At 32.8% G+C, this 110,091-nt stretch overlaps 2 protein-coding genes across 2 annotated transcripts in view; both read right to left on the reverse strand.

The window, feature by feature from the left end:
- Positions 1-1,866: 1,866 nt before the first annotated feature.
- On the reverse strand, positions 1,867-44,751 carry LOC129225498 (DNA replication licensing factor mcm4-A-like). The gene is made up of 19 exons (XM_054859926.1): positions 44,652-44,751; positions 42,937-43,035; positions 39,948-40,073; positions 34,940-35,015; positions 34,382-34,460; positions 32,238-32,450; positions 30,679-30,913; positions 27,675-27,917; positions 25,966-26,050; positions 24,554-24,700; positions 23,621-23,712; positions 19,587-19,689; positions 19,313-19,489; positions 19,131-19,224; positions 17,102-17,256; positions 14,677-14,794; positions 7,352-7,593; positions 4,984-5,197; positions 1,867-2,046 (listed from the first exon to the last, which is right to left on the reverse strand). Exons 2-19 carry the CDS (start codon positions 43,028-43,030, stop codon positions 1,948-1,950), a joined length of 2,592 nt encoding a protein of 863 aa, XP_054715901.1. The 5' UTR covers positions 43,031-43,035; positions 44,652-44,751; the 3' UTR covers positions 1,867-1,947.
- Positions 44,752-91,334: 46,583 nt separating this feature from the next.
- The window catches only part of LOC129226650 (26S proteasome non-ATPase regulatory subunit 14-like), a 36,627-nt gene continuing 17,870 nt past the window's right edge, over positions 91,335-110,091 (reverse strand). The window contains exon 6 of the mRNA XM_054861281.1: positions 91,335-91,407. Within this exon, the coding sequence (XP_054717256.1) occupies positions 91,335-91,407 (73 nt within the window). The remainder of the gene's footprint in view (positions 91,408-110,091) is intronic.

The raw sequence follows: 110,091 nt of genomic DNA on the forward strand, positions 1-110,091 counted from the left end.
GTAACCATTACTTTTCATGCAGCGATTTTCCTATAATTCGTTCAGAAATATACTCGATTATTGTAATATTTTCAGAGATATTTAAATATTTTTTTTTTAAAAGGAGGAAAAAATTAAAAGAAAAGAAAAATCATTTCTTTTTTTTGTACTGTTCAATGAAAAGATTCAATGCGGCCCACCGGGCTGAGGCTTTCTTGTGTATATTATTCTTTGTGTATTGGCTTAAGCGTTCAGGTCAGTGGAACCCCATTCAGGGTATCTTTTCTAGAAGAACTTTAATGGGGAAGTACCCAGAGATCTGCCGATTTTTTTTAAAACAATGGTATATTAATATTTGGTTGAAGTTAGTTCACAAATAATTTCCATACTTTCATCTCCAATATTTTTTTTTCTATTGGCAAGACTTTAAGACAACTACAGATACAAAATAACTGGATTAAGGATATAAACAAGTAGACAAAGATGCAAAAATATAATAAAAAGCAACGACCAAAAGTCTATGAATCTAAAAGGCCTCTGGCCTCCCAGTATGGGCTCGCAAGAGAGCGTTTGGAAAGAGAAGGGAAAATGACGAGATGGTCAGTATCCATGATCCATCCCCAGGGCCCAATTTCCCAATAGGCAGAGTAGGCAGTTGGCTACGGCAACAAAATTTTCAAGGGCGGCAAATTTAGCTTTTACCACATTTCTTTTATATATATATATATATTTCTCTTGAAATGAACTACTAACTAGCATTTATTTCTTTTAAATAGAGACATCCTTTTCTTGTAATTTAATAATGTTTACTTTCACTCATCTTATAAAAATGAAATATTTTTCAAGCATGTGGTAATAGATGTGTGTAAAACAGTAAGTGTGAAGAATCTCCAACAAGATTGGAGTTTTCCTTACTCAAAAGAAAAAAGCAGGTCTTGGGGAAGGGGGGTCAAAGAAGTTATATTTAACTAAGAAAAAGCAAATAATGTTGGGAAAAATCTCAATTCTTTTTAGAAAATTTTCAGTTAAAAATTAATTTGGTTGAAAGTTTGATTAGGAATCTCTAGAAAATTAAAATTCTGTTCCAAATATTCACAAGTCATAATTTTTAATAGCATAATTTTAAAATAAGAATAGCTTCAATTTAAACTTTAAATATTTAAGTGACAATGACTAACTTTTAACAGTATGCAAAAAAAAAAAAAAAAAGCCATTAAAGTTCTGTATTTTTTTTAGGAAGGAGGGAAGGCTTAATTTGTCGCTCAAGGCAATTTCCCTGCTATGAAAATTACTTCTTTGATGTAATTGAGAAAATAGTCCCAGATAAATGAAGATAAAATGTATTTCTATGAAAAATAAAAATTCGAGTTAGGAAAAAAATTGGAGAAAGAGAATTAATTAAAATACTCTACCTAGGGAGCATATTTGCCCCTCCCTGTCCCCCTCAGGTGCCCATGTACCTGGACACTCTGGCATCAAAGATAATGAAATAGCTGATGACCTTGCTATCCGAAAGGTTCTGATACACCTTTTATTGGTCCTGAACCAGCAATTGGAATTTCAAAGAATCTTACTGACTACAGCTATTGTTTTTTCTATCTTATTGCCAAAAAAAAAAAAAAACAGTTTCGGGACTGCCGTAACTTGGATGGGCAACGTCCGACTATGGAACCTAATAGGGGCTATCCTAACCCCAGGGTCGAACCCTGGCTTACAATGGGGAATTAAGAAAGCAAAGGTCTGCACATGAGATGATTTAATGATAATAATACATTTAAAAGTAACAAGGAAGTGCAAAAATGTTTCAAAAACTTACATAATTTAAACTTTTCTGAAAATTTTATTTAAAACTGTTAAGTCAAATTGAACAATTAATTTGAAAGCAGGTTTAAAAATATGTACAAAGTTCTATTATAAAATCAATTATTTGCATTTGATGCCATTACAAACAGTTCTAAACGTTTCACTTTAAGTGCACAGACGGATACTTGATCTTCCAGTTACAACAATAAATTCATCATCTTGCAAATCTTTCAGCACTTCTTCAAACATATCTCTGGTGATCATCTATGCAAAGAAATAAGTACTTTACATCATTTTGTCCAACTTTTACATTTATACTTCATACAATTCAAGACAAAGTACATAGTTAAATGCATGCTAAAACTATCTCTTATTTTAATTTCCATAAAATAATTAAAATAGTTCGAATTTTGTTTCATTGCACAACGTCTGCATATTTTACAGTCTTGAGATGCATTAGGTAAACAAGAAAGATGTCAATCTACATTGGTTATATATACACAGGGTTCGCCAATATATATCACAATACATATTTGATATTTATTCTGAAATTATCATGATATTTTGATATTTTTTTTCCAACTATGGTATTTTCAACATAAAAATTACATTAATCATAGTAATATTGCTTATTTATTATTAAAAATAACCAAAAAGTTATGTACTATATTTTTATGATGCATTAATACATCATTAATATAACAAAATAATATAATATTCTTTTTTTTATTTTATATTCATAAAATTATTAGTAATGTTACAATTTTAATTCATATTAAAAGCACCTAATTAAATATTAAACATAGGTTGGAAAAAAAGAAAATGTCTTATGACTGCTCCTGACTATTGCATATTGTTTATTTCTGAATCATATAATTGTGTAAATCTAGCTAACAGAAGACAAATGAGTAAAACAGCTAATGCTAAATTAACTACTAAAATTGACATAAATGTAAAATGAAATATTAGATATGAATAATGAGAGAAACCTTAATTTTAAGTCTACATATTATAGTAATAATTAAAGAGTGATTTGAGGATGCATTTACTACTTTAAAGACATTAGTTTGTGTTGATTTAAAATATCGGATACATGTCAAAAGATCCAATATCTATCAAAATATCTGATATTTTTGATATTTTCGAAAACATCATGATATTTTCGAACCCTGGTTATACAGTACAACCTTGATATCTCAAATCTCTGGGGACAAGAAAAAGAATAGAGTTATCAAGGTTTTGAAAAAAAAAACACAAACTCACATAATTACACACACATACGCTATATACATTCATATATGTACTATGGGAACACTGAATTGCGATTGACAAGTTATTCATTATTTGAAAGCTTCCATCTCTGTTTTGATGTAACAATATCTAGTATTCAATTTTTCACTGGCTCCTAGATGTTGTTTAGCTGGATTGTTAGATGCTTCTGAATAAACAGACATTCTAATTTTAATTTTTCAACAGCTTCTTAAATCAGTTTTTCTCACTAGCCTAATAATTTTTTATAATTATGGAAAAAGTGCAGGAATGAAGTTTGAAATGAATAACAATTTTAATTTTGTTTTCTTCTCTAGAAACTTTAAAATTCAAATTTTATCTTCAACCAATAGCCGCCCACAATCAAAAACTTTTTCACAGCCATTTTGTAGGGGTTAAAAAAGCTGAACCATGAGTAAAGTAATTTCTGTTTTCGCTAGAAAACAAACAAAAAAATCGACCTCCTATCTTCAAAATGGGCAACAGATTCCAAAGAATCTTAACTCTGGGAAAACACTGAGATAAAAAGGACTACAGCAACTCCCTCAACTTTCGTACCCTAACTCCCTTATTATCTTGCATCAATCTTCTAGTCTCAAAATTTCTAAGAAAAGGAATGAAAAACTTCTGGCAAGTGTCTCTGGAACTGGTTTTGTTACAAAATTTGTCAAGGAAAAATGACAATTGAAAGCTTCTGTGCAAAAATTTTGACATATCAAGGGTTTTGAAAAATAAGTTTTGAGATAACTATGGATAAAACATAAGAGTTTTTATGGAAAATGCAGGGTGTCATTTCCCCCCCCCCCCCCGAAAAATCAAGGGTTTTGAGATAAGGAGGTTTGAGATATCAAGGTTAGACTGTATTTTAAATTATGAACATAAAACTTTGATAAGGTAGATTATTCTTCGAAATTAAATGCATTCTAACCTTTAAACCAGAAAGGAATATTTTCATAAAAAGACCGTTTCATTTTTTTTCAAGTTTAAGCTATGTTTTCATCATGAAGAATTACTAAAATCAGCCTATTTTCTTCTGTTCTAATAGCATTCATAACTATCTACAACAGGGGAAAAAATCGTCCCAACTATAAGTCTCTTATCGACTGTTTGAGACTCGAAATGAGGAAAACAAGACTTTTGTAACCATGATTTGACAACTGAAAATTTCTAATTAGGCTTAACTTAAATCATTTATTTCTGTACACAAATAAAAGTCCATTCTTTCAGTTTTACAATAAGCTTTGTTTGATCTTATTATTTTTAACAAATTAATTATGGCTTTTAGAAAAAAGATCAAAAATGCCAAATTTTACTCATCCAGGGGGCAAAAAAATTATATCTCAGAAACGAAAAATTTCCAAGAAAAAATAATACAGCTTGAGATTACAGAATATTGATATATATTACCCACCAAATTTCATCAAAATCAAAAATTGTGCGGCATGGTCCACTTGTTGATTTAATATGGCTCATATGCATTAGGGCTGATGCGTAACAGATAAAATACATAAATTTTGTGCGCAATTTTATTTCTATGTAATATTTTAGGAAATAATTCAATTAATTTTTAAAAACTGTTTAAAATATGATGCTTTACTAGAAGTTAACTTTACTGCCATGCTGAGTGGCAGCTGCCTCACGGGAATATACAGTGGCAACAAATCCTTAAAATTTGTATACATGTAATTCAAAATACCACTTTCAAACTACTAAGTGTATTTTATTTCATACTAAACATTTGATTGATTTTTGCAATAAAAAAATATGACAATTTCAAAATAACTTAACAGTAAAAAGATTAAATTATGAGATGACTGGTCATTTATGGCAATTCAGTGCATATTTTCATTTTAAACATATGTTAAAATAAATATATGCAAGCATAAATATGCAAATTCTGATGAATCTCACACTTGAGAAAGGTATACTTACAATATCTGAGTTGGTCTTCAAATCTTCGAAAACTTTCTGATAGACAAAAGTCTTTGTAGTTTTTCCCTTTGCTTGAAGCATTTTTCTTAAGTTCTGACCGATTTCTGTTCTTCGGCGTCGAGCTGTGTTACTCATTCCAGTAGTAAGAATTGAAATATCAATCTTTCCTGAGGACGGATCTGTGGCTGATTGTTTCAAAGCTTCTCTATGAAGTCTGAAAAAAAAACATTATTTAATCACATTAATTTTGTAAATACCTTAGCACAAACACTTAAGAAAATAAACCGTTCCAGGAAAGAAAAATAAACAAGCAACAGTAAAATTAAAAATTTTAAAACCCCCCGACTGAGTCGCAACTGCAGTATCAAGAGGGAAAATTGAAAATCCTTTTAAAATCCTTAGATAATTAAAAATAAATGTCGAGTATTTTATTTGCTATTAAATAGAAACTGGCAACAGATAAAAATTTTAAATCTTTGAGTTTGATTTCCTTGTCAGCCAACAATGAATTCGCTTATCAATCACATGAATAAAGGCTTAGCTGTTATTAAAATCAGCATTTAAAAAAACGTTATAATTCAAATTCTATGAAACATGGAAGTTTCAAACACATTCTATCAGAAGCAGATTTTTTTTTAAATTTTGGCATTAAATTTTAAAATTTTTAACTATGTTTTCACTGCAAAAATTGCAAAAAACCTTTTAGAGGTTTTTAATAAATATCTTCGTTAATGTCATCCAAAGATGCAACCTAGCTAAAAACACTCTCAATCATTCTCCTTTCGAACATTTTTCTTTTTTTTCGTTCGAAATCGGGGCATCCGTTTAGGCGTTAGAGTGCCACAGAAAGACACACTGATACACAGACACGTCAAACTTATAACCCCGTCCTTTTTGTATCGGCTGTTAAAAAGACTTATGATAACATATTACAAACAAAAACTGTTGCCACTGATGAATGTAACCAGAACTAGCTCCATATCAGTAATTATACTCCATGTGGCCTAGTTTTAGCAATGGGATCTAACCAACTTGCTTAATTAAGTGGTCTCAAATTTGATAATTTTAAGATAAAAGGTAAAGTTTTAATACTGAATACGTTGCAAACCACGAGTCAAAGACACAGCTGTAATTAAGCTTCAAGTGATGTAGTTTTAAATCAAAGTTGCAATCTCATGGGACATAATGAATTTGTTTAATTGTAGCCTGTTTTATATCACCAATATATACCTAACTGTATTCTACATTTTAGAGCCATGGAAAACTTGGGTACAGTAAAAATACTTTCATTTATTAAATAGATTTTTACTTGTGTAAAAGCTTCATATCTTATAGCATAGAATGCAGAACATTATTTTTCAAGTCAAAATATGCTGTATCAGATGCTGTGTATAGAACACATATCGATAGGATACAGAGGAATGAAACAGACTGAATAAATAAATTGAACAAATCTCTCGGGAGGAGAAAAAGGATCAAGACTTAAATCTTTTCTTTTTATGCACAAATAAAAGTTCATCCTTTCACTTTTACAATAAGACTTGTTTGCTCTTCCTACTAATTAAAAAAAAAAAAAAAAGCTAGAGCTTTTTTTTTAGAGAGAACAAAAAATATCTCAGTTTTAATCTCAGAAATAAAATTTTTCCAAGAAAAATATATAACAGTTTGGCGGTACAGAATATTGGTAAGTATTACCTACCAAATTTCATCGAAATCAAAAAAGGTATGGCACGAAAATTTCTGAAAATTTGTTGATTTTATATGGAATGACCCAGTTATGTTTCAAACTTTTTCACTATTGTCATTAAGAAGATATATTTTTCAAACTGTTGTGTGCTTTTAAATTTCGGTAAAAGCATCTTAAATGCAACACCATATCAAAGTTTAAATACTAAATTGAAGTAATTACTTAAAATCAAAACATTTTGCAAAATTTATGAGAAATAAATAGCATGTAAGTAAAAATTCTTTCCAGCTTATGTAGAAACATATTTTATGATAAAACTCACTGGACCAGTCATATTCTTCTAGATTATTAGTTTTTTTTTAACAAGTAACTATTCTTTCAGAATTTCTAATGCTAATCTTTATATAGATTGATAATTAAGTTTTAATTTTACCTATGTTAATTGCACTAATTTGCTTAAATATTTAATTTTTGGCTTAAAATATTTAAGGGGTTTTAAATTTTCAAACTGAATTTCATTTTAAAAAAAATGATGACAAGCTCAAGACAAATGGTTCTTTTTTTGGAGAACTGGTACTTTTAATAGCCTAAGTGCTTCTCGGGAGGACACTAATTATGGCTTTTTTTTGGGGGAAAGGGGCGAGAGTTGTAGTTATTAAGTTAAAAATAATATTAACTAACCTTTTTGCTTCTTCAACATCCATCAAATCAACAACAGTAGAGAAACGAACTTTGGCATGAGCTTCTGATAATCTTATTAAAGATTCTAACTGCCGAGGATAAGCTGAAACTTGACCTCTTCCAGCTCCAACTTTTCTCATCTCTACATAAGCATGAATTAATGCTTGTGAAGCTTCTTCACTTAACTTAGGATGAATATAAGTGCGAGCATATGCAATGTAGTCTTTTAACAAGCTCATATCCTAAAATAAAATATAAAATCCCACTATGAAATAATGAATAATAATAATACAAAAAAAAAAAAAAAAAAAAGGGGGAAAAAACAACTTTAAAAAGGTGTCTACTCAAAAAAAAAAAAATCAACTTCCCTGATTTTTTTATACCACAAACAAAATTTTTCCAGGTGCTTTTTTAAAGGTTAGTTTAGCTACTTTCGCTATTTTTGTAATGGTTGGCTGGGCTTATGTGACATTTTATTACACGTTACGTTTATATTTCGAACTATTACATCCATCCATCCCTAAAACAGGCTTTGTTTTTTGTGTTTTTTGGGAAACTTTGAGAACTTTTAAAAAATTACTTCATTAAATTGTTAAACATCAAATACATCTCCTCATACAGGCAAGGGGCCAGCCTGGAATCTTATTTAAAAAAACTTGCAATTCTGATACCAGAGAAATAAAGAAATCCAACTTTGCTTCCAAAATTTCACTGCACTTCAACATTGATTTTACTGTGTCATAGGCATTTGTATTCGGTTCAACATTTGCAACCTCTGCCTTTTGAACAAAGATCTTTAGGTGTGGCGAAAAGTCTAAAGCCCTTAGTGCAACAGCTGAGCTCTCTACCCCCCAAATGGAACACAATTTTAGAGGAAAAACTTTTTTCTTTTGTTGATATTTTTAGTTTGTTTGGCTCTGATTCAAGAGGAATTGTTTCAAAGCATTTAAACATGCGTAAATTAACAAACACATCTCTATCGAGATAAAGAACGACACAGACACCTAAGTAATACTGAAATTAAAAAATAATCTATAAACGAATCTATAAATTAGTTTACCTCCCTATCTTAGTTACTATGAATAGCTTATTTACGAGGTTGTTTTGAAAAATAGAGATACAATGGCTCGCATTCCTTAAAAAAAATTTTAATTTATAAAATGTCAGTTACTTTTTATTAACTGGATTATTTATTATTTTTTGTAATAATTACCCCAGTTATCCAAACATTTGTTAAGTCAGGGTACAATCTTTTGTACCACAGTCATAGAAGTTTGCCGTCTGTGTTTGGAACCACATTTCAACTTAATCTTTAATCTCATCATTGTTGTGGAATGATTTTTCACCAAGATGTGACTTCAGGTAAAGGAATAAAAGGAATTCGCTGGGGTCAAGGTTCGAGCATCAAAGATCACAGACGGCAGACCTGTTTTTTGTTCGTCATGAATATTGGTCCTACCTTCAGAGAAATGGCGACACCATTTTGTAACATTTTGTCGATTGATAATGTCCCCATAAACAAACAATTTCTATGAGAATATCTGCTGGTTGATGACCTTTTGCATAAAGAAAACATATGAAGGAGCGTCCTTTTCATTTGGCGGAATTCTGAATCGGCGCAGCAATTTTAAACAAGACCTACTCCAACCAGAATCAACATTGCAATGCCGAACGAACGCGAGGAGAAAGCTAAAGGTTCAAGGTTAACACTTGTGTTGCCAACTTGCTCGCCAAAAGTTTTCTTTTCCTCTGGCATACGGTGTATCTTTACTTTTCGAAATGCCCTCGTATAACTGGTAGGGGAAAACTAAACAGTTTTTCACAGGTAGTTGCAAAAGCAACCTAACTACCATTGTTAGGGGATATAAACTTTTCAACCTCAAAGGGAAACTAGAATGTGCAAAACCAAAGAACAAAAGGTGGGGTTGAAGAACTGACTTAAGGAGAGAAATATTTCCTTTTAGTAATTTCAAGTGGCATGCATTTCTGACCAAATTTATTTTACTAAACTGAAAAAAAAAAAAAAATCCTTTGAAACTGGTTATAATTTTAAAATGTTTCCAAATTTTCTGCACACAAAAGTACACTTCACTGACATTTCCAGTACAAAAAATGTCCCTAACATTTCCAGGCTTTCCATGTGGGTAGACACCCTGTTTGAATAAGCGAAAACGTCAAGATAAAGAAAAATTTACTGTTGTGGCACTTGCACTTAAAATAGAGTTAATTACTTTTTAGAAAGCAGTTTTAAACTTTTTCTTTTTCCTTTTCTTTCTTGGGGGGGGGGGGGGTTCATAACTGACAAAGGGCCTTGGTTCTTGGCAGTTCTGCAAGACACTCCACAAAAATTTCGATTTTTCAGATAAATGTTTCATTATATGAACTTTATGAAGAACTAGCTGTACCGACACGGCTGTGCTCTTGCAATAGTGTTAAAAAAAAGTACTTTTAGGATATATGAATTTCCCTTTTCACTCATATAAAAAAGATTTTGTTTGGCTAGGTAAAATGTATGTACAAAATTTTATTTAAGCTTCCATAAAGTAGTAAAAAATACTGCTATGATGATGTCAACTTCTTGTCAAAACTCCCGCTTCCAAAGAAAATCACATCTAATTTAAGTACCCTTTACAATAATTCAAAGCCACTGTAGCTAAGTATTTTAAGTAAAATAATAAGAGTATAAGTTGCAAATATCCAATTTGAAAGAAATTGTCAACAGAAAAAGCAAATAAATAAAAAAATATTACTAAGTTTAGATTTATTGCCAAAAATTTTTATAAAAAGAAAAAAAAAATCAATAAAAAGAAAAACTATACTTATACATGCAAAATAAGCAGACAATAATATTTAATTCCAGTGAACGAATTTCATTGGTCACGCAGCAAAGGACTGAATCAAGTGTAAATCTTCCTTCCTACCTTAAGAACCAAGAATGTAATTGCAATACTTTGTACATATAAAACAAAATGAAAAACTGTGATTCCCTTGTAGGAAAGAGAGTTTAATTTAAATATTTGATATATTTACATTAAATGGCAGACAAATTTTGAACTATTTTTGCCCTATGCCAAACAAATTCCCATGGCTTCACTACTGTTTTGGTGAAACATCCAAGCTATTCAGACAATAAGTCTTGAAATTAGAGGGTTTTGAAATCGTGACCCTAATTATAACCACTTTGCATATGCATGCCAACTTTAGTAATTTGTGCCATAACAATAGCTTCCTCAAGATTTTGTGAATTTGATTTTAACAGCAATATTACAATGAACAATTAAATCCAATTCAATTTTAGAAAGCAACTGACTTTATGAATGGAAAACATTTATATGTATCGTGCGAACTATAAAAGGTCATTATATTTTGCCACGCATTTTTAAAACAAAATCTAAGTTCATTAACGAAGAGCTTTTTGTAAACATATACAAGATTAAGTGAATGCTGATATGTGTCTTAGGAATCATTAAGATTTGCTAAATCGTACCCAAGGAAAATGCTAAAATTCAAAGGCAAAAAATTATGACAAAATACGAAAGGAGTATTTGGTCAATAATACACCAGTGTTGCCACTCAACTTTGGAAAAAAATTCCCTGTATGCAACATTACAAACAAGCATACACCATACCTGCCAACATTCAAAGAAAAAAATCCAGTAGATTTTTTCAATGTAGCGCAATATCGCTTTTTCCCATGTTATTGAGGGGAAAATAGGGATTTTTTATTATCTCTTAAAGTAAGTACAATCATATGCAAGTTCCTTGAGTCATATACAGAGTTTAATTGATGAAAATATTAAATGGAAGAATAAAAGTTAAAGTAATACTTTTTCAATGAAAAGTTATTTAGGGAAAAAAAGAATTTCAATCACGAAAGAGATCGCAAACGTAAACAAGAACTGATGTTGCCAGATTCCAATGTGCTAAAGTTTGAAATTGAGTAGGAAACTTTCAAACAATGGAGTAAAAGCGCTAAAACGATGTAAAAATTTATTTTAAAGGGGTTTATTTTTTTCATCTTCAAGAAAATCCCTAGATGGAAGGATTTTTTTTAGAGATTAATAAAAACCGGGAGATTTTCAATAAAAATCGGGAGACCGGGAGAAATGTCAAAAATCCGGGAGTCTCCCGGAAAATCCAGTAGAGTTGGCAGGTATGATACACTGATAGTTAAAAAATAACATTAATATCCTGATAGTTTCATCACAGGGGAAAAATACCAAATAAAAATATAAAAAAAGGGGAAATAAAGAAGAATTTCTTAACTGAAATAATATGCAGATTGATTATATACAACTTTTTATACAAGAAAAAATAAGCCTTCTCGTAACCAATGGCGTAGTTACAGTTTCTGCCGCCCGGGGCGGTACCTCTCTTTGCCACCATTTCATTAAGACATATCTCTTAAATTAACCATCGAAAACTATTGAACTTGAAATTGAGAACTTTATTTAAGGATGAAAGGAGACTAATTTAATCCTTATTTTTCCTACAAAAACAGTGAGAGGGAGTGTCAGGCGCCTATCCCGGAGAAATATTCTACATTTACATCAAAAATCGTAGTTAAAAGTAATGTTTAGAGGACGTTAAGTTAATGAGGAAGGTTCAGGAGCTCATGACGGAAATATTTAAACTTTGAGCACTGAGAAACACAAATGTAGTCATACCAAAACCTTACATAACGAAGGGATTTTTGTTTCCTTTGCCTCCAGTAATAGATTTAAAGTATGATTCACTTAGTTAGATTTTATTCTCAATAATGGCGCTGAATTGCCACAGCCAAAAGTATGCCGCTTGGGGCAGACCGCACCCCTCCCCACTCTAGCTATGCCACTGCTCGTAACCATTCATTAATTGGATCTAAAAAGTGCAAAAGTTAAGCAGAACAATGAATATTGACTAATTTAATGGTCTTTAAATTAAATTTGCAAAAAATTTAAGATGCAGGTCAAATAAAACAATAAATAATTTTTGTTTTTATGATACACATTTTAATATTTACTAAAATAAAAACAAGAAAAAAAGATTTAAGTAAAACTACCATTTTTTATTTTATTGATAAACTTAATTTTATTAATATTAATAATATTATTTATTTTGGTAGTTTATGTATTTAAGCATTGATTTTGCAAGTTCAACTTCAAAATTCCTTGCATTTTCCAGGTTTTTGAGGGAATTTTCAAAATTCCCTGGATTTTCCCTGTTTTTTTTTTTTTTTTTTGGTTTTTGAATTTTCAGTTTCTTTAGGTTTCCCTGTTGCGTGGCAACTCTATACACACTTTTATTTTGACGACATTTTAACCAAAAAACAGAAAAATTTTCTGCAAAAAATAGTATTTCTCACGGTTCATCTTATTAGAGTAGATTTTAGATACAGTAGACTCCCGCTACAACACGATTCAACTTACGCGAAATGGCTATAACGCAAATTTTAGAGCTAACGCGAATTTCTCGTCCACAACAAATTTTTTTGGAAGGAAGTATTGACTTCGTAATTGACAACTAAATATCGATTTTGTGAATGTTATTACATCCCTTTAGCATCACTGACAGCGAAAGTTCCCACATCAAATTAATCTACGCATCACGTTGTTAGTGCATCAAATAACCGCTCAGCAGCTTTCATTTATTGATTTTTTTCCCCTTGATTTCTAAACATGAAAGTTGATGAAATATAATGGCACTTTAATGCGCTGTTTCATTTAACGTTAGTGAAGATGAAGGGGGAAAAAAGTTTCTGGTAAAAAAAAAGTTTAAAGAGTGTGGATGTGCTTGAACAACTACAAAACGTCGACAGTAGCAACACAATGAGTATGAGTAAATCTTCCATACCCGTAAAAGTTCAGAAATTAGTTTCAATATCAAAGCTTGCAGAGTCTAAACAAATTATAGACTATAAAAATGGAAGCTGCTCTTGTATTAATGGATTAAAGAGATCAGGAAAAGGAGCTGTTTCCGTAAATGGAAACATTAAAAAAAAAGCCGAAGCAACGGTATTTTAAAATATATTTAAAATATATTATTTAAAATATATTATGAGTAACGATCTGATCATGGAATATAAATTATCATTTTTTTTTACTCCTAAATATTATAACTGTATCTGCTGTACAGTACTATTATAGTGCATCATTTCATTATTACTACATACTATGTGTACCGTGTTGTTTTATTTTATGTCTTTCCCTCCAACCCATCGATCATTCATTTTGTGCATCTCAAAGTATTTTATGTTGAATAAAACAGCTTTTTTATTTTAAATACTATAACAGTTAAAATTTTTATGTAAGAAACTCTAATGTATAGTTGAGGAATGATTTAAAGCAGTTTGAGCGGTGTTTACAAATGTCTAAAAGAATTTGATATGTTTCTAAAAAATATTGTGTACATACATTATTCCACAATGCGAAATTTCGACTTACGGGAGGAGTCTTAGGATGCATCCCTCATGTAAGTCGGGACTTGACTGTACTTTTAACCCTAAACCCATCAAAACACAAATAGTCTGATATTCAGAAGAAAGTACTAGTATATATTGGCCATCATGAAATTTTCTTCAATAACTTAAGAATTATTAGATCTAATGTATAACTGCTCATGTGATCATGTGCTACAAAATTATGATATTGGCAAAAACAGGAAGATTGGCAAAAACAGATAATTGGGAAATTGGAGATCTTAATGTATTAGTGTTAAATTTTTGGCACCAATGCCTGTTCAAGACATGTCTTTCTTTTGCATGCGTAAACAAAGAGTAGGGAAATATCTATTTTTGTAGGGTTATCATAAAATAACAGGGTTACCAAAATAAAATTATGCATGCAAAATTTGACTGCTGCTCTAATTTCTCAACTATTGAAATATCCCCCCTTAAAAACAGAATCAAAGAGCGAAAATTGAAAGTCATTTTAAAAGCCTTGCTTATTTTAATTACTGACATTTTATTTGTTAACAAATATAAGGTGGCAACAGACAAAAGTTTTAAATCATTGAGATTTTTTAGATCATTTGCCAAAAATTGTCAATGAAAAGCTTTCTCGAGAAGACGACATTTTAATATGAATTATCTTTCACATTGTTGTTTTAACTAAGCAAATTTACAAAAGGTTATTCAAAGTTTACAAACAATCATAAAAAGTACTTAAAAAAATGTTTATGTTTCTCTCAGAGGAATTAACACATACTTTTGATCTAAAGAAAGGGGGTTTAAACTCGTCTGAGGTATGAGAAAAATTTCACATCATGTAGACAAGGGACAATATTAATACTTTGAAATATTGGTTGTAATTAGAGGTGGTCTCTCGCTTCACAAAAATTTTACTTACTAATAGTTCTTCTTGTTCTTCATCAGGGCTTCTGTAGTATAAAGAAACCAAATGTCGCGCCAATCTTCGATCAAATACCTCATCTTGAGGATCCAAAATGAGGAAAATTAGATCAAACCTGTAAGAAGTTTTTTTTTATTGCAGATGATATTTATTCATGTCGATGTTTTATGAAATCAATTTAAAAAAATATCTTCACTTTTTAAAAAATATATCAGAACATCACAAATGTATTTACTAAGTAAATAATTCAAGGATTTAGGCTCCTAGCATTTTTGCCAAGATCTCTCTTTTCCTCTTTTTTTGCAAAGATGGAAGGAATTGTAAAATTTATGAACTTTGCTATATAAAAAAAAGAGCCATTGACTAAATTATCATAAAACTAAAAGAAATAAATTGGCATTGAAAAAGTTATTTTTAAGGATTTAGCAATCTACTTTTAAAACAGCAATAAAAATAATTTTTCCTTTCTGTTCATAATAATAATGTACTTCATTCCAATATTTTAGTACTTCATTCCAAAATTTTAAGACAACTTGGCACACTAGGTAATACCATATGCACTACATAAAAGGTGAAAAACAGTCCTGTGTAGCAATAAAGAATACTATTAGACACATTAGTGATGCAAATGCATTATTACTTACCTAAGAAAATTCTCACACCATTCACCAATGTCTATATTTAAAATACATTTAATAAATTAGGGAACTACGCTCCTTGCTCACTGTCAGCCACCAACCAAAGATTGCCTCCCCCCCCCCACAGACAAAAGGAAGTTGATGGGAAAATGATAACCAAGCTATACTGTCTGATATTTTAATGCGAAACCTTATTCCAATTTGCGCATGCGTCAGGTCTCTTCTGATTTTATTAAAACAAGGGTGATAGCAAGAAGAAAGTAACGAGCAAACAAAAACTGAATGCATCGGGAAGTGCGTTTCCTTAAACCATCACCCCTTTTTCAGTTGGAACCGTTCGCAGCTGCTAGTTGCTGAGTTTGAGAACAGACAGCAGATGTGGAGTTTCTGAGCACCTAGCAAAATCAGAGTTTTGTACGTTAGAAAATTAGTTTTCAAATTTACGGTCGCTATAAGATTTTGTGCTTTAGTTCCATGCTTGAATTAAGTGTAATCCAGGTCCATTATTTAGGAGGGAGTGTGGGGGGGGGGGAGGGGGTCTAGAGAAAGCAATTGACCCCCCATGGCTTTGAGAAAACAATGTATTTCCTTTCCACATATGGTTTCCATGTAGTTCCTTTCCATATATGGCATTGTTTTGGGGTTTTTCAACATAATATGCATTGAGTATATGCCCTTGAACCTCCTCCCTTCCACCTCTGGAATTTTTTTAAATGACTGGCCTGGTTTAGCCTGGTACTTTTGTTAAACTAGAAACCCCTATATCTGCTGTACTCATTGAGAAAATTGGAACAAGCTTAATCTGATGCAGAAAAAAAAAGCGCTTTTTAGTGACATAGAACATTCAAGGCTGTGGGAAATCTTTTATGACAGCATGCAATTAGTACATTAAATTAGTACAAATCAAAATTGTACTTGCGAGCATATTAAGTTTGGGTTTTACCTTATAACTTATTTTAATATCATGTGAGGAAAACTCCAAAAATATGTAAATTGGAATAAGATATGAAATTTATGGGATAAATGCAACATGTGCTTTAAAAAGGACTTCATTTGAGCCGAAACTATTTCAGCAAGATACCTTTTTCGTAAGTCTGATTGTCAGACTTAAAATGTTTCAGGATATTTTATTTTAAAAATTGCAGTGCTCTTTCAATATTTTTTTAAGCAGCTTTCATCAAAGTTTTACTTCAAATAAAACCTTTTACTGTAACTCCAATTAATTTACAACACACCACCACAAATAATAACAATATCATTAACATGTACTATTTGTAGAAAGTTACACGTAATAGTGCACTAAGTCATAACATAAAACCAAGAAGTTAATACCAGATTATCATATGATTATTAGCAGATATAAGAGGTTGAAATCTTATTAGACAAAATCCAGAAGTACTAAATGAAAAAAAAAAAAGCTTTAAAAAAATTACAAGATGTAAAACAAGAAAAATAAAGTACCATTGGGGAATATTATCCAAATGTTTGATTATATGCTCATAATGCCTTTTAAAGACTTAAAAATTACATCTTTGCAAGTTTGAATGTAGTAACTTTACAATCTTACATAAAATTTTAATCAGCTTGGAAGAATGGGGGGGGGGGGGCAATGTATCAGAAATAATAGGCCATTCTATTCAGCCTAAAACCTACCAATATCAAGAGACTGAAAACAAGAGATGGAATATCAATCTAGTTCCCAAACTTAAAAATGCAGTTTTCTTAGATTACATTCATTTGATAAAATTTGGCCAGTTAAATTAAACTAATGGAAGAAAACGTACCTGGACAACAAAGTATGAGGTAACTGGATATTTTCAATAATTGTTTTGTTTTTATTCCACTGTGATTCCACAGGATTAGCAGCAGCCAAAATAGAGGTACGAGCATTCAGCTGACAAATGATTCCAGCTTTTGCAATAGACAAAGTTTGTTGTTCCTATGGAAGAAGAAAAAAATAAGTTAAAATATGAGTACATTTAAATACATTACAAACAGAAACAGGTATGTGATTGCCAATGAGTGAAAAAAAAAATGAAAAATTGAAAACTGGAATTTTTTTTTTGGTGCATTGTGGTATACATTTTCTAATTTGGAATACAATTTTTCAATCCACTAAAACTATACAAATGTTCCTCCATTTCAATTAATATTTAGATTACCAAAATTTTTTATTTTTACTTAAAAAAGAAATAAAGTTTAGTATTACATGAAAAATTTAAAAATTAAGATGACAGCAAAATAATATTAAAAATTTTTCAGTTACAACTTTAAAGATGATTCATGAAAGCTTTGTAGGCAAAATTTTTAATCCTGTTAAGGATGCAAAAAGGTTACGTATTCTTACACATAGCTGCTGTAAATAGAACAAAAAGAGGGGGGGGGGGGATGAAGACTGAAAAGAATGATGAGAAATGAGATGCAATAAGGAAATTGAAACTGAAGTACATAAACATGGAAAAAAAAAAAGGGATTAACTATGAGATGGATGTTACATGCCATTTTTTCATGGTTCTATCTTAAATTTATTTGCTGGAAACTCACTTTCAAAACACCAAACCAAAACATAAGAAAAACAAAAATAATAATACAGCGAATTCCAGATTATCTGCCGAATAGGGTGGCATGGTAACTGTAGATAAGCAAATTCGTGAATAATCCGCAAAATAGATAAAAAGTGTATGGCAACAGCTTTACAAGATCAATAACACCCACATACATTTAATCTTTAATGAAGTTGATAACAGCTGTAGTAAAAAATGTATGTAAAAACTAAAAAAGGATCACCTATATTGCAAACGGATCACACACATAAGAGTGAAAATGCTGCAAACACATTGGCGAGGGGAATTTTTTTTTCCGAAAAAGACTAGTTTGGTCACTTGTTTATGACCGTAAATAGTTCAGATCTAAAAATAACTGCAGTAATTAATGTAGATGTAAAGCAGTAAATAGTGCAGATTTTAAAATCAGGATTTTACTACTTCAATTTCGGTGACCATGGAAGTTTTGGTGTCATTGAAAGTAAGGGGGAAGAAAGTAACAGTAATGTTTAAAAAAAGATTTTGCACTTGTTTAGTTAATGGGTTCATTTATCTACATTTAGTTAATCATCGCTGAAAAAAAAAATTGTGAAAGTCCGCAGATAATTGGGAGTTACTTTGCATTACTATGGAAAATTTTCTCCACATCATAGTTGCCATCATTGAAAGATTAAAATTAGTCATCAGAGTTGATTGTTAACAATTAATTTGATTTTTTTTTTGCAAGAAGGCAATGAAATTTTACAAAAACAAACTTCAGCTTACCATATGAAAATTAATTTTAGTTATATATATATATATATATAATTTGAATGTTGAATATTCAAAATTTTTTTTTCTTGATTCTCATACAAAAACAATTTTTCCAATTCAGTAATGTTAAGAACATAAATAAGAAATTTACAAATAATTTATGCTACTAAAAATACGTAGCAAAGGTACACAACATGCATTTGTAAACTTGTTTATTGTTTTTACAATATGCATTTTTTTAGTAAACAAACTTAGAAACTGATACAATGGAATTTTTGATTACAGTAATTGAGTTTTACATTTTCCTCGCCAAGTATGTACTAAGTATAAATTCACTATTGAACAGAGACTACACTTTAAGCCAGATATTTAAGTCCCAAAAGGTTTGAAGTACACCCTCCATACTAGCACTGTAACTTAATGTATAAATTGAGCCAGTATAATGACTTAATTACAATAGTAAAAATTAAAAAGTGTTTACACAAGAAAGAAAGAAATCCATTAGCACTCTACTTACCATTACTTCATGTAATATTGAACGAGTGCTGTCACTCATTTTATCAAATTCATCAATGCAACAAATGCCATTATCACTTAATACCAAAGCTCCACTGTAAAATAAATAAATAAATAAATAAACATTATTCAAGCTGAAAATATTGTGTTAAATTGAAACACAGCAAAGTTTTGTTTTCTTACGTTTGCAAAACCATTTGTCTTGTTTCAGGATCTCGAGTGACATAAGCAGTTAAACCAACAGCACTTGACCCTTTACCAGATGTATACTGCCCTCGAGGAACAAGGTTATATACATATTGTAACAACTGAGATTTACTTGTACCAGGGTCTCCGCACAACAATATATTTATTTCAGCCCTAAAAAAAGCAATTTTGTAAATAATTTATGCATTAATTTTTATCAAACTGCAATTGAACTGCACGATCGGCATAAAAATTTTCATTTTTTACAAACCTAAATTTTCCTTTTCCTTTGTTGGCAAAATCTTTTTTGGTTCCACCAAAAAGTTGCAAAAGGATTCCTTTCTTAATATCTTCATTTTCATAAATACTTGGAGCTAAAGAGATTTTTTTATATATTACACAAGGATAAAAGTTTTGGTATGAGAAAACTTAAAAAAAAAAAAAAAATAAAGTAGCTGTGTGCTACAAAGTGATACAGTTAACTCTATAGCTTGTAAAAACTTCTGACTTATTGGAAGTTTGAATTATCTCACAAGTTAATCTCCTCCTAGCCTCTTCAAGAATGTATTTTCCTTTCCAGAAACAGTGCACGATAAAAACTGGCAGATTTGTGGCAATTACGAGTGGTCCAGAAGGAAATGTTTAAACCTGTTCCTCACACTCTTATATTAGAAGTGAGGCTCCCATAAAAGCAAAGCGACAGGCTCCCAAACCTATAAATCTGTTACTGATGATAGATTTATTAAGACACCCCCATTTAGAAAATTTGATTACTTACATTTCTTTTGTTCATCATAAAAAGTCATTACTTTTGTTAACAGAATTGAGTCATTCCACGTCATCTGACCTAATTTTTCAAATCGTCCCCACTGGACCATCTCCAATTTGGATATAATTTTATAGAGGCGTAGAGATGCTTTGAAACTAACCTATGCAAATTGTCAGCTTCCTAGATCCAAATCCTGAAGATCTAGGATCTTCGAAAAAAGTGATCCAAGATGGCGGATTAGCTTTTTGTGCCAAATTGTCATGTTTACACCAAGTTTACAGGAAATTTTATTACCCTGGAAGCCTGAAATTTTAGGCGATTAAAGTATGTTTGATCGTTAGTACAGGGTGTTTCAAAATGAATAGCGGGATTTTAACATGCTATAATATTTATTACACCAAACTTACAGCCACAAGTGATATATCAAATGAAAGAGAAACTCAAACAGTTTTGTTTGTTGGCATCAGTGAGCATGCGGGTGGAATGTTTCTGCTGCAATCCGCTAGAAAGTGCTTGTAGAAAAGAGGGCGACTAAAGAACAGAAAGCGTTTTGTGTTTTACAGAAAACTTCATCTTTCAGCAAGATGGTGCGCCGCCTTACTAGCATAAGGAGGTACGCGATTAGCTTAACCTAACTGTATCCGACCGCTGGATTGGTCGTAAAGGGCCTAATGACAGGGAATTTTCCCCATGGCCTCCACGGTCACCCGACCTAACGCCGTGTGATTTCTATCTTTGGGGGTTTATTAAGGACCTTGTGTATGTGCCTCCAATGCCAGCCGACCTTCCCGAATTAAAGAACAGGATTGAAACAGCTATTGCAGCAATTACTAATGAGACACTCATCAAAGTTTGGGAAGAACTTGCATATGGTCTTGACATGTGCCGAGTGACGAATGGTGCTCACATTGAACACTTGTAGGCTATTATGTAAAGCTGTTTGAGTTTCTCTTTCATTTGATATATCACTTGTGGCTGTAAGTTTGGTGTAATAAATATTATAACATGTTAAAACCCTGCTATTCATTTTGAAACACCCTGTATATTTAAGTATATTTGTGAATTTGAGCTCGTTAGATTTTGTGTAGCATGAGCGTGAACTTGTGAAAAAGTTCGATGGGAAATTTTTTTCCTGGATTTTAGGTTGTCATAAAATCTGAATAAAAAAAAATCAAAAGCTTGTACTGCGTGATTCCATTGTAAAAATGCTTGAATTTAATAGGTTACAGTTACAGAGCTTAAATATCTATTTTCTAAAAGATATTGTGATTCAAAGACAAGCGGGAAAAATGAGCCTGAAGTACTATTTGTCCTTAGCGAGAAAATCTCGTTCTACAATAAATCAAGAATGGTGAATGCCGTGACAACCGACTTATAGGGATTTTGCAACTGTTATTAGTCAGAAATAGTTTTTTATTAATCATTTAAAAAGTTCTTTTGCAGACTGAATATGTTAGAATCAGAAAAGTATTTTGATCAGGAAGCAGACTGATACACTAGACAGAACAAGATAATTTCCTTTTTTTTATCATATTTCATTTGCAAAGTATCTTTTTAAATGATTAATAAAAAACTATTCCTGACTTATAACAGTTGCATAATACCTATAAGCCGGTTGTCACGGCATTCACAGTTCTTTATTTATTGTAGAACGGGATTTTCTCGCTAACGACAAATAGTATTTCAGGCCCATTTTTTCCCGCTTGTCTGAAAGAACACCATCAGAAAGAAAAATTGTTTTTATAGGAAACAATATGTTCTTTCTCATGGTACCAATGAAAAGAAGATGCAAGGTGACAAACTTGAGCTACAAGGCATTAAAAACAGGCTATTCTTCATGTGAACTATTTTGATAGCCACTTTGGATGCCAATATCTTTTAAAAAATCAATATTTACGCTCTGCAAGTATAACCCATTAAAAACATGCATATCGACAATAGAATTACAAAGTTCAAGCATTTGAATTATTTTTGTTCAGAATTTATGACATTCTAAAATCCAGAAAAAAAAGTTTCTCTGCTGCGTTTTGTCAAGACTTTGCACAGTTGCTACACAAAAGTTAATTAACTCAAATTCACAAAAATACTAGAATGCATTGACAACCAAAAGTACTTTAAGCTCATAAAATTTCAGGCTTCCAGTATTATAAAATGTCCCGTAATCTGAGATTGAACATGGCAATTCATTACAACAGATATAATTTTAAGCTTGTTTTTTATCCTTATTCGAAAGAACACCATCGAAGAAAAAACTTATTTTGAAAGGAAAAAATTTATTTCTTTCTAATGGTATAAACGAAAAGAAGATGCGAGATGACAAACTTGAGCTATAGCGCTTTGAAAATAGGCTATTTTTCACTTGAATGGTTTTGATAGCCACTTTGGATCACAATATCTTTTTGAAAATAGATATTTAAGCTCTGTAACTGTAATCCATTAAAAACAAACATTTTTACAATAGAATCACGCAGTACGAGCTTTTGAATTATTTTTGTTCAGATTTTATGACAACCTAAAATCCAGGAAATTTTTTTCCCGTCACGCTTTTTCACAAGTTCACGCACATGCTACACAAAATCTACAGAGCTCAAATTCACAAAAATACTTGAATATACTAACGGTCAAACATACTCTAAGCGCCTAAAAATTCAGGCTTCCAATGTAATAAAATTTCCTGTAAACTTGGTGTAAACTTCGTAATTTGGCACAAAAAGTTAATCCGCCACCTTGGATCACATTTTTCGGAGATCCTAGATCCTCAGGATTTGGATCTAGGAGGCTGTAAATTTGTATAGATTAGTTTCAAAGGCATCTCTACGCCTCTATAAAATTTCATCCAAATCGGAGATGGTCGAGTGGGGACGCCTAGGTCACTTGATATGGAATGACTCAATTAAGCAGCAACTTCCCCACATTTTCAGAATTTTCCAGCAAAATGTTAGGGGCATCTGAAGTTTGCTAATTGGCAGTGAGGTACCTATTCATCATCATCAGAATCTGCACAAGCAAACTTTACATGAACAGCTTGTACAGTTGCTTCATTGAGCCTAGACTTTGACGTAGTTAATTTTTCATCAATGCTCATGAAAAGTTAACAGTGGCCTTAAGCCAATTCAAATCATTTTAAGTTGCCAAATGGGTCTCATTTGTCCTTTTTATGTCTGGAAGGATGATTGGAATATGAAATACCAAAAAAGAGCACTGTTGTAAAAAAAAAAAAAATTGCAATTTTGAAAATTGTTTATACAATTTCAAGCCATTGGGATTATATGATTTTTTATCCAGAGAAAAATTGCAGAAATTACATTAAATCAGACTACTTTCCTTAGTTATAGAAAAGCAAATTTTGACTCTAACATTTCATTAAATCATTAACACTCTGAATTTCTCACCTCACTTTTTAAACATTTTTACATATACAAAAAATATAGCCAATGAACCTTTATAACAGTTCTCAATTGATGCAATAAATTACTCTTATAACAAATAAAACTTTACGATTTTTATTTTAATTAATATAAGTAATATCAACAAACCTAAAGCTCTAGCAAGACGCTCATATATGTCTGGCAGCCTTGATAATTCTTTCAACTTTTCAATACGCTCTGGAGAAAATCGGCAATCAACCCTAAAAAGGAACCAAGATTTTAATTTTGAAAGAAAGAATATACAATAAAACCCTCCTAAAGGATACCCCTCTTATGCGGACAATTTTTTATTTCCCAGTTCCAATGCAAATAACATTATTAAACCCCTGTCCTGCGGACACCTCTCTATTGAGGGGGGAAAAAAAAACTGCCCCGTTAGTGTCTGCATTAGAGGGATTTTACTGCATTTAACTTTCATTTTTGAAAGTCAACCCGATAAGCTGTTTAGCAAAACAAGTAGATGGAGAAGATTGAACTGGTTCAGAAAAACCAGAAATCAGTTTAACGAAGAAAATCCAAGCGCAAAATTCGTCAAAACAATTATTGATTACAAAAGTCAGATTTTTAGTAGTAATATCACAGATTTTTAATAGTATTTATTGGACTTGCGAAAATAAGTACTTTACCAGTATTTTGGGTTTTATGTGAAATTTACATGTAGTTTGATTTCAAATCCTAAATGTATCTACCTTAAAAGTATAGTTATTACTTTAAAATAAATAAAAATGAAATTAATCAGTCCAAAAGCAAATTCATACAGTAAATGACTAATTTGGTTTATCAGAAATAATTTGCATAAATTTAAAATTAGTTTCTTTCCTGTATATGATTTCATAAGTGATAAGCATGATAAAACTTGTTATGAAAAAAAAAATGAATTAGATATTCAGAAACAAACTATAATATAAAAAAATTAACAAGATACCATGAGTAACATATACAATACAAAACTTCACAGAATAGCAGTACAGTTTTAAGCAGCATAATACTACTTTTTTCTCGGACCTTAATGCCAAATTAATTTATAAAAGAAAATCATACCCTTCATCCACATCTTCATGAAGTCGCTTGGTGTCGACTTTACGAAAGTGAATAACATCAATATGAGTGCGATAAACAGCTTTCACATTTCGTTGTTTTGGATTTATTCGTGCAGAGATTGCTCGATAAATACCAGTTACAGTGATTCTAGAAGAAAAAAAAAAGACTTTGTTAAAACAAAAAACTCAGCTCTGTTTGTTGACATAATAAATCCTGATTAACGTAAGAGAAAGTAATAATAATAAGAATCTTAAAATTAACCAATGAGCCTCTCATGTTTTCAACTGTGCAGGACTTAGAGATCTTTGTTAAAACTGATTTCTTAATCTCTGATAAAACTGACCTTTAAAGAAATCTAGTTTTAGCAGAAAGCTTAAAAATCTTGACAGTTCAAAACATGTGAAGTTCTTTGGCTAATTTTAAGATTTTTTTAACATTAGCAATTAGCATTAGAACTAACTTCAGCATGAATCCTAGTCAATGTAAAAATCCGTTTACACATAAAAACTTTGGAGAGCATAACAGAAATCAATAACTGGTATTGCCTTTTGTACTTTTACTGAAAAAGATTAATAGAATTGACTATCTTGTTCACCTAATATTATTCTTGTTAGGAAATATATGTAAGAGCATACTGGATTCAGATCAAAAAGAATTCATATCTTGGATAGTATGGATTATATACCACCAGAAGGCATCAGAATAGTAGATGAGAGGCAGGGTCAAAATTAGGTTGAGTAACACTGTAGGACTATCCTATTTTAATAAACACATCAATTTTTGAATAAAATCCCTTACAGAGGCTACAAATATTATTCTGTCACATGAACTTCATTAAGTACACAAACTGTACGTCTAAAAATGCAGTTACATTTTGAAGATTTCCAGAAAAAAGATTTACAAGATGCTTTTTTTGAACAGTAACAGACATATCTCATAAGATATGTGTGCTAACGAGCAAAAGATATAACTAAAGTAATGCTCCTAGAAATTTTCAAAAAGTAGAGTCCATGTTTTTCATGAAGTTCACATAATAAGTTACCATACATGTAGCCTTTGTAAGGTGTTTTAGGCAGCAATTATGTGTTACTATGGAATTACCCTAGAGTAGGACCAAAATTAAATTTTAACAACTATTTTTCTTCACAAAGTTAGAAAAAAGGAATTTTTAGGGAAAAAATTACATAGATCTTTATCTGGTGCAATAATAATTTTAACTTTAAAAATAGTACAGAAAGGTAACAAAATTGTAATAATGCAAATGAGGACCATTATGCAAGTTAAAATAATTCTTAAATGAAAAAAAAATGTATCAAATGATAGAAGAATGACTAAATAAAACCAGCAACTGTTATTGAACTTGCAATTGATAGAGTAAAAACAAACAGGTAAATTGGAACTTAAATGATTACCTATCACCTGGTTGGACAGAATCAACCAAATCATCAAGTGCATAAAGTATAACAGTGTGGGGAGTCTGACCTGGAGGCATGTCATCTAAAATAATATTTTTATAATTAGCTTTGAGCATCCCCAATAAAAAATAATCATTAGATTAATTCCGAAGTGAATGATTTATTCAATCAAATGCTATAAAAAATCAAACAAAATGAGAAAGAGAAATTTACACACCTTATGAATTAAATGGAAATAATTTTTATAATACAGCACAAGATTTAATGTACTTTAACTTTTTATAAATGCTAAATTTATAGCTTTTCAAAAAAATTCTTAAATTAAGAACCCAGAAGAAACCACCAAATCATTCAAGCTGAAAATATGTAGGCTCATTTATAAACAGAAATACAAACTGAGAAAATCTTTTGTTCTTTTACAGTACCATGTTTTAAATCGCTTATCTAATAAGCAGTTATAGGCAATATTCATAAGTTTACAGAGAGCAGGAAAGATAAGAAGCTAACAGTTGATTATCCTATTTTCAACAAATTCATTGTAAATAAAGCTGACCCAACTCTTTAGAATATTTTACTAATTTCACTCATTTATAAAATTTATTACCAGATGTTGCATACACAGTGGGTGCCACTTAATGAGATCATGGGCAATGTTATCAGAATCAAAGTCCAGGAACACTTGTATACTAACACACATTAAAATAGTCTGATATTGTAATCAGTGTCTTTGTTTATTGGTATCACTTTTCATAAACTTACAAAACTTTTTTGTTCCTCTGATGACAGAGATACACCCTGACAAACCCCGAAAAGACAAACTTTCTGTGTGGCATTTTGTGGTTTTCAATAGCAATGCAAACGCTTTCTAGAAAAAACAAAAAGTTTGTTCTCAGTGACCTAACTCCTTTTAAGATGCCTTTCATTTGCAGATAGAAAAAATTCAGTGGCTGGACATGTTGCAGGCATGGATGTAGGACCTCCATGGCTGCAGGTGGTGAGTTCCTCCCACTTTGAGAGAGATAATGAAGCTTCCGGAAAAACAAACCCCCTTCTTTTAGTAAAGCAGAAGACTTTTTCTACCTGTTTTTTACCTTACTTACCTTAAAAACTTCACACTAAATTGTAAAACATTTTATCCATGGAGGAAGAGCACCATGATATAACTGTCAGGGAGAAAATTGACACTTCAAAAAACTTAGACAATTTACCAATGCTGAATCAAAGAAATGCTGCAGCAATGCTAAAATTTTCTCTGCCATTACTTTGTAAGTTCCTAAAGAATCGAGACGAGATTGAAAACAAAGCAAAGCTAAATGGAAATTTAAACAAGAAGCGAAACTATGCTGGTGTATGAATCTGCATTAAAACTGTAGTTTACAAATGTCAGGGAAAGTATGCATAAGTAAAAGGTCATATTTTATTTCACTTATTACTATGTGCTTCAAAATTACATATTTTAGTTTTCCCTTTGATTTAGATTATTCCATTCTACTAATTTAGTAATTTAAAAATTTAAAACTGCCTTTAGTTGAATCATTGTAATTTCAATTTGCAAAAATAAATACTTCCCTAATTGAAAACAAATCATCATTTTGTGTGTCCTGGATTCTTTTTGGTTATTGTTATCAAATTGTATTTATCTTAAAGTGATCATATTAAGCGGCGCCTACTGTACATAATTTTGAATTAAAAAAACACCAACATACCTGGTGATTCTTGCATTTTTATCATCTGTTTATCAGTAAACTGTGAACGATTATGGCTAAGACCAAAGGAATATTTAGTATTACAACTTGTACAGACTGTTGGCTCTGCAATGCGTCCACGATCTAATTCAACAGCATTAGTTTCATTGCAAATTGTGCAAGTGAAAAAAGCTTCTCGCATTTCTGGAATCAAGTTTGATGTCCTGATAACCATTCCACTCACTGTAATCAACTGGTCAATATCTAAAACGAGAAGAATTAGTAAGTACTGTTAAAATGCAAAGCTATTAACAGAATAGCACACATAATACATCAATTTAAGTTCAAACAATTCAAATTTCTAACATTTACACAATAGCAGCAAATTTTGCAAATTTGATTTGAAAATCCAAATTTTCAGTTATGGTATATATTTCTGCATTAATCATTTTGTGCAAAAAATGAGGTAAACGTTGGGGGGGGGGGGGGGGGGGGGGTCAACTCATACATGGGGCAGAATTTGAAATTTTCTATGAACAATTTTTGGGAAGAAACCCTTGAAAATGTGAATATTTCCCCGATTTTTGTCAAACTCCTTTAAAAAAATTAAAAAACGAAATATTTATACATTCTGCTATAATTCTACAAAGTCCGACTGTAAAATAATGAGTAAATAATTACAGTAAAAGAACTATTATGTGAAAAGTGTGGCAAATTCCTTATTCATGAGTTTTTCGGATAGTTGATCCAGCAGAAATTAAAGCTCATTTAAAAAAAATGAATGTAATATCTCTGCAGTGTAAAACTGTATTGACTTCAATTCAAAATGAAAGGAACAATTTGAAATACCCTAATAGAGAAAATAAACTCTATTTAAAAATTGTAATCAAAGAAATGAAACCTTTTAGTAATCAAGTATAAAATTGGGCACTTTTGATCGTAAGAATGTTCATTACATTTCCTCTCTTTTTTTTCAAAAACTGAGGCAAAAAATTCCTGATATTTTTCAAAAAGATGGGACTCCGCTTATAAGCAGGTTTTCGATTTTCCTTCTAAATGAAGGGTGGTCGACTTACAAGTGAGTACAATCAGCAGTAGCTAGGGAACTCTTAGTTTATTTACCACTTTTCCGAAACTTACTGAGTCATATATCGTCACCTCAGGGCAACAGTAGGATATCTTAGTGTTATTCCTAGGATTAGATGTCTAACTGTTGCTCTGAGGCGACGATATATAATGAAAAATGTTAATAGCAAATAAATGATGATGGTCAAAAAATAAAAATAATTCAAGCTACAAATTAAACTCAAGTCCCAGATACACACTATACAGAACAGTTTGTACTATTATTCATTTGCTATTTAATATTTTTCACTATGTAATTGGCTTATTAGTTTAGCTGCTTACACACATCTATGGGCTTTTGGCTTGGTTATTTTTTTTACCCACTTTCTTGATTGGTTCAACAGATATACAGTCGACTCTTGCTAACTCGAAATTGAAAGGAAGACATAAAAAATTCGAGTTACCGAAAATTCGAGTTATCAAAAATCTTACAAAAAATCATTCTATTTAAGGTATAGGTATTCTTATATGCCTCATTAACAAAAGCGAACACAAAATGAGAACATACCTTACTTTATTTAAAATATCAAGAAGAGTTTGACGGGTACTCTTTTTTTCTCTCCACGTCAATTATATTTTCCAAATGGGAAACAGCATTGAATGTCTTTAAGTCCATATCAGGTCTCGATTCAATAAACAACTGCATCACATGCATGGCACTTTTTGATTCATTAAAGGTTATCTTTTTTGGATGGATAAGTTCTTCACTCTCATCATCTTCCTCTTCCGAGAGTGGTCGAAATTCGTTAATTATGTCTTTGTCCGATAAATTTCCACACACTTGAACATTATCATCTATGTTGACAAAGCCTCGAAATGTTGTTACAGGATCTAGCTGCAGAGCTTTTGACACTAAACTCCATTCCTCATCAACTACTTCCTCGATTTTCTTTTCTTTTTCTTCCTCTTCTAGGTGGATTTCTTCAGCAGATGCTTTATGGAAACCTGCCTTTCTAAAGCAGTTTGCTATCGTCTTTTGTTCAACACAATTCCAGGCTTTATCAACCATTCTCATTGATTGCAACACATTTACAGAAGGGTTGCTTCCTTCATCAATTTCAGCAATGCATTTTTTTACGACTTGATGACGATATTTTGGTTTGAAATTTTGGATGATTTCCTGATCTAACGGCTGTAGTTTTGATGTGATGCCGAATTCCTTCGCAATATCTATCTTTTTCTTTCCCCCTTTTTCAACCGCATCAATCACCTTTTTTTTCTCTGCAATAGAAAGTGTAGTGCATTTTCGTTTTGTAGCCATATTTCGATGACAAATAAACCTGAGCTCTTACACAGCACTAATAAGTAAAGTAAGAAGACGATGGATGACTAGAACGAGAAAGGGTTTGTGTTTAAGGAACTGGTCATTCAAGTTCAGAGAACGCTTATTCTAGAAACTCGACCATTGTCCACAGAAAACAGCAGCAGAAACATGTCTCCCCTCCCACACACAACTGTGAAAATCACTAACAAAAGAGCCCGAGGACACGTTTTTCTTCTCTAGAGCGCGTAAATGGGGGAGAAAGGGGATAGCTGTTTGAAAATTTGAGTTTTAAGGGATTGAAAATTTTTTAAGTGAATGGGAAAAAAATTCGAGTTACCGAAAAGAAGGTGAATTTAATTCGAGTTAAAGAGATAAAATTTCATTAAAAACGCAATAAAGGTGCAGGGAAATACTTTTTTTTTTGAGATATTGAAAATTTCGAGTTATCGAAGTTTGAGTTATTGCGAGACGACTGTAATTAGATTGATATACAATGATACTGATATTTATTTCTTAAATTTGACTGAGCAGCTGGCAAGTGCAGCATTCTTGGAACGAAACGGAGAAATATTTAGTAGTGTTGGTGGTTAGTCACTAATTCAATACTAAAGAAACAAAAAGAAAAGTGAAAGTTACCTTCTGGACTTAAAAGTCTCAAATTTTTCGTTTTTTCTGCATTAAAAGGACGGACTTGTATCTGATGTGGCAACTGACTATCTGGATAACGTTCAAAGTAAAGTTCATTTACTGCCATGTCTAATATAGGTATTACTTCTTGAGGGTATAAAACTAACTGACGGTACAAATCAGCATCAAAGCCATTAAGATGAGCACAGTTTACATTCAAGAACGGCTCTTCTATTGTAAAAATCTGCAAGGAAAACACATATACTAAATAAAATGCAAAGTTAAAGAAATCTAGAAAATAAATAATTATATAATGATGCTACTAATAGCTTTGGAATGTCTTAGTTTTTGGGTTAGATAAATTTTCACTGTGGAACAGCTCAGCGCTTATCTTGATAAATATGTAAAACAATTTTGACAACAATTAAGTTTATAAGTAATATAAATACTTTTAATGTTGTTCTGTAAAGTAAAATTTCAGAAAGTTCTAAATATACTTATTTACAGTGTGGAACTTCATCTATATAAACCTGTTAATCATAATTTTTTTTCCTTAACAAACTGCCAAATCTCAATATTAAAAGGTTCAAGTTATCAGTGAATTTTTAACTTTGCAAAATTTTTTTTAACTAATTATTTTATTGTAAAATGAAAACAATAATGCATTTTTTGGCCTTGAGCATATAACCTGAATCATGATTTGTTGCCCCCCAACACAACAAAAATAGTTTAAAATAAATAATATGACCTATTTATATATTAGTAGTATCTAGTAAGTTGCAGCAATCTTGAAACTTGATCTTATACAGTTGATATAAATGCTCTGTGCTAAAAAAAAGTGCCTAGTTTTTCAAACAATTTGGATTAAAAACCAATTTGAGGAGTTCCAATCGCCGATCTGCAATTTATTCGTATGCTAATTAAATTGTTTAATAAGAACTATTTACAAGATAAACAAATCTTAAGGAGGAATTTAGAATAATGGAATAGTTAAGCAAGTAATAGACAGAGTTTGGTTTATCCATGGCCGGATTTAAGAGAGGGCAGGCGGGGCTACTGTCCCGGGGCCTCTACAACAAAGGGGCCCTCCACAATAAAATTTTGCAAAATATCCTAACTTTCACAGGTCAGCAATTTTACGTTTTCTCCCCCATAAATTATAATAATAATATAAAAAAATAATTAGCAATAATAAGTGCTGATCTAAAATATCGGATATATACACATATATCAAAATATTTGGATATATATCAAAGTATCTGATATTTTCGAAAATATGATGATCTTTTCGAACCCTGATTAGGGGCCTCTACTCCTTTGTTACGCCGGGGCCTCCACATTTTCAAATCCGGCCCTGGGTTTATCATTAGAAATGGTAGTAGCTCTGCTATATGCAATTTCATACATCAATTTCTTTTATCGAATAGTTTTGAAAAAGAACATTTAACACGATGATTAAAGATTAATTAAATTAATAATACAAAATGACTAATTATTGATGTGAAAACTTCTTCAGACTCTTAAACAATAATCAAAATCCAATCAAATGGTACAACATTTTCACTTACTTCTTCCAATTTCTGTAAATAAAATGGACGATCAAAATCTACATTTTCCATTCTTTCATCACTTTCATAGTTGATATCAACATATTCATTGATGAATCGCTTGAACTTCTCTTTGCATTGGTTAAGAACTACGTCTGTTCCCCAAATATAAAGTTGAGGACCAGAGTGTGATTCACTAGTTGGTGCAGCAGGTTCGGTCATCTCAGTTTCAGGCTACAAAATAAAATATCATCGCTCTTAAAATACTATATAATAAAAACTGGCTAAGGACACTAAAAATATACAACACAGAAAAGCTTAGAAGTAGAAAATTGAGGGGCAACATCCACTTAAGTATTCATTCTAATAAGACACGAGCAGTGTTTGTGAGAGTTTTAACTGAATTAGGATGATTAAAATTCAAACAGAAAAAGAGAAGATTGATAGGCAAACTGATGGCTTTATTCAGGAAAAGGTAAAAAAATTGGAACCCAGAACTTTTGTTTTGAGCATATAATTATAAGAACACATGAAATTCAAAAAGCAAAATAAAGATTATTTCGAGGTAATCTAGGATCAGGTTGAGGTTCGCATTTGGTACCCATCACTTTCATAATATCAAAGGGAAGGCTGCCACTGTTGGTCTTTGAGAAGTTTTGAAGATTGTTTAAGTTGGAAGTGACAAAGTGCCCCTTACCAATGCAATTCTTGATACTTTGACTTCTTATGCCTTGTTTTACCATTTTGCTTTATTATTTTTTTAACATTTACACATTCCTTGAAACTATTCTACATCTTTCTTGAGGGACAATACCACTCAGGTTGAGCACCTCTGGTCTAGGCGATAAAACTCAAGAGATCAGAAGTGTGGTGCCCCTCGCCAAAAATAGAAGCGTAACCCAACAGCAGCTTGCGACCCATTATTCAGGAAACAATGCATTACGCTATTCAGTAAGAATTAATAAGAATATTTACAAGTAAACTCTTATGTAAAGGTATTTTCTTTCACAGATTCAGAAATACATAAATAAATAAATAAAACTATTTATTAAATTTTTATCAGGTATGATACAGCTTTTAAATTTTAAAGTAAGTTTTGAGCTTTACACAATGTCTAGAGTAATATCTATGAATACTAATGTTAATAACTTGGACATTTCTACATGTTTGAGATAATGAAGAATAATAAATACTTTTGTGCAGAGAAGTAAAAGGAAATACCCAACAATTTGTAGCACAAAATTACGACAATTGCAGACACATGGTTTGGGATTTCAAGAACTCTGATTTTTCCCATGCAAAATACTATTTTGCATTGAAAAAGAGGTTCCTTGAAATCCCAAAATACATTTTACGGTCAAAAGGATGCTAGAGGAGAATTAAATTGATTGCTTGAAGTAAAGGACTACTGCTTCAGTGATAAAAGGCTATGAAATTTTTAATACTTTATGACTGTTGTGCAAATCCCTACACAAATGTAGGAATCAAATTTTCTATTTTAAGCACAAGGCCATAATCTTTACTAATAATAAAGCTGAAAGCCTGTCTGGATATCTGGATCTCTGTATGTATGGATCTCTGTGAGGCGCATTGCATCCAGACCTTTCGGCCGATTTTCATGAAATTTGGCAAAGTTAGTTCGTAGCATGGAAGTGTGCACCTTGAAGCAATTTTTCGAAAATTCGATTTTGTTCTTTTTCTATTCCAATTTTAAGAACATTTTACCAAGCAAATTATTACAACGTGGAAGAGTAAATTATGAAATTATCATAACGTGGAACCGTAACATTGGAGAGCAAACAAACATAGCAAATTGGCGAGAAATTCGTCATCTATTATTTGTAAATATACAGGCAAACCAAATGACCTTTTAATTTTCAACTAGGGGCAAAGCCATGCAGGTACCACTAGTAAGAATTAAAAAAAAAACAAAAGACGTTACTTGCAAGAAACAAAACAAAAATCACTTATTTAATGCAAGATTTCACAAAAAAAAAAAAAAAAAAAAAAATCAGCAAATATTTATAACTATAAATAAAATTTCAATGCACTCACAAAATTTAAAAACATGTTTGGCATGACAAAAGAATAGTTGTAAACATCAAGTTTTTTCACAAGAAGAAAAATTTACATAATTAAAAATTAAATATCTAGAGAATACATACATTTTCATTTCTCATCTCAACTTGTCTCATATGCCTTTCACTTCTAATATCATGACGCTGATGTATTGGTGTTCCTCTTCTGCAATTAATCGGAAATATACGTAACAAAAATTATAGTTCATAAGCAGTGTCAGAAACAAGCGTTAATTAGTCGCATTTTATTAGCAAAAATGATAATGCAAACCCTAGATTTAGAAACCAAGGCACCAAATTTGATATTAGAGGTATCAAGTTTTGGATCACATTTAAACTTTTCTTTCATGACTCATCATGACCGAGACCCAAGACTGAGGAAAAACAAATTAAGATTGTTTTTGTGTTCAGATATGTAAAAATCCACTGAAAATGGCATATTGTTTACTTTGAAGCAAAGAAATTTATCCTTAGCATTAGCTGGATGCTTCTTTCTAGCAGTTTCATAGCACTTAAAACTCAACATCAATGAATAGAATAATTTCTTTTCAGTCATTTGTTCCCACCATTAAAGCAAGAAATTATAAATAATGGTTTGCACTCAAGAATCAATTTTATGATTATAATTAGTCAAACGCTACTCACCCAATGGAACGAGCAGTGCCATGAGAACTTGGAGTGCCATAATTCAATGGAGAACTAAGATCCACTTCACTAAACACTAAATAATATAATTCGTACGATTAAGGGCTTGTAATACACACAGCTAATCAGTTAATATTTCACATGATTAAAAAAAAAAAAAAAAAAAAGCTATTTCAAATTAATTCATATTATTTTTCTAAAAAGACAGTAATAAACTTCCAGGGTTGGCAAAGGGAACCCAGCCCAGAAAAACCATCTGGGCTTTTCTGTGCGGGTCCACCAACAAAAACCCACCTGGGTTTTTGCGAAAAGTGGGTTCTTGTTAAAGATCATTTCTGAGTTACCTCATATCTTTCATCAAAATTACAAATAAAAAATAAGCAAATAAAAATAGGAAATCAGGTGTATTTCAAGTAGTTCATCTCAGAATATTTATTTTTTTTAATAATTTTTAATTAATTTAAATTTTTGGAACTTCTTGTCAATATAACTAATGCTTTTTTGCCAAAGGCAGAGTCTTGATCTTTCTCAAAAACTAAGCTTTTTTTCCACTTTGAAGGAATCAAAAACTTTATCAATTGATTTTAATTACTTGTAAAATTAATGATTCTTTGAACATAGAAATTTACATTTATGTATAATTAATATTTTTGCACTGAGAAATTTAGGGGAAAAAATTCTAAAATTTCCATTTTTGAAATCATCATTCTTAAAATTTTTCTAGGTATGCTACTACTTTATATTACTAACACTTATCATTAATGTGCTCTTTAGTACTTTGGTCCAATAATCTGTTTGTACCGTTTTTTTTTGTATGACTTCTTTGTGCTGATTTAATTATTCTGACTCCATCAAACTTTTCTATATTTCCACGGAACACAGCAGAGTAGCTGAGTCTTTTTGCAGTTCATCAAGAGCTGAAGAAATGATTGTGAACTGCTTTGTAAACTGAAACATTATCCAATATTTTTGTCATTTGTTTCTCAAATTCATTTTGGTGCTCAGATGCAATTGTTACATATTTATGATAGTTTTTCAAAAAGCTTGAAATGCACTCTTAGTTTGAATTCTAATGACTATTGTTAGGCATTTGAGGCATCAAACAATCATAATCTTTGAGCAATTCATGAGGTTAATGATGGTTATGGAAATATTTTTGAATCTCGATACCTTGGTTCAAAATATGAGGATTGTCCGTAAAGTAAGAATTCCTATTTGCCACGAGCACGCGAATCGCTGCTAAGCGCAATATGCAGAGGTCGAAATTAGCATCAGCTACTTAGGTGCCATTGGCAACCAATATTTTTTTTCTTAGGTGCCGTTATGCTTTACTTGGTTGCAATTTGCAAATGCGTTCAGTAACATGCTGAAATTTATACTAAACTATAATATGCATGAAAACAAGCTGATATATATGTTCAATGCATTAAAATAATGCATTTTGGAATCACCTGCTAAGTTTATACAAGTACCATAATTACTATTAACTTAATTTAGTGACATAAAACCAAAAAACAAAACAAAAACAAATTCTAGATTTTAAAAGTATTAAAAATATTGACAAGATCCAAAAGGATTGCAATCTCGAAAACGATATGCAATTTTCCACAAAGTACAAGTTTAGTGTTGGAATGATTTCGAAAATAAATTTATTCATTAAAAAGAAAAACAAACGCAGAAAATAAGTTAATCTGAAGTGGCATGCGACTAATTGTCAAAAAATATTAATATATTTACAAGATGCAAAAGGATTGAAAGGTCAAAAGCGAGAATACACTTCCCGCAAAGCACGTGCTCATTGTCCGCATCTTTTGAAAAAAATAATATATTATGAATTAAAATAAAAAAGAAAATAAGCTAACCTAAAGGTAGCATATGTAAAAACAAATTTTAGATTTTAAAAGTATTAAAACATTGACAAGATGCAAAAGGATTGCAATCTCGAACACGATACGCAATTTTCCACTAAGTAAAAACAATTTAGTGTTGGAATGGTTTTGAAAATTTTTTATTCATTTAAAAGAAAATCAAACGCAGAAAATAAGTTAATCTGAGTGTCATGCGACTAATTGTCGAAATATTAATATATTTACTTACAAGATGCAAAAGGATTGAAAGGTCCAAAACGAGAATAAATTTATCACAAAGCACGTGCTCATTGTCCGCATGTTTTGAAAAAAATAATATATTATAAATTAAAATAAAAAAGAAAATAAGCTAACCTAAAGGTAGCATATGTAAAAATAACTTCTAGATTTTAAAAGTATTAAAACATTGACAAGATGCAAAAGGATTGCAATCTCGAACACGATACGCAATTTTCCTCAAAGTAAAAGTTTAGTGTTGGAATGATTTCGAAAATAAATTTATTCATCAAAAAGAAAAACAAACGCAGAAAACAAGTTAATCTGAAGTGGCATGTGTCCAATTGCCAAATAATATTAATATATTTACAAGATTCAAAAGGATTGAAAGGTCAAAAGCGAAAATAAACTTCCGGCAAAGCACGTGTTCATTGTCCGCATGTATTGAAAAAATAATATGTTATAAATTAAAATAAAAAAGAAAAAAAGCTAACCTAATCGTAGCATATGTAAAAATAACTTCTATATTTTAAAAGTATTATAATATCGGCAAGATGCAAAAGGATTGCAATATCAAATACCGGAACTATTATTCCGAGAAGAACGTGTTCAGTATTGAAAATTGCATTAATGATGTGTTTTGAAAAACAATTAAGCGCAATTTAATAAATATCTTTAAAAATAATAATAAAAATAATAAAAACGAATGAACCGCCTGCACTAATCAACAAGAAAACTACTTATTTTTTCGAATCTTGCAGTAGGACAACCATCGATGAATCCAGTATCTTCTTTTTTTCCAAAATCTTTACAGACTTTACATACCATCAGGTCTTCACCCTTTCTTTCCAACCACGGAAACTGCTTTTGCCACTTGATGAAAGTTGCAGCGTTGACACTTTTCCGTGTACATTTATAAGTCGTATCTACTTCGTCATTATTTTTTTCTATTTCGACTTCATCGGCAATCCTTGGCCGTTTATTTCCGCTAGTATTTAGTGGCGTAAAATATGACTTAAAGTTACGTTTACTCATATTTTCAACAAATAAAAAATGATGGTAGCGATGATTAAAAAAAAAGAAAGAAAAAAAGATGAGCGAAATCCTGTGGGAAAAAAAGGAATCCTCGTGCTCGCCGTACGTTCGTGTTACGATGAGGGGTCGAACTTGAAACATGAAAAAGATCAGACTATCTGCTCAAACAACCGTGAGATGAGTCCGGTTTTGGAGGGGTGGGGCGATCGGGGGTAAACAACACTAAGGGAACAAAGGGGAGAAAAGATTACTCCAGAAAGAGGAGGAATGGAGGGGTGTGCTTGCAATGACACTGGCTTCTACAGTTCGCGGGCGAAGGTGGGGGGGGGGGGGGGGGGGGGGGGGGGGTGGATTGTTCAAGTTTTTCCGACTGAAAGCGATACTTCCAGGAAATTTTCCGCGATCGCAACGCACGCAGATGTTTTTGGAGACAAATCTTCCAAAAGTGAAAGCTTAGTAGGGGGGAAAGCTAGGCGTCACAGTGACGACTACGTTTCAAATCGCGGTCGTCAAAATGAAATTTACAGTTGCAAAATACGACTAACGACCGCTAATTTCGAGCACTGGCAATATGGCAACCCTAGCGTGTAGTTTAGTCTCCCCACTCTGTTGAACTTGCTGAGATCTTTAGTGTGGTATTGGCAGCTATTAAGAATAAAGCTTCCGATATCTTCTCCTGCCAAATGTGAAGTGCAATCAGTGATACGATTTTTGACCAAAAGAAGAGGAGGGAAATGCTGACGTAAGGAGTCCGTTTTCATCAGGACAATGCTCATCTGCACACAGCCCGCGTAACCATCTCTATCATTATGGATTTCGGATGGGAGAAAGTCCTACACCCACCCTACAGCCCAGACCTGGCCCCAAGCAATTATCATCTCTTCCCTGGTTTGAAAAAACACATCTCAGCGGTACGAATTTCGAAACCGGAGAAGAGCTTAAAGAAGAGGTTCTGAGTTACCATCGAAGCGCGGCAGGAAACTTCTACGATGAAGGCATAAAAAAGATGGTTACCCGCATGAAAAAGTGCATTGAAGTCAATGGGGAGTACGTTGAAAAATAGTTTAAAGTCCAAGCTTTCCATTGATGCATTACTCGATGTAAGTAAAAAAAGTTTTCATTGTGAAAAAAAAAATAGGGAAACTTATTTTACGACAACCCTCATACTTGTAGGTGAAATTTCTTTTGCCAAGTTCTGTCTGAACTTAAGTCTAATTGGATTTGGATCTAAGTTATTTTGCATTACTACTTTAAAAATGGGTTTATTTATTATTCTAACAACAAAAATAAAAATTATTTATTTATTATAGCAACAAAAATATATTCTAGGTATTCAAAAGTGCTAAAGAAATCTATTTAAGTTAAAAAAAACATCTAATACTAATAACAGGAAAATTTTAATAATTGATATTATTAATATTATTGTAAATAATGTGTTATTATTTATGAATTATATTATTAATAATATTAATTAGTAACTTTGATATTGATCAAATGCAATTCAGAAATTTAACTTAATCTAGTTTCACATTAATGAATAAATATATAATATAACAATATCTGCATACAGAAATAACACTTAAACCCACAAAAACCCATAAAAGCCCGCAATAACCCAGAAAAATCTGGGTGGGTTGGGTTTCTGCCAACCCTGGAAACTTCTCTGCTCAAGTTCTATCAAGCAAATGAAGAGCAATAAAATGGGGGAGAACTTCAGTCAAAAGGGCTAAATTTCCCCTTTCAAAACTAGAATCAGTTTTTTCACTTTGATTGATTTACTTAAAATTTTAATACTTTGTTAACTGAACAAATTGATTTTTTTTTTCAAATACAAAACTTAAATTTAAAGATATATAAGTCTCGAGAAAAGCAATCTGATATACACTTACTAGAACGGTTTGGTCTTTCAGGAGTCCTTGGAGAAGAATCGATGTGACCAACTGGATCTGGTGGAGATGAAGGTAAAGGCATCAGTTCAGAGCTGTCATGGTCACCTGGACTTCCTGGTGCTGCAGCTAAAATAGTATCCCAGAAATAAATTTTAAAATATTGCAACAGTAAATTTTTGAATAAACTATTTTTTAAGTTTCTTCCCACTGAAAAATAGATTTTTCTTTCCAGTTAACTTAGAATGAAAACCCAAAGATGATTAAAAAGTTTTCTTCTTTCTTTTAACAAGTAATGTATAATAAGCGAATCTCGGAAAAAAATGTGCCTAACATTGCACAACAAAATAATTTAAGCTATTTTTGAGTCTGACTCTAAAATCCTGAAACTTCTGCATCCCGGAAATGTTGCAATCCCGAGTGTCCCAGATTTAGGGCTCCATACTGTGTAGGTATATCTGCCACAGTTTTTTTACCTGCAAAACAATCTCTGTACAAGGTCCTGACTTAATTTTAGAAATTAACTTCCAGGATTCACATCATACAAGGGGGAAATCAAAGGCAGGATTTTCCTGCGAGAGCAAAGTTCTAAATTACGTTTAAGGGGAATGCTAACAAATGAATTTTTGTGCAGTGGGATTTTGGGAAACATTTCTGGAATCACATTCCGACACCTTAGTATGAACCCAGAACTTCTTTGACCTTTTCTATTTCAGTTTAGACTCAATTTTTGAATTTCAAAGCAGTTTTTTTTTTAAATTAAATTTCAAAGATATTCCTTATAGCTAGTGTGAGTTACCATGCATACAATGATAAAAGTGGTCAAAGGGCAAAAAAGAGAAAATCCAAAAAAATTTGAAAAATCATGCAAAAAAGGGATGATGTTCAAAGCTGCACCAAAATGGCCACTTGATGTCATGATAGTCAAAAATTCAACAAAAAATAACTAATTTAACACTTTCAAAGCTAACACGGATATTTTTCCAGATTAATTATGGTTGAAATAATTGGACAATAATTAATACATGGCACATATTGTTCAAAAGCAAAGTATTGATTTTAAAGGATTAAAAAAAAAAAAAAAACAACAACTTGCAGTTGCCTCATGAAATTCCAAAAAACTTAACAGTTTAGTTTATAAAGCCTAAACTATTTGAGATTCTTGAAAATATTTCGCACGCTTTCCTAGACAAGGAAAATAAATTCATTAAAATCCAAGATCGTGAGAGTCAGACCACATGTTTTTGATCGAATTTTTCATTTTTTCTAAAATAAATTTAAGAAATAAAAATATTATTGAAATAATGTATAAAATACGTAGATATAAGATAGTATATGGTAAAAAACCTCCACACATTAAAAATGATTGAAATATAGACAGGATGCAAAAAGATTGAAATCTCAAACAAGACACGCAATTTTCGGCAAAGCCAGAAGCACGTGTTTAACGTCGTTGGCATGTTTTCCAAACATATGTCTTTGGCAGATAGCGTAGAAGATGAAGATTCAAGAATCTTTTCAGATTTTAGAGAAAAATAGGATCAATATGAGGCCTGAAAGAGGCAACAAACGGTTTTAAACGCCAACTGAAAAAAAAAAAAAAAAACGGAATTCCAGCAAGACCCGGAAAAATCTCATCCCAGTGCATAAGTTACATGTACTTTTATATCAATTAGATATTCATGTCTTATTATTAAAAATAACATTCATTTAAAACAACTATGAAAAATTAGAGCATAAATTATGAAAATACAATGTTACATATATATATATATATACCAAAAAAAAAAAAACCCCGCCAAGAAATAAGCTATTTAATCAGACTTTCAAAACCCAAATGTCACAATTTTTTTAAATTATGATTCTGCAAATTTTATTGTATTACGGCAGAGGTCTGGCCAGAGGAAATTTCAGGAGGAGTTTCAGTTAAAAGACCTTCACAAAAATCTGAGAAACCAAAATGGACCTTTCACAAAATCCCAATCAACCAAAACGGACTCTCCACAAAATTCTGATAAACAAAAACGGATCTTTCACAAATTATTTATTGGAAGAGTAAATCTCAAATCAAAATAACTTATATTTCTGTGCATAAAAACGATCATTTTTGGAACCTTTTTTAAAGTTAAATTAGAGGTAGTATTAGCTTATACAAAAATCTGCTAATTTTGCAAAAAAAATCGGCACTCTTGTAATCGATAAATATCTACAACCTCCAAATAAATATAATGCTTGTTGTTTGTTTCTTTGAAAGAAATTGACAGCTGAAAGTCGGTTTGGTTTATAATTTTGCATGTTTGTTTTATGCAGCGGTGTTGTTACAAACTTCTCTGAAAAAGCGTCAACTGTCTCTGAAAAGAGTCAACTGTCTCTGAAAAGCATCGTAAGCAATTTTCCCTTTAAAGTAAAAGATAAAAAATGTATCCTATCCAAAAACACACCTCAACTAAACTCAATGGAAGCACTCATCTTTCAAAGTAGAGAGAGAGAGAAAAATTATTGGCAATCTGCCAGTGTCAGAAACAGGGAGAAAACAGGCTCCAGAATCGGTGTTTATATAAATACCTGCACAATTAAAGTTTCACAACTACTCAACCTGGCCAAACGTGATGCCTGCAAAATTACGAATATATCAATACCAGCATCGATTGTCGGATCTCTGGCATTCTTGAGCAGTTAGGAAGATAAATATACAAAGATAGACATGGTCGGATTTTTATATAAGTGAAAAACAAGGCATAAATTCAAAAAAAAAAAAAAAAAAAAATATTAACAAGAAATTTTCAATTAAAATGATTCGGCAAATAAATAAAACAATTGCATTTTTCGTGACAATGAGAGCTATTACTAGATTACTGAAGTTCATTTTGTAAGACTACTTTCAAAAAGAAAAGGCAACAGCAAATTCGCGCAATGAATTCATTTAACTTTCTGTTGTTCCAGATAAGAGCGCCTGCATAATAGTTTGAGGAAAATAACATGAACAAAATACCTGGTGAGCCTTGAGCAGTTGAACGAGAACTTCTTGAACTCCTAGGGCTTCTAGCACTTCTGGGACTTCTTCGTGGCGTACGTGGCCCTTTCATTTTACCTAAAATCCAAGAAAGAAGAAAGTAAAACGTGTGTATGGCACCATTTTTTTCCAAAACCTAAAACTTATTTTTCATAAAAAGAGTTTTGGACCACATCACTTGCGCTTAATAAACCAGCACTAGACCAGTGCAACCCAACCTACAGCCTGTGGGCGACACTCGACCAGCAAAGTTGATCTATGTGGCCCATTGTTTTGTTTAATATCGCAAATTGAAAAGCATGATCAGTGGCAACATCACAAATTCGGGGTCACATATTCAGGGGTGTTCACAGGAGGGGGGGGGGGAAGGGACATCTGTTGGCTCGGGCCTGAAGGGGGCTCAATATTTTTAAACCAGGGGGTGAAATACAGGGGTAAACGATATGGAAGGAGCCCGAAAAGTCATTTGTGATGGGTCCCAAAACTTTTGGCCATGCCCAGAAATTTGTTTCTGAAAAACAATACTTTAAAAAATAATAAGCGTCAAGTAATGATCAACAATGTGTTGCTTTGTAAATAATTTTAAGAAATAAAATCAGCAAACATGATGATTTTAATGGGATATTAAGGAAAGTTTGTGAATCAATGAAGTTGAAGAAAATCAATGAAGTTTTAAAAGTTAACGTTGTACTTTTCAGGGCTGCGGATTCAGGCTGATTTTGGAGTTATGGAGTCAGAGTCTGGGGTTTAAAATTCTACAAGTTAATAGTCTGAGTCTGTTACTTTAAATCCACATTAACAACTCTCCCACTGTTTGAGTGGTTGGACTGATTTTGGGGCAAAGGAGTTGGAGTCAGAGTCTAAGGCTCTAAAATTCCTGGAGTAAATGTGGAAAGCGAAGTTCAAATTGTCTTGGACAGTGATTTTGGAAGGATAACAAAGATAAACAAGAATCCTATTCTAAAAACATCTTAAGAATATTTCGTATTTGAAAATTTTCATATTATATTGAAATGATAAGAAAACAAATGTCCCTTATATGACTTTTCAAGAGCATATGGATGAAACAAAATGATTGTACAGGACGAGAAATCGTTTATATTAAAAAAACTTTTAACAAAGTAGGTGTTGCTATTATACAGGTGCTCCACTTTTAGGTTTTGAGAAATTAATGTAATTTTGAGGCCCGATTCTTGATTTTTGTTTTGTTTCTGCCATACCCTTTGCCCCCCCCCCCCATACCCCGAATGAATTGAAATGAGGGGCCAGGTTTTATACATCTGAAACATATAAGCTCAATGAATGCTACAAATCATCAATGACAATTGAAACCTACACGCTAATTTGAGACATCAAAATGCTCAGTAAAAGGTGGTTGCAGGAAAACGCGTTTGAAAGTTTTTCCAAAAAGGGCAAAGAGTCAGATTGGTATCATTCTTTTACAAAGTTCAGACAAAGTTTAGACAAAGAGCAAAGTCCAAAAAAGATTCTCAGAAAGGTTTAGATTCAGACATAAAAAGAAAAAAAAACAGTATTGTGTTCCTCCTTTGTCATTTGTTCTTTTGTCATTAGTTCCTCCTTAACATCGCCTTAGTTGGAAAGCGTAATTCAATTTCTAACAACAAAAACATTCAAAATCTCAATATATGACATTTAGATTAATTAATATTTTACTAGATATACAATAGACTTACTTTATAATACTTCTTGAACAAATAAAACAGATCAGAAAGTTATAAAATGAATATAATTCCAAGCGAGACTAAAAATACCCCAACAAGCAAAATTAAAGAGCTGTCTCTGTCACGTTTGGTTAGGGACCGAAAGATTCTGAAAGCGTCAGGGTGAAATAGTGCAATATCTTCGCTTTTCTACTTGATTTTCTTATCGTTCATGCTGCCATCTAGTGAACAAATGTATGAATATCAATCAATATTAATTATAAAATAAGCTTGCAAAGCCATTAAAGTTGTCTTCTTTTTTGCTCCGTATTCATTTATTCTTTATAATTAGTCAAAATATAAATATTTGAAGAATTAAAAAGGTTACATTTAGCGTTTATGATTTAAAAAAAATGAAAAATAGACTTTTTCATTTACATACATAATTATTTACTTTAGTGCAATCTTATAAAGAAAAGAGAAGAAGAATGTATTATTTTTGGTTACATTTGGTGTAAATGGGTGAATAAATAAATTTTCAAATTTATTAATATATAAACATTATAAAAGTCAAATTGCCTATAATTGTTAGTAATAATAAAATTATTCAAACGGACAGGAATAAAGTAGTATTATTAAACGTTTTTTCATTTGGGTTATTCGGAATAAATACATTGTGCATTTGCATGAAATAGACTTAAGATATGTAAGAGCTACGATTCATAAAAAGAGTAATTTAAAATTGGACGACAAACATTGGACGTTCTTGGGAATTGGTAATTTTTTACATTCGGATGAGGATGTAAAATTAATCCTCTGAACAAAAAAATTCATGTAACCTCAACTGATGAAAGTACTCAATAAACTTCGGTAAAAAATATTTTAGAAATGAATGAAAAAAGTATTGATGGAATTATTTTCTTCCTATTCATTTAATTTTTACACTTAGTATTCATTAATAATTAATGTCAGTTGAAAAATAGCTATGTACAATAGAATAAAAGTTATTAAACTAGTTTGTTGTTAATCATATCTTTAAAAAGTGAAAAGGGTGCTGAAGAAATTTCAGTTAATTAAAAGTGAGCAACAAAAATTTTTAATTGAAAAAAAAATTCAAATTCGTTTACAACAAGTTTAACGATGAACATATCAGTTTAAATTATGAATTTCAGTCTAACATCAAATACAAAAAAAAAAAAAAAGCGTTCAAACATTTTAGACGGCAAGACGCTCACATGTGAAACATTTTCTATGTTGAAATTCTGTATGAAAATAGTTTTATTGTAATAATGATATAGGGTATTAGAAATGATCAGGGTTTGTGATTTTTTAATTTTCTTTTTTAATCAAAAAACTCGGACTTTTTCATTCAGATTTTTTTAAATCTTGAAACATTGGTAGATTAGGGTTGGTTCGGGGACGTGGGTCACTGCGGTAAGTGGGTCACCCCCCTAAAACTGAAATAGGGATAAACAACCCTTAAAACTCTCTTCAACTCTTTCAAACTCTTTTGCACAGATCATGTTAAATTTCATCACAGTAATTGGTTTAGCACATATTTGGGATTCGTGAAAATTTTCTAAGTCATAGCACTTAGTCAAAAAAAAAAAAAAAAGAAAAATTAATTTGAATTTTGACATCTTGAATTCAAATTATGTTTTTCGCAATCACGAGTGTGTGTATGTAGGCATGTGTGTTTGTGTGTGGGGGTATGTGTGTTTGTGTGTGGAGGGTATGTGTGTTTGTGTGTGGGGGGTATGTGTGTTTGTGTGTAGGGGTATGTGTATGTGTGTAGGCATGTGTGTTTGTGTCTGTGTGCTGGCATAAGTGTGTGGGTAGTTGTGTGTATGAATGTGTGTATGTTTTTTAGTGTGTATGTGTAGGTGTTTGTATGTGCATGAGTTTGTGTGTGTATGTGTGTGCAGGTGTATGTGTGTAGGTTTTTATGTGTATGTGTGCGTGTGTGTGTGTAGTTGTGTATGTATGCGCGTGTGTGTAGGATATGGCTGCAACCTGGAGACGGCTTTCGCTATAGGAGCAGGAGCCGGTCGACGGTGATGGTGCGGATTGTGGCGGTGGGAAAATAAAATGATAGGACGCCAAAAGCAGTCAAATAAAAGCAATAAGCAATCGTGATTGCTTAAAAAAATCTGAAGAAATTCTTTTTGAGAGTTCAAGCAACATTTTTCAAAGAAGTGTTTCCAGGTTAGTTTTTATTATTTTTATGATAATTGATTTTTCACCCTTAAAGTTCATACAGCAACAAGAATTTTTGAATAAAATATTATTAATAAGTGTTTAAGAGGAGGGGTCCCACTTACCCCGTACACTTTTGATATACGTGGTAAGTGGGTATTATACACATCTACTAAATAAGTGTGTATTATACCTAACCTCCTCACTATCGGGTAGGGTCCCCCTATAATAATGGGAATTTCAAAATAAAGAGCAACTCTGATTAAGTATTTGTATTGGCGAAATACGAGACAACTATGACGACTTAGTATAGGAATTGATGGAAATGGAATTGGAATTTCAAAATAAAGAGCAACTCTGATTAAGTATTTGTATTGGCGAAATACAAGACAACTATGACGACTTAGTATAGGAATTGATGGTTGAGCTATAAAGCTGGTGATTATGTATTTGTGAGACGTTTGATTTAAGTAGGTCTAATGTTGGAAGTTGATGTTACAAATTAAAAATAGTGTTGAATTTTCAAGAACGAATAGAAATAGTGACACTTTTTATTGGCATTGTGCAGAAGATATTGGGAAAATTACTGAGGATGAAACGATAATGGTTCTTTTTTACAAAGACGCAGTCATTTAGTGTTTCCAATTATTTTTTTTAACTTATAATTTTGGCAAATTTACTCAAATTTATCTTAATCAACTGTATTACGTTCATTAAACACACCTTTATACGTAAAAGTAAAATATATGTCCCTATAGACTTTCAATAAATTTCACAAATAAAATTGCTTTGTTTTTCGTTTTAATATTTTTCGTGATACAGATTTAAAAGACAGTAAATATCTTATATAAATGTCAAAAAAAAAAAAAATAAATAAATAAATAAACACTAAAAATATACCGCACCGCATTTTTAGATATACTTTATTTAAATTTAAAATAAAGGGGGTAACCCACTTACCCCTTACTCACGCCCGGCTCCTGGGGTAGGCGGCCACCTAGGGTGGCAGATTTTAGGGGCGGCAAATTTCGAAGTATGAAACTCTGTTCCAGCGCCATAAGATTCACGTCTTCAAGGGTAAAAGTACAAATAATTTAGAGTTTGTATCAGTGCTTGGACATGCAAAGCATAGTTCGGAATATAACTAAAAATTCAATTTAGTTTTAGAGGCTGCAAATTGCGTGGTTTAAAAGTCTTTTGAAAATATTGACATCCGTATCAGTGATATAAGATGCACTATTTTATTAATGAAAAAGACAACTTAAAGTGTGTGCCACAGCTTGGATATGCAAAACCCATATTATTATTTTATATTATGATTATTATTATTCGATGGGGGTGATTGGGGTGCGGCAATAGTCAATGTCGCCTAGGGCGACAGAACTACTAGAGCCGGCCCTGCCTTACTATGGGGTAAGTGGAAGGCCCATCCGATTGTTTTAAAAATATAATCGTTAAGAATATTTAAAGCATTATTTTAGAAAATAATGAAGAACTTTTGTTTATTAATAATATATAAGATAAAATAAGACAATAAGGTTAAAAGTTTTTGCTTCAGAACTTATGCATAAGGTTTCAAAAACGAACTATTCTCAAAAGGGGTCCCACTTACCCCATCCAACCCTACTTTACATTTAAAAACGTAATATATTTCCCACACAATAGATGAAATAGCAACTTTTTAGCTATTTTCATTTCATGGCAGTAGCTATGTTTGAATAATAGGTATATAAGTAGACCAGTTTTACCACAAATAATGTATGATTCAAAATAAATTTAGCGTTTAAAATTTAAAAAAGGTTCATAGAATTTTTATTTTGATCTTTTAGTGCAAGTCTATAGGCATAGTCCATAGTAAATTTTTATCATAAAATGTCTGTGCATGTACATTGTGAAAAGTAACCTGCAATTTTTCCCCCAGTCTCTTCTTCCCCTTTTTTCAAGCAGTTTTCAAGTATGATTTTCTCTTTTTTTAAACTGAAAATTGTCATACATGATGATAGAAGTTTTACAATGACAATTAGAAATCCTTCAGAACAAATTTTGACTATCAACCACTAGTTTTCAAATCTAGCTGCTCTGCTCCCCCCCCCCCTTCCCCCAGCTACTACCACCAATCCTTCAACTATATACTTCTAGGAAACAGTGGTACCCCTATTTCTATTATTATATGTTTCACATTTTATAGAAGAAAAAATCTTAAAATTTGGCAGTTTTCTATGTTTATCAGCTTAGAGTCGACAAAAGTTCTGAAATAGATTTAATTGGGGTGAATAAGGCAATTGTTAAAACTTGATTATAAACCAGTCTGAACTGATGAACCTTTTAGCTTACTCTTAAAATTAGCATTAGTTCTTAGAATATTCAATAAATTCTTAAGATTCATAAATAAATTATAACGTACAGATAAGATGCAATTTTGTTTAACACTTTGCTTAATCAGGGGTGCCCCTCTTCCTAAGGGGAAAGAGCACCCCCCCCTAAATGTCACGAAGTCCCCCCCCTATCAAGAGCTTCCCAAAATTGAGAAAAATACTCCTAAAAGCAACCCCTATAAAAATTTCAATGGATCAATCTGCGGCATGACCCTCCCCCCCCCCCCCCTTGGTGGACACCCCTCTCTTAATGATAAGGGTTCCATCATCAGGTACATTTTTAGTGTAAAATAATGTGTTAAACAATTACTTTACTTAATAAGTTTAAAGTCATGGTGTATAAGAAAAAATGCGATTTTTTTATATATACCTTTTTCCGAACTGTAATTTTGGAATAAAAGCAATATTGCAAGAATAATCTATGTTAGCCAGTTGAAGTTAAGATTGTATCATTCAGTGCAGTTAAATTTAGAGCAATACATTCTAAAAATTCAAATTTAATTAATAAAAATAAAATCAACTGATTTTAATCAATGATTTTGTTAAAACAATTTCTTGATTCAAATCAACGGGTTTTTTTTTTGAGCAATCACGATTGCTTATTGTTTTCATTTGACCGTTTTTGGTGTCCGTGCCTTTTTCAGCTTGGACCAGGTAGCCTCTGCAGCACCACCGCTCACCGTCCTCTGCAGGCGCGGCTCCGAGCACTGCCTCCTGGTCGATGGCGTCCATTTCCTACACACACGCTCATACACACGCACACACACGCTCATACACAAGCCTTTACACACCAACACACGCGCCTACATGCATACACACACGCCTACTTGCATACACACACGCCTACATGCATACACACACGCCTACATGCATACACACACATGCCTGCGTGCATACACACAGTTCTACGCACACGCAAGCCTCATATTTTAATATTTGGTTGTCAGTCAAGAATTTTTTTTGAGCAATCACGATTGCTTATTGCTTTCATTTTGACTGTTTTTGGCGTGCTATCATTTTATTTTCCCACCGCCACCCTCCGCACCATCAACGTCGACCGGCTCCTCACGATGCTGCTCCTCTAGCGAAAGCCGTCTCCAGGTTGCATCCATGTCCTACACACACGCGCATACATACAAAACTACACACACATACACACGCATACACCTACACACACATACACACGCATACATACAGACACCTACACATACATACACACACATACACCTACATACACACTCACACACAAAAACATACATACACACATACACACCACTATTCACACATTCATGCCTGCACACAGACACAAACACGTATGCCTACACACACATGCACATACCCCCTACACACAAACACACATACCCCGCACGCACAAACACACGCCTACATACACACACTCGTGATTGCGAAAAACATAATTTGAATTTAAGATGTCAAAATTCAAATTAATTTTTTTCTCTTTTTTTTTAACGTTTTCTTAAATTAGTCAAGTGCATGCTGGGCAAAGTGACATAGTTCAATTCGTTTACTTATTCAATCATTAACTAACAATTGCCTTATTCACCCCAATTGAATTTATTTAATAACTTTAGTCGACTCTGAGTTGATACGCATAGAAAATTGTCAAATTTTAAGAATTTATCTTGAAAAAAGTATAAAAATTAAAATTTTAGGAAATATAGTAGCACCAATGTTTCCTAGACGTATAAATGAATGATTGGTGGTAGTAGCTGGGGAAGGGGGGGGGGGGGGGGGCAGACCAGCTAGAGTTGAAACCTTGTAGTAACGAAATTTGTACGCAAGGATTTTTAATTATCATTGTAAAACTTCTATTATCATGTGTGACAGTTTTCTTTTATAAAAAGAGAAAATTCTGTTTGAAAACTGTGTGAAAAAGGGGAGAGAAGGGGACTTAGAAAAAATTCTAGATTGCTATGCACAATGTACAAACATTTTATGATAAAAATTTACTATGAACTATGCCTCTGGACTTGCACCAAAAGATCAATAATGATAATTGATAACTACAAATGTTTCAAGACTAAAAAAAAAATCTAAATAAAAAAAATCCGAATTTTTTGATTTAAAAAAAATTAAAAAATCCAATCCCTGATGTTAAGTAGTCATTTCTAACCTTTATCATTATCACAAACTATTTACATATAGAATTTTAACATAGAAAATGTGTTTCACATATGAGAGTCTTGCACAGTAAAATATTTGAGCGCTTTTGTCTGTAGTTGATGTAAAACAGAAACTCATATTTTTAACTGTTATGTTTAATGTTCATCATTAAATTTGCTGTAAACGAATTTGAAGTGTTTTTTTTTTTTCATTCAAAAATTTTCGTTGTTCACTTTTAATTAACAGACATTTTTCAGCACCATTTTCATTTTTTTTATAATATGATTATTATCAACGAACTAATTTAATAACTTTTATTCTATTGTAAGAAGTTATTTTCACCTGGGATTAATTCATATGAATGCTAATTGTAAAAAGTAAGTGAATAGAAAGAAAATAATTCTATCAATGCTTTTTTTTCCATTTCTAAAGTACTTTTTAGCGAAGTTGACTGAATACTTTCATCAGTTGAGGTTACATGAACTTTTTTGTTCAGAGGATTAATTTTACATCCTCCAAATGTAACAAATACCAATTCCCAAGAACGTTCAATGTTTGCAATTTTTTCGTCCAATTTTAAATTATTGTTTTCATGAATCGTAGCTATTACATACATTAAGTCTATTTCATGTGAATGCGCAATATACTTATTCAGAATAACGCAAATGAAAAAAAAAACCCTTTAATAATGCTCTACCTTATTCTTGTCTATTTGAATAATTTTGCTATTACTAAAAATTGCAGGCGATTTGAATTTTATCATGTTAAAATATTACTGAATTTGAAAATTTATTTATTCACCCATTTATACCAAGAGTAGCTAAAAATAATGCATTCTTCTTCTCTTTCCTTAATAAGATTGCACTATCTAATGTAAATAATCATGCATGTAAATGAAAAAGTATTTTTTCATTTTTTTCCACCGTAAACAAAATTATTAGCCTTTTTAATTATTCGAATATTTATATTTTTGCTAATTATAAAGAAAAAATGAATACTAAAACAAAGAAAAAAGGAGGACCTCCATTAATAGAGGGCCTTGCAACCTTATTTTTATAATAATTTTTGATCGATACTCACACATTTATCCACTAGATGGCAGCATGAACGATAAGAAAATCGTACAGAAAAGCGAAAATATTGCACTATTTCACCCTGACGCTTTCAGAATCTTTCGGTCTCTAACCGAACGTGTCTCTGTCATTTGAAAGGCGCGAAACCGGGAAGGAAACAAAACTTTGCCGCCAAACTTAAGAGTTGAGGTGTTTCCTTTCTTTACGAAACTTATATCATGATAAATATTTTGAAGGCTTCAAAGCTCAAGCTTATGATGTCCTTTTGTAAAGGCTAGAAAACCTGTATGAAAACGTAAAATTACCTTTTCATACAGGGAAAAGGGAATGACTGAAATTTCTTTTAGCTCTGTTGTATTTTGAAAATGAATACATAGACTCATCCAAGGCTACAAATAAAGTTACCTCCAAGTAAAGCATAAGCAGGGATTGCACGAACTTAAAATATTCGCAACTCCAACGAACTGTAGGGGGCACTGAAGTCACTGTCTAATGGCGGAATTGAAAACTAAAACAAACGCACATGGTAACGAAGAAAATGCTAAAAGTGTTGTGATTTTTGTTCGTACGTATGATTTTTTCGCTTTATTCTTTTTAAATTAATTTTCAAAGTCTTGTGGATATTCTGGCCCACGTAGAAAGAAATGAGAATTCAAGAAGCATTACTAAACGTCAAAGATTAATGCAAACTACGTACTTCGTAGTTCTAAGCAGCTATTTCCATGATGTTGAATTCGATATTTATCAATTCTTGATAAAACTAAATAATAATTGTGGCCTGACAAGAACAACAATTAATGCTAGAAAATTCGATATGACATTACAAATTATTATCGAAAGAAGATGACACTTCTTTGCCTTGCTTGGCTAGCGCTTATTTTTTTTCCATTTGTAGCTGAGTTATTTCTCTCGAATTCCCGAATCGGTTCATTTAAAAATTTTCTGTTTCGATTTTTCTAATTTCTGAGTTACGATTTAATTGTGTCATGTTATGCAAATCATCAACAAAATTCTCACGGATATATGGTGGTAGTTTTCTTTTCAGTTGATTGACCATTATTTCTTTTCAGTTGATTGACCATTATTTCTTTTCACTTATCGAATTCTGTAATCTTACTACCATTTTATTCCACTCATGATAAAAATTAAAAATGGTTTAACTAAAAACGCGAAATCTCACCAAGGCTACTTTGCTCGCACAATACCAAAATTATAACCCTAAACAAATTTGGCGAAACCTTTCAGCTGAGAATAAAAGGAATAAAGTAAATTCTTTCTAGGTTAAACATTTTTCATTTTGTTCTACGATAATAAATCCAAGAAAATATTTTGCATACTGTCCATTCCAACTAAATGCTGCTGTAAAATATGATTAGTTAAATTAATTTAAGATTAAAAAAAACTCATATTCTTACAAATTCATACAAAACAATAAAAAATTTTACCTGGTATAACGTTATCCAATTTTGTTAATCCAGAGTTTTCTTGTTTACGCGTCCACCATTTAATACTTTTTTGAAAGAAATAAGGAAAACTAACACTATTTTGAGAAGCTCGAGAATACTCTTAGGGGACGAATTAATTTCTGTAACTGAAAGCAAACTAAGACACATCGATTGCGTTAATAAATACTCAGAACAAACTGCCTGTGTTTACGTCAACAGACACACATGGAACTAAAACGTGGCAATGTTTTAGTTCCATCGGCAGTTTTGTAAATCACCGCAAGGTAGCGTATTCGAGCGCTGGAGTTCCGAATTGGCAGGAGAAAAATCTCAATTTACTGAATGAAACTTTGAATCCTACCGAATGATAAAATGCGAACATGCACACGTACCTACTTGCAATGAGAAGAGAAATTAAACCTCATTAAAAAAGAGAAAGAAAGAAATATATATATTTTGCCGATTCGTCAGACAAAATTTGCTGAAAAAGGATTTTTTTGGAGGTCACAGTAATCTCTTGCGAACTCCCAAAGGGAAATCTCAAATAAAACATGAAATCAAAAAGCGGAAAAATTTAAAACTAATTTCGGCGATGGGTTTTCACGTATACTACAAGGAATCTTCAAGGATCAATCATTCTTAACAAACAACAGTCCCTCTTAACTTCCCCAATTTAACAGCATCTAAAAAGTTCCATTATAGAATAAAATATTGCGCTCTAATATACAGCGCTCCAATTAAATATTGAGAGCGCTGCAGCTTTAGTCTAATGGCGGCTGAAAAAGGTAAAACAAACACATGACGCAACTCAAACTTGCTATGAAGCTTATTCGCAACTCCAACGAACTATAGGGGGCACTGAAGTCACTGTCTAATGGCGGACTTAAAAACTAAAACAAACGCACATGGTAACGAAGAAAATGCTAAAAGTGTTGTGATTTTTGTTCGTACGTATGATTTTTTCGCTTCATTCTTTTTAAATTAATTTTCAAAGTCTTGTGGATATTCTGGCCCACGTAGAAAGAAATGAGAATTCAAGAAGCATTACTAAACGTCAAAGATTAATGCAAACTACGTAATTCGTAGTTCTAAGCAGCTATTTCCACGATGTTGAATTCGATATTTATCAATTCTTGATAAAACTAAATAATAATTGTGTCCTGACAAGAATAACAATTAATGCTAGAAAATTCAATATGACATTACAAATTGTTATCGAAAGAAGATGATACTTTTTTGCCTTGCTTGGCTAGCGCTGAGTTATTTCTCTCGAATTCCCGAATCGGTTAATTTAAAAATTTTCTGTTTTGATTTTTCTAATTTCTGAGTTACGATTTAATTGTGTCATGTTATGCAAATCATCAACAAAATTCTCACGGATATATGGTGGTAGTTTTCTTTTCAGTTGATTGACCATTATTTCTTTTCACTTATCGAATTCTGTAATCTTACTACCATTTTATTCCACTCATGATAAAAATTAAAAATGGTTTAACTAAAAACGCGAAATCTCGCCAAGGCTACTTTGCTCGCACTATACTAAAACTATAATCCTAAACAAATTTGGCGAAACCTTTCAGCTGAGAATAAAAGGAATAAAGTAAATTCTTTCTCGGTTATTAATTTTGTTCTACGATAATATATTCAAGAAAATATTTTGCATACTGTCCATTCCAACTAAATGTTGCTGTAAAATATGGCAAGTTTAATTAATTTAAGATTAAAAAAAACCCATATTCCTCCAAATTCATACAAAACAATAAAAATTTTTACCTTGTATAACGTTATCCAAGTTTGTTAATCCAGAATTTTCGCTTTCACCAATTATTAAGGAAATAATGAAAACTAACATTATTTTGAGAAGCTCGAGAATACTACTAAGGGAGGAATTAATTTCTGTAGCTGAAAGCAAACTAAGACACATCGATTGCGTTAATAAATACTCAGAACAAACTGCCTGTGTTTACGTCAACAGACACACGTGGAACGCAACGTGGCAATGTTTTAGTTTCAATTGCAGTTTTGTAAATCACCGCAAGGTAGCGTATTCGAGCGCTGGAGTTCCGAATAGTGAATGAAAGTATACCTTTTCATCGTGTTTGCAGGAAGCTTTCTTTTCTATTCTTCTACCACAAACTGTCTCAAGACAGCAATTTAGTCACATAGGGACTCGAATTTACCCCGAAAAAAGCACGTGGAACGGAATGTTTTACCCTTTTCGGTAGTATTATAACTCACCGAAATGTAGCGTATTCGCACTCTGGAGTTGCGAATAAAATAAGCTGTCTTGAAAAATCCCCCTTTCCGTATACCAATACCTACTTTATAGTATCCAATGAATATTCTCAAAATTAGCTAAGACTGCAAATCGTGCTCTCTTATCTGATAAAATAGATGGGCCATTCTCTAGAATGTGTAACTTTTGAATGAAAATATTTTTCAATTTCAAAGCCTTTTATTTATTTTTTTCTATTCTTACATGAAAGTGCAACCTGCTAGAAGTAACCACGAACAATGGTCCAGCTAACTTCCAATTATTTTACTCATAAATAACAAAAATAATTTTAAAAAAGATACCTTGTTCAAGAAAATTAAAAAAAAAAAAGAAACTTTTAGTGTTTGAAAATAGAGAAAAATTTAATATCAAAGTAGAAATTTTGTTAATTGTACAAACAATGAGCTATTTTAATGATTAGTGTGACTTTAATATTTTAGCTCTCTTAATTAAAGTACTGCTCAAATTTTAGTTATCCTTTTAGTTCAAATGTGTGTTAAAAAGTGTATAATATTAATATACTTCTAAATTATTAAATTTGAGAATATACTGGCAATTTATAATTTTGGTAGACTGCCTTAAATTGTTGTATTTCGCCCCTCTATCATTTATTTTCGCCCTCGAAATAATGACATTGATAGGGTCTGTCACGGAGGTGAGGAATTTTCCATTAATATAGGCCTAATTGATACATTTTTAGGGGGAAAACTTTTTCTTCGTTTCTATAATCTGCACATGTTAAGCATATGAAAACATATGTGCTTCTTTTTTTTTATATATTAATATCCCTGAATTTCAAGTTCACGGATGTGAGAATTCCAAATAACCACACTTGGTTTCTGAAACAAAATCTATCTTCTTGTTTTGAAACAAAAATCTCACAACTTCTTTACGGCTGAAAATAAACGAGGGGGCTCCCTTGGATCGTGGGAAGTAAAATGTGATGTCATTACTACCATCTGTTAATGAGAAATGACATTTTGTGGTTGTAATTCATTGCTGACATAATTCTTTTTCCTGCTAAAACGAACTAAAACACAATATTAAAAAAAATAAATATACTTAAAAAATTAGTATTTGAGACACTTGTGAAAGAAATAATAAATAAAATAAAATAATATTTTAAAAAACTAAAAAAACACGCTTTCGTAGCAAAATGAACTAAAAAGTGAAAAATAATCTTTGGATGACAGTAGTTGACCAATCACTTAATTTTAATGTAATACAAAAAAGCGTGGGGTGCTGTCTATTTACATTTTTGCTTGGACAACAAATGGAAGAAATTAAAGACAACTGATAAGAAGCCCCCCACGCTTTTTGTATTACATTAAAATTAAGGGATTGGTCAACTACTATCATCCAAAGATTATTTTTCACTTTTTAGTTCATTTTGCTACGAAAGCGTGTTTTTTTAGTTTTTTAAAATATTATTTTATTTTTCTGTTTTTTAGTCTTATGTTGGAGAATTATCAGGCAACGAAATTATTTATGAAACGAGTGCGAGGTAATATCATAAAGTTAAGACAACGGCACCCCGATGGACTGTGAGTCATCGATGTATGTTTGCGGAAATCATATTTATATTACTTTGAAAATTTGAGATGCATTTGAATAAAAGTTTTGTTCAACAATGGTCTGATCAGCAATGAATTTCCAATTGAAGGCTCACCTAAATTTTGGCATGAAATTAGTTAAAAACAGTTATATTTCATGTTCTAATTACCTTGGAACATGGGAACAAATTTTGTCTGATGCAGAAAAATTAAAGGTTTTTGTAGATATTTTGAAATAATTTTTGCGAGCATTTTTTAATGTATTTTTTAAAATTTTTCCTTTTTTACATTGTTGGATTTATGCCAAAATATTGCTTAAAGTTGGAGGAAACTAACAATTAAAAGAGTTAATTAATTAATTTGATTATAGAATATTGCATTGTCATCGGGTCTGAGGTCGCGTGCCAAATTTCAAAAGAATCCGATCGCAGGAAGTGGACGAAATTTGAGCTGCAAGATTCCATTACAAGATACATACATACATACATACATGCATACATACATACATACAGGTGAAGCTAATAAAAGCGTGTTAAAAATATATAATTTTAATTAAACAAGTTATTAAACAACATAAACAGTCACACCAGGTGTGTGACATGCCACGGAGATAAGAATTCACATGTTGTGAATCAAAAATATATTGAAATAAAAATTATTATTAAAAAATTGTTATCATGTTCAAATGGATATATTTTTGATGAACGGACGAATAAAGTAGTAGCATCTTTTAAACAATGCAGCTAATATATATTTTTTCCATAAAACATCTTTAATCATTTTCAAAAAGAAAAAGCAAAGAGTAAAAAAAAAAAAAAGCTTTTGAAAATAAACACAGTATTTCAAAAAAAAAAAAAAAAGAAAAACATAAATAAGTCAAAAATAAATACATAAATTAAATTAAAAATAAATAAATACAAATAAATAAAAAAAATTGAATTTTCAAAATTAATTTGAATTCTGAAATTTTGAATTCAAATTATGTTTTTTGCAATCACGAGTTGCGACAGGACCTTACACATTAGTTACTACCCCACTCGCTTATTGTTTCTAGAAACGGTTCCTGTCCCTCCTCTTGGGCGGTTACGTGTGCATAGTTATGTATGTGTAGGCTTGTGTGCGTAGACCTGTGTGTATGTACGTTGGCGTGTGTGTATGTGTGTAAAGGCGCGTGTGTGGATGTGTGTGAGTGCGTATGAGCATGCATGTGTGTAGGACATGGACGCCACCGACCAGGAGCAGTGGTTACCGGGAGGAATCGCACCTGCAGAGGACGGTGGGGTTGAAAAAGGAACCAAAAACATCAAGGACGATCAAATGAAAACAATTAGCAATCGTGATTGCTCAATAAATATATATACTGTAAAACTCGTCTACAACGATGCTGTTGGGACCTAAAATAGCTAGTTTTGTAGACAGGTTATAACGTTATCAACAGTTTAACCATTTTCACCCCTCATGCTGTGAGCGAGTGTACATAAAATAAAAATTAAACAAACTTAATAATTTATTAATAGGTATTTACTCCTTTTCCGAATTTTTGCTATTCTAATTACTAAATTGAATTTTAAAAAATAATAATTTTAATTCTGAAATTTGGAATTCAAATTATGTGTTTCTCAATCACGAGTTGTGACAGAACCCTACTATGTTTCTAGAAACGGCTCCTTTCCCCCAAAGCTTGCTCCTCCTCCTCGTCAGTTACGTGTGTATAGCTGTGTCTGCGTCTGTAAAGGCATGTGTGTGTGTTTGTGTGTGTGTGCATAGATTTGAGTGTGCATATAGGCGTGTGTGCATATGTGTAAAAAGGCGCGTGTGGGTCTGGGTGTGTAGGCACGTGTGTGAGCATCTGTGGGTGTAGGACCTGGACGCCTCCGCCCAGGATAAGCGGATTCCGGGGACAGTGCGCAGCACTTGAAGAGCCGCACCTGCAGATAACTCCTGAGCTGAATTTCTAAGCTGATAAAGAACCAAACATCAAGGATGGTCAAATGAAAAAAAAACAATTAGCAATCGTGATTGCTCAAAAAGTAGCTATCGTTTGAATTCCACTTTTCTTTGGGGCTATGGTAGAAAACATGGCCGGAAACTGCACTTCGTGATAAAATCATAAAACTTAGTATTCATGTAGGCAATGTATTAATAAGCATTTTTGGAAGAGGAGACATTCCCCCCCCCCAACCCTCCCCCTGGCGGCCATTTTTGGTACAAAAATTCAAAATTATTTTTCTTTTTTGTTTTTAAAAAAATACCCATTGCATCTTTTGGAAGTTCTATTATGCTCACTGAAGTTTAAACGGCCATTAAAACAGCTTGAAACATTTTAATTTTAATAATAATTATAAAAACTTCGACTTTTTAAACAAAATTGAAACTAATCAAAATCTTTAAAATTTCTTGAGAGTTCGCTTGATAAATGTTTTATTATGTATTTTAAAACACTATAGTAAGGAAAATCAATTTATTTACAGTAGAACCCAAGAAATCCGAAACATTAGACAATCCAAACATATGATTTAAAATTTACTGATAAAAATTGGTTAATTATAAGAATAAAACTAGAACTTTAAAACCATAAACAAAGCTAGTAATTTTCCAAAACTCGAAACCGACATTTGAATTGTTATTTACGGAAGAATACAGCACCTAGATTAGTTTAAACGAGATCGATTTTCGAGCCTACATTCCCTTATACCAATATCGACTTTCTGGTATCTGATCAATATTCTCTAAATTAGCGAAAATCACACATCATTTTAAACATAACTTTTAACATTTTAACTTGAAATTTTTTCTAGGAATAGAAAATGCCCTGCTCATTTGAAGAAAAAGATGCGTAAAAAATAAACAATAAAAAATAAAATAAATAAAAGAACAAATTAAGTAGCAGCATCTTTGAAATATATATCAGCTAATATGTTTTTATCAATTAAAAAAGTCTTATTCGCTTTCAAAAAGAAAAAAAGAGAATGACAAACAATAAACTCCTTAAAATAAATACATTACGTCAAAGAAAAAAAAAAGTTTGTTTTTACCCTGTTGCCAAAAGTCTTTTTAGAAAAATGTATAAATGTATTTTTAACATAAACAAAATGCAATAAAATGTCAACTTCAAGAAATATTTTTATTATCAAAAAAAAAAAAAAAAAAAAAAGAGAATTTTAACATCTTGTATTCAAATTATGTTTTTCGCAATCACGAGTGTGTGTGTGTATGTAGGCATGTGTGTTTGTGTCCAGGCATGAGTGTATGGGTACTTGTGTGTATGTGTGTTTGTGTGTGTGTGGGGGAGGGTATCTGTGGGTGTGTGTATGTGCTTGTGTGTGTGTGTTTGTGTGTGTGTGTGTGTGTATGTGTCTGTATGTATGCGTATGTGTGTAAGTGTTTGTGTGTGTAGGTGTATGTATGTATATATATGTGTGTGTATGTATGCGTATGTGTGTAAGTGTTTGTGTGTGTAGGTGTATGTATGTATATATATGTGTGTGTATGTAGGTGTGTGTATGTATGCGTGTGTGTGTAGGATATGGACGCAACCTCGAGACGGCTTTCGCTAGAGGAGCAGCATCGTGAGGAGCCGGTCGACGGTGATGCTGTAGAGGGTGCTGGCGGGAAAATAAAATCATAGGAACGCCAAAAACAGTCAAATAAAAGCAATAAGCAATCGTGATTGCTCAAAAAAAAGAAAAAAAAAATCGTCTCCGCATATCTTTATGTAGAAACATAAAAGACTCCGAATTTCTCCGCCAAACGCTGAATACATAAACTTTAGCGTGAAAATAAAAGCAAATCTTATCAATAATAATTATTTTAAAGTAAAACCTATGACTTCGGAGTCGAAGACAGTCTCATTTTGGGGTAAAAGAGTCAGATTCTGGAGTTGAAGGTTTTTAACTCAAAGTCTCGGAGTCGGAATCGGTCATTTTCCCTTGATGTCCGCGACTCTGTCAATATTTGCGGAGTCAGAGTCGAAGTCTTTAAATTTCCAAGAGTCGGAGTCAGTTATTTTCCCTCCGTGTCTAAGTTTTTGCCACAGCTACGTAGTCGAAATCGAAGTCGGGAATACGAAGTTCTTATAACACACACTAGTCAACACCAACAATGCAGCCAGCTCAAAAATAGTTATTTCCGAAGTATTTTGCCTCGCAAAACACGAAAATCACCATAAAAAGTTGAGACTACCTCTAGTTTTCAAGATACTGGACCAACTAGGATAGTGAATTTCAGTGATGTGCCTGATCGTTAAAAAAGTAGATCCGCGTATACGGATACGGATCATTAGGGTCAAGATCCGCGGATACGGAATACGGATCTCAAAATATTTTTTCCCAATTCAACTATCTAAGTGTAAAATTTATTACGCAAGGTATTCTCGTCAATTAAAAACACTTTTTCTTCAAAAATGTCATTTACGGCGAAAATATAATAAAGACTATGATTTACTCTTTGAAGAAATCTCCATTAAAATTCCATTAAAATTGATGGAGAGTTGGAAGAACGGGTCGGCGCAGCATTAATGCTTAAATAGAATGCGAAAAATCATTTCTAGCTTGCTCGGTAGATATAGAATACAGGAGCAAGAATGTAAAGCTGCTACTAGATAGGCTAAAAATAATTTTTCGCATTTTATTTCAGCATAAATGCAGCGCTGACACATTAAACCCAATTACTCCTATCGACGGAATAACAGAGCCGGGAACACCTTTACAAACAGTAAATAGAGACTTTTGTCTGACGTTTTTTGAAGGATTCCGGGAAAAACCAAAATGAAGAAAAACAGAAACCCCATATCAATAACAAAAAATAATATTAAACTAAAAATTAAAAGAAAAACATGTCTCAGAGGGCTGTTGGATTCTAAAATGATACCTTACAGTTTAAATAGGGAATAAAACCTAATTTAAACGGAATTTAAGAATCTTTTATTCAAATATTTAAAAATTTTTAAAATAGAAAAGATCCGTTTCAGATCCGTCAAAAAAGTAACGGATACGGATACGGATACAGATCTTTATTTTCCCTCGGATATCCGCGGATACGGATACGGATACAGATATCCGGAACATCACTAGTGAATTCTCACTAATGCTCTTTTTTCCCGGCAGATAGAAACACCCCCCCCCCCCCCAAGAGACTGACTGTCCTCGAAACTTCGACCCTAGGTTGGGATAGAAAATCTCACGACATGAAAACCGAAATGGAATACAAGAAATTTGAATTATGGGAAGAGAAAATGCCCAAAATCAGCCAAAATTTGGAGTTCTAGGTAGATCCACCCATTTCTGCTTCCACCCATGTTCATTCTGCTGGGAATAATGAAGAACTTCGTGAAAGCTGTGAACAAAGACAATTTTCCAATACCTTAGAGGAAAATTTCCAAGATATATTGAAGCTAAGGTTAAGGAGAGAATTTTTAACGGCCCTTCAAATGCGCGAAATGATGAAAATCGGTGTTTTTGAAGAGAAAAATATTGCGAGGGAAGAAAAAAAAAACAGCCAGGAAGCCTTTGAGAGTATATTGTACATATTTCTAAGCAGCAGAGAGGACGAGAGCTAAAAACAGTTGGTCAAACAATCCCTGATTGTGACCATTGATGAATGCCAGTATCTCTGAAGCTCTATTATTTTTTTCACTTCTTCTAGGATAGTTTGTTAAAAAACTAAGGCTATGAGCAGTGAGCATGAGGAAAAGTCTCACCAAGATATCTTTACAATGGAATGCAGATATCAGGGTCATTGGGCTGAGTTAATGCTCACCAAATGCTGCTGAACTATTACAAGAGATGGTCCTTCTTTGACGTACAAAAAGCAATCGAAAACGAAGCGTTTACAGCAATAAGCCAAAAGCGGACACCGTTTTCCGAAAAATAAGCATTATTTAACAAAACAAGACCTATTTAATAACATTTATTGCACAGGATTTTTTTTCCTTTACAACGTTACCTTTAAATTAATGTGTGGTTGCTGTGCATCTTTCTCCAGCAGACTTTTATGTATCTTGAAAACAAGAGATAATTTTAAAAAAAATCCACTACCGTATTCGTTTTTCTCGACCCAAAATTAGTAGGAATTGGCTATTTAAAACCAGGATTCAGACAAAAAGCTCTTTTTTTGTAGACTAGTGTAATTTTCGGGATCAGGAGTTGTAGTCGAAGTCGACTGCCCTAAAATTCTAGGAGTCGGAGTCGGGAGTTAGTAATCGAGAGCTAATTTCCAACAAAATTTGTTTGAAGTAAATCCGTCTTTAAGTTTGGGATTTATATTGAATTTTAGTTTCCCCGTAAGCGCTAATGTTAAAGGATTTGAACTCTTCAAAATTAAACAAAAAATATTCAAATCAAAAGAACATTTTCTATACATATTCTTCTTCAAAAGATTTTTCCTACAAAGTTTGTTTGAAGCCGATTCGTCTCTAAGTTCAGGATTTGTATTTGCCTGGAATTTTCCCATAGATGCTAATGTTAAGCCCTTTGAACCGTTCAAAATTGAACGAAAAATTGTTCAAATCAAAAAATGAACTATGGGAATGAGGTGTCCTCGCTGAGATCTTTCGAAAAAAAAAATGTTCAAATCGGACTATTCACTCGAAATTTATTAGGGGGTTTATTTATTAGTACAATACGATAATTATATAGAAGGTAATTAAAATCGTTTAAACTTACAAGTAATTTACACGCAGAAAATATACATGATAATTTCCATTGCAGTATTTGCACATCGGTGTGCAAAAAAGTCCATTTTTGAAGCACCTAAAAGTTTTTTGAGGACAGTTTTCTTTACACTTGCATGACATAAATTCGCTTAAAGTTGAAACTTCGGGCAACTCTAGCAAGTAGGAACGTTGCATCTCATCAATTACTGCAATACTCGAATAATGAATTGGGTTTTTTTTGTTACAGTTGGCTAAATTTTTAGACATACTACCCCACTGATGTCCACCTTGATAAGCACCTTATAAGTTGCGTAAGGGCTTCAGCTGTGGATGGTAAGTTAAACATTGATCTTCATTTGCTGGTGCAAAAACATTTTCTTGCCTCATTTACAGACGGCAAGTTACATGAAGAAGAGTAGCAAATTTTGACGAATCATTCAAGAATATGAAATTTTTATCAGGTATATCTTTCTTTTTTTTTGAGGTTGGGACAAATATGAGAGTGCACCAAATAACATCAGGACTGTATTTCCATCTTTTACATGTCGTCACTTTTCCCCGACTTGCGGAAAAATGGTGGTGTCACATCCTGAGAATGAATGCGGCCCTCTTATAGCAACTGATTTTTGCTGACCGAATTTGTTCGCTAAGTCTTGGACTAGTATTTAAGTCGAAAGTGTTTTCCAGCTCCAAAGTCAAGCCCCTTCATCTTTATTCCCTTTTTGTACAGCTCATGGAAGTATGATATACCTAAAATGACAGTGCCATTGTCATCAGTTCTTACGCATTATGCTCCAGTGCTCTCTTTCTGTAGCATCCAAAATATGTGCAAAGATCCTACAATCAGCTTCCTCATGATTTGATGGCACAAGAGACGTCTTCAAATCATTGTTGTATGAAAGAATGCCAGTCTCTTTCGCGGAAATAACCGTCACGTCATTAAGAGCAAAACACGATGATATAGCTAATGCAATCATGGAAAACAATTATGCCCCCTTATCTGCATTCTCTAGGAAACTGAACCAGTTCTTTGGAAGCAAACCATTTTCTCTAAAATGATATAATTGTCCTGTTCGTCTGATATGTTTTGTGCATGTGCCTTAGTGCTTCGTTGTAGGTGCACCAGTTCTTTTTACTTTCAGTCTCTTTCAGTCGGAAGCAATAAAATCCTGAAAAGAAATCAGATACTCCCTCAAAAATATTTCGGTCCTAGGTTGTCTTATGTGAACGATGAAAGAACCATCAAAGACAATGGCGCACAATGTATCTGCATTTGAAACTGGAATTCATCAATTTCATCCTCATCACCACTTCTCAAGTCGTTTTAGTCTTCTTTTGAGTCGTCTTCATTAGTAGGAATACTATTAATTAAGTCATTGAGCAGGCAAAGTTAATTACTAGACTTATTTCGTGTTCAAATAGCTCTATTTATAGAAATCGATGGTTATTGAGTAATACATTAGTTAGTTAGAGTTATTGCGTTAGTTTACTCTTTATATTTGCGCTAAATACTTTGCATAGTTCTCAGCTTGAGGTTTGAATGGGAGAAAACAATTCAAGGTCATCGTAATTAAAAACACGCAAGCTTAAATATTAGGTACGTAAGAAAGAATCGATTTCCGCCGTACAATTAAATCACACAACTCTCTTTCATAGCTCATAATGTACAATCTCTTCTAACGAACACCGCATAGTGTTCACAAAATCTTCCATTAAAAATTCAGAACACAGAAAACTCGTGTAATTTTTCTTGTTGAGTACGGGGGAAATGCAAATTCACACATGTTTTAAACCCCCAGAGATCCAAGAGTCTTGTCTCTTATATTCAAGTAGCCCATCAAACAATAGAACTTTCCCTTGTCTTTCTAACTTAAGTGTTGTTCACGTATTCCATTAACACAATTAATGACTTGCTTTCTGTTGCATACATTACAATGGATTCTTGTCGTATATTAGCCTAGGAAATCTTATCGAATTATCGAATTCATTTGCATCTTTATGTGCGTTCTATCCCTGAGGAACAATAACAACATCCCTTATATGGCAGCATTGTCCAATTTATTTTTCCGGTGCTTAGTTAAAAGTTTTTAATGAAAGTTAGTGGCAACACTTTTAGGAAACTAGATTAAATAGAAAGTTATTAAGCTAGTGAGTGTTAATACTGCATTAAATGCAATCGATTAAAACTGTTACATTTAGAGGAATTCGATTGGCTTGCTGTTCTGTGAAGCAATGAATTAATTGGTAAAATTTGGCTGGGCTTTGTGATGCGTTGAAAATATAAGTCTGAAAAATAATTAGGTTTCGAAACAATCGCGAACTATACTTTCTTTCTTAAATGCAGAAATGATACATTATTTCTATTATCGAACTAAAATGGGTAGGGAATATAGTGGTAAGCAATTTGCTAATTGAATTTCGCAGACTGTACTTTCTTTCTCTAAGAGCAAAATTGATCAACAGTTTGTCAACAAAGGAAATGGAGTAGCATTTTATTAATTAAAAAGTTAAATATGATACATATTTGTTTTTATTTTATGTATGCATTTTTCCGTCTTCTCTTACCTAAGATAAAAAGAACAATGACGAGGAGAAAAATTAAAATAATGTGAAATGACAAATATGAATAGAAGCGTGAAGAAAAAGCTTGAAGTGTCATCCTCATATATATAAAAGCGAATATCACTGATCGAGTAACGCTCTGACTTCACCAACAATGAAACAAATTTGATATTATTATCTGGCAAAGTTTGACATGCAGGGAAATGTTTTATTTTGACAAGGCTGAACTGGATCCGGCAACTTAACTGTTTTACTGGTAAGACTGCGTCATTTCAGGGGAATGAAGGAACGAAAAAGTGGTCGACAATGAACGCTATCTACTGGATTTTAGGGTTAATTCACAGGAGTTAAGGTTAAAATTTCAACGATCAAAATATCACCAAACAGGCAGTTGCTTCGTTCGAATGTAGAATTATTTTTCACCCGTCATACCTTGACGGGTGATTTTCTAGTGTACAAATTAAATCAAAAACATTCAAACATTTATGGAGGGTTTTGATGCTCTTTTCAGAGCCTGTTGACCAAACATCTAGTTCATTATTTTCAAACAAGCTATCCCTATGCTTCAAGCGAAAAGTGGATCATTACTGTCTGACCATGGATTGTATGGAAAGACAAACATCCGTTTTACAGCCGGAAATGGACGAATCTATGATTTTTTACCGATGCCAGCTTTTGCAGAAGTAGAGTCTCATTCAAATGAGAGGAATACGCGCATCAATTTTTTAATTTTCCCATTTATTCACATAAAGTCGTCTTATCTGGACGTTTAAAAATTCCATGCAATCCGTGGTTGGACAGTACAGGTAGAATTTTTAATCTGTTCCTCACCAGATGGAAATATGGTTAGTTCCTGGTACGTGCCAGCTAGGCTGGATATTTGAGGTGTGCTGCTTCACTTTTCCTTCTGCGTCGTAATTCAGTGTGAAGTCAGACTTCCACTGTACACTCATGCCATAAAGATCCGTTTATAGGTTAGGCAACCATTCACTGCATAACAATCCATTCACACAAAGAAAGGACAAGGACAGGAGAGAGAAAGTACATCCATGCCCGAACCAGGGTTCGAACCCGATATCTCCCCATCACAGTTAGACTTCACTGACCACTAGGCAAGGCGGCCGGCTGTGATGGGTAGCTCCAAGCTGGTATTGACCACCTTCAGAGTACACTGTATATGAGTGTTATCGGAATTTCCGACTCACTACATTAAGCCACATTTGTTGCATTTATTTTGTACTAGTGGCACCCGCACGGCTTTGCCCGTAGTTGAAACATTAAAAGGTCATTTGGTTCTGCTGTATATTTAAATAATGGATGACGAATTTCTCGCCAATTTGCTATGATCATTTGCTCGCCAATGTTACGGTTTCACGTTATGATAATTTCGTAATTTACTGTTCCACGTTGTGATACTTTGTTCGGTAAAATTTTCTTAAAATTGGAATAGAAAGAGAAAAAAATCGAATTTTCAAAAAATCGCTTCAAGGTGCACACCCCCATGCTACAAACTAACTTTGTGCCAAATTTCATGAAAACCGGCCGAACGGTTCACGCGCTGTGGCGCGTCACAGAGATCCAGACAGACAGAGAGATCCAGATATCCAGACAGACTTTCAGCTTTATTATTAGTAACTAGTGGTACCCGCACGCCTTTGCTCGTTGTTGAAAATTAATAGGGCATTCGGTTCGCCTGTATATTTACAAATAATGGACGACGAATTTCTCGCCAATTGGCTATGTTCATTCGCTCTCCCATTACACGTCATGATAATTTCGTAATTTACTCGTCCATCTTATGATAATTTTGCTCAGGAAAATGTTCTAAAAATTAAAATAGAAAAAGAACAAAATCGAATTTTCGAAAAATCGCTTTGAGGTCCACACTCCCATGCTACAAACTAACTTTGTGCCAAATTTCATGAAAATCGTCTGAACGGTCTAGGCGCTGTGTGCGTCACAGAGATCCAGACATCCTACAGACAGAGAGATTTTGAGCTTTATTATTAGTAAAGATAAAGAAGATAAAGAAATGCTCCCTTTAAGGCGATTTAAAACTTTATCTTGACTAAAAGCAGAAAAAAAACCTTTTTTCCCTGCGTTTTAAGCATTATTCTGAAAAAAAAAAAAAACCAAATCTTCCACACAACGGAACTGCTTTTCCTCCATTTCTTCTAAATACTTAATGCTTATTAGATTATTCTTCCAGCAAGGTTTCAAAAGATTCTGCAAAAGTATCAAAATTAAGAATGATACAGCTGAGTTATCAACCTCTTCTTTGCTCCTGAAATGAGTTAGCTGCAATATTTCCGTCTCTCGCAGTCCCACACGAACGTTCTCCTTTGTTGTTCCGTTTATCTCTTCCGTTACATACAGGAAAGATTGCTCCGCAAGTATGCTTGACGTAATCATCCACGCTCCATTAACTTCCGCAATCGTTGTCTGACAAGAGCAGAGATGAAGATTTCCATCCTTTTGTTTCTGAAGCGTGTATTCGACGGTGGAAAAAATGGCAAAAAATTGGCAAGCTCTTTTCTCTGAGATAAAGCCCTGAAAACAACTTAATCATTTGTCATGAAATGAAAAAGAGATATGTTTCTTTGGTCCGAAGAAGACGGATTTCAGCATTTGTGTCTTCCGCTGTAGACTGGGAAACTCTCTTTTATGTTGGTATGTTAAGGTATTCTGACGTATATCTATATTAATAAAGCAGAGAATACAAGGGCCCGCTTTAGGAATTTCAAATAGTTAGCTAGCAAATTAGCCAAATTTTAAAAGTATTTGCCAAAAACTAATTTTAATAAATTGTGATGGTGAATTTTTTTTAGAAAACTAAACTGAAAGGATGAAGTATTGTTTAATAATGAAAACTCTTACTTATATGCAGTACACACTTACTTAAATAAACTGAAAGGAAGAAGTATAGTTTTATAATGGAAACACTTACTGAAATGCAGTATATACTTACTTAATAGTAATATACCAAGGCATTTAATTTTCATTATAGTACAACCAACTTTTCTCACGATGGGCAGTAATTTCAATTTGGTTGTACGTTTTGTTGCATTGCGGAATTTTTCGGAGTCTTTTGATACTTAATTTAGTAAGTTAGATAATTCAGTTAGATAATTTTGAAACTCGAGTGAAATAATTTTTTCCGTGGAAAATTTGGAGAATTTTCTGTACGCCAATACTTTCGCCAAATTAGAGTTTCTTTCGCGGAATTACGATTTTAAAGTATGTGGCGAATGCTTACCAAGGGCACTGAACACAGATATGTGTTTGTGTGTACGTCAGGGTTCGTACGCTCCTTCAAAACTCCTCTAATACTCCTTCATTTAAGAAATTTTTCCGAAAGGCCCTTCAGACTCCTTCAAAACTCCTTCTTTTTTAGTTTAAGACCACATAATCTTCCTTAGTGAAGGTATAAGGGCGAATTTAATGTAGTAATTTCGTGTATTTTTTTTTTCATAAAGATTTGATTTACAAATTGATCATAGAAGTCATAAAAGTTGAAGTTGAAAATATTGTTATATGACAAAGACATTTCATAAGTGAAATAAATCATGCTTAAATGGTGCTTGGCTATTTTTTCAAGTTTTATGATTATGTTGTTTTTTTTCCACCACACTCTGATCAACATAAGTCAGGTTCTCTAATCATTATTTAACTATTCAAAAATACATAAGAAGATGTACTACATTAAGTAATTGTGTTTAAAAGAACAATTGTTTAGTAAATTGCAGTTATGATGTTGTAAAAAGGGCAATGCTTTGAAGGGGAGACGGGTTCATGAAATTGTGACAAGGGTAAGAGAGAGCGTGACAATAAGTGACACCATACAGTTATTATATCAATATGATTATAAAAAATATGACATGTGACAAGAGGAGGAGTAAGGTGAAGTGTGACAAAAGGGGTAGGGGGTCAAAGATGTTGAAAAAAAAGTGCAACATCATTTAATGACAGCCCGTTATTACTCCTTCAAAATCTCATTTTACTCCTTCAAAACTCCTTCATTTTATTTCTGAAATTGAGTACGAACCCTGGTATGTTCTCTTTATAAAAATCCGCAATTTCCGTCGGATCCTAGTCAAATTTGGCCGGGCGATATTTTGGCACTCATGAAGGATTTTAGGGGGTTTTCAAACGTTAATAAAGGGCGAAATCATAGTTCGCATCCTGCTAATAGGGTAATTTTAGCCGAGTTGAGTTGCACTAGACCTCGGTTAAAAGTTGAAACAACCGCGAAAATAAAGTTATGAAAAGGATAATTACAATAGAAAGAACATTGGTGGTGAAAATTGGAGTTTAAGTTTGGAAAATAAAGAGAGTGGAAGAGCAAATTAAAAAATAGTCAAAAGCCTGTCATTAACATTTCACTAATCTCTACCATATTGAGCTAAAATAACAAGACAAATATCAACCATAAAGTCTAGCCAAAAAAAAAAAAAAACTTTTAATGTCAGCAAATTTTATTCTTGCAAAATTTATCTAAATTAAAAATCTGACACAAATTTAAAGTAGAAGTGAACTAAATTAAATATTTTTTTTTTTCAACATCTATAAAAACAGAAGAAAAGAAAAGGGGAAAAAAAAAAAAACAGAATGAGCGGAAAATTAAATTCACATTTCCCCAGAAGAAAGTAAAAGAATTAGGAAAACATTTGCTTTCGATATAAATTATTGCTCAAAATTGCACGGCAAGGATATCTTTAAAAAGAACTTTCAGACAGCCCTTGTTTAGATTTTATTTCGAAGACATCTGGTTTTGACTGTTACAGTTTTTCCATTCTTCAATTTTAACATTTTCATTCAACTGTCCGACAGTTCGACTGCTTGGAATAATTTTATCAATGGGGAAAAAAAGTCACTACATTCTTTAGAATGTAAAAATTCAACTCGGCAGCCGGTTTCGTCACAAATCGTTAAAACAGTTGTTTTAAAATAGAAATGTTGATGTCAGTTTCGAAGAGACACGATGAATTTGGAAATTTCTGCGATTGTATTTATTGGGAAACTTACAAAGACAATTAATCACGTGCTTATTCAAGTGGTAAGTATTTTCTGAGCTTACTGGTTGTATGTAATCATGTATGTATGTCTGTATAGTTTATATGTATGATATATACATTTACAGGGTGTTCTGGTTTATCCTGCAAAACCTCTGTTTTCGTGTTCGTTAGTCCTTGATGACTACTTGCAATTGCAAATATGTTCAAAATTAGATGCAGAGTTAAGATATTGAAAATTTGAAGCGAAAATCAATATGAGTCAAAGAGTACAAAATTTAATTTTTTATAAGGGCCCTAGGTCCTCTAACTTATATTTAGGGAAATAATCTCTATAGAAAAATAATCTCAACACAAACAGTTTGACATAAGTACGACCAATATTCACCGAGCTATGAAACGCAGCGTTTCGTGACTTACACCATTTTACACTCGCCGTCAATAGCACTTTTTGGGGGAAAATATAGTGGTTAACAAATGCTTTTTTTTACATTTTTGTGTGCATAGTGTGTTGTTTTTCAAATTCTTCGAGGTTTTGTAGTTTTTTTTTCTTGAGTATCAGAGTATAACATTTGCATTTATTTTTGAACAGCAATGAAAAATATAAATACTTTGGTTTTTTACTTCGCTGTTATTTTCTTTTGAAAGTGCGGTAAGTTCCAATCTCATCTTCTGTCTGGTCCCGTAAAACTTCGAACTCGAATACCTCCTTGAGTTTTGGTCACACAAATGTCAAGTGTTTTGTGTTAGTAATGTTTTGCAATGGGAAATATTTCCCTAAACATAAGTTAGGGGGCCTAGGGCCCGTATAAAAAGTTAAATTTTGTATTTCTTGACTCATTTTTATTTGCGCTTAAAACCTTCAATATTTTAACTCTGCATCTGATTTTGAATATTTTTGCAATTGGAAGTCTAGGAGTAACGGTTGCGAAAATAGAGATATTGCAGGTTAAAGCGGAACACTCTATACACTATATACACACAATCGAACTCGTGTATAACGAACGTGAAGGGTTCATGATACTTACTTGTTATAAACGAGATCTTGGCTCGCCTAAATATCAGAAAAAGTTGAATACAATTAACCCTCGTTTTACGCAGGTTTATTTTACGCCGTTTCGATTACACGCGGTTTAAGATTTGACACGTTTATTTTATTTTACGCGGATGAGTTTCGGTGATACGCGGATGCGGCAAAGCAAACAGATGAAATTTTCCTCTCTTTCAATCCAAACTCCTCAAGATTGCAGATTACGCGTAATCAGCTGCATTTTGGCGTGCTAATAATCGAGCTTGGGCCACTGGAAACATTTTATGCGATTGGTTCCAAAGCTCTTTCCAGAAGTAAAGTTATTAATCTCACACAGTTCAGAACTCACTGAAAGAAGAGCTTTTAGGAGTGACAAAGGAGGCCAAAATCAACGAGGATACCGACGTCGGTGATGAACAACCAAAAACGTTCACATCGAAAATTTTGAGCCATTCTTAGACAATAGAAAGGATCTTTCTGATTTGTTAGTGAAGGAAGATTTTATCCTGGAAATGACGCAAGTAATCATGGATGCGTTAATGTTCTGCAAAGAATTACAGAGAAAAATTCTTAATGACTGCCAAAAAACTATCATAGCCAGTTCCTCTTTATAAATAGGACACGAAATTAATTTATGTTTTCTTTATGCATGTTGTGCATAAAAGTCGATATAAGTACACATTAAGTTTATTATTCAATTAGTCATCACTAGAATGAAGTATTTTGTTATCTAAGGAACCAAACTCCTATTTTAACACTAGTATTAGGTCTCAATTTACGCGGTTTCGATTTACGCGGCATTTCCGTAGAACGTAACCCCCGCGTAAAACGAAGGTCTACTGTACATTTTTTAAAAAAATGTTTACCTGACGAAAGAAGTTTGTTTATTTGAATTCTCTCTTACCTTCCGTTATTTTATTAGCTGCTTTAAGCTTGAATTTCAGTAAACACACCGAGATGTTGACAAAGAAAGAAAAAAAAAAATAAAAAAGGGAACAATTTCAAACAGTTAGAATTCAGCATTAATTTGAATTTTGACGTCTTGAATTCAAATTTTGTTTTTCACAGTTACGAATGGAGATATGACCCTACTCGTTTGGTTTCTTGCATGCTCTTTCTATTGCTACTTATTCAGATGTTTTTCATATTGTTTCTTGGTAAGCTAAAGGGTTTCACACTTTGATTTTCTTTAATGTTCTCACTGGTTTGGAATGAATATGATAAGTTTCTTCATGAATACAAACAAATTTGAAAAACGAATCTTGGAAAGTGACCTTTGTTGAACATTTCAATGTCATTTATGTATAATATTCGTTACATAAATCTGACGGTAATTCTTATTATTAGAAACATAATAAAATGTAACTGTATTCGTCTTCAGTCAAAGATTTCATTCTGTAAGCATTCGTTCCAATTACTGCACATAATAGAGCTATTCTCCAGAACAATCTAGAACTCAGTTCAAACAATTTCGGTCGTACTAGATAAACTTTTATAAGCTTTCAACCCTATACCAAAGTAGTTTTAGTGTTAATAATAAAACTCAAAGTCTTAAACGAGTTTACTGGATTTGAAACTTAATGAATATTAAATATTTTAAATAATGACATCAATGCGTTCCATCTAGGCGATGAAAAGTGGATCAAAGAATCCATAAAGATAATGAGTTAGCTCGTTAAGGTTTAAAAATAAAATTAGATAAAGCCTTCTCCGACTCATTATTTTTTCGCAGAAAAGGTATTAGGTTGCAAAGGCTTTTCGGTTCACTTAACTGGAGGTGAAATTGCATTAAAATATTCGTATCTCAGATGTCGAGTTTTGTGAATAATAAAGGTTCTTGATTACTTTGGCGGAGTTATTTCGCACAAAGAAGAATCAAATTGAATTTTAAAAAATAACTTTTCTTGCTTTAAAGACGAGACTTTCGTATTAAAATTTTCTCATACTTCGCTCCCCCTGCTTTTATTTCTCGCAAAAAATCATTATCCTTCGTTATTGTTCCCTCTGAAGGTCGTTATGGTGTTGAACTTTTTCAAGGGAATCTTATAGTATTCATTAAGTACGAAAATGATCAGGAGCATGACTAAACAGAAAATGGAAAAATATTTACATTTTAAATTTCTCTTTTAATGATATAGTGAATTTCGGAAAATAATATTATAAATAATAAAGAAAAATTTCTTTTACATACACACACAAAACATAAATTTAAAAATTAAATTTCTGTTCTGAGTAGAATCTAAAGTGTGTCCCAAAATTATAACGCAAGATTTGAATTTGCGGCAGTTTTGCAGTAAGATTATGGCGACTCTTAAAAAAGAACAATTTGACAACTGAGAGTTTAGGGTTATTAAAAATGGAGTGTTATACGACACACACACACACACACACACAATAACGCGTTTTCATTATTGAACAATTATTTCAAAAATTAATGAAAGTTGAGGCTGGTCAAGCAGTTACTGTTATTGGCGCTTGATATCGCAACAAGGTAATGCACAGGTGGTTGTGGTGCATGTTGACATAGACCTTTGACTACAAATAACCCCGTTAGAAGAAATCTAATAATTTTAAATCTCACGATCTAGGATGCCAATTCTGATCACCGAAACGAGTGAGTACACGACCAGGAAATGCCTCATGCAGCAATTGAATTGTTTCGCTGGCTGTGTGGTAGCATAGCACTCCCCATAACCCTAAACTCGCAGATGACAATTTTTACTTCCTTTTACAAAAAAGGAAGTATTGTTTTCTCAAAAAAAATTTCACTCAAAAATCGGCCTTAATTTCCATTTTTCTCACCCCCGAATGAATGTTGAATTTTTTTTTCGACTCGACCACACGTGGTGGCCTAGGAACTTACAGACACCTAAAATATCAATTTTGACGTCCCCCGAGTTAATAACAAAGTTGTGCACCTTCCCTTTTGGTTGCATTCGGATGTTCCTAATGGGATCTTTTGCCCCTTTTTGGGGAGAAATCATTGTTAATTTCGATGCAAACTCAAGTTGTGTTATAATTTGTCGGACACTTGGCGACATATCGCCAGTCTTTTAATCGCCAAGTTTTGTCGCCAACTTGGCGGTGTTTTTTTTTTTTTTTAAATCTGGTTTCAATTTGGCTACTGTTGGTGATATTTAGAGAGTAAACAATTGAATCACATTAAAATTGCCAATAATGGGCGAAATGACATTAAAGTGGAGTAAAAGGGAGTCATGTGATGCACACGTCAGCTCGTTTTTTTCATGGCGGCCAACAATTTATGCAAAAATATTGGCAAATTCAAATCTTGCGTTAATTTTGGGACACCCTTTAAAAACGAGAATTGAGTTGGGATCGCTGAGATATGCAGTGTGCCCGCTAAAGACCACCGCCACCCAAATAATATCAGAATAGCAAGAGCTTTTCATGAAAGTGGAGCCCATGTGTGGTAAAAAGTAAAAAAAAAGGGAAACCCGACTACGGCAAAAAACACTAAAAGATAGGAAACAAGGTAGATGCTGTTTGTTATCATCGTCATATTGACTAAAACAAGTCATTTGATATGCTAGATATTCCGATTTAGTTAGTTCCATTGAAATTATCTGTCACTTCCACATTAATAGCATTATCTTTACTAATAATAAAGCTGAAAGTCTCTCTGTCTCTCAGGATCTCTGTCTGTCAGGATCTCTAAGACGCTCATAGCGTCTAGACCGTTCGGCCGACTTTCATGAAATTTGGCACAAAGTTAGTTTGTAGCATGGGGGTGTGCACTTCGAAGCGATTTTTTGAAAATTCGATGTGGTTTTTTTTCTATTCCAATTTTAAGAACAAAATTATCATAAGATAGACGAGCAAATTACGAAATTATCATAACGTGGAACCGTAACATGAGCACAAGCCAATTGGCGAGATACGAAATTATCATAACGTGGAACCGTAACATGTGTAAAAGCCAATTGGCGAGAAAATTCACCATACATTATTTGTAAATACACAGGCGAACCAAAAGACCTTTTAATTTTTCTATTACGGGCAAAGCCGTGCGGATATCACCAGTAATTCAATACAAGGATTCAAAACGAAATACATTTTTATTTCTGTGAAACTGTATGATTTTAAAACTATATTTTAATAATGCAAATAATACTTCTTAGCAAAAAATATTTAAAAATTTAAAAACAATAAGAAATTTATATTTGTTTACCAACAGTTTTTCTTCTTTATGTGCAAAAAAAAAAAAAAAAAAAAAAAAAGATGGAACAAAGAGTTTGATGCATTTAACTTTTACTGTCAATACTAATGCATTTCAGTATTTATTGGTCTTCTGGTAAAATACTAACACAACTTGGTCTGCCAAACTAAACAATTTTATTGTTACATCCGCACATGCATCAATTTTTTTATGATATCTATGTTCATTTCCATTCGTACTAAAATGGAGAGCACTATAAATTTTTAGTAATATTCTGCAACTCCTTTGCTTTGTAGAGCGTTTATGACACTCATGTTTTTCACAAACTTAACACATCACTTTTGATATACAGTTTCTATATTTTAAAAGAGTAACAAACGCTGCTTCATTCATTCGTAAAGGGAAAATAAAATGTGAGAAAAGAAGTTTAAAAGGTTTTACTAATTACAATAAGTTATTAAGCCTAGAACTACAATCTGAGGTAGATATCTACCTTAGATGAACTTGGATTTCAGCTTTTCACTTCCTTTTACAAAAAGGAAGTATTGTATTCGCGAAAAAATTTTCACCCGAAAATCGGCCTTAATTTCCATTTTGCTCACTCCCAAATGTATGTTGAGTTTTTTTTCAACCCTACCACACGTAGATAAGTGCCTAGGAACGTACAGATACCCGAAATATCCATTTTGACAATCCCCGAGTTAAATACAACGAGTTTTTTCGTGACGTCTGTATGTGCGTATGTGTGTATGTATGTCGCATAACTCAAGAACGGAATGTCCTAGAAAATTGAAATTTGGTACGTAGACTCCTAGTGGGGTCTAGTTGTGCACCTCTCCTTTTGGTTACATTCGGGCATTTCCAAAGGTTTTTTTTTGCCCCTTTTTGGGGGGAAATCATTGTTAATTTCGATGTAAACTCACGTGGTGTTATAATTTGGCGGGCACTTGGCGATATATCGCCTGTCTTTCGGTCGCCATGTTTTGTCGCCAACTTGGTGACAAATTTGGCAGTTTAAAAAAATTTTTTTTTTTGAAATCTGGTTTTAATTTGACCACTGTTGATGATATTTAGAGAGTAAACTATTGAACCATATTAAAACTACCAATAATGAGAACATGACATTAAATTGGAGTAAAAGGAAGTCATGTGATGCACACATTAGCTCGTTTTTTTTATCAGGTTTTCATCCAGTTTAGCAATTCAAATCTTATTTTCACCAGCTAAACATAGATCAAATTGAATTCGCTCTTCACCATTCTTTTCGGCATGGAAAAACATTAAGAAAAATCATGTATTTATGAGTCAGATTACAGCTTTCAGAACAATTTTAGGAGCGAAAAACTCATTAGGTAAATATGTACCATAGTTTGTAGTTTACAGATAAAAAAAATGGGTTTGTAGTTCCAGGGCTAAATTCATATGCCAATAAATCGTTATCATTTTAAAATATCGTTTTATTCTTTATCAGTTTGCTAAACAGGAAACCATACGTGAAGAAGCATAGTGAAACATGTTTTTTAACTCACAAATAATCTGCCCTCGTTCCTCTGTTACTGAAATATAAGGTCTTAAAGTTTGGGGACATAAAAAGTAAAAACTCGAAAAAAAATTAGCTTGGAATGGACACTTAAACAGTCGCTATGGCCTCGTCATTCAAAGATATCGACAATCTGATCGTTGGTTCGCCAGGTAGTATATTGAAACGACAAACCAGATTAAGTTTCCCCAGTTAATACCATAGAGTAAGAATTAAAATGGAGGTAGTAAGTCCAATCATTGGCTTAGCAAAAGCTGACCCAAAGACCCTAAGTCACGTGACTCAGCAACGACGAACGATTGGCACGTTTTACGTGAAACAAGCGAAACCGTGCGTATATATGTCGCATAACTCAAGAACGGTATGTCCTACAAAGTTGAAATTTGGTATGTAGACTCCTAGTGCGGTCTAGGTGTGCACCTCTTTTTTTGGGTCCATTCGGGTGTTTCTAAAGGGGTCTTTTGCACCTTTTTGGGGGGAAATCATTGTTAATTTCGATGCAAACTCAAGTGGTGTTATAATTTGGAGGGCACTTGGCGATATATTGCCAGTCTTTTGGTCGCCAAGTTTTGTCGCCAACTTGGCAACAAATTTGGCTCCTTTTTTTATTTTTAAATCTGGTTTCAGTTTGGCCATTGTTGGTGATATTAAGAGAGTTCACTACTGAATCACATTAAAATTGCAACAATGGGGAAATAACATTAAAGTGGTGTAAAAGGAAGTCATGTGATGCACACATCAGCTCGTCCATTTCGTCTTTCTTCGAGTGTACTCCAGGCGACAACGTGCGATATGAAGTTTAGCTCAAAAAAAAAAATAAATAAAATAAAAGTAAAATAAAATAAAGAAGAAAAATAAAATACAGAAGAAAAATAAATAAATAAATAAATAAATAAATAAATAAATAAATAAATAAATAAATAAATAAATAAATAAATAAATAAATAAGTAAATAAATAAATAAATAAAAAGGACCATCAGCGACTCATACTATATATTTAAAAGATTTTAATTATAGTTCCATTATGTATAAATTTTTTTCCAATAAAAGAAACATTTTTTAACTTTCCAAATATAAACCTGTCCACTGGATCTAAAACTGAACTAGCCATACTTACAAGGTAAAATTTTCGTCATTTATTTACCCCCATTTCAGTGAAAAATCTCTTTATTAAAACTAAACCAGTAAAAGATTCATCATCGACCAAAAGAACAGCAGGTTTAATTACTGACAAGATATAAATCAACTGATACTATATCAGGACAGAAAGAGTACAGCAAAAACTTCCACAAGCTGGTTGTAACTGATAAGTTACAACCAGTTACTCAATCAGTGATTGGCAGCAACTAAGGTTTACCCGTTCCTTGGCTCATTAGTTATATTTTTACTTTCTACCAAATTTATCTTCTTCCTCAGATAAAGAGAGCATTTTTCGTAGTGCTCGTTACTTTGCAATGATTTAGAATGATGACCTTTTCAAGTCATCTGAGCACATTAATTTCTGTTTCCAAATTTAAGTTTCATCCTTTTCGTTGATTAAATTCGATGAATGTAGATGAAAGGTTGAGTGAGTTATAATTGTCAAGTATGACGCACTAACAAAAATACCCGGCTTTGCGTGGGTCAGTAATAATAGCGAGAAACAATTGCTGCCTATATGTTAAAGCCCAATTGGTGAAAATCTCTTTATGTGATTGAGAAAAATGGATGTCATGTTTGAAATCAGAGCACTTAATAGAATAAAAAACACTCATTACTGTACAATCAATTTTCATAACCCAAATTTTGTTTGAAGCATAAACTCGTTTGTAATGGGTAAACTTACAGATATTTTGAGAAGACTTTTTTCTCCTAAACTAGAAAAACAGAGGCTTTTCTGTCTGTATGTTAAAGCCCAATTGGTGAAAATCTCTTGTGTGACTGAGAAAAATGGATGTCATATTTGAAATCAGTGACCTAATAGAATAAAATTCACTCATTACCGTACAATCACTTTTTCATGACCCAAATTTTTGAGGTCTGTGTATTTTTTCAGACTATAAAAACTTTTTATTTTCCAACTGTTGCCGAAATCAATTATATTTTTACTTTACACCGTTACCGATTATTAACATGAGGACAGAATCCCAAGAAAGCAATACATTTCAAGCTTGCTCCAGAGAAGTCTTGATTCAAAATTTTCATTATGATTACTACTAATATTGCTGTTGAAAGGGACCAAATTTCGTAACAATGGGTTTTATATTTAATCATTCAATGAAAAAATTGCATGAAATTTGCTGTTTACCATAATAACTTTTTTAAACTAAGTTTTTTAGAAATAAATTACGGCCTATGTTTCTCCCTGATAATGTAGCTATCTATGGTGAAAAAATGGTTAATACCGGTCCAGTAGTTTTGAAGGACATATACACATACATGTACTGACACAAATACAGAAGTTGCCATTTGTCATTTCATTCAGTCTTTAAAGCAAATACAAAATATCAATACTTTTATTCTGAAATTTTCCCACAATGTATCTCAGCATGAATAGTACAGTAAAATATCTCTGCAAATTATATTTTTAGCTAAATTTTGAAGATTTAAGGAAAATATTTTACTGCCTAAACCCTAAATTGGCGAGGTTATTTTTTCGCATCGCAAGTGTTGAAATGGGTTGGATGGAAACCCAACATTATATTGCTGCGTCCTCTACAAAATTTAGCAAATTAAAATGGGAAAAATTTCAATGATTTTTATATTGTTTATTGATATAAATATGAATGAAATGATACCGTAAGTGAGATATATAACTATAAAATCATACCTGCAAATATTACAAAACGTTCGAACGCAAAACGTTCTATTTCTCTGGGTTATAAGGCATCCCAAACACAGTAGTTAAAGTTTAATTCAAGAGCGACCAAAGCAGATTACCCAACCAGTAGAAATGTTTTCAGCAGTCTGCGACGCTGATGAAAAATCCAAAAAAAAAAAAAAAATTAGTTTGAATTTTGACATTTTGAATTCAAATTATGTTTTTCGCAATCACGAGTGTGTGTGGGGGTATGTGTGTTTGTGTGTAGGGGTATGTGTATGTGTGTAGGCATGTGTGTTTGTGTCTGTGTGCAGGTATGAGTATGTGGGTAGTTGTGTGTATGAGTGTTTGTGTATGGGGGGATGTGTATGTGTGTAGGCGTTTGTGTTTGTGTCTGTGTGCAGGCATGAGTGTGTGTAGTTGTGTGTAGGTGTGTATGTGTAGGTGTCTGCATGTATGTATGTATGTGTATGTGTGTATGTAGGTGTATGTATGTGTATGTGTTTGTGTGTGTGTGCGTGCATGTATGCGTGCAAGTGTAGTGTAGGATATTGACGCAACCTGGAGACTTTGTTCGCTATAGGAGCAGCATCGTGAGGCGGCCGGTCGACGGTGGAGCTGCAGTGTTTGCTGGTGAGAAAATAAAATCATAGGACATCAAAACAGTCAAATGAAAGCAATAAGCAATCGCGATTGCTCAATAAAAAAAATCTAGAAGATAAACCTACGATTGATTTGTCTTAAAATAAAAATCAGCTCTGAGAAATGCTTTGAAATAAGACGTTGAACCTTAAAACTAATTTCACTCTACCTGTGGATCATATCCCAGAAAATACGATACAGATTTTTACTCGGTGAAATTAATTTTTTTGTTGAAAAATTAGGCTTTTTTTCGACCCTCAGCTAAGAAATAGTCTGATTACTTCCTCAAGAATTTGCAACGCACGTCATAGCGTCACGCTATGTGTGCTACTGGGGACAACATATGTACACAGTACTCCCCTCCCCCAAACAAAATCTGTCTCATCTTCTCATCTACGTTAAAATATAAAAGCCCATTCACGCAAAAACTGAGCTACTTTGTGTAAATTATTTTAAAACGATAGCATGATTAAAGAAACTATTAAGCGCGGGACACGACTTACGAAATAGACTGAGGAAAAATGTCGCTTGAAAACGGAAAGTGAGACGAACATTTTTTCTCAATTTAATCTCCACTAAGAATCATGGACAAAAAATGTTGATGTGTGCTGGGAAATAAATGATATATTTATACCATTAGTTGAAAGTTTCGTCCCTTTCTGAAATATGATTTCTGAATGCCCATCCATCACCTTGGAATAGAAGTTTTTGCATGGCAATATTTCATTTAAATTTACACATAACTCAAACTATTATCTTCAGCATACTCGACATTTTTCAAAGTCAATCTTATATTTTCAAAGCCAATTTATCAAAAAGTTGTTTGTTACGTAAATTTAGGTAGTTTATTATGAAATTCGATTCAGCAACCTTTTTTCTGCTTAGTAATAAAACATTTTCGGAACTTAAATCTTATATTTTAGTAAATGCATCAACTATGGCGATTAAGTGGTTATAAGTAATAGAAATTAAAAACTAAGTGGAGGTTGAAAGAGTATTATCGGCTTCTTTATTCAAGTATCTTACTCCAACTATTTAGTCAGGGGTGCTCCTCCCCTCCAAGTTCAATGGCGCAAATTCCCCCCAAAAATTTTCTCAACCCTCTTTCCTTTCTTTTATTTTTAGCTCTTTTTTGTTTTATTTATTTTTAATTTTTTAAATTTATTTATTTTTAATTACTATTATTATTATAATTTTATTAGAAAATTCTGTGCTACGCCAATGACATATACACACAAAACAGAATAAAACAAAATAAGTTACAAAAAATAATTTAAATTAAAAATAAATCAAAAATAAATTTAAGTAAATAAACAAAAAAAAAAAAAAAAAAAAAATCCTCCCAAAATTTTTGATGCTGCATAATTTTTTCCTGTGGGCACCCCTGTTAAGCATAAGGAAATTATACTTTCAAAGCTAATTATATTTAAAAATTTTTCCTCTCTGCGTGTTTTGAAAACAATTAACTTATAATTTTGCTACTGTTTCAAACAATACTCCCTAAAAAGTTTCATTCATGAAAATGATAAAAATTGAGGATAAAATTTAATGACAATGCTGCGAAGCACTAGAACAATTGGAACTTAGCATTTTTGGAGCAAAAGCCAGTCCATTAATTACGGTTAAATCTTACACTTAGTAGCGAATACGTGGAAGATATCGTTATACAAATGCACAGTAAACATCGTGGTTGTATTTTTAACCTTGCAAGTATTTTTTTGAATCTCAGCATCTATTCGCCAAGAATGTATTTGATAAGTTCTAATGAAGACTGAATAATACTTCTATAGAAAGAATAGAAACAATACTTCTATAGAAGGAATAATTGTATAGAAAGAATACTTCTATAGAACTTATAGCCTTCATTAGAACTAGAAGGTCTAATGAAGACTATAGTCCCTAATGAAGACTGTAAGTTCTAATACGAAAGTAACACTTCCGTATAGGAGGGAAGATTTAAGGGGTTGCTTGAGTTGTACATGTGCTCGACTAGTATTTTACTTCTTGGGTTTATTAGATCCAACTGTAATTCGGGAAATTCTAAAATAATCGGACATCAAAAACTAACTTCTAGAAATGGTTAATGGCGAGTAAATTCTACTGAATGGGATTCGTGCTTCGTCCAAAAAATATTTTAAAAGATTCGCTTGATTTTCATTGCGTTTCTTTCCAATTTCCCTAGTGTCGCTATTAAGGATTCAACAGAAGATAGTACAGTCGGACCCCGATTTAACGAATTCATTAAGACCGAAACTTTTATACGTTATATCGGGGTTAATCGTAATATTGGGGTGTGAAAAAAAAAAAAAAACCTGCACTTACCTTATCTAAAGGCCGTAAAAATCAACTGCTCAAAAATGTCCATAATTAGAAAGTGTTTATTTTACTTTTAAATTTAACTTTATGATTTAATTTTTATTCAGCATTCTGCGACTTATTACACACTTGTTCATATGAAATTTTAAAGTACCGAGTAATAGATGTTTGACAATTTCCTTGATACTTGACTCGAAATATTAGAGATCTTTCGACATTGTGGTGAAAAGAAAATACAACAGCCTGCTGCACGAGATTTGATTTTAGTTTCCAGGCATTTGAAAAAGTAAGTTTTAGTGGAAGTATTATCGCTTTCTGCATCAGAATTGCTATTAATTAGATGCCCCCTCGGTCTTCAAAAATTGCAGATTCCAAGAAAAGGCTTTTTCAGCTTCGGACAATATGGATATATCATTTGGAAAACAACCCAATGTTTCCTAACACAAATTACCAAAAAAAAAAAAAAAAATTTTTTTTTCGGCTGTTAAAACAATTTGTTAATTCGAGGTTTATAATTCGGTAAATAAGGATTTTACCTTCATTTTAGTTGAGGAAAAAGAAATATTCGCTTAATCGTGAAATTCGTTAAATAGAGGTTCGTTAAATCGGGGTCCGACTTTATTATGATTGGTTTAACGGATGAAACCAGGGCGTATTTCAGCTTGAAGTTTGGCATTTCGTCTGCTTGTCTGCAGATCTGTTTGTTACTGAGTCAAGCGAGTTGTTTCATTTCCTTCGAATTCCATACCATTTTTCTTGAAGTAATTGAAAATGGTGTAGGTGTAGGTGAAAGAGGAACATGATACAGGATACAGTAGGACAGATGAATTTTTTCGTATGACTCAAATGCTAAAAAAATAGATAAATAAGACATGCTTTATTTAACCTGCATGGCAGCACCATAGAAACTAGCCACTGCCATCTTTCTTCTCGTTGGAAAGCTGCAGTCTCTTTTTATTTCTACTATGGCTGTTGAAAACCAAGGTAAGTTTTACTCTTCCAATTTTTAGGTGTGAAATACTATTCAGTAGAAAATATCAATGAATTAATTTTAAGCTGAAACTTTCTTTTCTGCAAGTTTGTAATGCTTTTGATATCAATTATACATTATATGCATCATTTGACCCGTCTTAAAAATACTGCTTTGAGTGTACAGTGGGGGAGGGTTTGTGTGATAGCCGTTATAAAGTAAACATTTAAAAATAATGAGAAGTCAGTGAATTATAGAACATCGAGATTTAAAATGAAATTATTAATTTGATTTGATTTTAATAAGGTTTTATTGACACTGTGTTTTCAATGATATTTACGTGAATCTAAATAAACCTATTTATATGCTAATACTATTATGTGTAATAATGCAGTTGGATGTTCCTTATGAGAGTTGCGTCTCTAAGCGTGTAATAACATTCTGAAATTGTCAAAATCGATCGCCTGCGATGGTTCGAAAACAACAACAACGAAATGATTATCTTTTCTTGAAGATTTCCGATGTCTTTCCGTATTAAAATGAACTGAGCTCCTTCTTCCCAAATTGTAAGCACAGTCGAACCTCTCAATAAGAGACACTAAAGGGACTGAACATTTTGTCCCTTAAATGTAGGTGCCCCTTGTTCGAAGGTATGAATTGATGCACGTGGAGTAATTAGTATAATATTATAACAAACTAGACTATCAACATTTAAGATTAAATAGTGAAATTGTTTTATATGCTAAATAAAACTCGAGATTTATTTAAATTGAAACAAAAATCTTTTAAAAATTGAAATTTAATTAAAACATTAGTAGAATTAAAGTTACTAGTTTATAAAAATAATTTTGAAGTAATTTATTTCATGGATTTGCTTCATGTCACATAATTTACGATGTAATGTAATGTAAATAACTGTGTGATCACATTTCAAGTTTTCTATAAAAAGTTAGTCATATGCTATCAGTCGGAGCTGAACCGATGTGAATCAATTGGTGAGAGGGAAAAGCATGTGATTGTAAGTCTCAGTAAGAACTTTAAAATACATATTTGCTGCTTTGCCTTTTAATGTCAAGGCAAAGTTTTTCCAGTTAATGTTTCGACAAGAAAATAACCTTTATTTCAATTAATTCTGTTTGTATGTTTTTATTTTTTTTTAATGCATTTATAAATAAATTGCTGCATTTTTTCTCTGTAACTGTCCCTTAAATAGTATCCCTTAATCAGAAGTAACTACATTGAGGTCCCTATTCAAAGAGACTGGGACCAGAAAAATTGTCTCTTAAATAGAGGTGTAACTTATTCGGCGGTGTCCCTTAAAGGAGGTACTATTGTATTATCTGTATTATCATTTTCTTGTTCCATTTCCTGATGTTGGCTGTTTTAATGGTTCTTTTTCATGCAACGTTTAAATTAATCAAATGAGTTTAGAACGAAATGGGCTGCCATAAAAATTTGACCTTGGCCTCGGCATTGATTAGTCTAATTGAAAGACCACATGGAGATGGTAACTGGATGGGAAAGTCATTTAAGGTAACTTTGAGCCACAATATTAAACTGCATAGTTTAAATTTTTGAGACTTTAATCGTATTTGCTGGGGTAAAACGGAAGAAACATTCCGAAAATATTTTATAGTCCTTTAAAATTAAGTAATAATAATTACAGTACAACCTCGTTAATCCGGATTAACGGGGACCAAAAGGCAATCCGGATGAATAGAAGTCCGGATAATCTGGGAAATAAGTGAAACATATTCGTAAATAAGCAGACTTATTTTTATAGCAGCAAAAATGCTCCTCGATTTAACGACGTCCTTGATTTAACGATAACTTTTCTCAGTTCTTTGACAATCGTTAAATCAAGGTTATACTGTAGTTTAAAGTACAGTATAACCTCGAGTAAGTATTAAGTAATAATAATTAATGTACAACCTAGTTTATTCAGATTAACGGGGACCAAAAGGCAATGCGGATAAACCAAAGTCCGGATAATCTGAGAAATGAGTGAAACTTATTTGTAAATAAGTGGACTTATCTTTTATAACAGCAAAAACCGATGCTTACTAACAAAATTACATAGGATTGATGCTCGTAAATTTAATCATTTTTGCTTAACTGCAGTAGTGTTTGACGAACATTCCAAATACGTCATGCTATTTATTAGAAGACTATAATTTATTGCACGACCTATGCAGGAGTTGTACATTTGATTAAAATAAAAGAGCGAATATTTGACGCATTTATAGCTCCGATCCACCTATCATAATTTCGAATTATTATTTAAGGGAATATACATTGTTTAAAACTCTGCAAAGGGTCAATCCGGATAAACTGGAGATTCGGATGAACGGGTGCCGGATAAACGAGGTTTTACTGCACTTCAAAAGTAGCTTTCAATTAGAATTATTGAAAGCAACTTCAGCATTATTGAACAATGCAAATAGCAATGTGCAATGATGTCGAATTTTTTTTAAAAAAATAAGCAGTGGAAATTTTATTTCATAACCTTAGCTAAGCCTTCTAGTTGAAATCAAACATACTAAAAAATTTGGAAGTGACACAAATGCAACTGACATGGCTCAAAGTTACTCTGGATGATAGCACGTCTTAGATTCAATCTATGAAGACGGGGGTGAAGTGCTAATAACAATGCCATCACAATGAAGTAATGAATGATTATTTTAGATTAACCTTAAATGCCGTAGATAAAAGCAAAACTTAGAATTAATCAGTTAATTTATTTTAACTCTTGGATATGAGGTCTATATAAGTCGCGCTTCATTGAGAGCTAGGTATATAATTTGAAACTTCAATAGTACCACATGTGGAGTTCTATTGTTGTACTTTCTACAATATTGTAATGTTGTAAGTAACTGAAGACATTAGCAAATGCAAAAAACAAAAACATAGAACTACAATATAAAATATTTATAGGTAGAAATTTGTTATTCTTGAATTGTCGTAAGATAATATACTAAAAGCAACAACAAACAAAAGCATAAATTAATAGATAAAATGCAAATAAAAGTTCAAACTAATGCCGACAATGATGAAAAATGAACTGCTAAATTTTAAAAGCGCTTTTCAAATACTATTTGTAAAATTTATTTCATTATAGTTATGATAGTTAAATAAATGATCGGTGAAATTTATATCAGGTGTTAATACTCAATTCAATTTTCAAGAAATAAATTTTAATTCATATCAAGTGTGCTTGATATGAATGTGTGCTTGACATGAGTGCTTGAATAAACTGATCGTTGAAATTTATATCTGCTACCGAATGTAAATATTCATTCCAAAATTTTCGTACTAAAACATTTGGGAAAAATGGTCTGTATACCTACATAGCGAGTTTGAATAGCGAGGAGTATTATTATACTAGAGGTCATAAATATTCGAGTGTTGACAAACTACTTACCAAATCCCTTAGAATATTTTTCATTAGAATGTTGAATTTAAATGTTTGCTTTGATGTTGAGAGTAAGTAAAATCTAATTTCTTCCATGACATTGCAAATGATGTTTGTCTGTTTTTTTTGCGTGTTAACTAACTTATTATATATATTTAAGTCTTGTTGATTAAGTGTGGCTTTAAACTGAAATCTTTGATTCAAAAAAAAAAAAAAAAAAAAAAAGGGGGGGGGGGTCGGATATTTAATTAAGACATGATCTTCAGGTTAAAAAACTCCGAATCTGAAAACTGAGTTTTATGTATAGTTATTTAGGCGGTATTTTGAGCCAGTCTAAAAAACTTAGCGACACTTCATATTTTTTAATTTAACTGACTAAAAAAAAATAGAAGTCCCAGTGATGCATCCTTCGGCCAAGTTCATAAACTGCGATTTCCGTTCTTGATAATTTTAAACCAGGGGTGCCCACCTAGGGGGGTAATGGCGCAGACAGCGCCATTGAAATTTTTAGGGAGCGTTGTTTTGAGGGGTATTTTTCTCCTTTTTAGGGAGCTCTTGCTTTTTTGGGGGGGGGGGGTGCGCCCTTGCTCGAAGGGGGGTGGGCACAGCTGTTTAAACTATACTATAACATAAAAAATATGATGTAGAGAAAAGTTATGCAGATGGTCTCAAAGATATTCCGATTGACTGTTCAATAGAATTTTGTTCATCTGGCTCTGGTTTATCCGGAACTCCGGTTTATTCGAATCAAATTTGTAGAGTTAAATAAATATATTTACTTAAATAATAATTTTAAATTATGATTGCAAGAGCGGAAAAATAAATACGTCAAATATTCGGTTATGTTTTGGTTAAGGGGGAAGCAGTTTAGAGCGGTCAAAAATTCCGCTTTTTTATATAATAAAATGTTAGTAAAACTAATCAAGAATATGTTGACAAAATTTAAGTGAAAAATTCCGATTAGCCCCGATGCTATGAGCACTTAAAGTGACTGTGAAGATTCGAAAATGTTCATAGCCTTTTTTTCCAAGCGCGTTTTTCTCGAAACAACTTTTCTTCAACTGGTGTGCATTCTAGCTCAAAGAGTTTTCGAACAATCGTTCTGAAAATCTGTGTGAATATTCTTTATTCAACTATACTCTATATGAAACTAACTCTTTGATGATATTATTAATAAAAATATTTTTTTCATGCAAGTGTGAAAAAAATGGTGGGAAAAACACAACATTGTAATGAAACACCTCAAAAACGAGCAATTTTCCACTTTTTTGATCACAGTTAGGTTTATATTCTAGAGAAATATGTTGTTTACGAAAAAGAAAAATTGGAAAGATTACAGGCAAAAATTGTGGCTTCTGTAATGCACACCAGCAACAAGCTCTGTTGGCGACTGTCCATGGACAGCAGTTTTTAACTCCACTAATTCTGGTGGAAATAACTTCAAAAAAAGTACAATTTGTACTTCAAATGATGAATAAAATATCCTCCAAGTTTATGGAAATTCTGATTATCTCTTTTCTGTTAAAAAAAATCACGAAAAGCCCAAATTTTTCAGCCTCCTAAACTGATTTCCTCCCTTAAACGTGCAACTCCTGCATAGAACGGACAACAAAATACAGTGCTAATTTAACACCGACACAGTAGCTGAATTATAAATGATAAAGTATTTGCGAGAAACAGTACTACGTAGTTTTATTACTACTCAGCATTGGGTTTTGCCTCAATAAAAGATAAGTCCGCTTATTTAAGACTGTTTTACTTATTACCCGGATTATCCGGATTTTCGTTTATCCGGACAGTTTTTGGTCCCAGTTAGTCCGGATAAACGAAATTGCACTGTACTTTGATTGTCATTAATACAGTTAGTATTTTTTAAGCTCATGGATTTGGAATTGTACTAAAGAACTCAATTATAATGCTTTTTCACGTAATGATTTTGGTAAGTGCATTTTACTTAATAGCTTCAATTATGACCAAATATTTGCAAGTATGTAGCACTATGCATACCGCTTGAATTTAGCAACATAACATCATACGAAGAAAAAAAAAACAGAAGTAGAACCATGCGTAATATTTCAAGGAAAATGCAGAAAATTGCGTGACACTGAGCTTTTTGCTCAGGCCGCGCGATTCATGTGTGTCTGACAATAAGCTCACTGCTCAAGCCGCAGGTTTCGTTGTTGACTGAAACTAAGAAAATATGTAATTAGTAATATATAATTTTATTCTTAACGTACTTAAAATATTATTTTTCAAAAACTTGAATAGATTTTGTTGAAATGTTTTCAACAAAAAAAAGTGGTTGTCCCATTATACCTTCGCACTGCACGCGTGCCTATGATGAAACCCACATAAATACGCATGGCATTTAACATATAATGTTTGTACGAAAAAAAAAACCTTATATTTTCTTTGTTGTTGGTGACTGAGACAAATTTTCCAGTTGTTGCTAAAAACAAAAATGAATAACAAAAAGTATTAATTTAGCTTTGTTGATTGAGCTAACAAATCTATATTAAGGATGAACTATGTTTGCAGGGCCTTATTATCGCACAGGCCGACTAGGCCTGGGCCTGGGAAGCCATCTTCCTGAGGGGCTCCAAAGTACTGGAAGAATTATGCATAGCATTACAACTACACGAAAAATAATAATAAAATAATGACTTGTCAATTGGAAATAAACTTCTTTAAAGGAGAATTTTATTTTGCCAGTAGCAAATTTACAATGTCACAGTTATGAGGGATGTCAAAGAGGATTCATAATGCACACGATAAATGGTTTACATAGTTCTGTGATAGACACAAAAGACCCCAAAAATGCATTCTGACCGGCCATAAACCTGTAAATCAACTAATGTATTATTCCATTATTGTTTTCAGGGCGCCTCCGAGCTATTGTGGGCCTACCTTTGAGTTAGTCGGGCTTTGTATTTGTTAACTCAACCACAAGTCCAAAATTCAAATTTTAAGCAAGCATAGATTTGTAGATTTCGGACTTTTGTAACTTTTTAAATAACTAGGGTGCTCCGTGCCCTGTTCGATGCCGCTCACCAACTATCGAAAATAGCTTCACAATCTGAAGATTTTAAAGCGTCTGTTAAGAAAAATTAAAATAAAATACATGGTATGATTAGAATAAAATAAAAATCGCACTCCGCTTCCCGTAAAAGATAGAATTTCAGTAGAGAGCTCATTAAATTTAGAAAAATATTAAAATCCCATTCCAACCCGAAGGCAAAAGGAACTTGATAAAAATACTCAGGATTAATTGGGGTAAGTGGGACCTCTTTTGAGAATAGTTCGTTTTGAAACAAAAAAAATTGACTTATTGTTTTATTTTATCTATCACATTAATAATAAACAAAAGTTCATCATTTTTTTCTGAAATAATGATTTATGTACTCTTAACGATTATAGTTTTTACAAATTCGGATGGGTGTCCTACTTATCCCCCATATTAAGGGGTAAGTGGGTCACCCCCTTTCATTTAAATTTAAATGAAGCATATCTTAAAAAGGTATAAGGAGGTCTTACATGATAAAGTATGTACATTTTTAGTGTGAATTATTTTTTTGTAAATGCATCTATTTATGAGATATTTACTGTCTTTTAAATCCGTATCACGGGGAAAATATTTAAACGAAGAACAGAACAATTTCATTTGTGAAATTTATTGAAAGCCTATAGGTATATATTTTACTTTTACATATAAAGATGTATTTGATGACGTAATGCAGTTGATTAAGATCAACTTGAAGCAAATTTGCCAAAACTATAAGTTGAAAAAGAAATTGGAAACACTAAATGACTGCGTCTATGTAAAGTTGGCTAATAAAGAACCATTATCGCTTCATCCTCAGTAATTATTCCAACATCATTTGCAATATGCCAATACAAAGTGTAAATATTTCTATTCGTTCTTGAAAATTCAACAGTATTTTTAAATTCGTATCATCAACTTCCAACATTAGACTAACTTAAATCTTAATGATTTTCTTTCATGTATGTGAGCCACTTACCCCAGTGACGCACTTACCCCAACCAACCCTATAACAAAATTATTAAAAAAAAAAAAAAAACCTTCAAAGAGAATCCTAATGCTATGTCCAAACTAACGTAGCAATTTCACAGCTAAAGGAATTCTTGTACATTGCAAAACGGCAGTTTTGTACGTTTAAAAGTCGCTTTAAAATTCATGGTCTCTAGCAATACTTGAGTCTTTAGCGCCGCTCTTGAATTCAGTTGAGTCTTGGACTTTCGCTTAGTTAGAAACCCTTACATAGCGGCTGTTCTAATTAATTGAGGAAATTGAAACAAGCTCAATCTGATTCAGAAAAAAAGCTTTTTCAATGACATAGGATATTAAGGGTACATTCGGAAACAGGCACCGATCGCACCTAACTAATTGAAAACGTATTGCGACTCAATCATTCCCGAACACTTGCGGTGGCACAGGTGCCTGTTTCCGAATGTAGCCTAAAAGGTGTAGAAAATTTTCTTATTGTCCATAGGCAATTTATGCAAATTTTTAACTTAAAAATAAAAATAGAAATTTAAAATAAGAAACCCTTGGTGGAACCCCTGCTCCTGGATCTCGAAGTAATTCTGTGCAAAATTTCATGGCTGTAGGTTCTATAGGGTCTCTTGGACGCAAACCCGTCACAGACAGAATTTCGATTTCTTTGACGTATTTTTAAAAAATATATAGAGATACTTGGATTCCCTAGACTTTCTTTGATTCAAATTGTCAGTCTGAAAGCTTTTGTAGCCATGCACCTACTTGTTCTAATAAATTATGAATTTATCTTGCTCGACATTTTTGCATGAATTCATACACCGGGAGAAATACTAGCAGACATTGAGGATCTTCCACCGAAATGACTCCATATCGATTTTACAAAGAGAAAAAGGTCAAGAGCTTGTGATGGAAGGGAAAGAACAGGTGAGAAAAAGTGAAATGTAGAAATAAATAATGCAATCCTTTGAGATTCCTTGGAGTGCATTTCTCACCCGTAGGAGACCTATTTTTGATTCAAAATAGAAGGTAAGTAGTCTACATCAGAATTTAAGAAGGTATATTTCACATGTTTTGACGTCTGTGTTATGTATTCGTAGAGACGTACTGTACAAGTGTCACCTTATAGGACAATACTTTATTTGAATATAGAACGAATATCTTTCTTCTGGAATCACGAGCGAATTTTTGATTTTTCTTGCATTTGATGTCCCACTTAGAACGAGAGAATGCATCTAAATTGAATAAATTTCTACCATCTGACATTATTTGTGTTTAAAATCTTTGTTGCAGTCATTCCGGGTAAATTCAATTTTTTTAGTATGTTCGGCTTAAAAAAATGAAATAATAGTAAAAATAAATAAGAATAATAAAATAAAACCAGATAAAAAATTTAAATTTTTAGCATTTTAAATTCAAATTACGTTTTTCGCAATCACAAACGTGTGTGTGTATGTAGGCGTGTGCGTGTGTGTGGGTATTGTGTATGTAGACCGTGTGTGTCTTTGTGCAGGCGTGTGTGTGTATGTACACGCACGTTTGTGTGTGTATGTGCGCGCGCGTGTGTGTATGTAGGCGTGTGTGTGTGTGTGTATAATGTATGCGACAGTGCGCAGGCATGCATTCATCTGTGTAGGCATGCGTGTGTGTGTCGGATATGGACGCAACCTGGAGACTGTTTTCTCTAGAGGAGCAGCATCGGTAGGGGCCGGTGGGCAGTGGTGCTGCAGAGGAAGGGGGGGGGGGAATAAAACCATAGGAACGTAATTCAAAGGTCAAATGAAAACAATAAGCAATTCGTGATTGCTCAAAAAACATAGAACAGCCCAGTGCTCCACTCTTACGATGTGGTTATGAAATAAGTTTCCCGCTATTTATCTCCCCCCCCCCCCAAAAAAAAAAAAATTGAAAATGGCAATATTGTACATTATTGAATTTTGGAGTTACTGTTTCGCAGCGATTTTTGAAGTTGTTGAAAGTGATCTTCCTACATTGTAATGGTTCATTCAGTTTTATAACTTAGGGTGCTCCACTCTCTGCTCGCTTTGTCCGCCAACCCCAGTTCCCCACCTGACCCAGAAAATTCTTTCATTTAATTAATTTTTTTAAATGTCCGATTTTTCAAACAATGCGTGGTCTTTATGACGTCACAAATGATTTACTTTGGCGCATTTGTTTTCCGCGTTTCACGTTATGATAATCAAGAAGCGAATTAAATATTGCGCTCTACGCTTGCTGTCAACCATATCGTTTCCAACACACGTGAGTAAAGAAGCGAATTAAATATTATGTTCTGCGAATGGCAACCATCATTTGTGATGTCATCGGCAGAAACTTAAACAATGAAAGCGCACCGATTCAAGTAATTTTTTAGAAATATTAAACTTAGTCAAGTTATTTAAAACATGGTCGGATCCTATGTTTTTAAGCATGCTTTTGCAGAAAAAAAAGTACTTTTAAAATTTTGGAAACGACCCCATTGATGATTTTAATACTTTTCAGTGTATTCGACACCTTAGGACTGGAAATCCAGCCCCTATCCCCGAGACCTTAAAATTTAAGGAGGGGGGGGGGGGTGAGACAGAGCGGCATTCCTTCCCCGGTATTTTCTCTACCAGGGGTGCCCACCTAGGGGGGGGGGGAGGTCATGGCGCAGACTGAGCCATTGATATTTTTAGGGGAGGACTCTTGCTCTTGGGGGAGCAGGGTCTTCGCAATATTGGGGGGGGGGTGCCCTTGCTGTCAGGGAGGGGGCACCTCTGCCGTGTGTACTCAACGTATTGACTTATTAGACATGGACAGTCCAGAGCAGATAGGGTTACAGACACACACATAGACAGACGCCACAGAAATTGATAATGTAGATGATAGAAATCTTCTGAGGTTTTAAAGTTCAAAGTAGGAGTTTTTAAACATTTAAAACTTTTATTCTGCTGTCAAGTTGCACTATATTTATTAAAATAAATGATTTGGCTTCGCATTTGTGACGTGGCTCAAAGCTGCATTAAATAGCAGGATTGCTTTAAACCAGGACTAGTGATTCTCTTTAAATAAAATTAATACTTTCTGTTTCTTCATTAAACATTCAGAAGACGGACCGAAAAACAATTCAAGATTCCTTCGGGGGTAAGTAAAATGGACGTTTAGGTCGAAATTTAAACAACTTTTTTTTCATGATTGCAATATTCTTCCTTTACTATGAAAAATGAATTACTGATTAAATTTCGTAGGGCAAATCGTATACCTTTCATCTTTCTAAAGAACGCTTTTGGGCATTAAAATGTCGAGAGATGTGTGGGCCCATTCATATTTATATCACCTCAGACTTCAGAAAGATATGTGGTAACAATTAAAGGACTAACTAATTAGAAACACCAAATAGCGAATGACCTCGTATGTAGCACTGGGAATAAAATTTCCTTTGTCCAATTACAATCCAAATCCAAGTAAAAGGATGACATTAATTAAATTTGATACATTCCTCTATCATTGGCTTATTACTTGACTACTTTTGATATACATGCATTATATACATCTCCCACAGCGATATCTATTTTAATACGTCAAGGGAAGCTAGCGTCAAAGGCTAAACTGATTTCCATCCGCATAAGTCTTCTGACAATAAGTCAGGGTTAATTAATTTCTACTTCTCTTTGAAATGTCCTTTCCTATACGTTTGCCCAAAGTGTCTCCTTGATTCTATTAGAATTCATCGTTTCAATTTTTAGTAACACTTTTCATGGACGCATTTTGCGTCGGAAAATGTGTAGCCTAATTTTAATAGGTGTTAGAGCATAAAAGCACTTGTAGCAGGGTCGGATCCAGAAATTGTTCAAAGGAGGGGCGGTTGACTTTTATTATCTTATCTGCCCCTTATTATGTATCTTGAGTTACACACTCACGCACAAATGTGCTATATATGTTTGCGTGAGTTCACGATGGTATTTGAATATAAACCTCTGAATCTTCCCTCTCCCTAACATCACTAAAGATCGGCTAAAATCGCCTTTTTGGAATTTCAGTTTCTAAAAATTTCCTGGGTAAAGGCGTCCAAACTTCCATCACCTAGCACATCGCCTACGATCCCTTGAAATTGTGTTTTGGATCTTCCATTTCAAAAAGAAAGTTGGTAGAAAGTTAAGAACACCAAACCGTTCTTCTTTCGTAATTGACATAATAAAATGCGGCCTAATTGCGGTTGCAAGACTTCAATTCCAAAACAATACTTCGTTTCGCTAATATCACTGAAGATCATCCAGAATTTTTTTTTTTGAATTTTAATGCCAAAAAATATCTGCGGGAGAGAAACTTTATCTCTTTGCCCAAGCAGGAGGCCATTGCTTGCGGCATAATGTCCGATATATGTCAGTAATGTGCGAAGCTGTTATTCATCACTATGATATTACACAGTGTAGCAGCTTAATAATAAAATATTATCCGATAGTCAAAAAAGTAAAAAAAAAAAAAAAAAAAACCCTTGAATTCTGAAATTTTGAATTCAAATTATGTTTTTCGCAATCACGAGTTGCGACAGGGTCCTACTACTTGGGGGCTATTGTTTCTACAAAAAGCTCCAGTCCCCCCAAGCCTACCCCTCCTCTTGGGCGGTTACGTGTGTATAGTTGTGTGTGTGTGTGCAGGCGTGTGTGTATGTGTAGGCGCGAGTGCGTGCATGTGCAGGTTTGTGTGTGTGCGTAGACCTGTGTGTATGCACTTAGGCGTGTGTGTATGTGTGCAAAGGCTTGTGTGTATGTGTGTGTAGGTGTGTGTAGGATATGGACGCCATCGACCAGGAGAAACGGATTCCAGGAGGCAGTGCTCGGAGCCGCGCCTGCAGAGGCCGGTGCGCGGTGGTGCTGGTGTCCCTGGTCCAAGCTGAAAAAGGAACCACAACATCAAGGACTGTCAAGTGAGAACAATAAGCAATCGTGATTGCTAGAAAAAAAATCGAATAGATTTTTTTTTTATTTATGCACTTTTAGTTTATTGCCACATTTTTTCATGCAGTGAAAATTCATAACTATAATAATGATTTATTTAAATTAAATGGAATTTAACTTGCAGAATATATTTTATTACTACGCTGTTGCACTGAATAGCGTCGCAGCGCTTTTCACGCGTTGCCGCCTTGCTTCTAGTGCCCTATCCAGCACCCTTTAGCACCTGCATTCGGCCTTTCCATACACGCATTCTTATTAGGATTTTATCAGGATTGTCCTGATTCTGAAAATGTCCCGATTTTGTCCCGATGTTCAAGATCACAGGTTCAGAACATATCATCCTGATGTGTCCTGAACTTTTGTAGAATTTTAGGATTGTCTGATTCAAAAGCGGATTAACTAGACATTTCATTAATATATTTTTTCCGCTTTTCCCTCATGGCTATTGTTTTTTTATTGTTTGGCAAGTTTTTAAAAAATGATATTTCGGGGAAAAATTGTTCGATTAAGTAAGATCTAATACAAAAATCTTTGGATGTGATGTTTTGTAGATTTGGAGTAATAAACTATGGGCTTGGGAGTATCTTGAAAAGTGCTAATCCTTTAAATGTCCTGATTTTCGATCATAAGTAACTGGGCTCCCTAATTATGATGGGAATTCTTTTATAATCGCCTCTTTTTTTGATTAAAGGAACTGGGTACCCTAAAAGCGTATGATTTTACATTCGTCTCTTGCAAGCTTGCAACCCGCTTCAAAATTTGAGCAGATATTTTCCCATCACCCTGAGGTAACAGTAAAAAAATGATATAATTTTTTTATTGCAAGTAATTGAGATAAATTTCAAGTTCATGCTTTCGAATTGAAAGTTTTAATTGAAAGAGGGCGTAGACATTTACACTCGTCATGCGTTTTCAAGTTTTTAATATTTTACTTAAGCTCTTAATTCCGTAACATTTTAATTTGATAGAGATATGTGCATAGAATAAAATTTTAATATCAACGCTATTAAAAAGAGAAAAGGAGAAGTTTTTTTTTTTGTCATGTATCAGACCTGCAAGGATTTTAATGTTAAAAGACTTTGAGCTTACTTGCCTTTACCTGCCCATGGCAGAGTAGCTCCCGCAAACTCAGCAATTGTACTTTTAACCACTTTTGTGTGCATTTTTACGTAATAGATATAATTCAGGCTTTTTTAGTATGAAAATACATTCTGAAAACTGTAGAGTTTCAACACTTTTGTTGTTAAAAATTAAGTTCTGGTTTCCAATCTTGGAAAAACAATAAGTTGTTTGTATCAAATTTTAAGAAGGTGATCGTGCGAAACAATTTCTTACACTTTTAACCGAAAACAAAACGTTAACCCAAAGCTTCTACTGAAAGCAGCCAACACATCAACGTCTACAAGCCATAAAATGCTTCTTGAAGAAGAAACAAAAACTTTTCCCCCCTTCTCTCCTTTATATTTCATTTTTAATGCTTTTTTGCACTCGAAATTTTTCTCGTAAAGATTTTTTTTTTCATTTTCAAAGAGAACTAAATATTACTACTATAAATTATCCCTTCTAGAAAAATGCCCCTATTCTTGTTTCGTTTATTTATTTATTTATTTTTTGCGAAAAAAAATACCGAATTAGATACGTAAGACATTAAATTCTTAGTTTGTGTTTATAGAAACATTTAGTCGAATAGTAGTTGTAACGAAAGAAAGAAACTGTCATTTTCATGTGTTTATTCCAGGGTTGGCAAAAACCCGGATTTTTTAAAATAAAACCCCAAAGAAACCCAACTAAAGCTGGGTTTTTTAAAAGAAATGTGGGTTTTTTGTCTTTTTTTTAGGGAAAATGTGGGGTACTTGTAGCATATTGCAGCTTAAGTATATCTATAAAGCACAAAAAAAAAAAAAGCTGGAAAATTCAGCATTTTCTGAAGAAAAGTATAAAAGATAATAAAACCCAAAAATGGTGAAGTTTCAGATTTTTTAGTTTCCATGATTACCAACAGTTAAAGCAAAGTTACTTTTTGAGTGATAAAATCTTTTGTTCGTTTCTAATTACTACATTTTTTTTTCTTTTTTGCATTTTACTTTATTGTATTTCATTTTGTTATGCAAAACTACTGTAGAACCTCAAGTAGTTTAAATCCCTTTCTACTGAATTCCAGCTTAATCAAAACATTTCTTTGAATTTTATGTTGTCTGTTTTTTTTATTTCTGTGTACTGAGTAAGAAGTATTAAACTTTTTCGTAAGATAATGAAAATACTGTACATCCTATTCTGTTTTCTGTCCAACCGTTTGTAAAACATGTTAATTTCTAAAAAATATACCTTGTTTATTTGAGATTTGTGACGTGTTGGTTTGCAGAAAATAATTCACATGAAAGCCTTTTAGCTAGAGTAGTTTCCTCTGTACAATCTACAAACTGAGAAAATCCGACGTGACAGGACTTAGTCAAGATAATTTGAGTTATTTATTGACCAGTTAAAGAAAAAAGTTAAATATATTTATTTAAAATCTTTGAAGTATTTTTTTAATGCCGTTAAGAGTTAAGAAAAACTATTAAAGTTCAAAATTCATTTTTTATGTCCATTGTCTGTGGTGAAGAACAAATAAAAAAGATTAAATTGTAAAAGTATTTAAATTAATTAATTTTTTTAAAAACTTCTCAGAAAATTTTAAAAAACCCAAAAGTTGGCTAAATAATGGATTTTTTCAAAAAAAACCCATTGGGTCCAACCCAATTGGGTCCAATCTGGCCAACCCTGGTTTATTCACTTCCACAGTAGCCTCAACAAAAGGAAAGTTAATGGTTTCATTTTAGAATTAGAATAACTCCGATTTCTCGTTAAAAATATCAGAAATAATTTCAAAACTTTTTTGCAAAAAAACTACTTGATGAGTTAAAAGAATTCATGTGATTGCATTTGTTTAAATGTATTCAGTGGTTTTAATCTTTGTAAAGCAGAGAAAAAATGAACCTACTTAAGCTGGACAAAAAACTAACAAGTACCAACTGAGAATTAGTTACCATGCAAGACCTCACATAGGAAACATAGTGTAAGCACTAAGCAGAAAATGCTGTGCGAAATATACAAAGTCAAGGTTTTGAAAATACGCAATTGTGTCAACGTTTCTTAAGCTCCACTACAAAAAAGATAAAGTATTTGGTAGAAACTTTCTATAAGAAAAAGTCGGCGGAGTTGTAACATAATTATGTGCACGAAATTAATTTATAAGTTTTTAGGTTTATAAAAGTGTTTCGCATTTTGAGGTCTTTTTAGTAGTGATGTGCCGGATCGTTAAAAAAGTAGATCCGCGGATACGGATACGGATCCGGATCATTACTGTAAAGATCCACGGATACGGATACGGATCTCAAACCATTTTTGCCCAATTCAACTATCCAAGTATGAAATTTATTACGGAAGGTATTCTCGTCACTATAATAACATTGTTTATTCAAAGAATGTCATCTACGGCGAAAATATAATAAAGACTATGATTTACTTTTTGAAGAAATCTCCATTAAAATTGATGGAGAGTTGGAAGGAACGGGTAGCGCAGCATTAATGCTTAGATAGAATGTGAAAAATTATTCCTAGCTTGCTCGGTACATGTAGGATACATGAGCAAGAATGTAAAGCTGCTACTGGATGGGCGAGAAATAATTTTTCGAATTTTATTTCAGTATAAATGCAGCGCTGACCCATTCCACCCAAATTACTCCGACCGACGGAATAACAGCCGGGAACACCTTTACAAACAGTAAATAGAGACTTGTCTCACTTTTTTTGAAGGATGCCGGGAAAAAACAAAATGAAGAAAAACAGAAACCCCAAATGAATAACAAAAACTAGTATTAAACTAAAAATAAAAAAAAAAACATGTCTCAGAGGGCTGTTGGCTTCTAAAATGATACCTTATAATTTAAATAGGGAATAAAACCTAATTTAAACGAAATTTGAAAGTCTTTTATTCAAATATTTCAAAATTTTTAAAATAGAAAAGATCCGTTTAAGATCCGTCAAAAAAGTAACGGATACGGATACAGATTTTTATTTTTCCTCGGATATCCACGGATACGGATATCTGGAACATCACTACTTTTTAGTGTTTAAACGAGAAAAATTCAGATATTTACTATCAACATCAAGCAAAGAGATAATCAATCTTCATAATGAACAGCAAAAATCACTGATCGAGTAACTCTGTGACGTCACCAACAATAAAACTCCCGCCATAGCATGCGTGACAACACATTTCATCGTTGAAGCACCGAAAGTTCAGTAAGTTATTTATAATTTGATAATAGTTTTTGGCAATGATCGACTTGCAGGGAAATGCTTTATTTTCATAAGACTGAACTGGATCCTGTAACTTTTATAGGTAAGACTTAGTTTAGGAGAATGAAGAAACGAGAAAGTGGTCAGCAGTTAACGATATCCACTAGAGTTTAGGGTTACACTGTAGTTAGGGTCGAAATTTCAACTATCCAAATGTCCCTAATCAGGCAATTGCTTCGTTCAAATGTAGAAGCAATTTTCACCCGTTATACCTTGACGAGTGATTTCCTAGTTTTGAAAGAAACGGCCAAAATTGCCCAATTGCAGAGGAATTGTGTTCCACCGTGGTAATGCAAAATATCAACTTGTTTTAGTCACACGTAAAAAGTTATTGAAACTTGACAAGAAATAATGCTATCACTGTCATGCCCAGCTCTGATTGCACGCATAGCTTACCATTTTTTTTTCAATGATTGCAAACCGTTTTATTTAATAAAAATTTCATTAACGTTGATGACATAAAAAGCGCACTTAAATTACTTTGCTGAGAAGGATTAGAAGTTCTGCGACAGAGGTACTTCATGGTAGGAGCAAAATGGTAAAATGTCGTCGAGTAATAAGCAAATTAAGAAGATTCAAGTTTGCTCTATTTATATCAAAAGAAATTTGTATCTTACATATTAAAATTTCTTTCTTGACAAAAAATACATGGGAAAAAATCGTAGTTGGGTTGTTTCCTATTTTTTAAAAACATTTTTTTTCTGAAAAAGTATGGTCGAAACTATGGGGTGAGTTACTTTTTTTTCTTTATTTTGACTTTTTTCTCTTAAAAAATAATCTTAAAAAACATTCAGTCGCTGCTTTCATTTTCGCTGCTAACGTCACACGTTAACAACTCGCTTGGGTTATCAGAATAAAGTTGCCAAATAAATAATTTACGTCCATGAATTATATGGAATTGGAAAACGTCCGTTTAAGATGAGTCGATCTGAATGAGAGGGAAAATTAAAAATTTAATGCGAGTATTTCGCTCATTTGACTGTGACTCTGCTTAACACTAGAATGACTGACATTTTCTGTATACCTAGAAAGACTGAAGGGGCCAATGTGGCCCCTACACATTTTTGGAGTGAATTCTTTTAAAAATTCTTCCTGAGGGAGTCCACATGCCTGATACACCTTCTTTCATGACTAAATAAAAATTTAGTACTTAATTATTTTTAGTTTTTCTCTCTATACTGGGCAAAAGGTTGAATTAGTTTTCCTTTCTAAGAGCAATGGCCACCGTTAGGATGGTAAGCAGTCGGTACTGTTTATAGCATTTGGATAGCCAATCGGCTGCATAAAGAGGAAGTTACAGGTTAAACTAGAGTGAATGGCATTTTTTTATGCTACAACAATTAGGAGAAAGGAAAAAAAATAATATTTTTAATTGTCAAAATGCTTAGGGGCCACTGTGGCCCCTCCCGTCTTTCTAGGTATAAGGATAAATATTAACAGAACTATGAGGCGAATGATTAAATGATTAAACAAGCATTCAAATAGTGTCATATAATGAAAAGTCAGAAAATTCCATTAAGTTCCGTTAGATATCATCCGAGTTATTAAACAACAAACTACGCGAGGGGCCACACAGGCCCCTCCGTCTTTCTAGTGTTAATTTAGAAGCTAACATACATCTGCAAACGCTGGCATCCCTGAAAGCTAATAGATGCGACCACTTCCGCCTTAAAACCGGAAGTTTGCCTTTCCATACAATCGGTGGTCAGACTGCAACAACCCTCCTTCCACTTATAATTGCTCTCCGTGAAAAACAAGTAAAAGGAGATATCTTGCCAGGAAAGACAACCACGCGTTTTGATTCAAGATTTCTTTCTTCACTTGTGACGTTACACGATGAAACATTTTGCTTTAGAAGTCTGAAATTAAAAGAAAAAACAACAACAATTAATTAAAAATTAAATGTTTGGAAAATAAAAGTATTTTCTGGCTCCATGCTACTTTTTTTTTTCACTTTTTCTATCAATTTTAGTGTCAAAAAGTAATACTTTTGCCTGAAGGAAGCACTACCATTGCGCCCATTTTTATAACAAAAATGGCCTATTACTAGACTATTAACGCAAAAATTTAGATCCAGTAAAATTAAAATTAAAATTGCGCAAGGTTTGCGTGCCTGCAATCATTCATCTTTCGTTGCATCTATTGCGTAAGATTCCATTAACTCACGCCATCAGTGCATCAAAACTGAAATATTTTCCGTCTTTAGTTCCCATTTTTCATGTTTACATAATTGAAGCATTTAGAGTTTTAAGAATTACTTGCTGCAAATAGTTTGGAGAGCAAATTTTACTTACAGATGCATTTTTTTTAAAGAAAAGAAATAATTCCCTTGTTTGTATTCTACTACAAAATGTCGTGACTGTCGAGAAAATGGAATTAATTTGGATTATCTTGTGTCTTAAGCAATCGAAATTTTACCTGCTCTTGAGGTCGTGAAATTAGTTTATTGCATCTTTTTCTTTGTCAACATTTAGCGTAGAGTACATACTCCAAATACCGCTATTACTTCTAGATACAGAGCACATTTCTTGTATGGATTACTTTTTAAAAATTAGTGTCACAGTTTTATGCTGTCCAAGCTGCAATATACATTAAAAACAAACATGTTTGTAGCAATAAGTATTAACATTTAATCTATAAACATGAGAAAATTATATGACATTGAGGAAAAAAATATAGTTGCATTTTCAGAAGCAAAGTTAACAAGATGATCCTTTGTTCCTTGTTTATATAATTGATTCTTTTAGAAATATAAATGACAGTTATAAATATTTGATTTCCGACCTCTGAATAATAAACAGGTCTAAATTGTCATACTTTCCGTTTTTGCATAATTAATGTGGAATGAATATTTATGGCACGTAAGATCCTTGTGACTGTAATATGAGTATAAAATTTCATTAGAAAGAAGCAATGTTTAACATTGTAACTTTTTTGCAATACAATTGTATTAGAAAGATGTGACTTGGAGATGATATTTTAGACTTATGTTCCAGTCAAAAATGTTAAGAAACATATACAATTGAATCAAATGAAAGAAAGTTATTGTTAGTGAGTTAATATGAAACAGTGAGAAGCAAAGGGATGTAAATGCCAAAATTGAGAGATAACCAATACTAATAGTACGAGAGCCCCTCTGCTGTTTTGGGGCAATAACAACAGCCCTGGCAGCAAGGGTGGATCCAGATATTTTTTAAAAAGAGGACGATTGATTTCTATTAAGTGCCCTTTTATACGTTTCCGAACCTCCTCCCCCTAACATGATTAAAGATTGTCAAATATCTGTTGCTTTTTTTTCGTTTGGAACTTCAATTTTCAAATATTTCTGGAGGAGTGCACTGAACCCAAACCTTTACTCGAATGTTGTCAAAGGTGTCCCACAATTGCTTTTTTTGGACTTCTTTTTGAAAGATTTCCAGGTTAGGGCAGCCGCACTTTCTAAAACGCACATCTAAGATCGTCTAAATTTAAGTTTCTGGAGCTTCAATTTCGAAAAAAATCTTGTTGAAAGTTCCGATCTCTAATCAATAAAAGATGAGCTACAAATACGTGACAATTCTGAAAAAAAAAAAAAAATCGGGAGAGAGCCTCCTTTCTTCTAACTTCATCGAAGATCGTCTGAAATTGCGTTTTTGGAACTCATGCCATATCGAAAATATTCCGAGGTTTCTGTATATTGGCTCTCCTTTCTCCTCTCCCTTGCATCCGCGCATGTCTGGTAGGTGCTGCTCACGTCCTGATTTAGAAAAAAATTCAATGAAAGTCTATCTATGATTTGATCGTATTCACACAAAACTTCAAAATGTTCACTTATATCCCTTTTCTTCTCACTGCCTCGCATGGTATAGTTACAAAACTGTAATTGTAGTTTAACTTTCTAATAAAGTAAACTTAAATCTTATTATTTAAAAACATGAACAAAAGCGTTAAAAAAAAATGGAATTTACGAAAAGGATGTCATTATTTTTCACTTTTTAGCTTAAAAAATATTTCTTTATTTTTTAAGTGTCACTGTCTCACCTTCACGTCTCATTATTTACAATATTCATTAAAAGTAGAGAGGTTCAAATTGGCTTCATTTATTTTCAGCTATTATTAAACTAGAATTGCTTGCATCAAATCACGTGCATTTTATGCCCCTGCGAGTGCGCATTCACTAATATGTCAATATAAGTGATCCACTTATTTGTCAATATAACTAATACATATCAATATGTTGTAACACAGCACAGTAAAGACAAAAGTTTAGTCAATGTTAATTATCTTTTCAAAAATTATATTTTTTTTACTCCTTTAGCGCCTGGAAGAAGATATAAATAGTTTAAATGCTTTTTTTTTGCTTCATTGTTGTAACCATTAACAAAACAACCGATTTTGTTAAAAAAGTTGTACGGAAGATGATGTGATAATGAGATGATGGTTAAATGCGATGTTCTTCCACTTTAATTTAAAGAGGGGTATAATTCAGTGATACAAATAGGAAAAGTTCTTTTTACTTTCTTCTATATCTAATATATAGAAGAAAGTATTGGATTCGTGCAAATTTTCGAATTTCGAATTTTGACGGATTCGAACGTTTTGAGGTGTGCTGAGTCCATTTCGACCATTTTTGGAAAATGTCTGTCTGTCTGTGTGTGTGTGTGTATGTATGTATGTGTGTGTGTATGTATGTGTGTCACGTTTGTGTGTGACCAGTTTTTTGTGGCCGCTCTACAGCAAAAACTACCGCATGAAATCGAACGAAATTTGGTACACATATGTGCCCGTATGTGAACTTGAGTCCATTAGTTTTTGGCGCGAATTCCTCCAAGGGGGGTGGAGCAATGGGACGTTTTTTGAGTTACGCGTGCTTGCTATTCCTCAGGAAGTAACTGGCGGAATAAAACAAAATTTGGTCCATATGTTGGTATTAACAGGAACAGGTGCTGATTTAATTTTGGTGTCAATAACTCAAACGGGGGTTGAGCTATAGAACGTTTTTTGTCGTCAATTGTGACTGCTGTATCTCAAGAAATAATGAACGGAATGAAAGAAAAATTTATCGGCAAGTAGCCCTTAGTGGGTATAAGAACTAATTTTATTTTTGTGTCAATAGCTAAAAAGGGGGTAGCGCAATCACCCGTTCTTTTTTTCCATTTTGAGTGCCCTATCTCAAGAAGTAATGCTACGTTCTGGTTGAAATTTGGAATATATGTGAATCCATATGTAAACAGGCTTTGGTTCTATTTTTACGCCGATCGCTCCAAGAGGTGTTGATTTTTTTTTTTTTGCGAATAAAAATATTTTTATTAATGCAACAATAAGAAAGATAAATCGTAATAGATTGTCGTCTGCGTATTTCTCCTGATTTTAATTGTATGGAAATGATAGGAAATATTATCCATAGACTAATAATAAGAGTAGACCGAGCTTTCTCATTCTTGCTGATAAAGAAAATTGGTTCATAGATGTATCATGTGACTAGTGGAAGGGCTTGGCGAAGACTTTGGCAGCAGGGTTGCTAGATGGCAGCATTATCTATAGTTTGGCACTCGACATGTATTTTAAGACAATGTGTTTTCATTAAAAAAAACTTCCAGGTGCAGAGATTGAACTGTTTTTCTTTTAGTTATGCATTATTTTGACATTAGTAATTGTTTTTGATCAGTTTTCGGTAACTTTTATTTCATTTGGAGCTGTCAGCGTTGGCATGAACGAAATGGCGTAAACGTTTTGCGTTAACGCAAAAATGTACTAATCGGTATCTTAAATTGAAACTGTAGGTAAAAATCTTACCGTTTGCTGATTCTTCTTGGTCGCTTGCATCTTTTATTGCTTAGAGAGTTATTGAAATTGACTAAAGAAAATGCACAATACTATCTAAACGAAAAACTCACTATATTAACAAAATATTTACAACGTAGAATAACAAATTTACAAATCGGACTCCATAAAAGATCATTCTTCCGTGTTCCATCAATTCTATTTATTTTATTTCGCGCTGGCGTTGATCGTCTGCTACGATTAACGCCCGCTGTTGCTAGGATATCCACCAGTCACATGGTTTGGTTTATGAGCAGCAAAAGGGTTGCCATAGCTCGGTCTACTCTTATTATTAGTCTATGATATTATCCCAATGATTTAAAATTTTTAACTGTTGCCATCTTATGTTTGTTAACAAATAAAATATTTGTAATTCATTCAAGCAAGGCTTTTAAAATAACTTTCAATTTTCGCTCTTTGCTTTGCTTTTGCAATAATTCAGACATTGGGATAGTCGTCAAGTTTTTGCATGTGTCATTTTGTTTTTGTTGGGAATATTGCTTCCTCGTCAAGCATGGGGAGGGATCAGAAAAAAAAAAAAAGAAAAATATAGAAGAAAGTTTCGTGATGGCCACAACATACTAGTTTTTTTTTTTGAGGGTTCAATTAATCAAGGTTAACGTTTCAGATTAACAATCCAGTAAGACGCACTATTTAGGAGACCAGTTTAAAACGGTCTAAATTTCAGGGAGCAATCCACCAAGACGCTCTTTTTAGGGCACAAGCAGTCAAGAGGCATTTTTTGGGAGAAAAATTCAGTAAGACGCATCGATAACAATCCACCAAGGCATTTGTTTTAGAGCCTTAATTTTATTCACAATCCAGTGAGACACACTTTTCAAGGGACCGATCCAGCAAGATGTGTCTTTTACGGAACAATGCAGCAAGACGCTTCTTTTAGGGAGACAATTTAGCAAAACACAGTTTTTAGGGGAAAAATCTAGCGAGACGCGCTTTTTAGGAAAACTATCTGGCAAGATGCATCTTTTGCGGAACAATGCAGCAAAGTGTTTCTTTTTAGTGGAACAATCTAGCGAGATGCACCTTTTAGGGAAACAATCAAGCGAGACGTACTTTTTAGGAAAACAATCCGGAAAGACGTACTTTTTAGGAAAACAATCTGAAAAGATGCATCTTTTACGGAACAAAAGATGCATCTAGCAATAAGGCGTTCCTATTTAGTGGAACAATCTAGAGCAGTGGCGCACACAGGAATTTTGCAAGGGGAGGGTCCAGAGTTTAAAGTCCCATTTTCATCCCCCCAATGTGCATGAATCATATTCACTTTATTTTATTGATTCTCGACAGCTAAAAATTGAAAAATAAATTATTGAATAAATAATTAGCACTAATTAATACAAAAACATTAGTAACAGACACTAAATTAAGTCACCAGAAAGCACAAGAATTTATGCATTTACTTTTCTCATTATTCAAAAATGAAAACAGCGAAGCAAATTCATTATTAGAAGCACCGAGTCTGAAAACCAAGAAAAATTTCTTTTTAATCTGTAATTGCAAGACTAAAAACCTGATTATTACATTTACAGACACCAGTCTGTCTCTATATCGTAGAATAAATTCTAGTTTTCTAGTTCGTTTTTCGATTTTATTTATAACTAGTGGTACCGCACGGCTTTGCCCGTAATAGAAAAATTAAAAGGTCTTTTGGTTCATCTGTATATTTACAAATAATGTAATGTGAATTTTCTCGCCAATTGGCTTGTACCCATGTTACGGTTCAACGTTATGATAATTTCGTATCTCGCCAATTGGCTTGTACCCATGTTACGGTTCCACGTTATGATAATTTCGTAATTTACTCGTCCATCTTATGATATTTTTGTTCTTAAAATTGGAATAAAAAAAGAACCACATCGAATTTTCGAAAAATCGCTTCAAGGTGCACACACCCATGCTACAAACTAACATTGTGACAAGTTTCATAAAAATCGGCCGAACGGTCTAGGCGCTATCGCGTCACAGACATCCAGACTTTCAGCTCTTTTATTAGCAAAGATTTCCTGAGTGTGTGGCGGTGACATTGCTTGAATTCAGTAGTGCAAGAACCCGTATTAAACCTTCATTGTACTTAGTTGTCCTTAAGTATGTTTTTAGCTTTCTCAAAGTCGAAAAAGATCTCTTGCTCGTGCAATTCGTTATAGGAGGACTGCACATTAAAAAAAATTCCTTTTACAAGAGGATTTTACTTTTTACTCA

The sequence above is a fragment of the Uloborus diversus genome, chromosome 7 (genome assembly GCF_026930045.1).
Source record: "Uloborus diversus isolate 005 chromosome 7, Udiv.v.3.1, whole genome shotgun sequence".
Classification (NCBI taxonomy): domain Eukaryota; kingdom Metazoa; phylum Arthropoda; class Arachnida; order Araneae; family Uloboridae; genus Uloborus; species Uloborus diversus.

What these genes read in the sequence shown, in the direction of transcription:
- LOC129225498 (XM_054859926.1), bottom strand. Translation starts at nt 43,030, where the DNA reads ATGAAAGGGCCACGTACGCCACGAAGAAGTCCCAGAAGTGCTAGAAGC. An exon ending in TTGAGATGAGAAATGAAAAT is followed by an intron (nt 32,451 to 34,381) that starts GTATGTATTCTC and finishes TTTATTTTGTAG; the next exon opens with CCTGAAACTGAGATGACCGA. An exon ending in AAGAACAAGAAGAACTATTA is followed by an intron (nt 7,594 to 14,676) that starts GTAAGTAAAATT and finishes ATTTTATTTTAG; the next exon opens with GATATGAGCTTGTTAAAAGA.